This window comes from Piliocolobus tephrosceles, chromosome 6 (assembly GCF_002776525.5).
Source record: "Piliocolobus tephrosceles isolate RC106 chromosome 6, ASM277652v3, whole genome shotgun sequence".
In the NCBI taxonomy this organism is placed as follows: Eukaryota; Metazoa; Chordata; class Mammalia; order Primates; family Cercopithecidae; genus Piliocolobus; species Piliocolobus tephrosceles.
Genome location: NC_045439.1, coordinates 88,620,448 through 88,749,533, shown reverse-complemented (window position 1 = coordinate 88,749,533; position 129,086 = coordinate 88,620,448). Strand labels below are relative to the sequence as shown.

General features: G+C 41.4%; 3 protein-coding genes across 8 annotated transcripts; all 3 read right to left on the bottom strand.

Annotated features, from left to right (window-relative positions):
* Positions 1 to 8,771: 8,771 nt before the first annotated feature.
* PSMA4 (proteasome 20S subunit alpha 4) lies at positions 8,772 to 17,864 on the bottom strand. The gene is made up of 9 exons (XM_023195697.3): positions 17,733 to 17,864; positions 16,349 to 16,374; positions 16,060 to 16,102; positions 15,631 to 15,793; positions 14,016 to 14,093; positions 13,325 to 13,413; positions 11,597 to 11,727; positions 10,690 to 10,813; positions 8,772 to 9,191 (listed from the first exon to the last, which is right to left on the bottom strand). Exons 2-9 carry the CDS (start codon positions 16,349 to 16,351, stop codon positions 9,037 to 9,039), a joined length of 786 nt encoding a protein of 261 aa, XP_023051465.1. The 5' UTR covers positions 16,352 to 16,374; positions 17,733 to 17,864; the 3' UTR covers positions 8,772 to 9,036.
* A 706-nt stretch (positions 17,865 to 18,570) lies between these two features.
* HYKK (hydroxylysine kinase) lies at positions 18,571 to 52,229 on the bottom strand. Of its 6 annotated transcripts, XM_023195695.3 has the most exons (6): positions 51,559 to 52,229; positions 45,243 to 45,584; positions 43,601 to 43,740; positions 31,263 to 31,446; positions 30,671 to 30,765; positions 24,822 to 24,988 (listed from the first exon to the last, which is right to left on the bottom strand). In XM_023195695.3, exons 1-6 carry the CDS (start codon positions 51,776 to 51,778, stop codon positions 24,950 to 24,952), a joined length of 1,020 nt encoding a protein of 339 aa, XP_023051463.1. In that variant the 5' UTR covers positions 51,779 to 52,229; the 3' UTR covers positions 24,822 to 24,949. The 6 variants fall into 6 exon arrangements, with proteins under 6 accessions (XP_023051464.1, XP_023051459.1, XP_023051461.1 ...); XM_023195696.3 differs by lacking the exons at positions 24,822 to 24,988; positions 30,671 to 30,765 and adding an exon at positions 18,571 to 18,737; XM_023195691.3 differs by lacking the exon at positions 30,671 to 30,765 and having other exon boundaries at positions 23,746 to 24,988.
* Positions 52,230 to 57,961: 5,732 nt separating this feature from the next.
* Positions 57,962 to 121,074, bottom strand: IREB2 (iron responsive element binding protein 2). The gene is made up of 22 exons (XM_023195699.3): positions 120,912 to 121,074; positions 119,397 to 119,486; positions 96,980 to 97,145; positions 94,632 to 94,769; positions 93,502 to 93,720; positions 89,348 to 89,417; positions 88,025 to 88,208; positions 86,563 to 86,702; positions 83,540 to 83,711; positions 81,496 to 81,596; positions 76,750 to 76,866; positions 75,306 to 75,465; positions 74,338 to 74,473; positions 71,770 to 71,854; positions 71,254 to 71,410; positions 70,817 to 70,941; positions 69,116 to 69,220; positions 68,881 to 69,023; positions 65,322 to 65,469; positions 65,115 to 65,237; positions 62,058 to 62,243; positions 57,962 to 61,338 (listed from the first exon to the last, which is right to left on the bottom strand). Exons 1-22 carry the CDS (start codon positions 120,928 to 120,930, stop codon positions 61,228 to 61,230), a joined length of 2,895 nt encoding a protein of 964 aa, XP_023051467.1. The 5' UTR covers positions 120,931 to 121,074; the 3' UTR covers positions 57,962 to 61,227.
* Positions 121,075 to 129,086: the final 8,012 nt, after the last annotated feature.

Sequence of the window (129,086 nt, the reverse complement as noted above, 5' to 3'; positions counted from 1 at the left end):
TAACATAACATAACATAACATAACATAACATAACATAACATAACATAGCCAGGTGTGGTGGTGTGCACCTGTGGTCCTAGCTACTTATGAGGCTGAAGTGGGAGGGTCCCTTAAGCACAGGAGTTCACTGAGCTATGATCATGCCTGCTGCTGCACCCTAGCCTGGGCAACAGAGTGAGACCTTGTCTTTAAAAAAACAAACCTTGGTTGGGCGCAGTGGCTCATGCCTGTAATTCCAGCACTTTGGGAGGCTGGGGTGGGTGGATCACCTGAAGTCAGGAGTTCAAGACCAGCCTGGCTAACATGGTGAAACCCCATCTCTACTAAAAATATAAAAATTAACTTGGTGTGACGGCACATACCTGTAATCCCAACTACTTGGGAGGCTGAGGCAGGAGAATCGCTTGAGATTATAGTGAGCAGAGAGTACGCCATTGCACTCCAGCCCTGGTGACAAGAGCAAAACTCCATCTCAAAAATAAAAATAAAAATAAGCTTTGTCTTTAAAAAAAAACAACATAAGACCTTGTTTTAAAAAGAAAATAACAAAAAACAAGCAAGATAATTTCAGAATTTGATAAGAACAATTGAGGAGTGCTTGGCGCGGTAGCTCATGCCTGTAATCCCAGCACTTTAGGAGGCCTAGGCAGGTAAATCACGAAGTCAGGAGATGGAGACCATCCTGGCCAACATGGTGAAACCCCGTCTCTACTAAAAATACAAAAAATAGCTGGGTGTGGTGGCGCATGCCTGTAATCCCAGCTACCTGGGAGGCTGAGATTGCAGTGAACCAAGATTGTGCCACTGCACTCCAGCCTGGCCTGGCAACCGAGTGTAACTGTCTCAAAAAAAAAAAAACTATTGAGGGATAAAATTGATGCAGTAGTGGGTAGGGACTTTTACTTTAGATCAAGTGGTCAGGAAATGCCTTCCTGACAAGGTAACCTGAGTTAGGACAGAAGATGGAGAAAGTGGCAGTCGTGCAGGATGGAGGGAAGAGCATTTCAGATAGAGGGGTGATCTAGCTAAAGACACTTAGGTAGAAAAGAGCTTGCTACAGCTAGGCACAGTAGCTCATGCCTGTAATCTCAGCACTTTGGGAGGCCAAGGCAGGAGGATCGTGTGAACTCAGGAGTTCACCAGCCTGGGCAACATAGTAAGACCTCATCTCTACTAAAAATAAAAATTTTCTGAGCATGGTGGTACACACCTGTGGTCCTAGCTACATGGGAGGCTGAGATGGGAGTATCACTTGAACCCAGGAGGTTCAGGCTGCAGTGAACTATGATGGCACCACAGCTGTGGTGACAAAGAGAGAACCTGTCTTAAAAAAAAAAAAAAAAAAAAAGAACAAAGAAGTTTGTGTGAGGGAGGGGCAGAGAGGAATCAGGTACAGATTCTCAACAAGATAGGGGGACAATGGAAAACAGGGACTAATTCCGGTTTATATTGAAGATTATATTATTTGGGAAGGTGGGAAGGAGTTCTGTTTAAGCAAAGAATATGACAATACAAGCCAGGTGTGTTGGCACGTGCCTATAGTCCCAGCTACTGGGGAGGCTGAGGAGGGAGGATCACTTGAGCCCAGGAGTTCAAGTCAAGCCTCAGCCTGGGCAACATAGCAAAACCCCATCTCTACAAACAGAAAAAGAATAGGATAGTACAAATGTGAAATTTGGTGTGAAATTGGTTATTTACTTAGAGCAAAAAATATTTCAACAAATTACATTATTTGTTGGACCACAACACTCAAAGCCAGAACAAATTTTTTAAAAGATGACAAACATCACAGTAACTAGAAAATGATAGTCTGACTATCAGTCTGACATCCTATAGTACTTTTCCCACTTCCTGTTTTGGTATTGATGAGAACTGAATCCTTAGCTTATAATTTTATACATCTGGAGACCGGAAGTATTTATCATAGGCTAGCTTCTGACTCCATATATTTCAAGCCTTGTTTCTCTCTCCAGTATTCATAAACTTCCAATGATGGGCACCACAGAAGACGTAGTTCATGTGGTGACACAACCTCTACCCCTGTATCTTCTTGTCATGATGCCAGGTGAGTTGGCACAATGGTGGTAGAAAACATCCCGAAGCCATTTCTACACTGGAATGGTCAACAATAAGCTCACTATCCATGAAAGTGACTGTGAATTAACACATTCCATTACACCCATGACCACTCCAATGTCTTCCAAAAGGATGAGAAATTTGTGCAGAAACAAACAGTAGTGCTTCTCAACTGCTGTTAAAAGATATTTTGCAGCCAGGCGCAGTAGCTCACTCTTGTAATCCTAGCACTTTGGGAGGCCAAGACAGGCAGATTGCCTGAGTTCAGGAGTTCGAGACCAGCCTAGGCAACATGGTGAAACCCCGTCTCTACTAAAATACAAAAAAAAATTAGCTTTGCATAGCGGCATGCGCCTATAATTCCAGCTACTCTGGAGGCTGAGGCAGGAGAATTGCTTGAACCCAGGAGGTGGAGATTGCAGTGAGCCAAGATCGTGCCACTGCACTCCAGCCTGGGTGACAGAGTGAGATTCTGTCTCTGAAAAGAAAAAAAAAAAAAAGGTATTTTGCATATGAGCATAAGAATACATTATTAGGGTCCTTCCCAGAGCCTAGGAAGGAGCCATGCAAATGAAGACTTGAACCTTAAGCTGCATTAGCTTCACAGTAAACTGGGGAAGTTCTCTGATGGGAAACGTATGTGAGGTTTAAGACATGTGTTCATGTGCTCCGACTGACATATTAAGAAGATCCCTCTAGCAGTGAAGGAGAGAATAGGTTGGAGGGGAACAAGCATGGGCAGCTATTATAGAAGTCCAGGCAAGGGAATGATAGTGATGGCTTGCATGGAATGATAGCACTGGAGTTGTGTGACTTGGCACAAATTACTCACCTTTTCTGATCTTTGGTTTCCTCAGCTACACGATAGAGAGATTGCCTCTAAACCACTGAGCACAGAGTAGGCCCTCAAGGGTTTACAAGGTTGTTGTGAGAATTAGCACTAACATTTATAATGTAGCTGACACTTACTGTTTATTCAACAAATGATAGCTTCTACTCTGCTGTAAAGAGAAACAGGGCTTTCTAAGGCTGCAAAATACTTGGGCGCGGTGGCTCTCGCCTGTAATCCCAGCACTTTGGGAGGCTGAGATGGGTGGATCACCTGAGGTCAGAAGTTCAAGACCAGCCTGGCCAAAATGGTGAACCCCCATCTCTACTAAAAATACAAAATTAGCCAGGCGTGGTGGTGCGCATCTGTAATCCCAGTTACTCAGGAGGCTGAGGCAGGAGAATGACTTGAATCTGGGAGGCGGAGGTTGCAGTGAGCCACGATGGTGCCACTGCCCTCCAGCCTGGGCAAAAGAGTGAGACTTCATCTCAAAAAAAGGAAAAAGAAAAGAAAAGAAAAGCAATTAGAAGAAAAAAGCATTTTTACATTTCTCCATTAAGAGTATTTTTAGGCTGGGCGTGGTGGTGGCTCATGCCTGTAATCCCAGCACTTTGGGAGGCCGAGGCGGATGGATCACTTGAGGCCAGGAGTTTGAAACCAGCCTGGCCAACATGCTAAAACCCCCTGTCTGCTAAAAATTAAAAAAACAACAGCTGGGCATGGTGGCAGGTGCCTGTAATCCCAGATACTTTGGAGGCTGAAGCAGGAGAATTGCATGAACCAGGGAGGTTGCAGTGAGCCGAGATTGTGCCACTGCACTCCAGCCTGGGTGACAGAGCAAGACTCCATCTCCAAAGAAAACAAAATAAAACAGTCTTTTAAAATAGCTTGCCTATAATTTGCTGAAGGTTACCAGTATACTCATTCAGTATCTAAACTGGGCCAATGAGATAAGTTAATAGTGGCTAACTCTGGGCAAGATATTATGGGTGATTTTTATTGTATTCACTGTGTGTTTTCCACAATGATCATGCATTGCTTTCCTAATCAGAGAAAGTAAGTATTAGATTGTTCAGGACTCAGAAGACAATTTACCCTGGATTCTCCCATTCCATGTGATTCCTAATTTTTCAGAGGTCATTACACAAAGCTCTTAGGTACAGAATCAAAGACTTGGCCTCTCTAGTGTTAAGTATAAAGAAACTTAGAGAAAACGTTCTTCCTGCCAAGATGAAAGGAAGTGAAAATCCTCTCCAACTGTGAGACCTACTTCTATAACTAACAGATTCATATGCATTTACTCAAATAGTCAACCCATTTCCCATTTCTATTGGGTTCTTATAGGAGAAAATAGGGCAAAGTAGATTTTTAAAAAAATCCATATCACTAATGTTCATGTATGGCATAAAGATGGATTTTTAAATAAACCAAAAATTCTACTTCAAGGTGTATACTCAAAATAAATGAAAACGTGTGTCCACACAAAAAACTTGTACATGGGTGTACATAGTAGCATTACTCTTAGGAGTAGAAATAACTCATATTTTTGCCAATGAGTAGATAAACAAAATGTAGTATAACCATACAATGGAAAAAAAATACATCTCTGCTTTTTTTCTCTAATCTAGTAAACAAATTACTAATGCATACTACAACATAGCTAAACCTTGAAAACATTACGCTAAGTGAAAGAAGCCAGACACAAAGGACCACATATTGTATGATTCCATTTACATGAAATGTCCATAATAGGCAAATCCATAGAGATTGTAAGAAGATGAGTGGTTGCCTAGGACTGGGCAGTGATTTGGGGGTGATGGCTAAGAAGTATGTGGAGTTTTATTTTTGGGGTGATGAAAATGTTCTAAATTGATTGTGGTGCTGGTTGCACAATTCTGGGAGTATACAAAAACCGTCCGAAATGTATGCTTTAAATGGGTGAATTGTATGGTATGTGAACTGTGTCTCAGTAAGGCTGTTACCAAAAAATAACAAAAATAAATGGAGAAAGGTAAATAACTATCATTTCATGTAATTCTGAATTCACTCAAGAATGGAAAATTCCCAAGTAGTCTGAACAATTGAATTAAAGTTTCATGATTAATTTAAATACTGCTTTTAAAAATAGATTAACAATTATATTTTGCAAATTGTGTATTATAAAGATGATTACACCACAAATTTACTAGAATAATGTTGATGTACTTTGGCTTGGGGAGATTTTTATGTGCATTGTACTAACAAGAACTTGAAATGATAGCTTTGTTTACATAAACACAAAACAACCCTTCAGTACATCAGCATCAAAAACAAAATAAAAATGCAAATGCTACAATGAAAAAAATGTAACACAGATGACAAACAACTATATTTAAAAGAGCTCACAAATGAATTTTTAGAAAGTTAAATTCTCTGATAGAAATTGGGCAAAAAAGATGATCAGACAGTGCACACAAGAATACAAATGAATAATATCTGGAAGAAGAAGGGGAAAAAAGCATCCGACATGGGTTTACCCTGATGTGTGATATGCAATCTTGTTTACAGAATTCTTCCCTACTAGGAATATTAACTCTAACTGGTTTCATGTGATAACAATAGTAACAAAAAAGGCATTAGGAAATTTTAAGAGTCGTTCATCATGTTCACTGAGTACTTTTTTAGATCAGATTGTGACTACTTGAATTTGACGCCCTTGTCATCCCTTTCTCTTTCTCTCTCCTCCGTCACTCCATGGCAGCTTCCCTTCCTCTCTGTTCCCTTTGCTACAGTCTTACACTGTCATCCTTCCTTGCCTATTTCAGTAGCCTCCTAACTCACTGTCTCTTCCCACCTAGTCCATCTTCTGGGCTCCCAGAATCATTGTTCTAAACAAGTCAGAGTAATTGTTTTTCTTACTCACTAAAAAATCTCAGCTGCCTCTGCATTGCATACAGCACAGACTTCAAGACCTGCAAAGCTGTCTTCTCATCCTAGTGTACATTTCCAACCTCATCTCTTATTTCCCCAGTAAGTTGTGCTCTAGCTCTGCTTAGCTACTGTGAAGTTTTCCCATTACCAAGCCTTTGCACGTGCGGTTCCTTCTGCCTTTACTCCCTACCCTTCAGCACACAGCTACCTGGAGTCTAGCACTTCTCCACAATATTAAGTAGTTGATTATCTGCTTTTCCTGCAAGACTGCAAGTTAAGAGCCGAGAACATGTCTTATCCATGTATCCCCACCACCTAAAATTATCGGGAACATGGTAAGTGTCCAATGAAGCAATGAATCAACTTTCTGGTTTTGTTTTTCAGAGTATGGAATATTTTTGCACTGCTAAAACAAACACTCTCATGAAACTTTCAAAGTGCTAGACTGTACAAATTCCGGAGTCTTCCTTTATTTTCTGACTAAGAAAAAACACCAGAAGTAAAATTATACATAGGAGTACATGATTTTTTTTTACATGATTTATTTTTAAAAGCATGATTTGAAAGCTCACCAAAATGAAATCAACTTGACTTTGATTTTAAAGTTTTGACTCAGGATTTAAAACTTAGCTATCTTTGGTTTCTACTTACTTGTATCAAGGTGCTTCTGAGCTGGTAGGGTCCCTGTGAAAACCCATGAGTTTTGCCCAGATGAATGAAATGCTCGCTATTAGTGATGGGCCCCTGTTCAGATGTGTATCGATTGCTAAGCTGACATTTGGGATGCATCAGGCAACACTCTGGAAACCAACAGCCCTGCAATTCAGGTTAAAAATATGCCACAGAGCAGAGGAAAGTGGGGCTAGTGTGAGAATCTAGACTAGGTAGGGAAAAAAACTCAGTTATAGGGTAGCCTTTGCCTCACCTCCTATCTTTTGCATTTCCCCGTGGTATGAATTTATTTCAACAAAAGGATGAATACATTGAAATTTGCCTGTTGTTAGGGTCAAATTCTGAAGACTTTCCTGATGTGGCGGCAACCTATACCAGACTCTCTTATCCACTATTGCCTTTGAAGAAGTTGTCCTAGCTTTGGGCAAGTGTTGAAGGGGTAGTCAGAATACAGAAAATCCACCAGTGCTATTGATCTGGATGGAAAGTGGGTATTTTTTAGGATTTCACACCAGCATATCCAGGGCATTTATTCATTCATCAGTATTTATTTGTTGCCTAACATGTGCCAGTTTCTGTTCTAGGTACTGAGACACAACTATTGAATGAAAAAAAGTACTGCTCTTCCAGTGGAGAGAGACAATAAACAAATACACCAGTTGGTGATGAGTGCTATGGAGAAAAAATCAACAGGGTATGTATGGGGAATAGAAAATGTTAAGTGTGCAGGGGAAAAAGATTGCTCCTTCACAAGAAGTACCCCAAAAAAGGTGACATTCAAGCAGAGACCTGGAGATGAGGGAGTGGGCGATAGATACCCAGGAAGAGCATTCCCAAGGCAGAAGGATTGGCAAGTGATGCGAGGGGGGCTTGGCACATTCAGGGCTGTGATGTCAGCACTTTGGGAGGTTGAGGCAGGAGGATCACTTGAGTCCGGGAGTTTGAGACTGGCACGGGAAACATGGTGAGACCTTCCCTGCTTGCTGTCTCTATGAAAAAAAAGTTTAGTGTTGTTCCTAAGCATAAGAGGGCTGTGATGTTAACACTCTGGGAGGTCAAGGCAGGAAGATGGTTTGAGCCTGCAGTGAAATATAATCACGCCACTGCACTCCAGCCTGGTTGACAGAGCAAGACCCAGTCTCAAAAAACAAAACAAAACTAAAACATTCAGGTAAAGAGCTGTTGGCTGAGTTCTATGTTAATGAATCCACAATATACATTTTAAAAAGGTGTCTTTAAGTAGAAACACACAAAAAACAGGTTATGTACTGATCAGTTGGTAAAAATGTGACCAGTGGCTTGTAGGACCCTAACCCAGTACTTCCCCTAGGTGCAAGAGTTCAGTTATTTAGTTTTAGCGGTGACTTTAGAATATAACTACCAAAAATAACGAGAACCAGCTGTACAGAGTAACGGAATAATTTAGAAGTTCAAAAAAGTACTGCAAATAGGGCTTGGAAATACCTTAGCCAATACAGAAAACTGCAGGGAGCTGCATTAAGAAAATCTACAATGAGGCATTAGACTGCAATCCCATATTTGATTGACAACAGCTGAGAGAAGGGTAAAGCCTGGCTCAATGCACGGGTCTCATTCTGGCTGATGGAAATCACCTGAAGAGTTTAAGCTATGTTACTATCTGGGTTCCACCACAGAGCTTAAGTTAATTGATATGGCATGCTTACAAGTTGCAAAAGCTTCCCAGGTGATTCTAATATGCAACAAAACCTTCTAAATGTTTATTTAGCATTCCTAAGAATCACATGCAGAACTTGTTAAAACAGATTACTGGGTTCCACCCTCAGACATTTTAATTCAGTAGATCTGGGATGGGACATCAGAATCTGCATAGGTGATGCTAAAGCAGCATGGCTATGCATTAAGTGCCCCATTATCACTTCTGTCATGAAGCCACAGACACCCAAGGGAACTCAGGTTGAACAAAGCCCAGCAACAGAGTTCCCTTCAGCCAACACGTAACTGTTCTCATCTCTTGGTTCCACTTTTCCTCTGTGGCCTTAACTTCTATACCTCATCTTCCATGCAGCTTGGGCTGCTGCCTGTAGGCAGCCTCAGTCCTAGCTGCAAGATCCACACCCATATATCAATTCTGGCTTTGTTCAGCTCAAGTGTTCATTCTCAAACCAATCCCTGCAGACAGCGACAAATAATCTGGCCAGCTTGAGGAATGTGCCCATCTTTGTGAAAGGACTGTAAGCCACAGCGTGCAAAAGATGATCGCCCTGTCAGTTTTTGTATATTTAACAATTACTGCTACAGAGAATTTATTCCTTCATTTCCGTTTTCCAAATTTTATTCCAAAAAAAGAGGATGTGTGTGGAAGATTAAGATGTCCATGAAGAGTAACCATCATCATTACAATAAAGTATTCAATTGGACAGAAATGACAAGGACCCAATTCAGTATGTAATGTCCTATTTTCCCACTGCACCAGTTAAAAAAAGTCAAAGCCTTCCTAGTGTGGAAGAGTAGGACAGCTTTTACACTGAAATGGTGCCCCAAATGAGTAATAAAATCTCCAATTTTGTCTATTTATCCTTTTCTTTCTGTTCTTTTTCCTTCTTCTCACGCTCAGCTTTAGCTTCTTCTTCCTCATGTTTTTTGATCAACTGTTCCACTTCTTTTTGTTTGAGAACTCTGATTACCGTCTTTCCATTCTCTCTTGTTAGTGTTGCAATTTCCACTAAAAACAAACACATACATGTATTTGTATTGCAGGCAGGCATACTTAGCAGAGAAACTTAATAGGCACTCATGGGTTTATGCTGGTCACATCATTTAAACATTAGTTCAGCACTCTCCTATGTTTTATGCTTAATATTATTCCCTTTTATGAGAACAAAATATCTTTGACTTTGTAATGTTTTAATTACAATTTTTACTTAAATACCTTCTCCTCACCCATCCCAACTTTCTTAGTGGCCATTTTGTCACTCCCTTAGAAAAAGTATAATCGACCAATTGCTATTGCTGGCCTGCTATTAGCTGTGCCGATTAGACGAACCACAATTTTCTTGTAGGAACCTCTGAGGGCTCAGCCAGAATCTTCAACTGGTAATAATAGCTCATTTTTTATGGACTTTTCAAGGTTTTTAAAAAAAAAGGCATGAAATGGCCAAGAAAAGCAGACTGATAACCTCAAGGGGAAGGAATTTTTTTGTACCAGGGAAAGTGAGTAGTGCCTCCTTGAAACTGGGTGGAAGTAGACAACAGAGGGCAATCTGCATGTAAATGGCATTTTCTTTTTCTTTTTATTGAGACAGAATTTTGCTCTCATTGCCCAGGCTGGAGTGCAATGGTGCGATCTCAGCTCACTGCAGCCTTTGCCTCCCGGGTTCAGGTGATTCTCCTGTCTCAGCCTCCTAAGTAGCTGGGATTACAGGCATGCACCACCAAACCTGGCCAATTTTTTTGTCTTTTTAGTAGAGGCGGGAGTTTCACCATGTTGGTCAGGCTGGTCTTGAACTCCTGACCTCAGGTGATCCGCCCACCTCGGCCTCCCACAGTGTTGGGGATTACATGCGTGAGCCAATGTGCCTGGCCATAAATGGCATTTTCTAAGGAACACCAGGAGCTAAACTGTCCTAACATAAAGCAACATGTTAATTTACCACAATTTCTGAAAAACATTTAGAAATATTCTTTTTCAGGCCGGGCGTGGTGGCTCAAGCCTGTAATCCCAGCACTTTGGGAGGCCGAGATGGGCGGATCACGAGGTCAGGAGATCGAGACCATCCTGGCTAACATGGTGAAACCCCATCTCTACTAAAAAAAAAAAAATACAAAAAACTAGCCGGGCAAGGTGGCAGGCGCCTGTAGTCCCAGCTACTCGGGAGACTGAGGCAGGAGAATGGCGTGAACCTGGGAGGCGGAGCTTGCAGTAAGCCGAGATTGCGCCACTGAACTCCAGCCTGGGTGACAGAGCGAGACTCAAAAAAAAAAAAAAAAAAAAAAAATTAGCTGGGTGTGGTGGCGTGAGCCTGTAGTCCCAGCTACATGGGAGGCTGAGGCAGAAGAATCACTTGAACCCAGAAGGCAGAGGTTGTAGGGAGCCAAGATTGTGCCACTGCACTCCAGCCTGGTGACAGAGCAATACTCCATATTTAAAAAAAAAAAAAAAATTAACAGCTGCTAATTCCTCTTGCTCAGTTGAAATAATTAAGGTAGAGGATATGAATTACCTTTTTCAGCGGAGAGTTTACTAACATCCATGGTCTTATTTAGTACTTTGATAGCTAAAGCAAGTGCTGACTTCAAGGTCATTTCTCCTTCTTTGTAGTCTTGTTTCAACATTGACACAGCTGCCTATAAAACATGAATCAACACAGAATTTTAAGTTTTTACATTTTTTAGAAACATGAATTAGTCTAGAAGAAAAATGCCTGAATTACTATTGGCATTACAAGTATAAACAATTTTTTTTTTTTGACACGGGCTCACTCTGTTGCCCAGACTGGAGTACAGTGCTCACTGTATCCTGCAGTCTCCCCAGGATTAGGTGCTCCTCCTCCCACCTTGGCCTCCTGCGTAGCTAGGATTATAGGCACATGCCATGGTGCCCAGCTAATTTTTGTACTTTTTGTAGAGATGGGGTTCTGCTATGTTCCCCAGGCTGGTCTCAAACTGCTGGGCTCAAGCCATTTGCCTGCCTCGGCCTGGGATTACAGGCATGAGCCATCATGCCTGGCCCATATAAATAATTTTGATGACAGGGAGGGCACACATGGCACAGGGTGAGAAGAGGTGGTACTGATGCTCTATATAGTGTGTCTTTAACCTGAGGTCCTCAGTCTCCCAAGGGGTCTGTCATAGAATTCAGGGGGTCTGTAAACTAGGATGTGAAACAAAAATCACAACTTCTAATTTCACAACTCCTAACTGAAAATTAGCATTTATTAATGTAGTTAACGAACCCCAGTATATTAGCTATACCAGCAACTCTGTCCCCAACAGAAATCACAGATATTTCCATATCACATTAAGGCTGTTGCAGCTATCTTCAAATACTGTTTACATTCATCACCACGGCAAAATTATGGCATCTATTAGACGTTCTGCCAGATTTCACAGCACAACAAAAATACTCACAGCGCTATTATTTCCAATGCATGTGGCCTTCCAGCCCCCGTAATTTCCACTTGGGTCACTCTGATAGAGCTGAAAGCCATAGTGCTTATCCCAGCCAATGTACAGCAATGAAACACCAAACGGACGTTTTCCTTTAACAAAGACAAAAAGCCAAATATATGAATAATCTAAATTTAGTATCATTATAGTTACTTGAGCTCAGTGAATGTAGCTAAACCTTTCTCTGTGAACTTAAGCATTCATAAACTGTTCTGTATTCTGGCTACCAGAGATAAGCTCCATTACAAATTCCACTTTTGTTTCTACGATTTGGACACAGCCAGGAGAGGGAACAGACAAAGGACCAGTACTGAATTTCATTATTATGTAAACAGCTGTTAGTTTCCAGATTTGAAAATGTTGTTTTGGACTTTCAATATCCTATTAATAAAACTAGGGTAATCTACATGGCGGAGGAACACGTTCATACATGAAGCAAGAATGTATGGGCCGGGCGCAGTGGCTCAAGCCTGGAATCCCAGCACTTTGGGAGGCCCATGCGGGCGGATCACGAGGTCAGGAGATGGAGACCATCCTGGCTAAACCCCGTCTCTACTAAAAAATACAAAAAACTAGCTGGGCGAGGTGGCAGGCGCCTGTAGTCCCAGCTACTCGGGAGGCTGAGGCAGGAGAATGGCATAAACCCGAAAGGCAGAGCTTGCAGTGAGCTGAGATCCGGCCACCGCACTCCAGTTTGGGCGACAGAGCAAGACTCCGTCTCAAAAAAAAAAAAAAAAAAAAAAGAATGTATGAAATTCTAGTGTTTTATGCTACTGTAGGATTAATATGGTTAACTGTAACACGTTAGTTTCAAATAGCTAGAAGGATATGGAAGGCTGCCAACACAAAGAAGTGTTTGAGATGATTAATGTGCCATTTACCCTGATCTGATCATTATGTGTACCAAAACATCATTATGTACCCAACGAATATGTACAATTCTTTTTTTTGGAGAGGGAGTCTCGCTCTGTGGCCCCGGCTGGAGTGCAGTGGCCGGATCTCAGCTCACTGCAAGCTCTGCCTCCCGGGTTTAAGCCATTCTCCTGTCTCAGCCTCCTGAGTAGCTGGGACTACAGGCACCCGCCACCTCTCCCGGCTAGTTTTTTGTATTTTTTAGTAGAGACGGGGTTTCACCGTGTTAGCCAGGATGGTCTTGATCTCCTGACCTCGTGATCCGCCCGTCTCCGCCTCCCAAAGTGCTGGAATTACAGGCTTGAGCCACTGCGCCCGGCCGAATATGTACAATTCTTATTTGTCAATTAAAAAAATTAAATTCAATTTAAAACAAAGGGTCTATTTTCAGTTTTTTACTACCTCAAAAGGGTTATAACTCATAAAATGTCTTAACTCTTTGCAATAACTTTTTTTTTTTTTTTTGAGATGGAGTCTCGCTCTGTCGCCCAGGCTGGAGTGCAGTGGTGCGATCTTGGCTCACTGCAAGCTCCGCCTCCCGGGTTTACGCCATTGTCCTGCCTCAGCCTCCCGAGTAGCTGGGACTACAGGCGCCCACCACCATGCCTGGCTAATTTTTTTGTATTTTTAGTAGAGACGGGGTTTCAGTGTGTTAGCCAGGATGGTCTCGATCTCCTGACCTTGTGATCTGCCCGTCTCAGCCTCCCAAAGTGCTGGGATTACAGGCTTGAGCCACCGCGCCCGGCCCGGAATAACATTTTCAAAAAACTTAAGTACCTCCAAATTGTGTATAAGCTTGCTTGATATCACACAGTGCTGTAACCAACTGCTCACAAGGTATCGGCTCCTGATACTGTAATAAATACCTAGGATAAAGAGATGGGCATATTAGTTTTCTCTAAAACACAGACTCTAAGGAAAATATTCTCTGAAAAGCAATCCATGCCATGGGGACAACCTAACAGTCATTTGTAATTTGAAGGGGAGGGAACAAGTCAACATCCGAATATTCTCATAGTAAATAATATTTTGTAAGTTTGGTTGAAAAAAATCTGTAATTTTCAATTCAAAGATTTTTAATGACTTTTAATCTTTGCAAAAGTGAGCTCTCCTTAGAAACATCAAAACTACGCCAGCCGCAATGGCTCATGCCTGTAATCCCAGTACTTTGGGAGGCCGAGGTGGGTGGATCATGAGGTCAGGAGATCGAGACCATCCTGGCTAACACAGTGAAACCCCATCTCTACTAAAAATACAAAATTAACCAGGTGTGGTGGCACGCGCCTGTAGTCCCAGCTACTTGGGAGGCTGAGGCAGGAGAATGGCATGAACCCGGGAGGTAGAGGTTGCAGTGAGCCAAGGTGGCGCCACTGCACTCCAGCCTGGGCAACAGAGTGAGACTCCATCTCAAAAAAACAAACATCAAAACTAATTTCTGTATCATCAGTTATGCTATTTATGACCATACCTTTGAGCAATGAGCCTTAGTTCATTAGTCAGAACATTAGCATCAGAAGTTATGCCTGCCACACTGCAAGCCATGTCCCTTGAAGAAAAAAAGATATTGATCTGTAAGCAGGGAAGATGCCTGCAAGGAGCGTTTATAAATATTAAAAAGCACAGAATTCTATTAGCAATTCACTACGTTTGCTTCACAGCAGCTACTACCTTCAGAAGAAACCTATAAAAGTCTTATCTTTGTAGGAGACGTTTACTTGATGTCATTCAACATGAAAGATAAATAAATGCACCCTTAAGTTCGTTAATAGATGTATTTATCATTACCACCCTGTGAATAGGGTAACAGGATTAACGCCAAGAAGCTAAAGTAAATCTCAAGATTTAGCAACGGAGAATACAAAGATAGGCTCGCCACAATGGCTCATGCCTGTAATCCCAGCACTTTGGGAGGCCCAAGTAGATGGAGGGCTTGAGCCCAGGAGATTAAGACCAGCCTGGGCAATGTGGCGAAATCCCATCTCAACAAAAACTACAAAAACTAACTGGGTGTGGTGGTGCGCACCTATAGTCCCAGCTACTTGGGAGGCTGAGGTGGAAGGATCACTTGAGCCTGGGAGGCAGAAGTTGCAGCGAGCCGAGATGGCGTCACTGTACTCCAGCCTGGGTGACAAAGCGAGAATCTGTCTCAAAAAAAAAAAAAAAAAGATTTTGCTAGACAGACTGCTCTTGAGTAGTATTCATTTCCTAAGGCCTGGCTTGATGGAGGTGACAGGGGACAGTGGCAGGAGGGTTTACAAGCCTGCTTAGGAAGTACAGGGCTAGACTCCTACTCGAGGTGCATTTCATTTTTTTGGACCATTTCCTGAGGGCTGCCCTGGCTCTCTTATAGCTGAGACTCACCCTGTGACTATGCCTAGCCAAGTGTGCCAGCTGTTGGGTGAGCCCAACAGAGGCTCTGTGGAGGGGTGACACCACTTTGGACAAGTGTATCAAAAGGCCCTGATAATCAGCATTTACCAAGCCCACCATCACTGAAGGGAAAGTCTCTACTTAGCATGGCCAGCTCTCCATGAGCTGCAAAGTTCTGCACACCTAAATATAACAAACATCTCATACCGTGTACAAGGCTTGGCTAAATTCTTCCCAGACCTCCAACAGGCTTGTTCTTTAGTAAGATTCAGTATAATTCAACAAAATCCTGCATAGCTATTCTAAACAATACTTTGAGGGCCTACTATATGCCAGACACTATACTATTTTATTTCATTCATTTTATTTCATTAAACTGCCACAACCACTTTAGGAGACTCTGGGGCCCAAAGAAATTAAATAATTTGTGCAAGATGACATAGCCTGCATGGGGGAAGCCTGGAGTTGAACCCAAATCTGTGTGACTACTAAGTCTGTACTCTTATACAATGCTAGTTTCTCCACTAAGTGTTTGCCCTGCACTTAAAAGGAGTAACACATGCTACCAGGCCTCAAAGAGGTTTTAAGCAAAATAAAGGTACAACTTCAATCCTACCACATCACACGGAAAAGCCCTCCCAAATTACATAGATCCCACTTATGTGAGAAAGTGAGATTTTTTTTTTTAAACTCTTTCTTAAAATCTCACTTACTCATTGAGTTTATAAATTTTTTCAGAAAAAAAGACTTCATCAAGAAGCTTGTGGATGTTGCGTCTCTCTGCTGCAAGCAAAACACCATCATTTGCTAAAATTCCCAAACAGGTGCCTGCATGTCCAATAGCTTCCATGGCATATTCAACTTGGTATAAGCGACCTACAAAACAAAAGCAGTGAGAAGCCAAGACTCTCCTCTATGCTCTTGCACCACTGACCCAAAAGAAATCAGCAATGAAGCAAGCTAGAAACAAATTCCCACTTTCACTCTTCTATGGTATAATCAACCCGGTGACCATAATTGCTTCGAAGTACAAAAAGGATGAACTTTGCAACTACCAAAAAAAGTTTGTAATTTTTTTTTTTCTAAAAGTCTAACACATTTTTTTTTTAAACTTGAGGCAGATTAAACAATTTCTATTTTACCTTCTGGAGAAAATATAGTGGTCCTGGAGTCATATCTTCGAGACTGCAAAGGAAAAACACATGAGTGATTCCTACCCACTGAAAGTAGGCCAACTCCTGCAAGCCTACAAATCACCTTACAAAACCTATCCTGGTATACAAAGTTCAGCAGGTGAGAGGAAACTGACAAGAAAAAAGGCACCATCTCACTGCTTTCCTTCTATTTCAATTTTCCCACACAAGTCTGTAAGCTGAGTACAAGCAATACTATTTATCAGGCAACAGTTTACTGGCATGTGTATTAACTCACCATGTTTTCTGAACTTTATATAGTTCCTGTAAAAAGAAAATCAGATCATCATCAAAATAAGATTCACAAATTAAAAAGCATTTGCTGACTTTACAAATCTGTTTTATTTACTCCCTTTATTCAGCTAAGTGTCAGGCGTTATGCTAGATGCTGGAATACCAAAATGTGTAAAACCAATTCCTGTCCTGAAAAGCTAATACTGGCAGTTAGGTGAGAGAGGCAGTCATAGATTATAATGCGGAAAGAGGAACCGGGGGTAGAATGGGAAAAGGGATGATGAAAAAAATCCAGAAAGTATTTTTTGAGAAACCGATACAGAAAATGAAAGTAAATCAGAGACGGGAGAGGCAGAAATAAGGCTGAGAACTCTTGGGTCTAAGAGAAAGAACAGGGGAAGAAAGAAGGGAAGGGTACTCCAGACAGAGCAGAAGGTATGAACAAAGGGTACTGAGGCAGGATAGCTTAGTGGGCATGAGACAAACTGCTGATGTTTTTAAAAATATATAAATAAGAGCTAAGCGAGTATCCAAATCCTGCGGAGCCTTGAATGCCAAGTTAAGACACTTAGCCCTTCTCCAGGGAGTCCTGAACTTGGGGGTGGAGGCAGTTATCTTGGGCACCATCAGTACCATTCGTGCAAAAGGCAATACTGGGTGCTCAGCGTTATTTGGTAAAGCCTCAGTCCAAAGCCCACATTCCCAAATACTGGAATACAGGGAATCAAGACTGGAAAGGTAAGCTGGAATCAAATCCTGGAGAACCTGCGTGCCCAGGTAAAAACAGAATTTTCTCTCTCAGCCACTGGGGCTCCTCTGAATGATTCCCAAGGCCCACAAGAACTGATTAGCATTTTAAATGATCACTCTGGCTGGTGAGAGACGGAGGGCAGCGAACTGGTGGAGGTAATAGGAAGGTGCAAAGTAAGGATGGCCCAGAGCAGAGAAACAGGTAGGACACAGAGAGACACGCGCCGGGGATTTCTGATTCGAGCGTAAGCACAACTTTCTGTGGTCTCCACGCCTGACGCCGGTCACAGCACGATTCTGAGTTCACCGGCACCTCCGGGAGCGCTAACTTTCACGTACCGAACTCCCGGGGACGGAAGCCGCCCCAACTCCTGGGTCCTGCCCACAGACCCCCCACCCTCAGCTCGCCCCCTCGCCGGGCCCCGCCGTCCAGGCTCGGCACGGGGAAGCCCCCAACGGCGGCCGGCGGGGGCCATTCCCGGCAGCTGGTCCGTCACCGTGGAGGCGGTGCAGAGTCATCGTGCCCACGGCTCCTCAGCGGCAACTGCAGGCCGGGACCGACTGTCTTGACGTTCACGACCCCAGCCCAAGGGAAGAGCGGCCATGCTTCCGCGGGCCCCCAGGGGCCAAAGGCTCACCAGATGGAAGACCCTGAAGACTTCAGATGTCCACTGAGCCCTTATCTCCCCGGGAAAATAAACCACCAGCGCTGCTCGAACAACCGCTGCTAATATGGCCCCCGCGCTTGCGCAGAACCGCTAAGGGAGGGGGTGGTGGGATGGCCGAGGACACGGAAGTCCTCCTTGTGGGGCGGAGCTAGAACCCGTGGCCCTCGTGGGAGTTGGGGCGCGGGGGCGCGGGGGTGCGGAGGCGCTGCGGCGCTGCAGCAGGTGGAGGAGTTGCTGTGCCATGGGGAGGAGGGCAGGAAGACCGTAGCCAACCAGAAGGTGGAATAACTAATTTCCTTCTCTTACCCTTGGCGCTCTACTTTCACTTTCTCTTCACTATTCAGACCTAGGATAGCAAATAGTGTGGACCGGCTTCTTAATTGCTATCATTCTTGTCCTGTTTCCCGAAATGGTTCCAATCACATAAGACTTTACCCCTGTCATCATCTCCCTTTTTCATTCTGGCTTTCACTTTTACTGCTGATGCATACATTTTGGACATTTACCTTATGATGAGGAAGGCTGGGTGGCTCACGCCTGTAATCCCAGCACAAGCACTTTGGGAGGTCGAGGAGGGTGGATCACCTGAGGTCGGGAGTTCGAGACCAGCCTGGCCAACATGGTGAAACCACGTCTCTACTAAAACTACAAAAATTACCCGGGTGTGTGGTGCACGCCTGTAATCCCAGGAAGCTGAGGCATGAGAATCGCTTGAACTCAGGAAGCGGAGGTTGCAGTGAGCCAAGAGTGTACCACTTCACTCCAGCCTGGGCAACAGAGTGAGGCTCCGTCTCAAAAAAAAAAAAAAAAAAAAAAAAATTATGATGATGGTCGGGCATGGTGACTCACGTTTGTAATTCTACTGCTTTGGGAAGCTGCGGCAGGAGGATGGCTCGAGGCTAGGAGTTTGAGGCTGTAGTGAGCTGTGATCGCGCCACTGCACTCCAGCCTGGGTGTCAGACAAAGACTCTGGCTCTAAAAATTAAAAAAAAATTATGGTCAGGTTCACACTTTTGGGAGAATTTTCACCTTGGTCTGTTTCTCTGCTTTTCACCAGTCAGAAAGGATTTCCCTGACCAGCGTAGTTAAAACAATACCCTGCTGTCAGCATATACTCGCACCATTTTATCTTCTTTACTGAAATTGTCATACTTGTTTATGTGTTCATTATCCATCTCTCCACCCTTTTGCTCATTCAGCCTCGGTCCCTATGTAAACTATCTACTATTCATTTCAGGTTTTTTCAGGCTAGAAGGTTGACTAGATCTGGGTTCATATGAAGTCATCTGCTCAGTCTCTCCCAAAAAGCAGCCCATTGGGCAGAAACTCTGTCCTCTTCATGTTGGTTGCAAAATAATTGGGAGATGTGGGCTTTGAAAAGGAGATGGCTTGGAAGGAAGTTGCATTTTGGGGTCTCACCTATCGTCTCTGCTTTCCAAGCACACAGGGAAGTGAGCCAAGGCAAGATGGCAAAGAGTCACACGCAGGTGGTGCTCTGAAAGCATCCTCAGGTGGTGTAACGTATGGCATCTCTGAGGACCCCTGCCTACCACCTTAGTTCATTCTGCAGAATTCAGTGAACAGTAACTTTTAAGTCAGAGGTAGAATTTCTCAGGTCAACAGAAGAAGGATTAGTTGAGAAAAAGGACAAAAGAAGAATGAGTCTGACAAGTGTGGGTGACTGAGTAGTTCCATCTGATCTGAATGGAGGATATAATACAGGAAGTAAAGAAGGAAAGGCGTTTGAGGCCAAAGTGTGGAGTGCTTTCAGTGCCAGAATTTGTTTTGGTCAGTAATGGGAAGACAGGATTAAAGTGATGTTTTAGGATGATGAACCCTCAACATCTCTCATCCCACATGTTCCTCTTACGATGTGCCACAGATGGTTCCCATTGAGAGGTTCTGTGTCCCCTTATTCTGAATCTGGGTGAGCCTGTGACTACAATGGAAGGGATATCATGTGACTTTCAAGAGCAAGTCACAAATAGTGATATGGTTCTGTCTTGTCCTCTTGGGATGGTCGTTCTTGGGACCCAGACACTATGCTGTGAGGAGGCAAAGGCCACATGGAGAGGTGTTTGGCCAACAGCCTAGATGAAGTTCCAGTGTCACCTGCCAGATAGCTGAGTGAAGATCCCTCCAGATGATCCTAGTACCCAGTTGTAACCAGGCAGCTTAGCTTCAAATTGCATTAAATTTTTTTCTCCCTTTTCCTTGGGTTTAAAGTAATAACCTTGAAGCAAACTGCAGAAGCCTTTTCTAGACTCCACATCCTTCCCTTTCTCATCATATATACTCCCTTCACATAACAGTCTATTAGTATCTAATTATGTGTCTTCTTAGAAGTTCCAGGGGTCAATCCTGAGACACAGAGACCAAGTCTGGAGACCTAGCTGCAAGGTTCCACAGATTACTTCAAGGCAGCTAGTTAACAACCTGGCCATTGTTGAAATGCCATCAGCCCAGGGTCCAGGTGGACCAGAACCCAAGATAGCCACCAGAACAAGACACACGGACAACTGTACTCAGCCCAGTTCTTGCATGTCTTCCTTATCAAGTTTTTTCTTTTTAAACCCCTGCCTTCTTCCTAAAAATAGAAGTCATTAATTTGGATAGGAATCTGACTGCTTTCCCTTTACTATTTTTGGTTAATAAATTCTGTCTTTCTATCATACCTCACCCTTGTCAACTGGACTCTTAAGAAACGAGTGTTCGGTTACACAGTGATTGAGTCTCTCCCAGGCATCAACTCTCTCCCAGCCTTAAAGTCTTACTAGCTGAGGTCCCAGCACTGGGGAGCAGAGACAAACTGTCCCAGGGCCTGTCTGAATTCATGACTGCCAGAAACCATAAGCTAATAAAATGATTGAAGTTTTAAGCCACAATTTTTTTGGTCATCACACAGCAATATATGTAACCAGAGTTTTTATCTGCCTACATAATACGAAGTGCAGAGGTTAGGGAGACTAAGAACACCAGAAAGTAAAGGTGTGTTGTAGTCTAGGGGGGTTAAAAGCCTGCACAGAAGGCACTTGCAAGAGCAAAGAGTCTTTGCCAGACATATGGTATTAATTCCTAAATCTGGAACTGGGTTTTCTCCACGTTGTTTGAAAGGACCAGGACCTGGCACTTGTAGTAGTGTGTTCATTCTTACAGTTTATTCAACGTTTCTTTACTGGGTCTTCTAGGGGCCTGGCATGGTGCTAGGTCCTGAAGGTAAAGTAAAATAAATGTTTAATTTATGCATTGTATTAGGGTTCTCCAGAGAAACCGAATCAATGGGATGGATGGATGGACAGGTAGACAGACAGAAGGGGATTTATTATGGAACTAAATTATGGAGGCTAAGAAGTCCCACGATTGCTCTCTGTTAGCTGAAGAACCAGTGAAGCCAATTGTGTGATTCAGTTTGAGTCTAAAGGCTGAAGAACAAAGGAGATGATGGTGTAACTCTCAGTCTGAGGCTGAGGACCTAAGCAGCCCTGAGGGGCTGCTGGTTAAGTCCTGGAGTTTGAAGGCCAAGAACCTAGAGTTTTGCTATCTGAGGTCAAGAAAAGATGGCTATCCCAGGAGAGAGACTGAATCCATCTTTCCTTTGTCTTTTTGTTCTATCCAGACCTTCAACAGATTGGATGATGCCCACCCATATTGATGAGGGGGATCTTCCTTACTCAGCTACTGACTCAAATGCCAGTCTCTTCTGGAAACTTCTGCACAGACATGCTCAGGAAGAATGCTTTGCTACCTATCTCTGTGTCCCTTAATCCAGGCAAGTTGACACCTAAAACTAACCATCACAGCCACCAAAGAGTTTATATAAACCATATGAAATTGATTGATTGGAGACAAGTTAGAACAAACACCAAATAGTAAAATATCAATGTAATGCAGCATATAAACATCTAAACAGTGGTCGGCAATATTTGCATTAGGAATTGCGTGAAAGGAAATCTATGTTAGCAGGGGCAATCAAGAGGGAAATCTGTAGAGTTTCATCAATTCAGAGGATCAACACTGGTCTGAAAGTGAAACCCAAGTTTCAGTCCATTTTTCTGGTTCCCAGTTTTTAGCTTGAGTGGTCCACCTAGATAAAAGCCACAATCCCTTAAATTTGAGAAACGTAAGTGCTTTCATGTGAATGATCTCATTTGTTCCTCCTAGTGTGTGTGAGTGTGTGTATGTGTGTGTGCACAGCAGGGACAGGAGAGGAGGGAGAGGGAAAGAAAGTAGCGTGGAACTTTGTGGTAGTGAAGAGCATGGTCTGCATCAGAAAGACCTGATTTAAGCCCTAGCTCTCTTTGAGCAAATTATTTTTACTTTTTCAGCTGCTATTTTCTTATCTGAAAATGAGGATTAATAATAACAGTACTTCCCTCATGGGTTTGTTGTAAAAATTGAGTAAGCTAATGTGTGTAAAATACTTCAGTGCTGAATAAATGTTGGCTTTTATTATATATTGTTAAAAAACAGCACAGGCTGGGTATGATAGCTCACGCCTGTAGTCCTAGCATTTAGGGAGGCCAAGGCAGGAGGATTGCTTGAGTCCAGGGGTTTGAGACTAGCCTGGGCAACAGTGAGACCTTATCTCTACAAAATAAAATAAATTAGCCAGGCATGGTGGCACATGCCTGTACTCCCAGCTACTCAGGAGGCTGAGGTGGGAGGATTGCTTGAGCTCAGGAGGTAGAGGTTACAGTGAGCTGTGATCACACCACTGCACTCCAGCGTGGGTGAGAGTGAGACCCTGTCTCAAACAAACAAAAAAAAAAACCCAAAAAAAAACAAAAAATTCAAGAAAGACAGAGATTCCTAAAATTCTACGATTCTAAAAACCAGTAGGGCTCACTGAATATAAGAGAGGCAAGCAAAAAATTACTCCAATATTTTGAGTTTGGATAACCTGGAATATGGTTCATTTATTGAGTAAATAGTTACTGAGTCCTATGTGCCACACACTGTGTTAAGCACTTGGCACTGTTCTCTCATGAAATTCTCACAATGAACTCTGTTAACTCTATGAGATAGGTATTACCCCAATCTCTACAAAAATTTAAAGAATTAGCTGGGCATGGTGGCACATGCCTGAAGTCCCAGCTACTAGGGAGGCTGAGGTGGGAGGATCACCTGAGCCCAGGAGGTTGAGGCTGCAGTGAAACCCTGTCCCCCTGCCCTCAAAAAAAAAAAAAAAAAAAAAGAAATGAAATGAAATTGAGGGACAAAGAAGTGAAAAATGAACCATATAAGACAATTTAGAGAAATATCTACTTTGGGAAGACTAGGTAGGTAGACAGAAAGATGGAGATAGGATCAATGCCTGTTCCTATATATAGAAAGATAACTATTGAGTATTTGAATGGCCAGGGTTCTAGGCTTGGGTCATCTGTAGACAATGAGTAGTTGAAACCATAAGAATAGTAAACAGCCATTTACTAAATCATACTAAAGGAGACATGAAGAGAAACCAGTGAAGGAAACACAGTGGGATACCTTCAGCCAAGTATACAGTGAGCTTCCGTCTACCCAATCTACTTCATAGTCATCCAAAAAGAAATTATAGAGAATTAAAATATATATGCTTAAGGAGGTTCCTGGTATCAGTCTGAAAGGAACCATAATATTTAGGTAGGTGAGGGGTTAGTGGCCTTGCCTGGATGTCATTATTTGCTTCCTTGCAGTTCCCAGGGTCTTCCAGCATCTGTCTCTGGAGTTCCAGTTTCAATCACCCTCTCAGACAAGTTAAAATTTTTTCTCCAAGAATGCTGCCTGTGGCCGGGCGTGGTGGCTGACGCCTATAATCCTAGCACTTTGGGAGGCTGAGGTGGGTGGATCACAGGGTCAGGAGTTCAAGACCAGCCTAGCCAACATAGTGAAACCCCGTCTCTACTAAAAAATACAAAAAATAAGCCAGGCGTGGTAGTGGGCGCCTGTAATCCCACCTACTCAGGAGGCCGAGGCAGGAGAATTGCCTGAACCTGGGAGGTGGAGGTTGCAGTGCCGAAATTATGCCATGGCACTCCAGCCCGGGCAATAGTGTGAGACTCTGTCTCAAAAAAAAAAAAAAAAAAGAATGCTGTCTGTGCTTTCTCCTAAAGCATCTTAGTGTGTGCCTTCTCCATCCTTTCTTCTAGCACACGTTTATTTTCAAATATTTTTAAAGACCTCTCTGTAGGAAAGGCACTATAATAGGTGTGATAAGAAGGGATGAGGAGACAAAAATAAGTTTTACATGGTCTCTGCCCTCAATAGCTCTCAGGCAAGATGACTGCACAACCATGATCCATTATGCAAAGTGATGGGCCATGAAAAAGACACAGTGCACTGGGATTTGAAAGAAAGGACAGATCAGAGGAGGTTTCATAGAACTGCTAGTATGTTATCTAGGTCAGTATGTTATGTCCAGATATTTAAAATATGTCAATATATCTGTATGTATATATTATTTTAAAAATTAAAAACAGTCATTAATCTCAGGGCTGGAATAGATCTTGTGAGATTATCTGATTCAAAATGGTATCATGTGTTTATAGACATGGCAAGTGAGACTCACAGAAAAATATGCTTGCTCGTGGTACTTTTGTGAATTTTAAAAAATTGTCATGAGATTGCTTGAAGACCTTAGGGATTTCATGTGCTCTGTCATATTCAGAATTGATCCATTCCATCAATTGATTTTTAACTATACAGGAAAATCCTTCCTAAAATTTGATTGGGCCCTATTTTAATTACCCACGTTAAAGTGAACTTTTAGTCACATGGAGATCTCACTCACATGGAGATCCCAGATTCATAGGATTTGGCAGTTTCAAACCAGATTTCTTCTACAGCTTTCTGACCCATGTCAAACATTTGCTGTAAGTGTTTCCACCCGGTTTTTGCAGTAACCATGAAATAGTCTCTGTTCTCTGGGTATAGCTGGCAAGAGTATGCAGCCATGACAAGTGACTGGCAAAAACGACTGCATACAAGTAAAAACAAAGCACCCTTCTCTACACCTGTCAGTGGGGTGATGCTTTCAAACCCTGCAAGGACATGGCCTCCTACTTGTATAGGATTCTTGCTTTCAATCATCATGTACATGATGGTAATTGCCAGTTCAAACACATAGTAGCCATAGCTCATGTCATCAAAGTCTAAAATCCCAGACACTTGATATTCAGCATTTCCAGAGGCTGACTTGCTGGACTCTATTAAAATATTATGGTCATTAAGATCTCCATGATTGATACCTGAAAATAGAAAAATCACATAAAAATAGTTATTGAATATCCCAATTTATTCCCCTTCCATTTCTCTTTCATAGGCAAAGCCATTCAGATAATTTGATGAGCAGTCAGAGATAAAGGGCCAAGCCCTATTTTTCTTGAAGTAAAATAATTTCATCTGAAAAGAATAAAAGCAGTTAATTTGGGGTGGTTGTTTTGTTTTCATCAATACAAGGCCAGAAGATGGAGACTGCAGTCACTACAAATACCTGATTTTGGCTATTAAAAGAGTAAAGTGAAAAGAACTGCTCAAACCCAGAAATGTTTAAAAAGAATAGAAACATATTCATATTGTTAGAAGAAACAAAGAGTCCTAGAATGAACCAGATTTACCTTTATTTTCATCTAGGATTTTATTTTATTTTTATTCTTTGAGATGGAGTCTCACTCTGTTGCCCAGCTGGAGTACCCTGGCACAATCTTGGCTCACTGCAACCTCCATCTCCTGGGTTCAAGCAATTCTCCTGCCTCAGCCTCCTGAGTAGCTGGATTACAGGCGTGTGCCACCACACCCAGCTAATTTTTATATTTTTAGTACAGGCGGGGTTTCACCATGTTGGCCAGGCTGCTCTCGAACTCCTGACCTCAAATGATCTACCCGCCTCAGCCTCCCAAAGTGCTGGGATTACACAGGCCTGAGCAACCATGACTGGCCTCACCTAGGATTTTAAACAAAATTTTCTGATAATGTGGTAATTCTAAATTTCCCATTTTTTGATTACTGAAATAGGTGGTGAGATATATATGTGTGTGTGTGTGTGTGTGTGTGTGTGTGTGTGTGTGTGTGTGTGTGTGTGTATTTTTTTTTTTTTGAGACGGAGTCTCGCTGTCTCCCAGGCTGGAGTGCAGTGGCTCAATCTCGGCTCACTGCAAGCCCCGGGTTCACGCCACTCTCCTGCCTCAGCCTCCCAAGGAGCTGGGACTACAGGCGCCCGCCACCATGCCCAGCTAATATTTTGTATTTTTAGTAGAGATGGGGTTTCACTGTGTTAGCCAGGATGGTCTCGATCTCCTGACCTCGTGATCTGCCCGCCTCGGCCTCCCAAAGTGCTGGGATTATAGGCGTGAGCCACCGTGCCTGGCCTGGTGGTGATATTTTAAGTCAGTACTACTCAAAGTGGGGTCTGTGGCCAGTACTGGTCTACAAAATGTTACTAGTCTGCATGAGATAAGAACAGAGTTGAGTGTTTAGAAAATTTTACAGTGATATGACATCCAAGAGTGTGATCAATGGCCTTGTCTCATTGAACGGAGCGTACATGAGTTCAAGTTTTGTCAAACTCCCATGGTTAGTTGCATGTGACACGAACTGTAAGCGAATCATGCATAGTAGGACCATATGCCAGACTGTAATGGGTTAGGAGGAAAAACCCACACTTGTCTTTTACCATAGATAGTCTAAGAAGCACGGATTTAAGCCACTGACTAAAGATTAGTAAGAGATGTAAGTGTCCATGAGCAATGAAGCCCTGAGTCACATACATGATATAAAGTATATATTTTTAACTTTTAATTATAATGCTGACTTTTTCTATATGATTTAGGATTGTGTAAATCATGCTTAAGCAATGTAACATAGTGAGTGGGCACATAGAAACAATATTATTGTAAATCATAGATTTTAAAGTATGTATTTCTGAAATTGGGATATATTATATAATTGACTCAAAAATACATAAGGTAAAATTTGACTGGGTGTGGTGGCTCATGCCTGTAATCCCTTTGGCCACTTTGGAAGGCCAACGAGGCCTGCTTGAGTCTAGGAGTTCCAGACCAGCCTGTCCAACATGGTGAAACCCTGTTTCTATTAAAAATACAAAATTTAGCCAGCGTGGTGGTGGGTGTCTGTAGTCCCAGCTACTCAGGAGGCTGAGGCAAGAGAATCACTTGAACCCGGGAGGCAGAGATTGCAGTGAGCCCTGCACTGCAGTCTGGGCAACAGAGCAAGACTCTATCTCAAAAAAAATTTATATACATATATATATGGCAAAATTTGACAGAAATACAAGCAAAGAATAGGCAATCTGCAATCATAGTAGGATTAAAATGTACTTTAACATGTACTTTACTCAATAATTGTTAAAAAAAAAAAAAAGCAGACCAAAATGTAAGTGAAAGTTACAGCAAATTTAAAAATTATTAATAAACTTGACATAATGGGCATATATAACTTCATACTCAACACTGCAGAATATACTTTCTTTTAAAGCACACATGAACCATTCATAAAAATTTACCAAATACTACATGATAAAGTGTATTTGAAATGACTGAAATCATATAGAGCTTGATCTGTCTAATATGGTAGCCACTAGACACATGTGGCTATTTAAATTCATTAAGATTCAAACTGGAGGGCTGGATGTGGTGATTCACACCTGTAATCCCAGCAGTTTGGGAGGCTGAGGTGGGCGGATCACTTGAGGCCAGGAGTTCAAGACCAACCTGGCCAACATGGCAAAACTCCATCTCTACTAAAAATACAAAAATTACCCAGGCATGGTGGTGCATAATTCCAGCTACTAGAAAGGATGAGTCATAAGAATAACCTGAACCCAGGAGGCAGAGGTTACAGTGAGCTGAGATCATGCCACTGAACTCCAGCCTGGGCAACAGAGTGAAACTGTCTTTAAAAAAAAAAAAGGGCCGGGCATGGTGGCTCAAGCCTGTAATCCCAGCACTTTGGGAGGCCGAGACGGGAGGATCACGAGGTCAGGAGATCGAGACCATCCTGGCTAACACGGTGAAACCCCGTCTCTACTAAAAAATACAAAAAGCTAGCCGGGCGAGGTGGCAGGCGCTTGTAGTCCCAGCTACTCAGGAGGCTGAGGCAGGAGAACGGTGTAAACCTGGGAGGCGGAGCTTGCAGTGAGCTGAGATCCGGCCACAGCACTCCAGCCCGGGCGACAGAGCGAGACTCCGTCTCAAAAAAACAAAAAGAAAAAAAAAACAAAACAGGATTCAAGCTGGGTACATTGGCTTATACCTGTAATCCCAGCACTTTCAGAGGCTGATGTGGGAGGATCGCTTGCAGCCAGTAGTTCGAGACCAGCCTGGGCAACATAGTGAGACTCCATCTCTATAAAAAGAAATAAAAAATCTGCTAGGCATGGTGATGCATGCCTGTAGTCCCAGCTATAAAAAAAATTTTTTTAGCTCAGTAAGATTAAAATAAAATTGAAATTCCTATTCCTTAGCAGCACTAGCCACATTTCAAATGCCCATAGCCACATAGGAGCTATTGTATTGAACAACACAGATATAGAACATTTCCTTCATTGAAGAAAGTCCTACTGGACAGCACTAATATAAAGTATGTTCTCTGATCACAATGTAGTTACCGTAGAGATCAACAATAAAATATAACCAAAAAGGTTCATCGTATTTTGGGGAACAGGATTTATACTTCTAAATATCCATGAGTAATAATACAAAAAAAGTAGCCAGGCATGGTGGCACACACCTGTGGTCACAGCTATTTGGGTTACTGCAGCAGGAGAATCTCTTGAACCCAGGAGGTGGAGGTTGCAGTGAGCCGAGATCGCACCACTGCACTCCAGCCTGGGTGACAGAGCAAGACTCCAGCTCAAATAAATAAATAAATAAATGGTGAATTTCATGGTTTGTGAATTACAACTCAATAAAGCTGTAAAAAATAACAGGGCCCTGGTGTGGTTGCTCATGTAATCTTAGTGCTTTGGGAAGCCAAGGTGGGAGGATCGCTTGAGCCCAGGAGTTTGAGACCAGTCTGAACAACATAGAGAAACCCTCTCTCTACAAAAATAAAAATATTCACCAGGCATGATGGTGGATAGCTTAGTCCCAGCTACTTGGGAGTCTGAGGTGGGAGGATCGCTTGGGCCCAGGAGGTCGAAGCTGCAGTGAGCTGTGATCGCGCCACTGCACTCCAGCCTGGGTGACACAGCAAGACTGCCTCAAAAAAAAAAAAAAAATTCAGAATTACACATCCAAACATACCATACCATGAAAACACATACCAGAGAATGGGACAAAATATTTGTAACACATATAACTAGCAAAGGACTCATATCCAGAATATATTTAGCAGTTCTACAAATCAATGAGAAAAAAAAAATTCAATAGAAAAAAGGCCAAAGACTTGACTTGGCATTTCTCAAGAATATATTTCAAATGGCCAATAAATAGGGAGATGGATTTTAAAACCATGATATAATGATAAAGTATTATGTACAAATCAGATTGAGAAAATTTTAAAAGTCTGACCACCCCAAGGGTATAGAACAATGAAAATTTTCACACTCTGCTAGCTGTAGTATAAATTCATAGAACCACTTTTGAAAACATTGGTATTATCCAGTAAAGCTGAATATAGACATTAGACATGCCCTATGACCTAGCAATCCTACCCCAAAGTATACACTCAAAGACTAATGAACATGTATACTGAGACTCAAGCATGTTCACGGCACCACTGTTCTTAGTAGCCCCAAATAAGAAACAACCCAAGTATCTTTTAAGAGTAGAATAATGTGTGGTATATTAGTGAATACAATATTCTAGTTATAAAAGTTAGCCAACTCTAGCACATGCAATGACACGAAGAATCTTATAAAAGTAGTACTGAGAAAAAAAAGGGAAGATAAGTGAATATATATGGTAGAGAGGCAGAGTAGGAGCAGGGAGACCAGTTATAAGGCCACTGCAATCATCCAGATCATAGGCTCTCCTTTGAAGAAAGAATGGATAGAATTTGATTGGATTTGTGATGTGAGAGAAAGAACAAAGTGAAGCCTGATGACTTCTAACTTTTTGTCCAGATTAACTAGGTGAATGGTGGATACCCCTTTAATGAGATGAAGAAGACTGGGGGAAAAACAGGTTTAAAGGGAAAAAAATCAACTCTGTTTTTATGCTACACCTTACATTGTGTTTACACAAAGTAAGTAAACACCGAGAAACACATACTGCCTATCTTAGGCCTTGATAGAAATGCCCTTCAGTTACTTGCCTTTTTTTTTTCTGAGATGGATTTCACTTTGTTGCCCAGGCTGGAGTACACTGGCACAATCTAGGCCCACTGCAACCTCCACCTCTAGGGTTCAAGCGATTCTCTTGCCTCAGCCTCCTGAGTAGCTGAGATTACAGGCACATGTCACCATGCCCAGCTAGTTTTTCGATTTTTATTAGAGACTGGGTTTCACCACGTTGGCCAGGCTAGTCTCAAACTCCTGACCTCAAGTGATCCACCCACCTCGGCCTCCCAAAGTGCTGGGATTACAGGTGTGAGCCACTGTGCCCAGCCAGTTCCTTGCCTTTGACCAGTACTTAATGCTGGATGAAAAAGCTGGTTGTATCTAGATATATACCTAGAGAAACACATGTCTGTGTACACAGGCAGATATATACTACAGCAGCGGTTCCCAACCTTTTTGGCATCAGGGACTGGTTTCATGGAAGACCATTTTTCCATGGACAGAAGACTAGGGGAAGGATGGTTTTGGGATAAAACTGTTCCACCTCAGATCATCAGGCATTAGATTCTCGCTTAGATCCCTCGCATGCGCAGTTCACAGTAGGGTTTGCACTCCTACGAGAATCGAATGCTACTGCTGATCTGAGAGGAGGCAGAGCTCAGGCGGTAATGCTTGCTTTCCCTCTGCTCACCTCCTGCTGTGTGGCCCAGTTCCTGGGGTCTGGGGACTCCTCTACTAGAGGGTTCATTGAAGCATCATTTTTGTAGCAAAGAAATGGGAAGCAACCTAAAATTCCATTAACAAGAGAATGGACCAAAAAATTATAGTAATAGTACATGCAAATAAGTTATGGTATATTCATACTATGGAATACTATTTAGCAGTTAAAACTAATAAACTAAACTAAAACTACAAATATTCACATGAATCAATCTGCAAAACATGTTGAATAGAAAAGGCAGGTTGCAGAATAAATACACAGTGTGATACCATTGATATAAAGTTTGAAAAACACAAACCCTACTATAAATAATTTATAAATCATACATATGTAATGTGCAAATTTAATGGGAAGAAGAGAGGTAGACTCATGTAAAGTTTAGAGGAGGCTTCAAATGTAGCAATTTTGAGGAAAGTAAAAATATTATTTAAAAAGCAATAGAAGCAAATATGGCAAAATTTTAAGATTTGATAAAGCTAAATTGTACCTCCATACTTTTTTGATGATATGAAATTTGACAGTTTAAATATCAAGAAAAATACTTAATTGGGAGAATACTCACATTCTCGAAAATGACTTAATTTGGTCATTACTTCCTCCTTGAACAGATGAATGACATGCTCGACAATCTCTCGGTTTCGATTCTGGCCCAGGACATACAGGTATTTCTCCAGAAGAGGAACATTTTTCAGATTCCAGATGAAGTTCTTCCGATGAAGACTACTTAACTTTGGGTGATGGAATTTCTGAATCAATCAAAAGCGAGATATTCTTAGTCTCTTGACAGAGCAACCACTGTTGAGAGGTGGGAGGTGCTGCACATTTTTCTGTTTTTTTTTTTTTGAGACAGAGGAGTCTTACTCTGTCGCCCAGGCTGGAGTGCACTGGCACGATCTCGACTCACTGCAACCTCCACCTCCTGGGTTCAAGTGATTCTTCTGCCTCAGCCTCCCAAGTACCTGGGATCACAGGCATGTGCCACCATGCCTGGTTAATTTTTTTTTTTTTTGTATTTTTAGTAGAGATGGGGTTTCACCATGTTGACCAAGCTGGTCTCAAACTCCTGACTTCAGGTGATCCACCCGCCTGGGCCTCCCAAAGTGCTGGGATTACAGGTAGGAGCCACCTCGCCTGGCCGGTGCTACATATTTTTAATCAACCAGACCTTGTGAGAACTCACTCACTATCACAAGAGATCTGCTGCTTCAGTAGACTACCTGCTCTAGACTGGCCAGGGAGTCTCTAAGGGAGACAGGTGGCATTCTCTCATGGTCATTGACTTGCCCCATTTACTTTAACTCACAAAATAGTAAGCCCTTCGTATCTGTGCAGGATGTCTCAGTTTGGGGAGCACATTCCCAGCTCACTTGATCCTCATGATTATGTAAAGATAGGCATTATTGCCCACAGCTTACAAAAGAAATTGGAGGCAGCTCTAAAGAACTCTGTTCTCACCCATGCCCCTTGTAACCTCTTTGACTTCATCTTCTACTGGCTTTGCTCACCTACTCCAACCACCCTGGCCTCCCTGCTGTTCAAGGAACATGCTAGGCATGTTCCCACCTCACAGCCTTTTGCTTCTGCTGTTTCCCCTTTTGGGGATGCCCTTCACCAGATGGTTAGTGCCGTCATTTCTACCAGGTCTTTACTCAAAAAACACCTTCTCTGTGAGAATGTCCTGACCACTCCATCTAGAATTTCAACCCTCTCCCTGATATTTTGTACCTGTCATCTCTGCTTATTTTTTCTTCTTACCACTTATTGCTAACATTTGTCATAGTTCACTTACTTATTTTACTGTCTACTCTCACTAGAATATAGGCTCCATGAGGGGTAGGGCTGTTTTTTGTCTGTTTCGTTCACTCCTGTATCCCCACACCTACAACAGTGCCTGGCACATTGAAGGCACTGCTTGAGCAATACTTGCTGAATCAAAGGATGTTCTTAGAATAAAAAAATTCTGGAATTGGAAGGGCCTTTAGACTTTGACCACTCTATCTAAAGATGTAAATAATTTTCACTATCATTGCACGAATGGGGAAACTGGGGTTCACAGAGGGATAACAACTTGTAATTATAAGGCTGAGGGAGGACCTGGATCTTGTGACCCACAGTTCAGACCTCTTTCACAGAGTGAGTGCTGGAAGATGCCTTGATGGTCATCCAGTGAAGTTTATTTCAAACTTTTTTGCACGACTTGCAGTAGGAAATATATTTTACATCATAACCCCAGTATACAGGCACACACATATAAAGAAAAAAGTCCCAGTAAACAATTCTCAGACCATTAAATGTGACCTATTCTGGTGTTTTTAAAAATTATATTCTGGCCGGGCATGGTGGCTCATGTCTGTAATTCCAGCACTTTGGGAGGCCGAGGTGGGTGGATCATTTGAGGTCAGGAGTTCGAGACCAGCCTGGCCAACCCCATCTCTACTAAAAATACACAGAATTAGCCAGGCATGGTGGTAGTAGGTGCCTGTAGTCCCAACTGCTTGGGAGGCTGAGGCAGAAGAATAGCTTGAACCTGGGAGGCGGAGGTTGCAGTGAGCCAAGATTGCGCCACTGCACTCCAGCCTGGGTGACAGAGTGAGACTCCATCTCAAAAAAATATATATATATATAAAATAAAATTTAAAAAAATATATTTCTTTTAAAAGTTCCTCTAGGCCAGGCATGGTGGCTCACGCCTGTAATCCCAACACTTTGGGAGGCTGAGGTGGGCAGATCACGAGGTCAGGAGATCAAGACCATCCTGGCTAACACGGTGAAACCCCATCTCTACTAAAAAATACAAACAATTAGCTGGGCATGGTGGTGGGTGCCTGTAGTCTCAGCTACTTGGGAAGCTGAGGCAGGAGAATGGCATGAATCTGGGAGGCAGAGCTTGCAGTGAGCCGAGATCATGCCACTGCACCCCAGCCTGGGCGACAGAGCGAGACTCCGTCTCAAAAAATAAATAAAAAAAAAAAAAAAAAAAAAAGTTTCTCTGAATGGATTTCAATACTCACTACTATGACAGGGAGTTTGAGAACCTTCCCCTGATGATTCTCTTATCAGTAGCATTTTCTTGCTAAATAGTCATGTAGCCTGTTGGAATACTTCTTGATATGGTTTGGATCTGTGTCCCCACCAAATCTCATGTCAAACTGTAATCCCCAATATCAGAGGTGGGACCTGGTGGGAGGTGATTGGATCATAGGGGTGGTTTCTTTTTTTTTTTTTTGAGGCGGAGTCTCGCTCTGCAGCCCAGGCTGGAGTGCTGTGGCCGGATCTCAGCTCACTGCAAGCTCCGCCTCCCGGGTTTACGCCATTCTCCTGCCTCAGCCTCCCGAGTTGCTGGGACTACAGGTGCCCGCCACCTTGCCTGGCTAATTTTTTGTGTTTTTTTTAGTAGAGACGGGGTTTCACCGTGTTAGCCAGGATGGTCTCGATCTCCTGACCTCGTGATCCACCCGTCTCGGCCTCCCAAAGTGCTGGGATTACAGGCTTGAGCCACCGCGCCCGGCGAGGGGTGGTTTCTTATGAATGGTTTAGTACTATCGTTTGGTGCTGTTCTTGTGATAGTGAGAGTTCTCATGAGATCTGTTTTTTTTTGTTGCTGTTGTTGTTTGTTTGTTTTTGAGACAGTCTCTCTCTGTTGCCCAGGCTGGAGTGCAGTGGCACAATCTTGGCTCACTGCAATCTCTGCCTCCCAGGTTCAAGCAATACTCCTGCCTAAGCCTCCTCAGTAGCTGGGATTACAGGCACCCACCACCATGCACAGCTAATTTTTGTGTTTTTAATAGAGACAGGGTTTTACCATGTTGGCCAGGCTGATCTCGAACTCCTGACCTCAAGAAGGCTGCAGAAATTTGCATACGTAAAAAGGAGCCAAGCACTAATAGCCAAGACAATGGGGAAAAGTTCTTGAAGTCATTTCAGAGACTTGTGGCAGTCCTTACCATCACAGGCCTGGAGGGCTAGGAGGACAGGATAGTTTTGTGGGTCAGGCCCAGGGTCCTGCTGCCCTACACAGCCTTAGGATATTGCTCCCCACATCCCAGTTGTGCCAGCTCAAGCCATGGATCAAAGGGGTATGGTACAGGTACAGCTTGGACCACTGCTTCAGAAAGTGCAAGCTAGAAGCCTTGGTGGCTTCCAAGTGGTATTAAGCATGTGGGTGCACAGAGTGTAAAAGCTGAGGCTTGGGAACCTCTGCCTGGATTTCAGAGGATGTATGGAAAAGCCTGGATGTTCAGGCAGAAACCTGCTGCAGGGGTGGAGCCCTCATGGAGAACCTCTACTAGGGCAGTGTGGAGGAGAAATGTGGGCTTGGAGCCCCCACACAGAGTCCCCACTGGGGCACTGCCCAGTGAAGCTGTGAGAAGAGGGCCACCATCCTCTAGACCCCAGAATGGTAGATCCACTAGCAGTTTGCACCCTGCCCCTGGAAAAGCCACAGGCACTCAACACCAGCCCTTGAGAGCAGCCACAGGGGTGGGGCTGCCCCAGGCCTTGAGAGCCCACCCCTTGCATCAGTGTGCTTTGGATGTGGGACATGGAGTCAAAGGAGAATATTTTGGAGTTTTAAGATTTAATGACTGCCCTGCTGGGTTTTGGACTTGCATGAGGCCTGTAGTCCCTTCCTTTTGGCTGATTTCTCCCTTTTAGAATAGGAGTGTTTACCCAATGCCTATACTCCCATTGTATCTTAGAAGTAAACACCTTGTTTTTGATGTTATAGGCTCATAGGCAGAAAGGTACTTGCTTTGTCTTAGGTGAGACTTTGGACTGTGGACTTTTGAGTTAATGCTGGAATGAGTTAAAATTTGGGGGAACTGTTGAGAAAGGATGATTGAATTTTGCATTGCGAGAAGGACATGACATTTGGGAGGCCAGGGGCAGAATGAAATGGATTGGTTCTGTGTCCTTACTAAATCTCATGCCAAACTGTAATCCCCAATATTGGAGGTGGGGCCTGGTAGGTGATTGGATCATGGGGGTGGTTTCTCATGAATGTTTAGCACCATCCTCTTAAGGCTGCTCTCATGACAGTGAGTGCATTCTCATGAAATCTGTTGTTTAAAGGTATGCACACCCCCGCCTTGCTCTCTCTTGCTCCTGCCCCTGCCATTTAAGACACCTGATCCCACTTTGCCTTCTGCCATGATTAGAAGCTTCTTGAGGCCTCCTCAGAAGCAGAAGCCACTATGCTTCCTGTATAGCCTGAAGAAGCATGAGCCAATTAAACCTATTTTCTTTATAGATTACCCAGTCTCATGTATTTCTTTATAACAATTCGAGAATGGACTAACACACTTCCCATGGTATGTACTTTTTACCCTTATTGAGATGGCTTTGTGTTCTTCCTTTTGTGCAGTTAAAATCTGCCTCTGCCTCTCTAATAGTATCCATGCCACTGGTTCCAACTATGACCTCTGAGACCATCTGGAACAGGATTAGTTCTCCAGGTTTTTGAGGACAGCACTCCTGCTCTCTCTCCTTTCTTTTTTTTTTTTTTTTTGTTTAATCTGAGACAGAGTCTCACTCTGTTGCCCAGGCTGGAGTCCAGTTGTACAATCTCAGCTCATTGCAACCTTTGCCACCAAGGTTCAACTGATTCTCATGCCTCAGCCTCCCAAGTAGCTGAAATTACAAGCATGTGTCACCATGCCCAGTTAATTTTTTAGTATTTTTAGTAGAGACAGGGTTTTATCATGTTGGCCAGGCTGGTCTCGAACTCCTGGGCTCAAGTGATTCACCCACCTTGGCCTCCCGAAGTGCTGAGATTACAGGTGTGAGCCACCCCACCTGGCTTTGGAGCTTCTCTTTTTTTTTTTGAGATGGAGTCTCACTCTATCACCCAGGCTGGAGGGCAATGGCACGATCTCAGTTCACTGCAACCTCCATCTCCCAGGCTCAAACAATTCTCCTGCCTCAGCCTCCACAATAGCTGGGATTACAGGCAGCTAACTTAAAAAAAGTTTTTTTAGTAGAGATGGGGTTTCCCTATGTTGGCCAGGCTGGTCTCGAACCAGAATCTTCTCTTTTGTACATTTAACATCCTGTGTGTTAAATGCCAATTGCGATCACAAAGACATTGCATAGTAAGCACTGAAAAAACACTGTTAGGAGCTGTTACTTTTGGAGACTGGGATTATGGAGGAATGGAGATGATGGTGGAGAGAAAAAAAATTTTCATTTTATACCTTTCAGTACTGTTTGAAATTTTATACTGTGCATATTTATTATTTTTAAAGAAAGTAAAATAGCTGGGCATCATGGCTCATGTCTATAATCCCAACTAGTTGGGAGGCTGCGGTGAGAGGATCACTTGAGCTCAGGAGTTCAAGACTACCCTGGGCAACACAGTGAGATCTCATCTGAAGAAGAAGAAAGAAGAAAGAAGAGGAGGAGGAAGAGGAGGAGAGAGGAGGAGGAGGAGAATGAGAAGGAGGAGAAGGAGAGGAGGAAGAGTAAAAAGAGAAAGAGGAAGAGGAAGAAGAGGAGGAAGAGGAAGAGGAGCAGGAAGAGGAAGAGGAGGAGGAGGAAGGAAGAGGAAGGAAGAGGAAAAAAGAAGAAGAAGAAAAGTGAAATAAAATATTCTAGTTGGGTTTCCAGTGGAGCGACAGTCTACTCAAGGAAGGCTCTGAGTCAGCTTCTGAAATGATGGCACGATTGTCCCACACAGCCGTGGAACTTCTCTAGTATGGGGTACTGGGAAGAATCCTGGGGTTGAGTCAGACAGATCTAGGTTTCAACTGGTTCTGCCACTTAATATCCCAGATATTAGTTTCCTTAGATAGCAAAATCAAGCTATCAATTACCAGCTTTACAATCAACTGTGGATTCACTAAGACATGAAATGAAAACTTCATACATATAGGTGCTCAATACATGTTTGTTAAAATCAGTGTTGTCCTTGATCTGCCTGACTTCTCTGGCTTTTCTATCCACTTGGTTCCTTGCTACACCAACCTGAATTCTTGACAATTTAATCAGCACTCTTTATTAGCCTATCTTAGCCCTCCTCTTGTTATTAGGCTGGTGCAAAAGTAACTGCAGTGTTGCAATCAAAAGTAATGGCAAAACCACAATTACTTTTGCACCAATCGAATAACTCCCTCATTCTCTACCCCACACCTCAGCTCCCATTTCCCATGCATATTGTATTCTCTAGTACAAAGCTTTTACCACAGTCATACTCATAAGCCTGTCCTATATTTTCTTCTTTCTTATAGTTAATGAAATCTCCTGAGATTGACTTCCAGCCCATCTGTGGACCAAATGGCAACCAAATTCCAGTACTATTTGGTCCCTTCACTTGTTAACTCCTCACTTCTGGCCCCTACAATCCCCAGAACTCCTACCTTCTTTGGATCCCACAGGCCTACCTGACCAACTGCGGGAAGCTTCAATGGCCCAACCATGTCCCCAGCAGAGCAGCCACCAGCCTCGGCCATGCCTACATGACTAAAATACCACACTTGTATCTATTATCTTTCATAGACTCTACAGTTCTTTTTTTTTTTTTTTTTTTTTGAGACGGAGTCTCGCTCTGTCGCCCAGGCTGGAGTGCAGTGGCCGGATCTCAGCTCACTGCAAGCTGCGCCTCCTGGGTTTACGCCATTCTCCTGCCTCAGCCTCCCGTAGCTGGGACTACAGACGCCCGCCACCTCGCCCGGCTAGCTTTTTGTATTTTTTTTAGTAGAGACGGGGTTTCACCATGTTAGCCAGGATGGTCTCGATCTCCTGACCTCGTGATCCGCCCGTCTCGGCCTCCGAAAGTGCTGGGGTTACAGGCTTGAGCCACCACGCACGGCCTACAGTTCTTATACTTACAGAAAAACTAAGAACTTAGCTCCTGCAAAGGCATGGGGTAAGACTGGGTGAGGGAATGAGCAACAGGAATAATGCATGATAAGATGCATGTAATGCCAAATGAAGAAGGCTTGGTTCCCTCTAGAGCTCCATTGTCCTCTGTAAGACAACTTAAAGTAAGTTGCACAGCAGAGCAGTAGGTGGCTAAATGCACAGCAGAATTGACTCACTGTCAGCAATGATGTGGTGCTATTTCCCTCTGAAACTGTATTACTTTTTCAGAATATAGAAGGAAAAGTTGAAAGTTCAATGGCCATAGTCAAATGAATGAAGCCCACAGATAGGGCAGAAGGAAAGGTTACTGGTAAAGGAAAGCTATTATGTAACAGACAGTCATTTAAACAGCTCAATAGTAGGTTTAAGTCTGAGGAAGGTAGACAGACTTTACTGAGCACTACAATCAGTTCAAAGGTTTTTGTTTTGGGTTTTTTTTTTTTTTTTTTGAGACGTTGTCTCACTCTTTCAACCAGGCTGGTGTGCAGTGGTGTTATCTTGCCTCACTGCAACCCCCGCCTCCTGGGTTCAAGTGATTCTCTTTACCTTAGCCTCCCAAGTAGCTGGGACTACAGGTACCTGCCACCATGCCCGGATAATTTTTGTATTTTTAGTAGAGACGGGGTTTCATTATGTTGGCCAGGCTGGTCTGAAACTCCTGACCGCAAGTGATCCACCCACCTTGGCCTCCCAAAGTGCTGGGATTATAGGCGTGAGCCACCGCACCTGGCCCAGTTCAAAGGTTTTCTAAATAAAATTAATATGTGAAGAAAATTTCCTAAAAATAAATTAATTAGAACGGGCTATTTAAATCCAAATTATATTATTCTGAACAAATGAACATTTTAACGAAAGTCCACAAATGAATTTGCTCAAACTTAATTGAAAACTATTTCAAGTGAAATGTTTAATATGTTTACCACCCAAACCCTTGTAGAAGCTCAATAAATATGTGTTGAATAGATGAATAGAGTGCAATATAAAATGGTGATTATTGTAAGTACAGAAAAAGGTCTGTGGGTTTATAAACATATGCTGAGCACCAAGTATGCCCCTGGGGCTGTGCAATAGTGTGGCACATGGAATAAATGGTTCAGAGAATGTCATCTCTGGATGATGGAATTACCGGTAACTTAATTTTTCTTTGTATTTTTATCTGGTTTTCTTTAAACAACAGACCACACAAGGATTTTTAATCAGAAAAAAAGGTTACAATATTTCTATTTGACAATCTAAGGATAAATGAATACTACTTACACTGCAGGGGCTTCAGTTTTTATTTTTTTTATAAAGAGTCTTGCTCTGTCTTACCCAGGATGGAGTGCAGTGGTGTGATCTTGGCTCACTGCAGCCTCTGCCTCCTGGGTTCAAGTGATTCTCCTGTCTCAGCCTCCTGAGTAGCTGGGATTACAGGCACCCACCACCACACCCGGCTAATTTTTATATTTTTAGTAGATGGGGTTTCACCATGTTGGCCAGCTGGTCTTGAACTCCTGACCTCAGGTGATCCACTCGCCTTCGCCTCCCAAAGTGCTGGGATTACAGGTGTAAGCTACTGCCCCCGGCCTGGTCTTGAGTTTTTGGCCAAGAGGGGGTTTACCCTCCTGCCAGAAAAATCAAAAACAGTGGACAAAATACATTAAACACTGGTTTTCAAGTTATTAGACATTAGGTAATGAAAAACAGTGATCCCTGAGAGAATGAAAACAAATAAGGGTCCCAGGTGTGGTGGCTCACGCCTATAATCCCAGCACTTTCGGAAGCCGAGGCAGGTGGATCATTTGAGGTCAGGAGTTCAAGACCAGCCTGGCCAACATAGTGAAACCCTGTCTCTACTAACAATACCAAAAAATTAGCTGGGCAGTGGTGGCAGCTACTCAGGAGGCTGAGGCAGGAGAATCCCTTGAGCCTGGGAGGCAGAGGCTGCGATGAGCTGAGATCGTGCCACTGCACTCTAGTCTGGGTGACGGAGTGAGACCCTGTCTCAAAAAAAATAAAAAATAAAACACACAAGGGTAGTTTGCCCCAGCTCACTGCCTTGAGAGAGGATGCGGTGCAGAGAGGGAAGACCCAGATGGAGCCCAGAGGACTCTCTGAGTTGAGGAGGTAGAGCTGAGAGTCCGGGAAGACCAAGGTAGTTTGAGTTTGCAGGACAGATGACCAGGAATGGGAGAGCTGCAGAGAGAGAGCACTCCAGGGATCTGCATTATGTTCCCCTTGAGAATTTAGCAGATTGGTGTATGACCCATGTGTAAATGTGAGGAAACTACTCAAAACTGGGAAAAGAGCTACCTGAAGGGATTAGAGGAAAGAGTACCTGGCACGCACAGGGCCAGGAAGAGTGCCTGTTCCTACCGTCCACACTGGAAAACCTCACAGTTCACAGGACACTGAAGGATTCTGATCAGTAGTAAATTGATCCTTGGTCCCATCTATCAAGTAGTAAAAGCATGACCCAAAAGGATCAAACTGCTTCCAAGTAATTTCACTACATCCACTCAAGGAATCCCAGTGGATGGCAAGCATAAGAAACTCGAGGAAAACTATACAAAGTCACACCTTAATCAAACTGCTCAAAACTGGAGATAAAGAGAATTTTTTTTTTTTTTAAGATGGAGTCTTGCTCTGTCACCCAGATTGGAATGCAGTGGTACAATCTTGGCTCGCTGCAACCTCCACCTCCTGGGTTCAAGTAATTCTCCTGCCTCAGTCTGCAAAGCAGCTGGGATTATAGGCATGCACCACCATGCCCAGCTAATTTTTGTATTTTTAGTAGAGATGGGGTTTTGCCATGTGGGCCAGGCTGGTCTTGAACTTCTGACCTCAAGTTATCCGCCTGCCTCAGCCTCCCAAAGTGCTGGGATTACAGGTGTGAGCCAACCCGACGGGCCTCAAGAGAAAGTCTTAAAAGCAGCCACATACATACAAGAGACACATTACATTCAGAGGAACAATCTGATGGCAGATTTCCTGTCAGAAATAATGTAAGCAATGGGCTGGGAGGCAGAGGTCACAGCACTGCACTCCAGCCTGGGTGACAGACAGAAACTCTGTCTCAAAAAATATAAGAAAAGAAAAAATGCAAGCAAGAAGTGGAGCAATGTCTTTCTTTCTTTCTTTTTTCTTTTTTTTTTTTGAGACAAGGTCTTGCTCTGTCACCCAGGCTGGAGTGCAGTGGTGTGATAACAACTCACTGCAGCCTCAACCTCTTGGGCTCAGGTGATCCTCCCACCTCAGCCTCCCAAGTAGCTGGGACTATAAGCATGCACTACCACGCCAGGATAATTTTTTGTATTTTTAGTAGAGACAAAGTTTCACCATGTTGCCTAGGCTGCTCCCAAACTCCTAGCCTCAAGTGATCCTCCTGCTTTGGCCTCCCAAAGTGAAGGGATTACAGGCATGAGTCACCGCACCTGGCCTAAACCTCTTTTCTGTATAAATTACCCAGTCTCAGGTATTTCTTTATAGCAGTGCAAGAATGGCCTAATACTAAGACCAACCCCCTGGCGAGGCGTGGGGTAGCTCACGCCTGTCGTCCCAGCACTTTGGGAGGCAGAGGCGGGAAGATTGCTTGAGCTCAGGAGTTTGAGACCAGTCTGGACAACATGGCTAAACCCCATCTCTACAAAAAATACAAAAATAAATTAGATGGGTGTGGTGGCACACTCCCGTAGTCCCAGCTACCCGGGAGGCTGAGATGGGAGGGCTGCTTGAGCCTGGGAAGTTGAGGCTGCGTTAAGCTGTGACGGTACCATTGCACTCCAGTCTGGGAGACAGAGTGAGACCCTGTCTCAAAAAAAAAAAAGACCAACCCCATCTCTTCCTCCTTCTCCTCAGCCCACTCAAAGTGAGGAGGACAATGAAGACCTTTATTTTATGATGATCCATTTCTACTTAATAAATAGTAAATATATTTCCTTTGTCTTGTGATTTTTTTAATATAAAAGGTACTCAGTCAATATTGAATAAATGAAGATGTTTTATAGGTGAGTCTAAAAGGCACCTGTCATACATTATATTGTTTTTATAGGGCAAAAACATCCTTAACATACATTATTAATCCATTTGCAACCTAGCTATTGCTTCACACGGAGCTCCAGCTGATTATACTGTGACTGGATGAAATCTTCAGGTTTGCATTTGTGAATATTGATTGTTTTCAGTGAGCGGCATGAAGAATATCATGAATTTCTAAAAATTTAGGTAATCTTTCCAATACACCAGTAAGATTTATTTATTTTTTTAATGTAAAGAAATTGCCCGGGCGCGGTGGCTCAAGCCTGTAATCCCAGCACTTTGGGAGGCCGAGACGGGCGGATCACGAGGTCAGGAGATCCAGACCATCCCGGCTAACGCAGTGAAACCCCCTCTCTACTAAAAAATACAAAAAAAAAATAGCTGGGCGAGGTGGTGGGCGCCTGTAGTCCCAGCTACTCGGGAGGCTGAGGCGGGAGAATGGCGTAAACCCGGGAGGTGGAGCTTGCAGTGAGCTGAGATCCGGCCACTGCACTCCAGCCTGGGTGACAAAGTGAGACTCCATCTCAAAAAAAAAAAAAAAAAAATTAAAAAAAATTTTTGGAGACAGTGTTGCTCTGTCGCCCAGGCTGGAGTAGTGGTGTGATCTCGGCTCACTGCAACCTCCACCTCCTGGCTCAAGCAATTCTCCTGCCTCAGTCTCCCAAGTAGCTGAGACTACAAGCACATGCCACCATGCCCTAAATTTTTGTATTTTTTAGAAGAGGCAGGGTTTTACTATTTTGGCCAGGCTGGTCTCAAACTCCTGGCCTCAAGTTAGATCCCTCTGCCTCAGCCTCCCAAAGTGCTGGGATTACAGGCGTGGACCACCACACCCGGACTACACCAGTAAGAGTTTGGCAGAAGTTAGCCTTACTGTCATAAAATGTATGCACTCTAGCACTCCATTCCCTTCATAACATAGCTTAGGTGCACCATACATAAAAAGAGAATCTGATTCTTAGTTTATTTTTAAAATAAAACAACAAACAAACATCCCTTAGAATAAAATAAAGCCCCATATCTTACCTGCAGTGTCTTATCCAATTTGGCAGCTAGCTTTCCAATTTCATACAATAGCTGGGGGCTGATGGGAATCTCAGCTATGGGTCTTCCTGGGAGGTAAGTCAGCAGCCTCACCAAGTAGCTTTTGATTTCAGAGCCACTATCTAAATGGATGGAATAAAATATCCTTTGACTATTTTAAATATATATATTGAGAGACAGATAGATATAGATAGATATTTAGATATAATAGAATTAGAAGCTATTCTGCCTTTGCAAGTATTATTGAAAAGAACAGAAATTACAGAACAACAACAAAAATGTGCTAATCTAAAACAGCTCAGCAGGATTCTATGAGGCAGAGTTGAGCAGATGAAGCAAGAAGGTAGAATACACAAACCTTAAGAACACTGGAACTGGCCATTTACATAGCAACAAAATTATAGCCCTAACGCTGCTGGCCTTAGCTCTACACAGAAATTACCTACTGTGGTAAATGAAAGCAACAACACATACTCTTTTATAAGTTCACAGTTGAAGGGAGTGAGGTACCAATAAATGACTTCCAGAATCAGGCTTCTTGCAGGACAGCCTGTGTTTGCAACACAGGACAATAACTGTCTCAGGGAACAATGGGTCTCAGGTATTTGTAGCAATGCAAATTAAGAAAGAATGGTGAACAATTAAGAGAGAAAAAGACAATCAAGATTTCAAACCTTTAAAAAAACTTGAAGAAATTGGTTTTAGCCCGCTGCTTAAAGAGCTGAATTAGGTCCATTCTTGGCATTTTAGTATTTTGAGGTGAAAAGGACTGTCTCACAGATGAGGACTGGTGGTCTTAGGGATTTAAGTGGTCTATGTGTCCAAGGTTACATACACAGTAATGACAAAGCTAAAATCTAAAATTCCTGATTTCCAGTATTCTTTCTACCATACTGCAGCACCAGAATTTATAGCTTCTCTAATAAAAATATTTTATTATTTTTCTGGTTTAAAAAAAAAAAACAGGCCAGGTATGGTGACTCATGCCTGTAATCCCAGCACTTTGGGAAGCCAATGCAAGCAGATCACTTGAGGCCAGGAGTTCAAGACCAGCCTGGGCAACATGGCAAAACCCTGCCTTTACAAAAACACTACAAAATTAGCTGGGCGTGGTGACGCGTGCCTGTAGTCCCAGCTACTTAGCAGGCTGAAGCGGGAGGATCACCTGAGCCCAGGAGGTCAAGGCTGCAGTGAGCTGTGACTGCGCCACTGTACTCCAGTCTGGGTGATAGAGTGAGACCGTCTCAAAAAACAACAAACAAATAAAAATAACAACCCCAAACCACCACCAACAAAACAAACAAACAAACAAAAAATGTTCCCCTGATTTTCACAAGTTCCCTTAGTTACTATCTGTCAGGGCCTTTCTAAACAGAAAACTTATACCACATTGGGCTCTAACCACTACTCAATCAGAGGACCAATCACCACTTTGATGATGCTGTGGTTTCTCCCAACACTGAAAAAATAACCACCTCTAAGGGTGTACTATTGAGGTTGCTAAAAAAATAACAGCCACATCTACACTTGGAATTATGAACTTGCCCTTCATAGTTCTACTTGTGGTCAAAAGGCAGTGATGTGTCTGGATAGGTAATGGGTCAGCAAGTTGGTCATCTCTTACCTACAGACACGAGAGAAGCTGTGTTGTCTCCTTTAGCGCGACACACAGAGGATGTTGGAAATCCAGCTGCTTTCAAAAACATGATGATGTCATTCTGCACTTCAATCCGGTCTGGATTTTTGCTAGCCTTGGTGTTGCTTATTTTGAGGACATATTCAGTTGGGCCATCTTTGTTTTTTGAAACGTAGACATGAAAGTTTTGGTCATCATAGCTAGGAAGTGGCTGGACCTTGGAAACTTTCAACCCAAACACTGACTCCACTAATGCAGAGGCCTGTTCTTCACTGAAAGTGGGTTTGCTAAGAGCCTCTGACTGCTGATCATTTCCACTTGACATTATGTCTAGGGGAACAAAAAGTAGCAAACAGAAAGGGGACACAGGATGAATATATTTATTCAAATGATGTTTCTCAAGACAGACCAATAATGTTTTTATTGATTCTGTACTTCTTTTGATTGTTAAGTTTTACTCATAAAGTTAAAAAATATCAAATCAGGCCGGGCGCGGTGGCTCAAGCCTGTAATCCCAGCACTTTGGGAGGCCGAGACGGGCGGATCACGAGGTCAGGAGATCGAGACCATCCTGGCTAACACGGTGAAACCCCATCTCTACTAAAAAAAATACGAAAAACTAGCCGGGCGAGGTGGCGGGCGCCTGTAGTCCCAGCTCCTCGGGAGGCTGAGGCAGGAGAATGGCGGGAACCCGGGAGGCGGAGCTCGCAGTGAGCTGAGATCCGGCCACTGCACACCCGCGGGGGAAAAAGAGAGACCCTCCTTCTCAAAAAAAAAAAAAAAAAAAAAAAAATCAAATCAGTGAATAAGATCAAGAAGTAGATATTTTGACAAGTGCAAACAAATTCTTATAGGACAAATTATTATTTTTTTTACTTTTATTTATTTTTGTTTTTGTTTTTGTTTTTTTGAGGCGGAGTCTCGCTGTCTCCCAGGCTGGAGTCCAGTGGCCGGATCTCAGCTCACTGCAAGCTCCGCCTCCCGGGTTTACGCCATTCTCCTGCCTCAGCCTCCCGAGTAGCTGGGACTACAGGCGCCCGCCACCTCGCCCGGCTAGTTTTTGTATTTTTTAGTAGAGACGGGGTTTCACCAGGTTAGCCAGGATGGTCTCGATCTCCTGACCTCGTGATCCGCCTGTCTCGGCCTCCCAAAGTGCTGGGATTACAGGCTTGAGCCACCGCGCCCGGCCAGGACAAATTATTTTTAAATTTACCTCCCAAACACAGATCAGGAAAGCACCTTGGTATCACCTCGTCCAATCCCTCCTCCTCCCTCATTAATTTTATAGGGGAAATTTTGGTTCTGAAAGGTTAAGTGACTTGCCCAAAGTTACATATTAAGTCATAGTAAGAATTCAGCTCTCGGGCTGGACCTGGTGGCTGAAGCCTGTAATCCCAGCACTTTGGGAGGCAGAGGCAGGCAGATCACCTGAGCTCAGGAGTTCAAGACCAGCCTGGCCAACATGGTGAAACGCCATCTCTACTAATAGCACAAAAATCAGCCAGGCATCGTGGTGGGCACCTGTAATCCCAACTACTCAGGAGGCTGAGGCAGGAGAATCACTTGAATGCGGGAGGTTGAGTCCACAGTGAGCCAAGATCGCACCACTACACTCCAGCCTGGGCAACAGGGCGAGACTCCATCTCAAAAAAAAAAAAAAAAGAATTCAGCTCTCTAGACTTCTAATCCATGATTATGTCCTTTTGACTATATTCCTACCATCTTAGGTTTAACAATAAATTCAAATACAGTGATCTTTTATAGTCACAGTTTTGCTAAATTATAAGGATCATTATTTAATTTATTATGCATATTTCAAATAGAAAAACATAGACTGATGAGCTAAGTATTGTGTGAGTCACTAGAGGAGATAAGGCCAGAGAGCCAAAGAAAACCCTGTATTAACTATAAGTATTAACCTGAAATGACTGAATTAACACTGAAGTGACTGAGATTACCTTAAATTGTAAAGAATATGTTTTCCACTGCTGAGAGGAATAGGGGCGTAAAATTAAAATTAAGGTCAATTGCAAAAAATAAAGTTACATTTGAGTTTGTGATCTATAAAATTAATATCTGCCAAAACTGTGACAGAGGCTGAGAGGGAGAGAAATTACTACAGCCTAAGGGAAGACATTCTTGAGAAGATAGATTTGAAGTTTTACTTTTAAAGATAGAGATGGGGGTCTCACTTTGTTGCTCAGGTTGGTCTCAAACTCCTGGCCCCAAGTGATCCTCCCACTTACACCTCCCAAAGTGCTGGGATTACAGGGTGAGCCACTGGACCCAGCCTGAATTGATTTTTTTTTTTTTTTGAGACAGGGTCTCGCTCTATCACCCAGGCTGGAGTGCAACAGCGTGATTACAACTTACTGCAGGCTCAACCACCAAGCTCAGTGATCCTGAACCTCAGCCTCCTGTGAACCTCTGCCTCCTGGGTGGCTGGGACTACAGAAGCCACCATATCAGGCTAATTTTTTGTATTTTTTGCAGAGACAGGTTTTCACCATGTTGGACAGGCTGGTCTTGAATTTCTGGGCTAAATGATCTGCCTGCCTCAGCTTTGTAATCCCAAAGTGCTGAGATTACAGGCATGAGCACTACGCTGGGCCTTAAATTTTTAAGTATGATTTGGATTCATGGGGGAGGCAGGAGACTGTTTTCTTTCACTTGGTAATTCCACCCTCTGCTACTCATAGCTGGTATATTTCCTGAGCATCTAGCTACATATGAAAGACAATGTAGGACTTCTGAACATCCTTCAGGAACCAAATATTTAAGGTTGTTACAATCTCATGTTGTTTTCCCAAAATAGTTTTATTCTAATCCTTCTTTCATACTAAGTTGTAAATAATTGATAACATCGTGAGGGTGAGCTGCATTTTAGGGTATGTTTTGATTGCTGTTCAGGGGATACAGTATTATACAAAAACAATCATATGGGCTGGGCACAGTGGCTCCTACCTGTAATCCCAGCCAGAACTTTGGGAGGCCAAGGTGGGAGAATCACTCAAGGCCAGGAGTTCGAAACTAGTCAGGGCAACATAATGAGACCCCCTTCTCTATTGAAAAAAAAAAAGAATCTCATGAACAGTTAGCTTTTCTGGAAAGTGGAAGATGTGTTGCTTCTGACAGGGAAGGGGCATGAGAGAACTTTCTGAGAGGCAAGTGTTCTACATCTTGATTAGGCTTTGGTTACATGGCTTACATTTGTCAAAACTTAAAACCTAAGTAAACTAGTAAGATCTGTGAATATCACTGAATGTAAAATTTACCTTTAAAAAAGAAAGAGCCCTTCTGAGAAACTGGCTAGGACAAGGGAGGTGGATCTTAGGACTTTCTTGGAACTCCAAAAATCAGACCATATGCCTGTTAATGCCTAATTTACTTGGCTCTGTCACAGCAAAAACCCACCTAACTCCAGTGAGGGAAAGGGGATAACATTCAGGGAGATACACCAGAAATCTCCTATATGACCCCCTCCTTGCCTCAATCCCAGGACTATAGCCTGATGACTCAAGTTAAAATAAGGGTAGGTAGAGACAGTGGCTGACGCCTGTAATCTCAGCACTTTGGGAGGCTGAGGTGGGTGGATCACCTGAGGTCAGGAGTTCAAGACCAGCCTGGCCAACATGGTGAAACCCTCATCTCTACTAAAAATAAAAAAATATATAAAAATAAAATAAAAATCAGCTGGGCGTGGTGGCTGGCACCTATAATCCCAGCTGCTCAGGAGGCTGAGGCAGGAGAATCACTGGAACCCAGAGGGGTGGAGGTTGCAGTGAGATGAGACCGCATCACTTCACTCCAGCCTGAGTGAAAGAACAAAACTCTGTCAAAAAGAAAGAAAAGAAAAGAGAGAAGAGAAAGAGAAAGAAGAAAGAAAAGAAAGAGAAGAAGGAAGGAAGGAAGGGAGGAAGGGAGGGAGGAAGGGAGGGAGGGAGGGAGGGAGGGAGGGAAAGGTAAACCTCAAACGCTAACCACCCCCTACCCCCTGCCATGGCCTTCCCTGATCCTCCTACCCAAAGTGATTGCTTCAGCCTCTTAACTTGTATAGCTTGTGCCACTGGTCGGTTTCCATCACCTGTTACTGCAAGTTAATGCATTCTTGACAATCATGTTTCCTGTTTACTTTCTAACCAGGCATTTGCTTTCAGAAGCAAGTTAAGCCATTCAGATTTTGTTCACTGAAAATATTGTGACAAAGCCTAAATGGAGTTTCAAAACAATCTTTGCACTTGAAACTTCTGGGAACCAACACATCCTGTCACACTGTATTTAGGCTTAAAACTTTACAAGGAATTTTAACATTCCTTCTGGAGATAAGTAAACTGGTATAAGGTAAGTATTCAAAATGTAATATGAACTGAAGCATTAACTCCAAGATGAACTCCTGGAGTCATTTTCAACTCCCAAAGTGTGAGAGATGTCAGAACAATTCTGAATTTGAAATGAATGATAAGTTCCTAAAGTTGGAAGGAATCTTAGAGGAAACTGGTGAAGGCCAATCTCCTTTCTAGTCCAGATGTTCCCATACAATCTTTGACTTGTTAAGCTCCTTTTAGGAGAGCCCTGTTTTCCATAGCCGTATAAAGCAAGGTTGTTAGCTCTGGCCATCCAAAGCGACTGATGTAATAAAAAGTTGTGCTGGGAGAAATAGGACATATTTTAGTCCCAGCTCTGCTACCTAACCTCTGAAACTCTGGACTAGTCATGTTCTCCTCTAAAACAGAGTTGGACTAGATTATTACTAAAAGTCTCCTCTAGCTCTAGTATTCTTTTTTTTTTTTGAGACGGAGTCCTGCTCTGTCGCCCAGGCTGGAGTGCAGTGGCGCGATCTCGGCTCACTGCAAGCTCTGCCTCCCGTGTTCAGGCCATTCTCCTGCCTCAGCCTCCCGGTAGCTGGGACTACAGGCGCCCGCCACCACACCCGGCTAATTTTTTGTATTTTTAGTAGAGACGGGGTTTCACTGTGTTAGCCAGGATGGTCTCCATCTCCTGACATCGTGATCCACCCGACTCGGCCTCCCAAAGTGCTGGGATTATAGGCGTGAGCCACCGCGCCCAGCCCTAGCTCTAGTATTCTATGCCACTAAAGTTCTTTTAAGTTTGCCTTTTTTCTTTATACAAGGGCTCCAAATCATAGAACTAATGGCACAGATCAAGTCAACTCCTGAAAGTAAATAAAAACAAAGAAAAAAATATGTTTATCAGACATGTCCATCTTAATCAAATGTCTCCTATGTATGGAGAGGAATTCTCTTTTTTTTGAGATAAGGTCTCACTCTGTCACCCAGTCTGGAGTAGTGGCGCAATCACTGCTTACTGCAGTTTCCAGCTTCCGGGCTCAAGGGATCCTCCCACCTGAGCTTCCCAAGTAGCTGGGACTGTAGGCAGGTGCCACCACGCCTGGCTTTTTTTTTTTTTTTTTTTTTTTTTTTTTTTACTTTTTGTAAAGACAGGGCCCCACTATGTTGCCCAGATTGATCTTGAACTTCTGGGCTCAAGCAATCCTCCTACCCTGGTCTCCCAAAGTGCTGGGATTACAGGTGCAAGCCATCATGCCTGTCTTTTTAATTTTATTTTATTATTTTTATTTTTTTAAAGACAGTGTCTCGCTATGTTGCCCACTCATACATTTTTAAAAATTATTAATTTTTTTCCAACTTCATTCAAAGGGAGAGGAGGAATTCAGGTACTATAGGTTGTTGCTCTATATATCCGGCCAACAGTATTTTAGCTCCTGAAAAAGCCCGCAGGAAGCAAGTGTGATTTCCAACTTCAGGATCTGCGCCAGACTCTCACCACCTTTGTCCTACAGCCAGCGGGGGCTGGACCTTAAGCTCTGTACTTTGTGCAAGGTATATCAGACAAGAAACAGGAATCATTATTGATTCTTTCCTGTCCCTCACTCCCAACGTGTAACAAAGTCTAGTAAATTCAACCTTAGCATGTCTTCCAACTCTACCTTTCTTCTCCTACATTCCTTTTTGCTGCGTCCTTCCAAGGGATTATACCCAGTCAATCTCTGTATTCTCAGCCCCTAGGCTAGTCCCTTATTTAATATTAAATGGTGAACTAAGGGTGACCTTCACTCCACAGACCCATGGGGCAGTTCACCCCCAAGGGGATCATGAAACAGAAAGGTGGGGAATCTAGCATCTGTACCTTTTCAAAGACAACAATACACTACTAGGTGCTTTTAAGGGTCTTCCTGGTGGGTGAAGGGGAAAGAGTGGTGGGTGAGCGGGCTGCAGAGGGGCTGCTGAACCAAGAGGCTGGAAAAGAGAGGAGGAGGGCGCACCAGTCAGGTTCGCAGGGTTATCAGTGAGGTCCAGTGGAGCTCCGAGACTGCTCCCAGTAGACACCTGCCAGGCGCCGGCACAGTCCTCGGCCAGCGACCCCACACAGACCTGGGAGGGCTGCCCTCGACAGCTTCTCGGGTGCCACGCTTTCATACTGGGGGCCCAGCTCAGCCCTCCTAGGTTACAGGTGAGGTCCGGGGAGAAGGGTGACTTGCCCATTACGCACGCAGCGAGCTGAGGGTAGCGCGGACTGGAGGAGCCTGAGGCGTAGGACTCACAGCTCCACACTCGCAGAGAGCCTCCCTGCCCTCGGGGACGCCTCCGACTCCCGCAGCGGGGACGCGGGGCTTGTCTCTGCTTTCCCCTCCTTGGCTCACCCGCAGCGACCCGACGTCCTGGGGTGGATTTCACTCTCCAGCAGCCGGGTATTGCGGCCTCGATCCCGCACTATGGCCAGGAGGTAGAGCAGGGTCCGCAGAGGCCGCAGCCCCCGCGCCCCTCCTCCAAGCCCCGCGAGTCCTGACTTCTGATTGGTTCCCCCCGGTCCCTCGCCGCCCACTCAGCGCAGACTATTGGAAGGCGGGGCGAGGCCGGGAGACCCGGATTTTTTTCCTGGCCCCGCCTAGGAGGCTGCTACAGAATGGAACAGAAATTCAGAGATCCGACTTCCGTTGACTTTCTGCAACTCTGCCCCGCCTTCTCACAGTGAGTATCCCAGTCAGAATTCGGCTACATTTTCATGAACCGGACTCCTTATTCTTGATTGGCTCTCCGGGTTGCCGCCCCACCCCCGAGTGGGCAGGCTTTCGGCTCTTGAGTGGCACCTCCGAGTTCCCCAGGGTCCAGGTTGTCGTGGCGGTAACCCTGATAGCTCCTCACCCGCATCCACGTTTTTGTTTCCTAGCCTTCCCTCCTTCTGTTGGAGGCACGTATCCTGGAAGTGATACGTTTAGAAAACGTGGCCCCAGGGAGACTCGACCCCAGGCCAGCCCCAGGAACTGCCAAGAGTCCTGTTTGGAAGGCCTGAGTAAGGCCTGGCTGCGTTCCGCAGGGAGATGCTGGAATGTTAGAACCCGAACAGTTTAGGCAGGGCGCAGGTGGCTCACGCCTGTAATCCCAGCAATTTGGGAGGCCGAGGCGGGAGGATCACCTGAGGTCAGGAGCTCGAGACCAGCCTGGCCAACATGTGAAACCCCCTCTCTACTAAAAATACAAAAATTAGACTCAGGGGGTAGGTATGCCTGCAGCTGCAGAAAGATGTATGGGAACAGACACACAACTCTCCCTCCCAGATAAGCGCAACAAAGAGACACAGAAGCAGTCCAAGCCTCTGATAAACTCTCCCACCCCGAATCCTTAAAAACTTACTTAGTCTGTAAGAGTGTGCTTCTGACCTAACTTGGCCAGATGCCCCTGTCAAGTTTGTTTTCTCTAAAATAAACCTCTCATGATCTTAACTGTCAAGGGCATGAGGCACTGATACATAGTTTGATGCCCTTCTCCAGCCAAGCAGGACTTCTTGGGTAAGTCAGAGCACTCTGTCTACTGTAGGCTACTGGAAGAGAGTCATGGGCACTGGTCCACTCATGCCTACAACTTGGTCTCTATTTTGTTTTTGCCAAGGCACATCCACCCTGTTTTCTGTCAGGATATAACACACTCGGATTATCTATAGTCACCCTGATTAACTTGGATGATTCCCAAACCCCTATCAACCACCTACTGAGGGAGGCTTCTTCCCCTGCTTTAGATATGGTTCTTACCTGCTTCACTTCTAATCTCCAAAAGGCAGAGCTGTTTTTCACAACCCCAGGGGGACATAATTAATATCTCATTCCTTTATATTGTCAAAGAGTAATTTTGACTTGTATTTTTCTGTAACCAGAATTGGAATCCTATTGGCTCCCTTAGGCCCCTCTGCATGCCTTTTCCCTTGAGTGGCTTCTGAGTTATTTCCACCTGACATTATTCCAGCTATATTGGTATTTTTCTACTTCTCTTGGGATGAGGGAATGGGAATTAAGACTGAATCTGTAAATTGTGAGAATTGGAGGCAGGGCTACTGGATCCACAACTGCCCTCTTTGGTATGCGCCTGTTTCTACTCCATTAATTCTTTTGAAATATTGTATTTGGTAGGGTGCGGTGGCTCACGCCTGTAATCCGAGCATTTGGGGAGGCTGATGGAGGTGGATTACTTGAGTTCAGGAGTTTGAGACCCGCCTGGACAACATGGTGAAACCCCATCTCTACTAAAAAGACAAAAATTAGCCGTGCATGGTGGCAGGCGCCTGTAATCCCAGCTCCTCGGAGGCTGAGGTAGGAGAATCGCTTGAACCTGGGAGGTGGAGTTTGCAGTGAGCCGAGATTGCACCACTGCACTCCAGCCTGGACGACAGAGCAAGACTCCGTCTCAAAACAGAAAAAAAAAAAAAAAAAAAAAAATGCACTTTGTAAATTGCCTTTTTCACTTTAAGTGACCATTTCCTTGTTTTAAAGATTATCCTCATACATAAATCTTTCGTGCACTTTATGTGTTTAAACTACTCAGCGTCATATTACTAGGTATAAGATAATAAACACTTTTAAGGCCTTTTTATTTATTTTTTTTGAGACAGGGTCTCAATCTGTTGCTCAGGAGTGCAGTGGCACGATCTCAGCTCACTGCAGCCTCTGCCTCCTGGGCTCAAGGGATCCGCCTACCTCAGCCTCCCGAGTAGCTGGGACTATAGGCGTGCATCACTACGCCCCGCTCATTTTTTGTAGAGACGGGTTTCACCATGTTTCCCAGGCTGGTCTTGAACTCCTGGGTTAAGCAATCCTCCCACCTCAGCCTAGCAAAGTGTTGGAATTATGGGCGTCAGCCACTGTACCTGGTCTAAGCCTCTTAATACATGTTCCCAAATCATGTTTTCCTCTCAATAATGCCAACATTGGATATCATGGTTTTTTTTTTTTTTTTTTTTTTTTTGGAGATGGAGTCTTGCACTGTTGCCCAGGCTGGAGTGCAGTGGCGCAATCTTGGCTCACTGCAAGCTCCGTCTCCCAGGTTCACGCCATTCTCCTGCCTCAGCCTCCGGAGTAGCTGGGACTACAGGTGCCCGCCACCACACCCGGCTAATTTTTTGTATTTTTTTTTTTTTTTAAGTAGAGACGGGGTTTTACCGTGTTCGCCGGGATGGTCTCAATCTCCTGACCTCGTGATCTGCCCGCCTTGGCCTCCCAAAGTGCTGGGATTACAGGCGTGAGCCACTGCGCCTGGCTGGATATCATGATTTTAAAAAGTTCCACCAACGTAAGACAAGATGTGTTGTCATTTTTTTTTTTTGAGACGGAGTTTTGCTCTGTCACCCAGCCTGGAGTACAATGGTGTGGTCCCAGCTCACTGCAACCACCACCTCCTGGGTTCAAGCGATTCTCCTGCCTCAGCCTCCCAAGTAGCTGGGACTACAGGCACATGCCACCATACCCAGCTAACTTTTGTATTTTTAGTAGATACGGGGTTTCACTATGTTGGCCAGGCTGGTCTCGAACTGACCTCGTGATCCGCCTGCCTCAGCATCCCAAAGTGCTGAGATTACAGGCGTGAGCCACAGTGCCTGGCCAGATATCTCATTTTAAGCCGGGCGTGATGTTGCAAGTCTATAGTCCCAGCTACTCCAGGAGGCTTAGGCAAGAAAAGTGCTTGAGCCCAGGAGTTCCAGGTCAGCCTGGGCCACATAGTGAGACCCGTTCCTAGGGGTGAAAAAAATGTCATGTCGTTGTATTAATGTTTCTTCAGTTGGCTACTGGAGCAGTTTTACGTAGTGGCTCTCAAACATAGCTCAGTGGCTGGTCATGGTGGCTCATGCCTGTAATCCCAGCAGTCTGGGAGGCTGAGGTGGGGAACTGATTGAGGCCAGGCTTTTTTTTTTTTTAAAGAGCTCAGTGATAAAAAACTGGAGTGAAACAAAATGAACAATTTGCAGTGAGATTATAGACATGATTTTACATTATAAAACAATGTCCCATAAAATATCCCAGCAGTTTTGATACTTCCTTTATATATTACAAGTTGTTTAAAATGCTCAAAATTGGCTTTAATCTCCACAGTGGGCTACAGCTAAAGCAGCGCTTAGAGGAAAATTTAAATATTTACATTTACATTGGAGGAAAAGTGTTAACAAAGCTGGGGGAAAGGAGGAAATTAAATAAGTAACAGAAAGGAAACACTTAAGAGCAGAAACCAGTAAAAGAAAACAAACCGGGCACAGTGGCTCATGTCTGTAATCCTAGCACTTTGGGAGGCTGTGGCAGGCTGATCACGTGAGGTCAGGAGTTTGCGACCAGCCTGGCCAACAGGGGGAAACCCCGTATCTACCAATAATATAAAACAAATTAGCTGGGCATGGTGGCACATGCCTGTAATCCCAGCTACTCGGGAGGCTGACGCAGGAGAATTGCTTGAACCCGGGAGGTGGAGGTTGCAGTGAGCCGAGATCATGCCACTGCACTTCAGACTGGGCAACAGAGCCAGACTCCGTCTCAAAAACAAAACAACAACAACAACAAAAAAAACCCAAAACCAAACAAAAAACCAGAAAACAATGTAAAAAATTGGCTCTTTAAAAAATTAATTCAATTTCTAACCCCTTAGAAAGATTGATCAAGGAAAAAAAAGAAAACACAAATTACCAATATTGGTAATAAAAAGGGACCCTGCCACAGATCATACAGATAATAATAGATGGAAAATACTGAAAAAAAAATGCTTTAAAATTCAGTACTAACACAATGTAAACACAAAATTCACAGTGACAACACACTTATTCAAGAGACAGGATCTTGCTGTCACCCAGGCTGGAGTGCAGTGGCATAAATCATACCTCGCTGCTGCCTCAACCTAGGCTCAAGCAATCCTCCTGCCTCAGCCTCCCAAGTAGCTGGGACTATAGGTGCACACCACCACACCAAGCTAATTATTATTAAGAGACAGGGCCTTGCTATGTTGCCCAGGGTGGGGTCAAATTCCTGACTTCAAGTGATCCTCCTGCCTCCTGCCTTGGCCTCCCAAAGTGTTGGGATTATAGGTGTGAACCACCTCGCCTGGCCCACACTTGTCGTTATACAAGCATATTTTGTGAGAATTATTTATTTGCTTTTGCAATAAATGCATTTTTCAAGTATACAACACAGGTTTACAACATACATCAAATCAAAACGGTAAAGCTGAAGCTACTTTGTAATTAAAAAGCAAAATTAGCATCAAGTGAAAACTGTAAACCAACTAAATGCTACACTGATGAAGCTGGAAATTTCCTCCCAGATGGATATTCAAACTATCAGCTTGTGCCTATGTTAGTATTAGCCTTTGTAATGCAAACTTCTTAGAATACTAAATTGGAATCCTTAGAAAATTCTAACTAAAGTGCCAATTGTGGTTTATGATTACTGAATTCTAATAAATAAACCTTACTCATTTAGGTTGCTAATAATAGTGGGAAGAAAGTCTTTTTGAATCAATGTTCCCGCCTAAATCTCATGTGGGACTGTAATCCCCAGTGTTGGAGGTGGAGCCTGACGGGAGATGACTGGATTATGGGGGCGGTTTCTTATGCTTTAACACCATCCCCCTTGGTGCTGTCCCAATAGTGAGTTCTGACATCTGGTTGTTTAAAAGTGTGTGGCACCTCCCCTGTCCCTCTCTTCCTCCTGCTCCGGCCATGTGAAGTGCTTGCTCCCACTTAATCTTCCACCGTGATTCTAAGTTTCCTGAGGCCTCCCCAGAAGCCGAGCAGATGCCAGCATCATGCTTCCTGTACATCCTGCAGAACCATGAGCCAATTAAACCTTTTTAAAATAAATTACCCAGTCTCAGGCATTTCTTTATACAATGCAAGAACAAATACACCTGGGATCCTGGCTCCCAGCTTCCGATGACTTGCTTCATGAACATTAATGAACAGGCAGCACAGGAAGCAGGCATCCTCCTGCCCTGCACTGCTCCTGTAGCACAGAGGCACAGGAACACATAGCATCTGGATGGCAGCACATTTCTTTTTTTTTTTTTTTCCTGAGACGGAGTCCCGCTCTGTTGCCCAGGCTGGAGTGCTGTGGCGCAATCTCCGCTCACTGCAAACTCTGCCTCCTGGCTTTACGCCATTCTCCTGCCTCAGCCTCCCAAGTAGCTGGGACTACACGTACCTGCCACCATGTCCGGCTAATTTTTTTATTTTTAGTAGAGACAGGGTTTCACCATGTTGGCCAGGATGGTCTCCATCTCCTGACCTTGTGATCTGCCCACCTTGGCCTCCCAAAGTGCTAGGATTACACGCATGAGCTACTGTGCCCAGCCGGATGGCAGCACATTTCCTACATCATTTTGTTTTATTTTCAACTACTACAAAATAGAACAAGAATCAAATGTGATAATACAATTTTCTTTATTAAAAATAATTTACAGCATCAGTAACATATACACAATTGTCAACTGAACTTTGCCTCCAATATATTTTTATACAATACTTAACATTATTGAACTTAAAACTGTTACACTGTTTTGTTGGCTTTAAATAATAGACAATGATTTTTGTCTATTACTTAGTGATAGACAAAGTGATTACTTTGTCTGTTACTTAAGTGAGATTATGGTTTCACAGCCACATATTATGTGTAAAATTGATAGAAACATCAGCAATATCACCCTTTGGGGGAAAAAACACTGAAAAAGCCAAAGTCCACCCTCCTCTTCTCTCTTATTACTCCAATCAGACTAAGATAGGATAAACATCCAGTATCTTAGTATCTTCTCCTAAACCTAATGACAAAAGAAAGGTCTTCTATTCAACCACAGAAAAATGTCAAATAATTTCTCCTCATCCTCTCATTCATCACTGTGAAAGCAAATGAACACAACCTTGTTACCATATATGCAGGCAACTATGATTCTGACTTAGGTCCTAGCTTTACTTTCCTTTAGTACAACTGTTGTTTGATTACCAACGAAAACCTGAGCACTCTGGCTAGAGGGATACTAGTACCTTCTTTCAAATGTCAGCATGGAGATAAAATAGTGACAACTGTCATCTTAGATACTTTTTAGATATAATAATGGCAATTCAGTGGCTGGATGACATTTTCATTGATTCCATTGTATAGGTAGCAAAACCCCAAAATATGAAAATGGCAATGACATGTAGCATAATGTTTTTAAAGTATAAAAAAAAAACCTGCTGTTGGTAATGACCTTTGAAATTGTACTTTAAGCTTACAACACTGATTTGCTTTTCTTGTGTGTCTGACATTACACTTCCTTATTTTTTTTGGTAACACAAAATTATCCAGCTATAGTCAACAAAGAAGATATAGACAATAAAAACTAACAGATGCCACATTTTGCAAACATAGCATTTGGCTAGAGGCAGAATTATAAGGTATACATATTAAAACATACATCCACGACTCTCCTCCTCAATTTGAAACCATGTTTATCAAGTTTTTACTTCATTGTATATAAGCCAAAAAATTAAGAGAACCTTGATTTGTTCCTGAAATACAAGATTTGCTTGTATTATTACTGGACTAGGTAGACTGGATATGTGAATGTTTAATTCATAGCTAGCTTTACCATCATCTCCTGAATCAGCTGCTGAGGATGCTTGTGCCTCCGCCCATAACTATATATAGAGTATGCTTTCAAAACAATATAGGCCGGGCACGGTGGCTCATGCCTGTAATCCTAGCACTTTGGGAGGTCGAGGTGGGTGACCACGAGGTCCAGAGATTCAGACCATCTGGCCAACATGGTGAAACCCCGTCTCTACTAAAACTACAAAAATTAGCTGGGCGTGGTAGCGCATGCTTGTAGTCCCAGCTACTCAGGAGGCTGAGGCAGAAGAGTCGCTTGAACCCGGGAGGCAGAGGTTGCAGTGAGCCAAGATCATGCCATTGCACTCCAGCCTGGTGATAGAGCAAGACTCTGTCTCAAAAAACAAAACAAAACAGATTTGTTTCCTGCTGCACAATCTGGAATTACCATTTCTTCAGAGCACATACAGGCATTTCATCATTCAACTTGTAATTTCTCCTAACTCATGTTTTCATGTAAATTAAAAACACATGCACTGACAAATAAATATACAGTATATATCAAGAACACAATATAACTTGAAAGTGTCGAAGAAAATACTTATACAAAATTTAAATAAAGAAATCATTTTGTCAAACTCTAGTCCATCTTATTGTCTAAACACATATTTGCAAAATATTTTCAAAAGATTGTATGATTATGTGCAAAGTTCTCAGTGGTCTTCATCCACTGGTTTGGTAGTTTCAGCATTTTGCTTAAAACAAGTAATTCTTTATGCAATGTGAACTAATTCTGAATTGCAGTAACTAAGTCATAGAAAGATCTCTATGTGAAAAAAAAAATCACTACAATTAACCTTTAGCCTGCTAAATGTCTTAATTAAGAAATGGTATAGAACCTTCTATAATTAATTTTCCAACCATTTTTAAAAAATTGCCAAACATCTTGTTGACAGAACATTTGATGTGATGGGCAGACATGCATATTGAGGATACGTAGTACTCAGCAACAACTTAAGTGTTTTATCCTTACAGTCAGCTTTGGTTAAAACATAACAAAATTAATAGAATCATGCATCGCAAGTGATAAATGATTCAAAATGACAGGAAATCAATTTAATGAAGAAATAGCAACATTTAAAAAATGCATAGGGTTGCGTACCCGTATAATTGAGGGTGGATAATTTAAACGTCTAGAAAAAATCAGTTCAGAGTTTAATGATTAAATAACATTCTCTTTAGCAACTATGAGTGTGAAATTTTGGTTAATGACACCGAAAATATTAGGTTATAGGAAGTTACAGTATTACATAAGGTGAGCAAAATAATCTAATCCAATTAATATAATGCCATCGGGGGCTTGTCAGATAGTCACAGTGGCAAACTGCTGAAACATTGAAGGCTGCGTCATATGTGATATGTATTTCCACTGCCAATACATGGTGCCACACAATCAGTTGTATTTTGCCATGGTCCATCTTCATATGTGGAGGGAACCTTGGCTGGACTGGACAGAATGATTGTGACCTGGGGCAGGTTCTATCCCTTGAAGTTAGACTAAGGATAAACCTGATTATATGACAAACTAAGAATGCCAAATGTGTCCAGCTCAATTCTGAAGAGCAATTAATATACTTAAAAGGTCCACTTATAAATGAGATTCCAATGACCACAATTTTAGAGTCTAATCTGGCTTCTTGTATTTCAATCTGCTACTCTTAAACCAACAAACAGTAGTACACAGTTTTATTGGTGCAAAACTAAACAACTCCAGGAAGGTTACTCATATAAGAATCTTCAACACAAATTCTGCCTTTATTTACAAAATGGTCTGATAAAATATCCCCCCCCCCATACTTACAGGTCTCTTCCACAACACACTTCACACGTTGATTTTAGCAATGTTAATAGCACCATTCGTATATTATTTAAAATCAAGAAGATTTCATTTCAGTTACTATGTTGATTCATCATCATTTACATCCATGGATGAAATAACTGAGTATACTGGGACTATCTGCAGCTCCATGGTAAGGATTCCTGGGTCCAGCACAAAAGGCTTTGCAGTTATCAGTTATGAAAGGTATCCATGGTAAGTAGATACTATGAGAATTTTCGTGCCACAAAGTTTAATAATCCTCCATGTTTGTACAATGTTATTTCCACATCATCTTCAAACGAAGCAATCACGCTGAATACTTTTCCAGTGCTTGTCTTTAAAGAAACAAAAACATTTCATGTGAGCAAGTAAATCTTCCAGGTGCTACTTGGTGGTTAAGACCATTTGTCTTCATATTTAATGACTATACTTGCCACATATTCTGTCTGATTTATCCTGGTTCTAATTTCTTATATTCTGATTGCCTGAAACTTTTCTGCTGCTTGAAAAACACCTGAGATACCTGATCATGGGCTTCATAGCTAAGTAGAAAAATAGCTACATTTAAATTTTGACTTATTAATTGGGGAAGTTATACTCACTATTCATATTCATTTTACACCAAATATTCATTGCATGTAATCAATAACTCCTACTCTTTCCCCTTTTTTCTTAGTTGTAAAGTCTGTTTTGCTCTAACTTTGAACGTTCAACTTTGCTCTCTCTTTGGAGTGGTATGTATGCCTCGGTTAAAATTAGATTGGGACAGCAAAAAAATGACCACTATGAAAAGGAAGCTGGCACTTGTTAAGTGGAAGTCAAGATTCCCCTCCATGTGTTCTTTTTTCTGGTATAAGCATCCAGTTCTTTCCACTTTTCCTCAGAGAACTTAAACTATTAACATAGCTAGATTTAAGTATGGCGGAGTGAGTCATCTTAAATGGCAACTTAACATGCATTAGGAGACTTCAGTATATAATTTACAGCAATTGATTCTTATTCAATTCATAAACATTTGAGTGCATAATCATATATATGAAAATTTTAGAGATACCTGTATATTCAATGTAATTCCAGGAGACAGTTCTTCAGGAAATGTTAAAGAAAATGTTTCTCTACCGGAGAGGCCCAAGGAATCTGCATTTTCTCCTGGAAGGAACTGAAGTGGAGCTATGCCAATTCCAATCAAATGATCTTTGTGTATTTTTTCATAACTTTCGGCCAAAACAGCTTTCACACCCTGTAATAAATGTGCATTTTATTTCCTCCAATCACTTCTGAAAGTTATTTACTGAGCATGTAAAGGGGTAAAAATCTACTTTGGCCTTTCTCTAAATACTTTTAGTCTAATACCTCATACTGCATCAATATTCCATCAAAGTATTTACAGAAACTTTTTTATAGATTATTTTTCTGAATTTTTATGGAGCTCCCTAAATTATTCTGGCTCCCCTTCTGCTGCTCTAGGGTTAAGTACTGCTGCTGCCTACTACATCATAAGAGCTCTATAAATGGGCTGGTTCCTTTGACCGCAAAGTAGGGCTCAGAAGGATTTCTATTTAAACATGACAGCTCTAATATATGTATTCAACACTCTTGAAATGCCACTAGAATAAAGGAATAAAGAAGGTATATGGGGCCTTATATGGCACAGTGGCTTATATGCTTATAATCCCAGTATGTTGGAGGCTGAGGCAGAAGGATTATTTGAGGACGAGAGTTTGAGACCAGCCTGGGCAATATAGTGAGACCCTGTCTCTACAAATAAAAAATAAAAAATAACAAGAATAGGCTAGATGCAGTGGTTCACGCCTGTAATCCCAGCACTATGGGAGGCCGAGGTGGGCGGATCACTTGAGGCCAGGAGTTTGAGACCAGCCTGGCCAACATGGCGAAACTCCATCTCTACTAAAAACAGAAAAATTAGCTGGGCATGGTGGTATACCTGTAATCTCAGCTACTAGGGAGGCTGAGGCAGGAGAATCACTTGAGGTCGGTAAGTGGAGGTTGCAGGGAGCTGAGATCATGCCACTGCATTCCAGCATGGGCAACACAGTGAGACCCTGTCTCCAAAAAATATAAGTAATAACAATAATAAAGAGGGTATAAGCCCATAGTAACAAAGGGAATAGGATGAGAGAATTCTATAAATATTTAGAAAACAGAGATAGGTAACTGATTTAGAAGATAATGTTGAAACCACAGAATGATAAAATGAAATTAGAGAGTGATACCAGTCAAGGTCTGAGTTAATGTGCAACATAAGCCCCAGGAAAAGGATTGAGATTCAGAGGATGAGCTTCTCAGAATACTTGTGGATACAGGTTACAAGCCACACAAAGTAGTAAGATCCAGCTCAATCCCCACTCCATAAGAGTAGAGGTTTATTCTCTGGAAAAAAAAAAATGAACCAAAGGCTCTAGACTTGTGTTTTTCAACTTTTTTCTCCACTGTCTACCTAAGGAGTCTTTAAAGACTTTCCCCCCCAATAATTGTGTCTTCCTGTTCACCTCCTTTCTCTCCAAAATTTTAACACCACTAAGATGCCGTGTATATTTTCATGTACTCTATATTTATCTGTACTTCATGTGCAAAAAGTAAATTTTTTTTTTTTTTTTACCATCTGATAATCAATTTCTGTTCCTTGGGAGTACCATCATCCCTCCTGAGAATATATTCTTCTTAAAAAAATTTTTTACTCATTTTCTGTTACAGTGGAAATAAGGAAGAGAATACATTCTCTAGACTGACAAACACTGGGCACAGGGGCTTGAGAATACCCCTGAAACAGGAAACTTAAGTAGATGTCTACATCCTGAATGAGTCTCTTTCCTTGAAGAAACTGAATAGCCTCAAAGAAAATACAGATAATGACATATAGAATCTCTCAATGAAAAGGTAGCTTATCACCCAATCACCTATGGTAAGGCACAGTAACTGACAAAACCCAGCCCCTATCCACGGCTTGTAATCAGTTTTTTAATATCTAACAAATGGAGGGCCAAGCATCACCTGCCATATGAGGAAAGCTTTCAACATCAAATACAAACACTAAAACACTTTCCAGGATAAAAAGAACCTATACCTATCATTAATACTCATAATAGTACTTATAATTAGTATCTTAGAAGGATGAGATTTTGATTTATTCCTATAGCCCCTCAGAGTATTTACATTTTAAAGGAGATATTAAAGATTAAAATAAGAATGAGGCTACATGATATCTGTGTTTCAGCCAGTCTTTTTAAAGCTACAATTGTAAAGAGAAGCACTTGTCAGTATGAAATGGCAAAAAGCACATGTCACATGACTATTCCCCCCCAAAAGGAAACAGTCTCAGGAGAAATGTCCTCCTGGCAGACAGCCAGGCACCACAATCTCCTATTTAGGGGGAAAAAAGGTGAAGCTTGGCCCACTACTTCAGTCTTTTACCCACTAATGGGGCAAATTGGAGAAAATTAAATCAAAAGGAGGCAAGTAAAATTAACAGTGGGGGCCGGGCACAGAGGCTCAAGCCTGTAATCCCAGCACGTTGGGAAGCCACAGCAGGAGGATCACTTGAGCCTAGAAGTTCAAGATCAGCCTGAGCAAAATAGGGAGATCCCATCTCTACAAATAATACAAAAATTGGCCAGGGGTGGTAACTCATGGCTGTAGTCCAGCTACTTGGGAGGCTGACACAGGAGAACTGATTGCACCTGGGAGGTCATGGCTGCAGACAGCAGTGACTGCGCCACTCCACTCCAGTCTGGGTGACAAGGACATGGTCTCAAAACCAAAAAACCAAAAAAAAAAAAAAAAAAAATGATCAATACGTATAAATAATTGTAAAACAATAGTTTAAAACAGAATTTCCTTTCCCTCTATTATGCTGACTTCTTCACGTAAGACGGATGTAGGTTTAACCAAACTCAAGAGTATTAAAATGATACTAACGAGATGAGTACAAAGTATTATCTAAGATCACTGAAACAAACAAACAAAACCCTCTATACCTATGAGGTTCAAATAACTCTAAAAAATCCAAATAAACTTTGACAGTATGTTACTGACAAAAGGGAACATTTAAAACTCTTTGAAGCTTAAGATGATAAATTTTAAGATTCAATACCAGTAAATATGGTCCTTTGGCAGCCCAGTCTCTGGAGTTTCCTGAACCATATTTCTTTCCTGCTAAAATAATCAGTGGGATACCTTCTTTCTGGTACAGCTCTGCAGCCTCAAATACATCTAGCTGTAGATTAAAACAAACACAAAAATCTTTAATACAAATTTTGATCCAGTTAGAATTGTCTAAATACTTTGTGTGCATCCTCACCGTCTGTCCTGACGGAAAATGAATTGTTTTAGGAGCTGGTTTTCCAATAAACTTATTAAAAAGCTTGATATTTGCAAAAGTGCCTCTTGTCATTACAGCATCATTACCTCTTCGAGCTCCGTAAGAGTTGAATTCACGAGGGGTAAGGCTACAAGAAAGTAATGAAAGTCAGTTTTCATTACATATGGAAAACAATCACACACTATTGAGTTGTAAGACTTACTAAAAAAATTTTTTATCACAGAAAATTTCAAACACAAACAAAACAAAACAAAACCATGAATGTCCATGCGCCTATCACCAAGCTATAACTTAACGGATTCTTGGTTTCTTCTACAGTCAACCCCATTAGATCATTTTGAAGCAAAACTGAGATATATTTTAACAGCATACATTTCAGTACATTTCACTAAAAGATATAGACTCTTAAAATCTTTACACCAAAAAAAAATCACAATAATTTCTTAATATCAGATAGTCAGTCAATATTCAAATGTCACTGATTATTTCCAAACTACTTTAAGTTGGCTTGTTCAAATCAGGATCCAAATGCAGTTCATAAATGCATTCAGTTGATCTCAAGTGTTTAATCTACAGTTGACCTTTAAACATAAAAATTTGAGTTGTGTGGGTCCACTTACACATCTATTTTTTTCAACCAAATGCTGACAGAAAATATATTATTCACAGGATGCAGAAAACTGCAAATACGATTTTTCATGCATGTGGCCTCTGCATGAATTCTGTAGGAATTCAGTATGTGTGCATTTGGGTATACATGGGTGGTCCTGGAACCAATCCCACATCTATACCAAGGAGTGACAGTATATATTCCCTCTCCTTCCTCCTGCTTGTGCTCTATCTGATGAAATAAAGTCACTTGTATAGTTTTCTGTACCCACATTGTGTTGACTGCATCTCCATGGATCATTTAACAAGTTCTTCTGCCTTCTGTTCTTGTAAATCACGTTAGATCCAGTGGCTTGGTAAGATTTGGGTTTTTAATTTTTGGCAACAATGCTTCATAGGTCATGTGGACTTCTATCAGGAGGCACAAGATAGCCAACTGTCTTTTCCTGGAATGTCACCAGCTCATTGTGGTCTAGATTGCTTATTTTACTAGAGACTGTAAAATAGTGACACTATAATTCACCCATTCCTTCTTCATTTTTTAGCTATAAAAGTTCTATAAAGAAAAACTTTCCAGCAGGCATGGTGGCTCCTACCTGCAATACCAGCACTTTGGGAGGTCAAAGTGGGAGGAATGCTTGAGCCCATGTGTTGGAGACCAGCCTGTGCAACAAAGGGAGATCTCATCTCTACAAAAACTTTAAAAATTATGCAGGCATGACGGTGTGAGCCTGTAGTCCCAAGCTACTCAGGAGGGTGTGACAGGAGGAGTGCTTGAGCCCAGGAGTTCCAGGCAGCAGAAGGCCAACTGCCACTGCCCTCCAGCCCGGGCAAGAGTGAGACCCTGTCTCTACAAACAAACAAACAAAAGACAAACTTTCCTTCATCAATGATTTGGTTATGCTGAAATACATTCCATACATGAAAGGCTGGTTAAAGAATTGATAATATTTACCAGTTTTCAAGCTAATGAGCTGGTCCTGGCCCTGAGACCTTTAGACAGAAGACTGATGGTCTCTTGACAACTCCCTTGTTTTTGGTAATCTTGGTAATTTTTGGTAAAATCGTGTACATTTTCCAGTCCCAGATCTGGAATCACTAATTTCTCCATGAAGCACTGTGTCACCAAACTGGGAAATAGTATTTAGAAAACATAATCTGGGTGCTAGGGGTATTGCTACTGGATTAGTGACTATATATAATGTTTTAGGGAAAAATAACTGAACATGAGTATCTCAACAATCAACAACTGACTTTCATCGGCCTCTGATCTGGTCTTTTACGCAGAGGCAACAATACTCTAAATTTGTGCATTTAAATTCTTACTTCAGGGTGGGAGTGTTAGGAGGTTTGAGTGTCTTTATTTTTAGAAAATTCTAATTGATGAACACTACTGGATTAAATGTGCTAAGAAATACATACCAGAAGGCATAATAATTACAAAAATTGTACATTTGAGAGAAGTGTTGACTGTTTTTCTTTTTTGGAAGTATGTCACAATTATGATGAAGATGGAAATCACAACCAAAAAAATATTTATAGAAAAGAAAACTTATTTCTCACCACTTTATAATAAAAGCTATGCAATATTATCACATGTCAAGACAAGCTATATTGACATTTTGGCCAGGCATGGTGGCTCATGCCTGTAATCCCAGCAGTTTGGACAGCCGAGGTGGGCAGATCACTTGGTCAGGAGTTTGAGACCAGCCTGGCCAACGTGGTGAAACCCCATCTCTACTAAAAATACAAAAACTCGGCCGGGCGCGGTGGCTCAAGCCTGTAATCCCAGCACTTTGGGAGGCCGAGACGGGCGGATCACGAGGTCAGGAGATCGAGACCATCCTGGCTAACACGGTGAAACCCCGTCTCTACTAAAAATACAAAAAACTAGCCAGGTGAGGTGGCGGGCGCCTGTAGTCCCAGCTACTCGGGAGGCTGAGGCAGGAGAATGTCGTAAACCCAGGAGGCGGAGCTTGCAGTAAGCAGAGATCCAGCCACTGCACTCCAGTCTGGGCAACAAAGCGAGACTCCGTCTCAGAAAAAAAAAAAAAAAATACAAAAACTCTCTGGGCATGGTGGCATGTGCCTGTAATTCCAGCTACTTGGGAGGCTGAGGCAGGAGAATCACTTGAACCTGGGATGCAGAGGTGGCAGTGAGCTGAGATTGCACCACTGCACTCCAGCCTGGGTGACAGAGTGAGGCTGTCTCAAAAATAAATAAATAAATAAATAAATTTCAATGAAAAAGCTTGTCATTTTAATTACACAAGCATCAAACAAGCATCCAATAAGCTAATCAGGTAGCAGTACTACAAATTCTGCTTTTAGCAAAACTTTGTCGCACTGTCAAAACAGTCCTTTGATAACAGGGCAACTCTACATGATTAACCATGTAGAAATGAAATAAAATCTTACTAGTTTAAAATTTTTATCTCCAATATAAATAGCCTTTACATTTACATTTATTGTTCCTATAAAATTTTAGGCTCATGAAGCAGAAATTCATTGTCTTTTGATTTGATACACATCATTCCCAGCCTCACACATGTACATTTTACAGCCCATAAAATACACATTTAAATTCTTTACTCTCATAATGGGAAGCTGGTTTTAACCAAATGAGCAGGCTTCATTTGGTAGGTAAAACCAAGCTGATTTTTCAATCTTATTTCCAATCAGCTTTTTATTGAGACTATAAGGGCTCAATTTAAAATTGTAATTTCATTGTCTAAAGTCACAAGCAAAGACAGGTACAGAAGGTACCCACCCCCCTCCACTCTCCATTCTTGCTTAAGACAAACACATTGGCAGTCAGATACCTATGATAGCATGTTTTTACTGGAAAAAAGGAACATGACCAATAGAAGCCTCTTAATCAGTAAGAAACAAGAAAAAACAAAAACACTCTAAAGCCATGTACACATACCCTCTGTTTGTCAAATACTTAGCGGCAGCACTATTCCTAGCGATACTTCCTGCAGGTGATATATGATCTGTTGTGACAGAGTCTCCCAAATATAATAAGACATGGGCATTTTCAATAGCCTGGAGTGCAACTGGCTCTTTGGTCTAGAAGGTAAAAGTTCAAGGCATTTAACTCTTTACAAGACTTCTTAGTTTATAACAATCTTTAAAAGATCAAATAGTCAAACAGTACTTACGAGTTTATCAAAAAATGAAGGGCATCTGATATAAGTAGACTTTAAGTCCCATGGAAACAAAACTGAATCTGGTGCTTCTAAGGAATTCCACCGTTTATTCCCCATCTGTGAATACAGTTAAAAGGGCTCAGAAGAAGAGGCGCATGAAAATGATCAGCAGAATAAAACGGTACTTAGGTCAGAACAAAAAAAACAAAAATAGGCCTTATCCATTTGGAAAGAAAATTAAGACAGTGTATTCTTTTTTTTTTAATTTAAAATTTTTATATTTGCCCAGGCTGGTCTTAAACTCCTGAGCTCGTCTTAAACTCCTGAGCTCAGGATTATAGGCGTTAGCCACCATGCCCAGCCAAAACAGTGCATTGTAAAAAATCATGAGTTTTTGGACAGAATGATTAAAAATTTGCTCCTCAAATTCTAGCATACCAGATCTCCAAGTACACTGTAAGGGGAAAGTTTCAATATAAACTGAACATAAAGACTACAGAGTCCAAAAAAGTTAAAGAATTTAGAAAGATTTCTACATGTTGCTACGGAGAGATTAAGCATGTATGAGGTATGCTGTTAATGTCTAAGAATGTTATAATGGAGAAAAACCTCTGCTTTTTCAATGTATTTGTTCCACATCAAAGCCTTCAAACTACATCCAAAAATCTCACCATTTCTTAGGCCAGGCACAGTGGCTCACACCTGTAATCCCAACACTTTGGGAGGCTGAGGTGGGTGGATCACTTGAGTCCAGGAGTTTGAAACCAGCCTGAGCATCTTTATTTTTTATTTTACAAAAAATAAAAAACTTAGCTGGGCCTGGTGGTGAGCGCCTGTGGCCCCAGTTACTTGGGAGGCTGAGGAGCAGGATTGCTTGAGTCCAGGAGGTTAAGGCTGCAGTGAGCTGCTTCAGGCCACCGCACTCCAACCTGGGTGACAGAGTGGGGCACCATCTCCCAAGAAACACCAAAAAATAAATAATAATAAAAACATTGCATAATTTATATAATTATTCTCTTTATAGCTTATTTGCCTCTCCCCAGGAGAATTCTGGGTTTTGTTCACTGATGTATTCTGAACACCTAATCAATTCTTTCTTTTCCTCCTCAACTTTTATTTTAGCTTCTGGGGTACATATGCAGGATGTGCAGGTTTGTTACATAGGTAAATGTGTGCCATGATGGTTTGCTGCACGGATCATCCAATCAACACTAATCAGTTCTGATAACTCTAAGACATTTTCTTTCTTTTTTTTTTTTTTGAGATGGAGCTTTGCTCTTGTTGCCCAGGTTGTAGTGCAATGGCACGATTTCGGATCAAAGCAACCTCTGCTTCCCGGGTTCAAACAATTCTCCTGCCTCAGCCTTCTGAATAGCTGGGATTACAGGCATGCGCCACCACACCTGGCTAATTTTTTTGTATTTTTGGTGGAGATGGGGTTTCTCCATGTTGGTCAGGCTGGTCTTAAGCTCCCAACCTCAGGTGATCCAACTGCCTCGGCCTCCCAAAGTGCTGGGATTACAGATATGAGCCACTGTGTCCAGCCGCCATTTGCTTTTTAATTATAGATTCCAGATACAAACTATTACACATCGAAAACCGCACTCAAAATAATGTAATTTTAATTTTTATTCTAGTCAGAAGACAAGATATATGAAATAAAAGAAGACTGCAAATTGATTAAACTATTTAAGAAACATGTAAGACTCTTACTTCTATTTTATCTTTTAATGCTTTAAACATGGATAGTATAACATGTTCTTCCTCTACTCGATGAACTTCTTCTCGACTAGGCCAAATATCATGCAGGTAAATGTTCTTGCCAGTGGGGTCAGTACCTGGTTAAAATTTTTGAACATGACACTCAGTAAAAAAATAACTCTCTGAAAATGTTCATACCTTTTCAAAGACATATTATGGACATCAAGTAAATGATTAAACTGGGTGCTTCAGGCTTAAGCGGCTAGAAGAACTAATTACCTGCACATTTTATTTTCTTCACATAAACACAGAAATTAATAACTATACGTTATCATAAGTTTTCCTGAAATAATTCAAAGAATAGATGGTCTAAGAAACATTTCAAAAATATAATGACTTCTATGGGGAAATATATGTGTAAGTATACATATACATAAAGGAAAAGATACCTAAAGGTTCTGTCTGGAAATCTATATTCACTGTGCCTGCTATGGCATAAGCTACCACTAAGGGTGGAGAGGCAAGATAATTGGCACGAACACAATCACAAAGACGACCTTCAAAATTTTTGTTTCCAGATAAAATTCCACAGGTAACCAAATCACCCTGAAAAAAAACACAAACACACAAACATATTCAATTCTAGAGATGGTACAAATTTGGATAATCATATATAAGCAATCTTAAAGTCTGAGGGCGAGATTAACCAAAAAACATATTACTAATTTTTAAATATAGAACTATCCATCTTGCGAATAAACTAAATCAATTCCTTATATTATGAAGGAATTATTTCAAGGATCTACAAATGAGTCTTTGAATCATTTAAACATTCACAGGTTACAACTGCCAAGAGGTGTAGAGTTTACAGAAATATAAACACATCAATATATATTTTCTACAATTTAATAACAAAACATAGTTAAGAAAATCATTTAGATGTCCTGCCGATCCACACATTTTACCTGTTTTACTGCATTTAAAACTGCTTCTGATAAGGGGGCTGTATTTCCCACACAAGTTGAACATCCATAACCAACGATTTCAAATCTGCATTTCAAAAAAAAAAAAATGTGACTGAATAGCACATCACAATATTTGTAGAGAAAGGACAAGTCTTATCTTGTAATTGTATCACTGTAATAAGATTACTTAAAAGACTATTCATGACACATGGATTAACCTTCATCAATATATTCACTTCACAACATTCTGAGCAATCAAGTCTAACTCTCAGGCATGCTATTTGAACCAACTCACTGCAGCCTTAACCTCCTGGGCTCAAGCAATTCTGCTCCTTAGCCTCCTGAGTAGCTGGGGCCACAGGCGCTCACCACCAGGCCCAGCTACCTTTTTTGTAAAATAAAAAATAAAAATGCTCAGGCGGGTCTCAAAGCTGAATGCAAACCTTTGAAGAGCCTTAACAGCACTTATCACTGCACAAGAGAATTCCCCCAAATACTACTTGCTAGGAATATAACATGACCTTTTAAAATAATTGATTCTGTACTTCCATCCAAGGGTTTAAAATGTAAAGAGGACCTGGCTATAATAACCTGACCAAATGTCCCAAAAGAGGCACTGTAACTGGGCACTCTGATAGGAGTAATCTCTTAATTATCAACCTGTTAAACCCAAGAAGACTCCTTGACAATAAATCCAAGATGATACAACTAAAAGATTACAGGCACAGTCCTCTAAATTACTTTCAGATGCTATTCTAAAAGCAAAAAAATCTAAAATTTATCCATTTTGCAAAGGAACTGATGACTCATATGTTCCAAAACATACACTGAAAATATAGCTAGGCTGGGTGTGGTGGCTCAGGACTGTAATCCGGTCTGAGATGAGCGGATCATTTGAGGCAATGAGGTTGAGACAAGCCTGGCCAACATGGCGAAACTCTGTCTCTGCTAAAAATATAAAAATTAGCTGGGTGTGGTGGTGTACACCTGTGGTCCCAGCTACTCAGGAGGGTGAGGTAGGAAGACTGCTTGAGCCTAGGAGGTCGAGGCTGCAATGAGCTGTGACTGCACCACTGCACTCCAGTGTGGGCAACAGAGCAAGACACTGTCTCAAAAGCAAAAAATTCCTGCACAACTAGCATCAATTGTTTTGGATTACATAAAAACGTATGTAATTTATTTTTTTGAGATGGGGTCTTGCTCTCTTGCCCAGACTGGAGTACAGTGGAATGATCTTGGCTCACTGCAACCTCTGCTTCCGGGTTAAAGCAATTCTTCTGCCTCAGCCTCCTGAGTAGTTGGGACCGCAGGTGTGCATCACCATGCCTGGCTAATTTTGGTATTTTTAGTAGAGACGGAGTTTTACCATATTGGCCAGGCTGGTCTCAAACTCCTGGCTTCGTGATTTACCTGCCTCGGCCTCCCAAAGTGTTGGGATTACAGACGTGAGCGACCGCGCCCAGCCCAAAAAACATAAGTTACTTTCTCCAAGGTTCAGGGACAACTTAAACTTATAGACCCAATAACCTCATAAAACTAAAATTATGACAATTTTCAGTTAATAAATGCAAACTGTAAGATTTCTTTCTTTTTTTGAACTGACCTACACAACTGACCTACACAAGTATATACATTGTGTATACTTGGTATCTTTTCTTATACTGTAACTGTTATTTGGTTGTACTTGTTTGTCTTGTCTTTCCAACTAAGTATCTTGAAGCTAAGACCACATCTCCTACTTCTGTGTATCTGAGCTGGTGCTTTGCTCATTTGATATGCCCAATAAGTGTTTCCTGAGTGATAAGGCATCAAAAATTGTATGGTAATGGCAAGGTAGCAAGTAAAACGAAAGCACATTTTTTCTGTCTTCTTTTTGTTGTTGTTGTTGTTGTTGTTTTCTGAGAGAGTGTCTCGCTCTGTCCCTCAGGCTGGATTGCAGTGGTGCAATCTCGGCTCACTGCAAGCTCTGCCTCCCGGGTTCACACCATTCTCCTGCCTCAACCTCCTGAGTAGCTGGGACTACAGGCACACGCCACCTTGCCCGGCTAATTTTTTGTATTTTTAGTAGAGACGGGGTTTCACCGTGTTAGCCAGGATGGTCTTGATCTCCTGACCTCGTGATCTACCTGCCTCGGCCTCCCAAAGTGCTGGGATTACAGGCGTGAGCCACCACGCCCGGCCTCTATCTTCTCTTTTTTTTTTTTTTTGAGATGGAGTCTTGCTCTGTCGCCCAGTCTGGAGTGCAGTGGCGAGATCCCGGCTTACTACAAGCTCCGCCTCCCGCGTTCACGCCATTCTCCTGCCTCAGCCTCCCAAGTAGCTGGGACAACAGGCGCCAGCCAATGCACCGGCTAATTTTTTTTGTATTTTTAGTAGAGATGGGGTTTCACCGTGGTCTCGATCTCCTGACCTTGTGATCCGCCTGCCTCGGCCTCCCAAAGTGCTGGGATTACAGGCATCAGCCACCGCGCCTGACTATCTTCTCTTTGTGTATGAAAGGCACAAACAAGCAGCTTCAGTACCTACTGAACACCAATATCAATATGAAGAGCGATAGCTGTCACTTACCCAAGCTTACTGAGATATGGTAATACTCCACTTGAACTGAGGTAATGTGTAACCATCCCACTGCCTGGCGATAAACTTGTTCTTATATAAGGTTTAACACGTAGACCAGCTTCAACAGCCTTTTTAGCCAAAAGACCTGCACAGCCAAGAAACAATGATTTATTATGGCAATGTTTCTTTCCCTCTCTCACTCATATTCTAGTAAAAAGTGAGACGTAATTTATTTAACAGATTTATCTCCAATTCAGATTAAAGTATGAATTCATAAACTTATTGTCATTAGTTTTTCCACTTTATTCTACTGATTTTCTTCATTTACAACAAATTTAAAATTACAGTAAATATACTAGCTTTCATGTTGAAAATTATTAAGATACAGGCTGACATCATTCACACAACTGGAAACAAAAGATGCACATATATAAGTACACATTAATAAAACCATCTTTTTTTTCTTTCTTCTTTTCTTTTTTCTGAAGTGAACCATTTTAAAGTCATAATTACAATAAGCTAAGGGGAATGTAACACATTATACATGGTTTTATACATCGAAGGAAATGTTCCAATGGGCATACAAATTGATTTCATTTACAATCCTTGCCAAGACAATGATCTTTTACTACTTTTATAACTTTTAATGAAATCTTCCACAGTGTTATGGTTAACTTCTAGATAATCAAGAAATACCTGCTAAGTAACTATAGTTCTAAATTAACAAGAGAAGCAGATACAACCTAAAATTAATTGATAGGTAAGTTATAGTAAACAGTAAATTTACCTTCAGTGTAATAAAAACAAAATAACATAAATCAAACTCAGGCTCCTTAAGACCTAACTAAAATACTAGAAAGTCTCTCAATATCAAATGTAGACACTCTTGCATCATCTAAGAAACAGAAAGTTACAATAACGGAAAAGCTAACAATAATTAAGGAAAAAAAAAAGTATGGCCATAAACTACAACCCACCTGCGGCAAGCATGACAGATGGATTGCAATTATTGGTACAACTGATAACTGCAGCAATGACCACTGATCCATGAGACAGCTTATATTCACTTCCTTCATAATGAATGGAGACAATATCCTTTTGTTTTTCAGCTGCAATTTGGAAGCCTTTAAATCCAACCTATACAAATTTCCACAAAAATACAAACTAAATATTCTGAGTATGCACAGAATAAAATACGGGCAGAAAACATAGCAGACTGGACATCTGATGATTTAACATTAAAATCATATTTGTGAGTGATGCTCAAGGCCCATAACATTCAGTAGTTGTTTAACTCAGCTGAAGCATAAATCTGCATAGGCACAATAGGAGTCTGTTATGTTCACAAGCAAAATTTTTATCTACTAAGAAAGTCCAGCCTACCACTCAGAATCCAGATCTTATTTGGCTTTGTTGTTCTTAATCATCCCTGTTTACAGTAATTCTCAAGAGATGGCACATATTTTTTTCTGCTAAAATGACCCCGAAGATTTCCTCCAAAGGGATCCTATGTGTGTCAGTGCGGTATAGCTGAAACAAGATTGGCCATGAGTTGCTAATTACTGAAGCTAATTGACAGGTACATGGCAATTCAGTGGACTATTTTGTTTTTGTACAAGTTTAACATTTTCTCAACAAAAAGTCAAGAAATCATAAAAAGAAAGGCTCTGAAAGGAAAGCCAAGTACTAGAGATCTCAGAATAGAGAAAGTGACAAGACTAAACCTGTGATTCTGAGACAGAAAATACAAACCCCAAAAAGCCAGAGACCACCTGCTATTCAGTCACATTTACCAAATTTTATGAGAGCAGGCCAGGTGTGGTGGCTCATGGCTATAATCCCAGCACTTTGGGAGGCTGAGGTGGGCAGATCACTTGAGGTCAGGAGGTGAAGACCAGTCTGGCCAACATGGTGAAACCCTGTCTCTACTAAAAACACAAAAATTAGCCAGCAATGATGGTAGACGCCTGTTAATCCCAACTACTTTGGGGGCTGAGGCAGGAGAATCACTTGATCCCGGGAGGGAGAGGTTGCAGTGAGCCGAGATTGTGCCTCTGCACTCCAGCTTGGGCAACAAAGTGAGACTGTCTCAAAAAAAAAAAAAAAAAAAAGAAAGTTTCTGTGATGATGTATTCAATTATCTATGCTGTTTATCAATACAAGACCCATATGTAGTTATTCAGCATTTGAAAATGAGACTACTGTGACTAACAAACTCAACTTTAAATTGTATATAATTTTAATTTAAATAGACACAATCTCTGATCCTCACAATGGAACTGTACCAAATGACTGACTGTCACATCAGACAGAAGGAAAATAAGGGGGCTGCTGGTGTGTGCCATAATATATAAAACAGCAGTGAATTGAGCTTATGGGTCACCTTGTTGGTTCTTTACTACTAACAATAAAGTAACCTACCTTTTCATTTAAGCAAGCCTGGAAATCGCTTTTCATATCTGTCACAGCAACTCTATCCTGAGGTCTTTTTGGACCACTAACAGATGGAACTATTGAATTCAGATTAATCTGGATCACCTAGGAAATGAGAAAGAACAAGGAATCAGAATTTCTTACAATGGATTCCAATTCAAGCATTACTTTCTAAAGCAGAATAAGTATATTAGTATTTACTTAAATGCAATTTGTTTTAATAGTATAATACACCCTCAATCCCAAGAAATAAAGATTTTAAAACAAACACATTTAAATGTATGAAACATGAAAATTTGCTAAAAGCAAGACTAGCAGATCAGTATGCAATTAAACTACCACAACACCAACTGTACTGCATATACAAAATCTGGTTTCCCAAGTGTTTTTTCTCACAAAGATAAACACTGTCTTAACTGATGTCCAATGATAAACTAGATGCCTGTGTCAGCTGTCAACTTATTGCCTCTGAGCTCCAAATTCACCCTCCTTTGCCAGTTCTGTGATCACAGAGGTAAACCGTTAGTAAACATTTCTCCTTTGTCAGCATACATGATGTGACAACTGGTCACTAGAGGGTGCTGAAGGGACACAGCAGAGAAAGGGTTCTTTTTCCAGTTCCAGAGGGTTTCACTGGCCAGCCTGCTGCAACCCAAGCTTTTATTCCTTGGTTAAGAAATCGTATTTTTTGTTAAAAATCTCACTTCCCAACTAGATTTTTATTTATTTCTTCTGGTATTTCTATTACTTCCTTCATGCATTTATGTGAATATAATCAACTCAAAACTTTTCATCATGGCTTTCAACATTATTTTACATCCCTGTTTATTTTGACTGATCCAACTACTTACACTTTATTTATTTACTACTATTATTATTTTTGTTGAGAAAAGGTCTCACTCTGTTGCCCAGGCTGGAGCACAGTGGCACAGTCAGGACTTAATGAAGCCTCAACCTCCTGGGCTCAAGTGATCCTCCCGCCTTAGCCCCACAAGTAGCTGGGACTACAGGCATGCGCCACCATGCCTGGTTAACTGAATTTTAGTAGACATGAGGTCTCACTGTGTCACCCAGGCTGGTCCTGAGCTCAAGCAATCCTCCCGCCTCAGCCTCCAAAAGTGCTGGGATTACACGCGTGAGTAACCACACCTGGCTTATTTATACTTTCATTTAGTGGATTCAGGCAATCCTAGTCTTTGCCCATAAATATCCATTTAAGAAGTTTCTCTTGAAATCAACAACCTAATGATTTTAATTTCTTTATACAGTCAGGTTTGTTTTTGTTTTTTCTTAAGACACGGTCTTGGGCCGGGCACAGTGACTCACGCCTGTATCCCAGCAATTTGGGAGGCTGAGGCAGGTGGATCACTTGAGGTCAAGAGTTTGAGATTAGCCTAGCCAACATGGTGAAACCCCGTCTCTACTAAAAATACAAAAAATAGCCGGGCATGGTGGCGTGTGCCTGTAATCCCAGCTATTTGGGAGGCTCAGGCAGAATTGCTTGAACCCGGGAAGTGGAGGTTGCAGTGAGCTGTGATCACGCCACTGCACTCCAGCATGGGTGGGTCTTGCTATCACTCAAGGCTGGAGTGCAGTGACTCCATCATAGCTCACTGCAGCTTCAAACTCATGGGCTCAAGCCATCCATCCTTTTTCTGTAGGGACAGGGCCTTGCTTATGATGCTGGTCTTGAACTTCTGGCCTTAAGTAATCCTCTTGCCTTGGCCTCCCAAAAGGTTGTAATTACAGGCATGAGCCACCATACCTGGCCTGGTGAGAATTTTTCTTTTTTTTTTTTGAGACAGAGTCTCACTCTGTTGCCCAGGCTGGAGTGCAGTGGTGCGATCTCAGCTCACTGCAACCTTCGCCTCTTGGGTTCAAGCAATTCTTGTGCCTCAGCCTCCTGAGTAGCTGAGATTACAGGCCCCCGCCACCACAACTGGCTAATTTTCTTTTTTTTTCTTTTTTGTAATTTTAGTAGAGATGGGGTTTCACCATGTTGGCCAGGCTGGTCTTGAACTCCTGACATCAGGTGATCTGCCTGCCTCAGCCTCCCACAGTGCGGGGATTACAGGCGTGAGCCCACCGCACCTAGCCAAGGGTTTGTAACAGGCATATTTATTTCATTTTATTCTACCACCAAAGTTTTCCCTTTTTCTTATTCTTTCCACTTCTGTATTTTAAAAAATGTGAGGAAGGAAAATACATGGACAAAGCACTACATCTAATAAATAGCGGTGAAAATGATGGAAAATGATCAGAAGTAAAAAGATTTGCCCAAAGTAGCACACAAATTCAATTTCTGTGGGTCCTATATGTATTCATTTATTCACCTAACATGTTTACTGAATATCTACTATGTGCCAGCATTGTTCTAGGAGCTGGGGATACAATACCAAACCAAAGTTCCTGTCCTCATGGAGTTTAATGAACAGTTAACCAAAACTGTAAAACCATGTTGTTAGAAACCTTTGACACACTCCTAGAAAATGAATTTTATTAAAATTTAGTCTTTCCTAGAAATGAATTCTGCCTATTTTGATATACATTTCCAACAGATAATCTTTTTTTTTTTTTTTTTTGAGACAGAGTCTGGCTCTGTCGCCCAGGCTGGAGTACAATGGCCGGATCTCGGCTCACTGCAAGCTCCGCCTCCTGGGTTTACGCCATTCTCCTGCCTCAGCCTCCTGAGTAGCTGGGACTACAGGCGCCCGCCACCTCACCTGGCTAGTTTTTTGTGTATTTTTTAGTAGAGACGGGGTTTCACTGTGTTAGCCAGGATGGTCTCAATCTCCTGACCTAGTGATCCGCCCGTCTCGGCCTCCCAAAGTGCTGGGATTACAGGCTTGAGCCACCGTGCCTGGCCTTTTTTTTTTTTTTTTGAGACGGAGTCTTGGTCTGTCATCCTGGCTGGAGTGCAGTGGCCAAATCTCAGCTCACTGCAAGCTCCGCCTCCCAGGTTTACGCCATTCTCCTGCCCCAGCCTCCCGAGTAGCTGGGACTACAGACGCCCGCCACCTCGCCCGGCTAGTTTTTTGTATTTTTTTAGTAGAAACACGGTTTCACCGTGTTAGCCAAGATGGTCTCAATCTCCTGACCTTGTGATCCGCCCGTCTCGGCCTCCCAAAGTGCTGGGATTACAGGCTTAAGCCACCGTGCCCGGCCTTTTTTTTTTTTTTTTTAGACAGGTTCTCGCTCTGTCACCCAGGTTAGAGTGCAGTGGCTCACCATAGCTCACTGCAGCCTTGACCTCCTGGGCTCAAGCCATCATCCCTACTCAGCCTCCTGAGGATCTGGAACCATGGGAATATGCCACTACTCCTGGCTAATTTCAGGTAAGTATTTACTTAGATTGTAAAATATCTTTAAAACTAACATGTGAGACTGCATAGTAGTATGTATCTTTAATAAAGGAATGTTGCAAAATACACAAGTAAACCAGATGCAGATAACATCAAAACTGATTATTCTGAAGGGAGATATTACTCTTATCATAAAGTAGAAATAAATTAGAGCAAAGAATTAAGAGTCACTATTATTAAATAATAAAAAATTAGACTTCATAGGCTGGGCTTGGTGGTGCACACCTGTAACCCCAGCAATTTGAGAGGCAAAGGCAGGAAGGATTGCTTGAGGCCAGTAGTTTAAGACCAGCCTAGGCAACATGGCAAAACCCTCTCTCTACAAAAAAAAAAAAAAAAAAAAAAACCCCAAAAACCACAACTAGACTTCATAAAATATTACAAAATTCACTACAATAAAACTCTACGTAAAATTAATGAATAAAACAAAAGTATTGGGCTACAATAACATTACTTAAATAATAATAATAATAATAATAATAATGATAATGACAGTAATAATAATGATAGCTACCCCCTCAGCCAGGCCCAGCGGCTCCTGCCTGTAATCCCAGCACTCTGGGAGGCCAAGGCTAGAGAATCTCTTGAAGCTAGGAGTTTGAGACCAGCCTGGGCAGTAAAAGGAGACCCTGCCCAGGGTCCAAAAAGCAATAACATTAAAAAAAAAATAGTAATATTAAAACAAAAAGGGGGTTAAGCATGGTGGTGGCTCACGCCTGTAATCCCAGGAAGGTGGGAGCTTGAGCCCAGAGGTTGAGGCTACAGTGAACCATGATTGTGCCACTACACTCTAGTCTGGTGAGAGAGCCAGACCGGGTCTCAAAAAGCAAAACAAAAAGATTAGCTACCCTTTACTGAGCATTTACTGTGTGTCTGAACTATTCCATGAATTTGTTTTTAATACCTAAGAATCCTTAGAGGCAGATACTATTGTAGTATCTAAGAGATGAAAAAACTGAGGCAGAAAGGCTAAATAAATTACCCAACGTTATACAGCTAACACGTCTTTAGAGCTGGGATTCAAACCCAGGTGGTCACGTACTCCAGAATTTACTTTTTTTTTCTTTTTTGACACAAGTCTCACTCTGTCACCTAGGCTGCAGTGCAGTGGCACGATCTCAGCTTACTGCAACTGCTGCCCCACAGGCTCAAGCGATCTGCCCATCTCAGCCTTCCAGGTACCTGGAACTACAGGCACAAGCCATGCCCAGCTAATGTCTGTATTTTTTTGCAGTGAAAGGGTTTTACCATATTGCCCAGGCTGGTCTCAAACTCTTGAATTCAAACAATCAACCCACCCCAGCCTTCCAAAGCACTGGGATTACACCACAATTTACACTCTTTACTACTAGGTGGGTTATTCTGCATATACCTGGGAGTATTCAGGTTTTCCTGAAGAATTCTGGTCATTTCGAAACAATTTCACAGCTTTAAGGTATGTTTCCATTGATTCGAGTTTGGCTTTGCTAAAACCTAAAACCAAGATGAACAAACAACAAAATGCAGTGAGAAATTTCTTTACTTATTGTTTTTTTCAGACAAGATTTCACTTTGTTGCCCAGGCTGGAGCACAGTCCTGCAATCACAACTCACTGCAACCTTGACCTCCCTAGCTCAAGCAATCCTCCCATGTCAGCCTCCCAAGTAGCACACCACCATGCCTGGTTAATTATTTTTTTACAAATGTTTGTACAGATGGGGTGGGGGGGGGATCTTGTTTTTTTTTTTTTTTTTTTGAATAGGGTGGTCTCGAACTCCCGGCCTCAAGAGATCCTCCTGCCTTGGTCTCCCAAAGGGCTGGAATTATGGGTATAAACCATAACATCCCGCCAATAAATTTATTATTTTTAGAAACAGGGTCTCACTGTGTCATCCAGGCTGGAGTACAGTAGTGCCATCATAGCCCATTGCAGCTTTGAACTCCTGGGTTCAAGTGATTCTCCTGCCTTAGTCTCCCAAGTAGCTAGGACTACAAGTCTGTACTGCCACACCTGGCTAATTTTTTATTTTTTATTTTCTCGTAGAGATCAGGGTCTTGCTATGTCGCCCAAGCTAGTCTCAAACTCCTGGACACGTGATCCTCCTGCCTCAGCCTCCCAAAGTGCCAGAATCATAGGTGTAAGCCACTGAGCCTGGCCTTAGTAAGGAATTTTGAAATCTTTGGGGGTAAGAGTACTGAATTCCAGTGATGAGCAAGAAACAAATACTATTTACATATTCATTTACATTTCTCTTTCTCCTTATCCTTGAGAATCTACCACGTGAGAAAGCCCAGACTACACAGAGAAACCACATGAGGGTGTTTTGCCTGACAGCCTTACCTAAGTCCTCAGCTGCTGACAGCTCACAATTTGCTGTCAGACATGCAAGCAGAACAAGCCTTCAGGATTCCAGGCCCTGCCTTTCAAATCTTGCAGTTGAGGCTCAAAACATGAAACAGAGATGAACTGTCCCCACTGTGCCCTGTCTCAATTACTGACCCACTGAAACCATGAGCTAATAATTACTGCTTGTGCAACCCACTAAATTTTAGGATAATTTGTTACACAGGATCACTAAAATCTTAACTCAAGATTAATAAGCAAGGAATGAGGCACTTCTAACCATTTCTACTTTGAATGTTCTACCAACTCAAATGCAGAAGTTTTGCATTTGGGGGGATCATTCCCTCCAGGATTCTATATAACCATTCATTAATTTTGCTGTCTGATTAACTAACATAATAATCTGCCCACACACTGAAGAATACTACAATATATCCTCCAAATATATATCTATGCTTAGAAATGAGTAACTCAGCAATGATTACCTCATTAAAGAGATTAAAAAAAGAGATCTTACTTTTTAAAGAGCAGCCTTATGAAATATCAACATTATCTTGTTTTATAGGTACTTTCTACTTTAATCTAAACAGTCAGTAGAAGAGTGTCCAAAATTCCTAGTTAATCAGATTACAAAACGATTTGGAACCTGTGGTCCTATATTGTTTTTTGCAAAATTTTGCGCTTCTTCTTCTTTAGATAGAAAACTGGTTCCCAAACCCCTTTGTCTGATAGCTCCTCTACTCTTGGTTGTAGAAGGGGATGGCTGTAAATATGTTTAAGGCTGACTTCCATTAAACTGCAACCTCTGACCCCTAAGTAGAGGCGGAGGTATCCATTATTATGGGGAAACAGTCAAGTCAGGACCAATGGTTTGAATAATTCCTTTAAATTGTTTTCAATGGGTCACAGGGAACTAGGGTTTGAGGACACAACACTCTTTAAAGACATCTGATGTTTGCTTGGAAGTTGTTGTTTCAACATAATGTAATTTTGTGAATAGTAAATAACATGTATAAGGTAGCCATTTATAAAACACTATCAAACACATTGGAAATGTAACATGCTTATTCTAATGATCTTTTATCTTCTTACCTGTATGTTCTAAATGTTTTAATGTCACATTGTCAACAGGGAAAAAGCTGAGGATAGCACCATATTCCGGACACATGTTTGCTATTGTAGTTCGATCAACTATAGATAATTGTGAAACTCCACTTCCAAAAAACTCAACAAACTTTCCAGCCACTCCTACTTGCCTGAGGTGCTATAAAAGGGATATGAAGAAACACATACAAAATTGCAAAGACAAGATTAGCAAGGATTGTTTGAAAACTATAAAATATAATTTTTAATCAATACTAGTGATGGTGAAGGAATGAGATTCTTCGTTGTTCTTAAGAATCAACTCATTCTGGTTTTGGGGGTATTTTAAGATAAGGAGTAAAGAGAAGACCGGTCCAATGTCACTGTTAATCAGGGTGGAAAGGGGCCTGAAAGCTCAAGGTGGCCATAATTAGCATTTTCATGTCTTTGAAATCAGGGCACATCAACTCAATAGTGTGTCTGTTTAGCTGGCAGTCCTTTTTCTTTCTTTCTTTTAGAAATAGGGTCTCACTCTGTTGCCCAGGCTGGAGTGCAGTGGTGTGATCACAGCTCACTGCAGCTTCCAACACCCCGGCTCTAGCAACCCTTCCACCTTAGCCTCCCAAGTAGCTGGGAACTACAGGCATGTGCCACCACACTCAGCTAATATTTTTTTTTTTGAGACGGAGTCTCACTCTGTCGCCCAGACTGGAGTGCACGGCCAGATCTCGGTTCACTGCAAGCTCCGCCTCCCGGGTTCACGCCATTCTCCTGCCTCAGCCTCCCGAGTAGCTGGGACCACAGGCACCCGCCACCTCGCCTGGCTAGTTTTTTTGTATTTTTTAGTAGAGACGGGGTTTCACTGTGTTGGCCAAGATGGTCTCGATCTCCTGACCTCGTGATCCGCCCGTCTTGGCCTCCCAAAGTGCTGGGATTACAGGCTTGAGCCACCGCCCCTGGCCACCCAGCTAATTAAAAAAATTTTTTTTTTTTGTAGAGACAGGGTCTTACAGTGTTGACCAGGCCGGTCTTGAACTCCTGGCCGCAAGTGATGCTCTTGCCTTGGCGTCCCAAACTGCTGGGATTACAGGTGTGAACCACTGTGCACGGCCCCTTATTCTTTCTTAGCAGTGCATAAAACAGTGGTGTTTGTTAACCACTGATGGCATCTTAGACTTAATGAAATACTAATAGACTGATGAAACTATATATTTAAATAAATTATATACTGACTATAAAAATTTTTCAAATTGTAATTACTGGCCCAAATGTTTACAGCATCTTTAATCACAGGCAAATCCCACTTTGGTAGAATTTGTTAACATGTGGTTTCAAACTTAATTCCTTCTAAAATTATTTTTCTTGTTTATTATACTATCAAGTAACCCAACCAATTATTCGTCTTTTCTGAATTGTAAAATGGTCTCAGTTTGGTATAGGAGGAGTGACTAAGGAGGTGACTAAGAATGAAACTATCCTCGATCTATGAATAATATTAAGCCCTAACATTTTGTAAGTGCCAGGGATCACTTAATCCAAACGCTTTTTTATAGATACAGAAACTCAAACCCTACATGTAAAGATGTTTCCTCATGTATGGTTGTATTTTTTAGGATGAGAGAAATACAGATTAGATGTTACAAACCAAATGCTGCTCTCATCAAAAAAACAACACAGGATTACTCCTGTAAGGATCATAAATGGAACAGGGTCTCAAAAAAGAAGTAATAATATATTTAATAAATGTAAACATACTTAATAGTTTAATTTTTTAACAATAAATTAAAATGTCAAAAAACACATAGTAATATTGTCAGGAAAAAATAGCCAGAGAAGCTAAAAAGCAGCATTAATTTTCAGGATGTCTAAAGTAAAGAATTGATTTCTGTAAAAACATAATGGGATAGTCCTTTTCCTTTAGAAATAATCCTGCAATTCCCAATTGACTTCTTGATCTTTTGGTACCATACATTGAATCAATAATTTCTCTAAGATGCCAAATTCTTTTCTAATTAGGGAAGAAGGATCAAGACCAAATGCTGGGAGGGAGGCATTATCATTTCCTTAAGCTGGAGCATCCAGAAAGCCTTCATATCAATAATCTAAGCAAAAATGCTGAGACTGATACTCCTGAAAGCCTCTGTACCAGTCATCTAACCAAAAATGCTGAGATTGGGATCCAAATTGGAATTACATGTGGAACATTTTCCAGGTACATTCATTTAACAAAATAGGACTTAATCATTAAAATAAAGTTAGTAAAAGCCAGACATTTAGGAAGAAGAGTTACAAATTATTATTCACTAGGAAATCCATGAGCCTGTGTATTAATACGCTTAAGAAGCTCAGTGTACGTATTGAAGTTCTGCAACCAGTATTTTAAAAATTCAGAGAAAAGGTTTTTACATAATCCAGAGAAATGTTAAAACGGCAACAGAAAAATGATGTATCACATTTCTACAGTCCATGTTTTTGAAAGCATTACTTAGTAGAGCAACAGTTTCTAACAGGCAAATAATTTAAAGAAGATACAATCAAGTTTTGCTAAACATTTTTTTTAAATTCACGTAGGAAAAAGAAAAAAAAATCACGTAATCAGCAAGTGTTCATTAAGGCAACAAGGCACTAATAAGGCATAATGGTTAAGAGAATGGACTCAAGAATCTGACTGTCTGGAATCTTTGTTCTATCCCTTACTACTCACCCCTTCAACCCTTTGGTAAGTCACTAAACCTGACACTGTACCTTAGTTTTCTCAGAGTTACAATGAGAATAGTAATAGCACCCATCTCACAGACTTGTTACAAGGAATAAATGAGCTAACATAAGTGAACACAACAAATTTCTTTGTATTTATTAGTACAAAGTAAATGCTACATTTGTTGTTATTACTATAACTATGATGACATGGCTAATGTCAGAGACCTGAGGAGGATGCAGTAATGAACCCAAATCCCTGCTCTCATAGGGCTCTTCCATTTTTATAAAAATAATGTTCACTAAGTCGTAGAGCTACCACAACTTTAACTTACCTTTGTAATACCAAGAACAACATCTATGGATGTAACAAAAGGGTTTGATGACCCAGTTAACTCACATCCGACCACCTCTGGTAAAGTAAGAGAAACTGGCAGACCAAGCATAACTGCTTCTGTTTCAATGCCTCCAACCCCTAATGTAATAAAGACAGGGATATTAGCACCGTATATTTAAAGATAATTTATCTCTGTAACATCTGAATCTCTAGGTGTTTCACGAGCTTGTCTTACACAGTACTTTACAGAGTTGCTATATTGCTATTAATGTGGACACTGAACCCAAGGCTTCCCAAAAGAAATGACTCCACGCGCATGGTCAAAAAACTATTATTTTACCTTTATATTCAAGACAAAATATTAGTTTTAAGTATATTCAAGTTAAAATATTAGTTTAAGTATTCATTATGCTAGGCACTGTACTGTATTCAAGATACAGATAAAAACAAAATCCAGTCTCTGCCAACCTCAACAAGTTCACTCTAATGAAAAAGGACAAAAAATTCAACAATTATAACACGCTGTGAAAGAGTAAGTTTACAAAGTGAGGGGCACTGAACTCGGCAAGGGAGTTAAGGTTTTCAGAAGATAACTGTGGCCAGTCTTGGATGAGTTAATAGTAGCCACATTTCAACAAAGTCATGGTCGGCAGAATGCATTCTGCCAGAAGAAATAGCCTATGCAAAGTCATGGAGTATAAAAGAGCAGTTAGCTGGGCTCAGTGGCTCATGCCTGTAATTCTAGCACTTTGGGAGGCCGAGGTAGGTGGATCACTTAAGGCTAGGAGTTCGAGACCAGCCAGGCCAACATGGTAAAACTTCATCTCTACTAAAAATACAAAAATTAGCTGGGTGTGGTGGCATGTGCCTGTAGTCCCAGCTACTTGGAAGGTTGAAGCATGAGAATCACTTGACCCCAGAAGGTGCAGGTTGCAGTGAGCCAAGATTGTGCCACTGCACTCCAACCTGGGTGACAGAGCAAGATTCTGTCTCTTAAAAAAAAAAAAAAAAAAAAAAAAAAAAGAAAAGAAAAGAGTGACAGCCCATATAAGTAAAGAAATGACTAGTCTCTAAGATGGGTGTTGGTGAGTGGCTAAAGGGACACCAGAGGTTGTGAAGGGCCTTGTATAAAATGGCAAGAAATCTGGACTAATAAGACCAGGAGAAGCCACAAAGTACCTTAGACAAAGAAGCAACCTTTCTAGACATATCATCATCATTCAATTACTTCACAAATGGTAGTGCTGTGCTAGGCACTGTGTAAATTTCTTTTGATAAATCCTCTTTTACAACACCGATCACAAACTCTCGATTAATATTTTGTTGTTGCTGCTACTATAACAGATGAAAATCACAGAGCCTCAAAGAGGCTATAAAAACTCAATAATTTATGTTCTTTTACAATGTTCTTGACATTCTTAACCCCAAAAGAAATGAAATATATTTAGTCATTTACTTACCCCACCCCAGAATCCCTAAACCATTCACCATCGTTATATGTGAATCTGTGCCGACTACACTGTCTGGGAAGAGGAGGTCCTTTTCTTCAAAAACCACTCTTGACAAATATTCTAAGTTTACTTGATGAGCCATTCCAGTTCCAGGAGGGATTACTGCTACATTCTTAAAAACTCTTGAACTCCACTATATTTTGTTTAAATTTAAGAAATACAAATGTTAGTATTTGAATCTGTGTTCACAATCAAGGTGTAACAACACTAAAAATATTTTAACTAACGTTCAATACGGTAAATAAAAAGTTCATATCACATAGTTAAAAACAAAGATCCAGATACTGAACCTAAATACATTTTTTATTAAGACACCCTTTAGGTCAAATAAAAATGTTAAAAAAGTCCAGACAAATGACAGTATTCAACTGTGTTCCAAAGATTCTCAGGAATGGGAAGAAAGAAAGGCTCAGTGTACAAGGCTCCCTCCAAGTTCTCTCTCCTAAACTAGAGCCACTGTTCTCATCTTTCTTTACACAATAGGGTTTCCAATAAGATTTCATTTGAGGCACAAAAGCATTCTGCTACTATAATGCCTTTAGAAACTACTAAAGTGGCTGGGCAGAGTGGCTCATGTCTGTAACTGCAGCACTTTGGGAGGCTGAGGTGGACAGATTGCTTGAGGCCAAGAGCTCAAGACCAGCTTGGCCAACATGGCAAAACCCCGTCTCTACTAAAAACACAAAAATTAGCCAGGCAGTGGTGCACACCTGTAATCCCAGCTACTCAGGAGGCTGAGGCACGAGAATCGCTTGAACTCAGGAGATGGACGTTGCAGTGAGCCAAGATCACACCACTGCACTCCTGTCTGGGCAACAGCATGACCCTTCCTCAAAAATAAAAATAAACAAATAAAATAATAAAATAATAAATAGGCCAGGCACAGTGGCTCATGCCTGTAGTCCCAGCACTTTGGGAGGCCGAGGCAGGCGGATTACCTGAGGCCAGGGGTTCAAGACCAGCCTGGCCAAGATGGTGAAAACCAATCTCTACTAAAAATACAAAAATTAGCCAGGCATGGTGGTGTGCGCCTCTAATCCCAGCTACTTGGGAGGCTGAGGCAGGAGAATTGCTTGAACCTGGGAGGTGGAGGCTGCAGTAAGCTGAGATCACGCCACTGGACTCCAGCCTGGGTAACAGCGAGATTCTGTCTCCCCACCCACCCCCCACCAAAACAAAAACAAAAACAAAAAAACAACTAAAGATATAAAAATTGTACCTATCATTAGTCTATATATTACATTACAAAAAATTTCCCTGAATCATTTATACCTTAAAAAACTGAAGCCTCTCTCGATTTCTGCCGAATTCTACTTCTTGATTTTTTAACACTGTTTCAGGTCTAAAAGGAAGAAGAGCTGGCATTAAATATATGTATTACAAAAAAATACTTGCCTTGTTTCTCTCTAAGTCATCATTCTCAGGCATATATCTATACAAATATATTATTAAAATCTTTGGAAGAACTATTTATTAGGTTTCTCAGAATTATTTTCTTTTTCAACAAAGTTCTGCTTTAAAATAATACACTAGAAAACTACAAAAATGAGTTGTACTTTACAGAGTGTAAGAAAGCCACATTACACCAACGTCCAAAACTGTACTTAAGTGATAATAAAAATACACTGTTGGGTTATCCACTTCAAGAAAAGAGGAAGGTAGTAGCTTCAACGACAAGCATGTACTTGCCTCCCACCTGGCTCTTGTGCCTGTTAAACTAGGAGATGGGTGCTGATTATTGCTATGCAGCATTGATGAACAACACCTCAACATCATTTTATAGTTTAAGAACAGCTTTTTGCAAAAATATTTCATTCATCTCATACCAAAAGAAGGCTCTACTTTATGTATAAGTAGCAGTTCACTTTACATGGATTATAAATATAGTTTATATGAATTATTTAAACTAAGAGATAAAAATAATTGACCTCTATGCAGTAACATAGTACCATTTTTAGAAAAATATTTTTATCTAATAGATATTTTAAAACATTATTGCAAACAGCTTTAAGCTGGTTCCTTTACCTGCCAGCTGGTGACGGGGTGTTCACTAGAATATCAGTATAACTTAGATTATACATGTCCTCCAGGGACCAGATAATTAGTCCAGATAATTACAGTTGTTTAATTGTCAACTTTTTTTTTTTTGAGACGGAGTTTCACTCTTGTTGCCCAGGCTGGAGTGCAATGGCGTAATCTCGGCTCACTGCAACCTCTGCCTCACTGGATTCAAGCGATTCTCCTACCTCAGCCCCCTGAGTAGCTGGGATTACAGGTATGTGCCACCACACCCAGCTAATTTTGTATTTTTAGTAGAGATGGGGTCTCTCCATGTTGGTCAGGATGGTCTCAAACTCCTGACCTCAGGTGATCGATCTACCCCTCTCAGCCTCCCAAAGTGCTGGGATTACAGGTGTAAGCCACCACACCTGCAAAACTTTTTTTTTTTCTAAACAAAGATTACTTTAATAATTCATAGTTGAGTCATCTTTTGAAGCCAAGCATATCTTAGTGAGATTTTTCCAGGGCCTCAGGGAACACAGCTTTCTGAGCCACTCCAATTATTTTACCTTTCAAGACAGCACTTATGGCTACAAAGTGCCATATAAACATTTATTGGCTCATAACCTGACTTCAAATAGGGGGTAATTTGAAGTGCCAAAGGTTATGCTCTCATCTTTCTACTCAACTTCTTAAGTCTGTAATTAATACTTCATTGACATATTAAAGGATACCAATGAGTCACTATTATCACATAGCCAGGAACTACAATAAAATCTATCTTAATACTTTGTAATTCAGAGTCAAAATTATGGGGAAATGTTACAGAAGATTGGATTTTTAGAAACAAAAATATAGCACTAAGCACTTACGATGTGCCAGTTATAAAAAGAAACAAAAACTAAAGAAATCAATGATTTTGAATCAATAAATCTGCCTTTTCAGGAAATTAATTTCTGTATATGAGGTGTTAATCTCAAAAGTCAACATGTTCCTAACAACCAGGACAACTAGGCAACAGGAACAAGAAAGCGATTACATAAAACTGTCAAAATTTGATGGCAAAAGACTCATAGATTATACTGAATCCTTAGAAAGGAAGAGCATACGAGGTCACTATAACCTGTGGCTTTATAAGAATATGAAGCCTAAAATTTTAGAACTAGGCAGAATTTGGAAGATCCGGTCAGGAACAAAGGAATTAACGTATTATTTAGTACTTAGGATAAATGAATGGACATTACTCTTAGCTACTCTAAATCTTAAATGTGTTAAACTTTTTAAAACCTAACGTGTAAGTATTTTTTACTAAATTAAAAAAACAAGGCCAAGTGGAGTGCTACATGCCTGCAGTCCCAGCACTTTCTGAGGCCAAGGTGGGATGACTGCATGAGCCCAGTTCAAGACCAGTCTGGGCAGCATAGTGAGACCCCATTTCTACCCCCAAAGAAGGTAGATAAAACTAGTCAGGCCTGGTAGTGTGTGCCTGTAGTCCCAGCTACTCTGGAGGCTTAGGCAGGAGGATCACTTAAGCCCAGGAGCTGGAGGCTGCAGTGGACTATAGATGGTGACACTGCACCCCAGCCTGGGTGACAGAGACCCCCCCATCTCAAAAAAAAAAAGACAGTTTACTAACAATGGGATAAACTGTTATATTTTACATGAATTATTTAAGACAAAAACAATTCACATAACTCTCTTAAAAATAAAAATATGGCTGGGCACAGTGGCTCATGCTTATAATCCCAGCACTTTGGACAGCCAAGGTAGAAGGATCACTTGAGACCAGGAGTTCAAGACCAGTCCGGGCAACACAGTAACACCCCTTGTCTACAGAAAAAATTAGCCAGGCATGGTGGTGCATGCCTTAAGTTCCAGCTACTTGAAGATGAGGCGGGAGGATCACCTGAGTCCAGGAGGTCGAGACTGCGGTGAACCATGCTCATGCCACTGCACTTCAGCCCAGGCAATAGAATAAGACTCTGTTTCAAAACAAAACAAAAAAACCCACTTTGGAAGGTCAAGACAGGAAGATCGCTTGAGCCTAAGAGTTTGACACCAGCACAGGCAACATAGTGAGACCCTGTCTCTAAAAATAAATAAATAAATTTTAAAAGTTTGGAAACTTTATAGTATATATTTTAAAAAGTTGTAGGACTCCTTTTTTTTTTTTCCCCCTGAGAGAGAGTCTTGTTCTGTCACCCAGTGGTGTGATCTCTGCCTCCTGGTATAAGCGATTCTCGTGCCTCAGCCACCAGAGTATCTGGGATTACAGGTACCCGTCACCATGCCTGGCTAATTTTGTATTTTTAGTAGAGATGGGGTTTCGCCATGTTTGCCAGGCTGGTCTCGAACTCCTGACCTCAGGTGATCCGCCTGCCTCAGCCTCCCAAAGTGCTGGAATTCCAGGCATTGCCACCTCACTTGGCCATAGAACTCTTTTTCTTATTTAAAAAAATTACCTATTAGGAAATGTAGCCAAATCCTAGGAATAGAATTATTTTCTAGGCATATTTACTACTTTCTTTTTTCTTTTTTTTATTATACTTTAAGTTCTAGGGTACATGTGCATAACTACTACTTTCCATGTTACCATATAGGAAATCACTTATTTAAAAGAACTTACTAGATTTGAAACATAAAAAATAATAATTTTATTGTTAACACAGGGCTTTTTTTTTTTTTGAGACAGAGTCTCAACTCTGTCATGCCCAGGCTAGAGTGCAGCGGCGTGATCCTGGCTCACTGCAATCTCCATCTCCTGGGTTCAAGAGATTCTCCTGCCTCAGCCTCCTGAGTAGCTGGGACCACAGGGGCGTGACACCACACCCAGGTAATTTTTTGTAGACACAGGGTTTCACCATGCAGCCCAGGATGGTCTCAAACTCCTGAGCTCAAGTGATCTGCCTGCTCTGGCTTCCCAAAGTGCCAGGATTACAGTTGTGAGCCACCATGCCCAGCCAACATAGAGCACTTAACACAATAGGAAAAGAGAAGAAACCCCCTAGTAGGAAAAAATGCTAAAAATATATACAGGGAATTAACATAAGAAATATGAATGACATTATAATGAGTATATGAATGGTACAAATGTACTAAAGTAAAAATTTTAGTTTAAAATGAGACCTCATTTTCTGCTTACAATCGTCAAAAAGATAAATTATCTTTACAGATAAATCTTAAGAAAGGTTTGTTTTCTTAGTAATGGTAAAGAGAATGGTACTTAGAGATCACCATTTTCACTAAATTTACTTCTTTTAGTATAACAGGAAATACATATAAAAATTCAATCCAGTACTTAAGTGTGAAGGTAACATATTAGTTACAACACAACATAGTAATTGGGTGGGAATGAGAATAAATTTGATTTTCTTAACTGGAAAAGAACCTGGTATTAATAAACACTAAGAAAAACAATCTCATACTCAGGCACTGGTTGCAAATGAAAAGGACACAGGATGGGTGTATTCTCAATCTGTGAAGAAAATGTTCCTGAGTTTCGGCCTAGTTCTCCAGAATCACAAGATCCTCGGCAGGTAGTCTGGCCTCTGCAGGGAAGCTTCTTAGGCTGCACTTTAAGTGGAGAAAGCTTTCCTGCTTTCTGCAGGTCACCACCTCCAGGGTTTGGTGCATTCTGTATTGCACTGTCATTCCAAAAAGAAAACAAAATAAAGCCATTTAAAAAGGGACAAAAATTAGCTCTTAAAAAAAATGCACACTAGCAACGCTATCTGGAAGTAACTGAATGATGTTTGAAGGCTAATGTATCATTTAACTCAGGTTTCAAAGGCAAATCTCAGATTATATATATATGTGTATATATATGAAACAGGTCATTTAAATTTACAGAAATGAAAACATAATTCTAAGAGTCCAGTAAAATCACTTTCATATACTCTACTAATTCACATAACTTTTAGCAAGTACTGAAACAGATTTTTCTCCCCCTAACAACTTAAAAGAAATTTAGAGCTACAGTTTATCTCGAGGGCAAAATCTCTCTCATAGGCTATAATAAATTACAGTCTTATTCCGCTACTCCAGGGAATGTTATAAAAAAGTTAATTTATGGCAACAGAAATACATCTTCTCTAGTTTGGTCTTAGTCAAAGGGGCCTTATAAATACAAGATACTTATTTCAGTGGAAGGAAAATAGAGCTTTAGTGAGTTCAATGTTTTTAATCACCAAATAATTAAAAACATTTATGGCTCACATCTTTCGATTCTTTCTGAAAGACAAGTAGGTTAAAAAACAAAAAGGAAACAAAGACTGAATTCAGAGGTTCACTCCAAAAAGCAGGTCCTAGGCGTATACATTTCTACCAAAAATGTCAGCAGAAATACACAAATATGAAAATAACTTTACACTCAGACTAATTCCAAAAAACCCCACCATTCCGAACTTTTCACCAGTTTTAGCTTTTATATACTAGCCAATACTAAATTTAGCATACTTTTCTCTGCCATAAATTATCTCTATTTCATTTCCTCTACACGACACATTTCCAGTCAGTTAACTTGCATGGTTGTCTATAAATATCTGTATTGACACACCATTTACTGAAGTCAATTTGTAAAGAATGGTCAACTGTAAGATCTGTTGGACAAGCAGGATGGACTTTCTTAGGATCACCTCCAAGAGTTTTCACTGCCTCCCTCATAGCAGCAAAATCCACCATTGCCGGTATTCCACTAAAAAATAAAGAATGGTCAAATTATAGTCCAAATTGTTTTTTACACATGCTTAATAAATGATAAATATAAACTTTTTCATTTTCACATTTTAAAAGTATCCCTGTCTAGTTTACATCCATTTTTCATAATGTAGTTATTATCTAAATTTAGGATATCCTGGTTTAATGGGAATTAACATTAACATTATCTAAGAACTGAATTACTTGGGCAAATGTGCCAAAAATAATAAGAGATAATTTTTGGAGGCATAAATGAACTTCAAGGAAACTGCCTGTGAAACTCTCTTTCGCCATGTATTTTTTTTGATGCACCCTCCCCTTTTCCTAGTTCCACCCCCTTCTGCCTAGTGCCTTCATGTTACCCCAAAGCTATCCACAGTAGCTTTTGCCATTTTACATTCATCCCCCATCTATCCAGCCAACTATATAACAAGTATTATCAAATGCCTTCAGTGTCCTAGATACCAATGGTACAAGGCCAAGTCAGACATAGTTCTGGCTCTCAAAAAAACTTTAGGGAAGATAATGATTACAGAATAGTATCGTAAGTACTATAATAGCTGCATAAAATAACAGCTTGAGCCCAGGAGGTCGATGCTGCAGTGAACTATGATCACGTCATTGCACTCCAGCCTAGGTAACAGAGTGTTGACTGTATCTCAAAATAAGATCAAGTTTTCAATATGTTAAGTTTGAGAAACCTATTGGCTATGTGGAAATCATAAGCAGGTAGTTAAGCAATAGTAGTTTCTGAATAAATGGTGTAAGAAATACCATTTATTTCTTATGCGGCTATGTATTGCAAGTACTGTAATGGCAGCGTACATAGGTTACAAAGAGCTGTGGCACACAAACCAGATTTGAATGGGTGGGTGAAGAGGATGTTCTAGCTAACCCCTATGCCTCTTTCAAAACTCAGCTCAAGGTTAACTCTTCCAATAAATAATCCCTGGACACCCAGATCGGGCAAAATCTTTCAGAGTATGGTAAAGGCTCTGGATTTTGTTTTAAGTGTGATGGAAGCCAGCTGGTGTATGGAGGGATAATATGACTTGATTAACATTTGTAACCAAGTCACTCCATCTACTGTGTAAAGAACAGACTATTGATTGCAAGTGTGACAGCAAGGATACCAGTTAAGAGACTACTGCAGTTATAGTCCAGGTTAAGAGAGAATGGGACTAGAACCACAACGACAGTGATAGAGGTGGAAAGAAATAATTGGACACAAGATATATTTCAAAAGTAGCACTGACAGAGCTTGCTGATAGACTGGTTAGAGGGTATTAAAGAAAGAGAAAAATCAAGGCTAACTCCTAGATTTGAAGCCTAAACAAATGGGAGTGTATGGTGCCATTTACTATAACAGAAAGTATATTTATACTTACTATAACTTAGAAAGAAATATGTGAGTTGAGATAGACAATCAAAAAATCAAGTTTTGATGGCTGGGTATGGTGGCTCATGCCTGTAATCCCAGAGCTTTGGGAGGCAGAGGCAGGAGGATCGCTTGAGCCCAGGAGGTTGAGGCTGCAGTGAACTATGACTGCATTACTGCACTCTGGCCTAGGTGACAGAGTGAGGCTCTACCTCAAAGTAAAGTCAAGTTTTCAATATGTTAAGTTTGAGAAACCTATTGGTTACATAGAGATCATAAGAAGGTAGTTAAGCAAAAGTAGTTTTTGAATAAATGGTATACAAAACAGGTGCCTAATTTTTAATGAATTGCTTCAGTTTAGAAAGGGCAAAATCTTTATAAACTAACCTTAAAATTAAAAAAACAAAACAAAACAAAACAAAAAAAACAGAGCCATCCATCAGGGAGTCTGAATTTTTATTTTTTTTCTATTTTTAGAGACAGGGTCTTGCACTGTCACCCAGGCTGGAGTGCAGTGGTGGGATCACAGCTCACTGCAGCCTCAACCTCCTGGGTTCAACTAATCCTCTCACCTTAGCTTCCAGAGTAGCTGGGACTACAGGCATGCACCACTGTATTCAGCTAATTTTTAAATTTTTTTTTTTTTGTACAGACAGGGTCTCACTATGTTACCCACACTGATTGCAAACTCCTGGGTTCAAGTGATCTTCCTGCCTTGGCCTCCCAAAGTGCTGGGATTGCAGGTGTGAACAACCACACCCAGCCAAGCGTCTCAATTTTAAAAAGGAAACACATTCTAAGAGTTCATTTATGAAAAACCCACTACTTACGTAAAATCTTGAAGAAGAACACGGGCAGGGAAAAAGGGCACTTCAACATTGCTTTGTTTGGTTTTCCAGTCTAAAATGTTCATAACATCTTCCTTCTTCATTAAAAAGCCATCACAATTTCGTACAGCAGCTTCCAACAAGACCCGTATTGAATAAGGCAGAACATCTGATTCAATAAAATATTACGATTAATAAGCACAGTCATACCTATATATTATTTAAAAAATGCCATAGCAAAAAGTTAGATAAAGACAAAAATGCAGGTTTCTCAATTTAAACAGTTCATTTTTAATCTAACAAACTAGAGTATAACATTGTTCATGTTAACATCAGGTGTTTTGTAAATGACTTTCCTGTACATAACCTCAAAGCCCTGAAAAAAGCAGAGATAAAAACCTTCATACAAGAGTTGCATTAATTTAGGAGTATCATACTGCAACCACGACAAATACTTGACATTCAAGGAATTCACAGAAAAACTAAAAAGCAGAGAATATCAGAATTGAATTCAATAATGTAGACATCCCCTAGTATGGCAAAAAGAAAATGACTAAATTGTATAAAGTCTTTAATAAATTTAAATTATTTCCATCAAAAATGATTAAAGTTTAAAAGTAAACTGGAATGCCTGAGTAAAATTCATTTCACAAAAACTCTGATTCACTCTTAATTACTTTAAGGACACAACTGAGAAAGTGATTTCAATATCTTTAAATTTTCAATCATATTAAATTCTCACACCAGATTGTGCCACACAAAAGTGTTTCCTTAGGATTTAAAGAGAAGACTGAATTAATATGGGGTTAGTTGAATAAATCACTGTAATTCACACAATGGATTACCATGCAGCTGTTTAAAGGAGTGAAGTTACATGCTGATAAAGAGTGAGCTCCAGAATACATCATTAAGAGAAAAAGCAGGGCAGAACAGTGTTTATAGTATGCTAACTTTCCTGTAAGAAAGAGAGTTTAAAAATATACCCATAATATATTATTTTAAAATAATTAAACATAAGATCATCAAATGTGTATTATGAGAAATACAATCTTAAAAATACATCAGCATGTGTATTTTAATAAAAAGAAACAATGAAAGGATAAACGAAAAAACTAAGCATATATCTCACACAGCATTTCCACTTACTTCCTTATTGGGAGTACCTTCTTGGTACTAAGTACAAAAAGAATCACAAGAAAGAAAAGTCTATTCAGTCATTAGTGCTGCTATTCACAGACTGTGATTTGTGTAACAAGCAGCAAGCAAAAAAGTACTTTTTGTTACTATGGTTTCAAGAACGTACAAGTTTAAAATCAGACTAGCTAATGAGAGCTAAAGTAACACGAAGTGTTTTTTTTTGTTATTTCACAGGAGCATTTGCATTTTGGGAATGAAATTGTTAAACCTGAAGTCTTGGAGAATATGCTAACTGTTCACTGGGTGGGGTGGAGGGGGGTGAGGAGGAGGAAGTATACAGAGAGAAGACTTCTGTGCCTGTTGAGTTACATTAGTTCAGATCGTCTAACCATTGTTCTATATACGTAATTTAGTTAATACTGTTGTGTTTGAAGTATACAAAACTCCTAATGCTCAAAGTATGTTAAAAGTAGAGGCAGTAAAATAATCCATTTTTAAACATCCTTTTTTTAGGAAGACTTGTCTTCTGGGAGTGGTATTTGTTAACCTACCTCTTAGAGCTAGATACAGTACTGTACTTAGTCACTGAAATGATAGAAGAGGGAAAAGGGGTGAAGGGTGAGGCTCTTTGCCAGTGTCTCCATATCCAGAGGACAGGTTTTAGATATTAACCATAGGTCTCTATGTGCATTTTTGGTAAAACATCTGTTTATTGTGAACAAAGTTCAATCTTTATTTTGTAACATCTAAGCTTTATAGATGTCCTGAGGTGACAATGTATGATAAAAAGCAGAGCTAGTGAGTTAGCCAATTTGTAAATATCTTGGTATAATTGATAGAAAAGATGCATCTTGAACACAGAACTGTTAAACCACCTAGGTAGTGTATATCAGGACTTATTCAATAGGTTGGCAGCTGAAGGGCAGAAGGTATCTTTGGGGTTCTCAACTAACAGTTCATGATATGTGAAAAAGCATAATACATACTGTATGATCTCAATCACATAAAATTGGATGTCATGTATATACACACACAAGACCTAGAAGGGCATGTCAAACTGCTTATGATTGTGGATGATTTTGTTCCTCATTTCTTGTGTTTTTCAGTTTCCAATAGCGCATGTTAATTTTTTTTTTTTTAATGAAGCTTATTTTTAAAATCTGGGGAAAAAAGTCACAGTAGCCAAGTTAAAGAAAAAAAAAAGTCCTTACATTTCAATTATAAACATGGATATGAACTTATGATTTATTTTTCTCTTCCTAAAAAATAGGTGTTTCCTAGCTCTGTCACTGAAAATGCCCAGAATAACAACAACCCAACAGTAACAAACCCTTAATAACTGTTTGTTTTTTCTAAACACTATTTCCTAAACATACACAACAGAACACTTTTTCAGAGAAATGACTGATTCTAGTCTGGAGAAGGATTTGTACAAATGAGCCTGGGATATCCAGTGTCCGAAACCAAAGAAGTTATCAAAGACTAATAGGGATACTAATGGGTCAATTTGAGCATCAAAATGAGTAATAACTATAATTCACCAAAATACATCAAATATATAAATAGCCCTTAGTTCATAATGACTCTTAACCTTTCACTGATCACCAATGAAAGCTGCCAGGGTATCAACTCATTACTCTGAAAACTGACAAAGGGGGAAAATCAATAGTTAACATTATCTTTCCTTACTTCAGGCAACCAAATAGAGAAAAGTACTTTGTTATGGAAGAATTACAGCTAGTAAATGTGGAAGAAATGATGTAATTTGAAAGATCACCAATGTGCAACACCTAATGAAATAATGGATCTAGATAATGGTCACAAATAGGCGCTAAAATCATTAGGATTTATGTGGATGGGGAACTTGCAAGCTGATAACACTCATACCCACTTAGCATCACCAAAAGTAAGAGATCAGAGATATTATTTGCCTCCTGATGAAACAAAAAACTACATGTACCAACTAAGAAGTGTTCTTGCAAAAACAAGGATGTAAATAAACCTGAATCTAATTAAACCTCTAGCTCTAACTCCCAGTTAACTGGAAACATGGGGGATAGTAGGGAAGTATGAAACCCCAAAGAAGCTATCAGTCAAATCTAGAATGTGGGACATTCTATAGAATAAAGAACCTAGGTTTTTCAACACAAAAATGGCATGAAAAAAGAGGAGAGGAGGACTATTAAAGATTAAAAGAGACAAAAGACATAACAACCAAATACTATGTGTTGGCCCTATTTGGATACTGTTTCAACGAACCAAATGTAAAAATATATTTTTGAGACAACCAGAAAAATCTGAATATGAACTCAGTTTTAGATTTTATTAAGTGGATGGGCTCAGTGGCTCACCGTCTGTAATACCAACATTTCAGGAGGCCAAGGCAGGTGGATCACTTGAGGTCAAGAGTTACAGACCAGCCTGACCAACATGGCGAAACCCCATCTCTACTAAAAATACAAAAATGAGCCAGGCATGGTGGCATGCGCCTATAATCCAAGGTATTCAGGAGACTGAGGCTCAAGAGTTGCTTGAACCCGGGAAGCGGATTCTACATGGAATTCTATAAGCGGAGACCTTGCCACTGCACTCCAGCCTGGGCAACAGAGTGAGACTGTGTCTCCAAAAAAAAAAAAAAAAAACCCGATCATATTAAGGGATTACTTAATTTTGTTAGGAATAACAATGGCACTGCGATTTTTTAAAAGTCCTCTTATATATCAGCTACGTATGTGGAAGAATACAGGTTAAAAAACAGTGAAATATATGAAACAAAAGATTGGCAAAATGCTGATAAATGGCTGACAATTACGTGGTGGGTTATAAGACCATTCTCACCCTACTTTTTTTTCCCGATTAAGAATATACTTATTGGCCAGGTATGGTGGTGCATACCTGTAATCCCTGCACTTTGAAAGGCCAAGGAGGGAGGATTGCTTGAGTTCAGGAGATCAAGACTAGCCTGGTCAACATGGTGGAAACCCCATCTCTGCTAAAAATACAAAAAACTAGCCAGGTGTCCTGGCGCGCGGGTATGGCTCCAGGAACTTGGGAGGCTGAGACAGGAGAATCACCTGAGCATGGGAAGTCAAGGCTGATCCTGCCACTGCACTCCAGCCTGGGCAATGGGAGTGAGACCCTGTCTCAAAAAACAACAACAAAATGAATATATTTGTTCACTTTTCTAGTATGTTCCAGCACTAGGTGAACAAATGAGATGTGGTATCTGCTCTTATGAAGCTGGAGCCTACTGGGAGATTCGGACCATAAACAAGTAAACAGACAAATACTTAGAAACAGTAGAAGGTGCTATGAGGGAAGTGAGTAGGGTTCAGGACAGAAGATAACACCCTTAGATGGGGTGAGTGGTGAAGCCACCTCTGCGAAAGTGTGATGACCAGCTGGGAGGGGTGGCTGATGCTTGTAATCCTAGCATGTAATCCTTTGGGAGGCGAGGCTGGAGGATCATTTGAAGTTAGGAGTTTGAGACTAGCCTGGCCAACATAATGATAGGCTTAATTTTTTTTTAGAGCAGTTGTAGGTTCACAGCAAAACTGAGAGGAAGGTATAGAGACTTCCCATATACCCACTACCCTACACATACACAGCCTCCCACACTATCAACATTCCCCACCAGAGCTGTACATTTTTTACCATCGAACCTATATCAACATATCACAATCACCCCAACTCCAGTTTACATTAGGGTTCACTCTCAGTGTTGTATATCTCCCTACTTTCATGTTTGAAATTTTTCACACACACAGACTCATAAAACTGTATGTAAAGTAGAAAAAGGACTACAGTATCCTTTTTGAATACTAGATTCAAAGCCTGTATTTACTACAGGTATGACCTCTGGAAAGTGACTAAGTTAATACATTTTCTCACTAAAATGGGACTGTCAGCTACGTAACAGAGATGTGAAGAATATCTTTCCTACCTCATCTATCCAGTTGGTGCATGTAAAGCTCTCAAAGTACAATAAATAGTTGGCATTTAACCAGTATTAGTTTCCATCTTTACTTCAATCAGAAACATAAAAAGTCCCCCAAGCCAAGGGGAATTACAGGGTAAAATTTTTAATAGAACATTTGGAGATAGTGAGAAGGAAAATATTATCACAGAAATTATATACAAGATTAACCTTTTATTTAGATAATTATTATGGAAAAACAATCTCAGGAATATTTTTTGTTTATAAAAGTTATAAACCCACTAGAAAAAAAAGTGAGAAGGAGAGGCAAAGTCAACAAAATTTTGAAAAACAGAGTATGACTAGATGGATGACTAGTAATGGATTGAGCAGAATAGAGAGACAGCTGAAATTTATAAATGTCTACATGGGGGAAAAGTAAGCAGAAACAAAGTTTAGGAAATCAGGATTGCCTGGGATTTGATTAGGAAGAGTGTTAAAAGCTAGCAGACAATGGAACAATGCCTTCAAAATTCTAAATGAAAATAATTTCCAACCAAGAAATTTTTACACAGGAAAACTATCAATCAAGCAAGGTCTCAAAAATGTATTTCTCAGGCATCCTTTCTTAGGAAGCTAGTGGAGGACATGCTCTATAAAACCAGAGAGTAAACAAAAAAATAGAAAACCACTAAATCTTAGAAAGTCTCCAAAACAAAGAGAGCGCAGACTCTTCTACGACAACGGCTATGCAAGCTACAATGCAATCAATCAGTCCCAGATGGACCAGAAGATGAAGTCCAGATAGGATGTCACCAACAGAAGAAAAAAAAAAATAACCCATAGATTACATGATTATACCAAGAGGAGGAATTTAGTTCTTTTGAAGAGTTCAGAGATGATTTATTCATAACGACATAGAATAGTAAGCAAACAAAAAAAGGCAATCCATTAATCCCAGGAAAAATACAAAATTATATAAGAAATAAGATACAATCATCATTTACTACATGCACTAAGAACATTTATAGTCACAATAACATAAATGCTGAACATTGACTCCACCAAAAATTATGAGTTGCATAAATATACAGAAGAAGTGTCAAATTACCATTTTCACAGTACAAAACTACTAAAGTCTAAGACTGAAAAATCAAGAAACAGTAGTATAAGAAGGGCAATTTAACAACATGGAGGAAATTACCAGAAGAAACAGTCAAGGGAATTGAAAATAGTACTCTCTGGGGAGTAGAAATTGGGGACAGGGCAAAAGGCTACTGTTTTAGTTATAACTAAACAAGTAGGGTTTTAAAAAATTCTTATTCAAAAATTAAAAAGCAATTATCAAGAGTGCTATGAGAAAACACTAATCACAAATGTATTTTATTTTTTTGAGACAAGGCCTTGCTCTGTTGCCCAAGCTAGAGTGCAGTGGCACGATCATGACTCACTGCGCCCTTGACCTCCTGGACTCAGGCAATCCGCTCACCTCAGCCTTCAGAGTAGCTGAGCTACAGGCGTACACCACTATGCCCAGCTTATTTGTGTAATTTTTTTTTTTGTAGAGATGGGGTTTCGCCATGTTGCCCAGGGAGTTCTCAAACTCCTGGGCTCAAGCAATCCTCCCACCTTGGCCTCCCAAAGTACTTGGGATTACAGGCATAAGCCACCACACCTGGCCCCACAAATGTTAACTCAACATTTTGTCATGAAGAAGCACCAACGATCTCAAATTTGTCTAAATTTGCAAAAGTAAAGACTAGAGACCTACTGCCAGGGAAGATGCAAATGGATAAATATACCTACCACTCTCTCTGAAAACAAAAACAAAATGTCTTATTTCTCCCTGTGGTAGCCAATCTCCAAGATGATACCAATAATACTTGCCTTCTGATAGTCATGTTCTCATATAATCTGTACTGAAATCAGTTCTGCTTGTCTGACTCAATAGAGTATGGCAGAGATGACAGAGTGTGTCTGCCAAAGCTGGGCTATAAAAGTATTTTGGCTTCAGACTTCCTCTCTTAGATTACTCGGTGAAAAGTCAGCAGCCTATTATGAGACTATTGAGCAGCACTGAGGAGAGGCCCATATGGGAAAGAACTGAAGCCTCTCCATCATCAGGAAGCGCCAGGCTGTCAGCCATGTGAGCGAGGCCTTGGGCCACAACTCTTCGACTAAGCCACTGCAAATTCCCGACCTACAGAAATTGTGACTGTCATAAATGTTTATTGTTGCTTTTGGTTTAATTTGTTATGCAATAGATAACAAATATGCTTTTCTTCCTCAACTTTTCCAACAATAACATCTGCAGTTGTTTATTTAAGACTAAGGGGCAGATACAGAGGTACTTTATATAAATTATTCCATTTAACCCTTAAATTAAACCTACAGGTAGATATTCCAGTAGAAGAGTTATAACAAGAGAGTAAACTAGCAGACGTGAAAAATGAACACATGCTCCGGTTTTTTTCTTTTTAATAAAAATGAAACTCCCTATGTTGCCCAGGTTGGCCTCCCAACTTCTGGCCTCAAGCAATCCTCCAGCCTTGGCCTTTCAAAGTGCTGGGATTAAAGGCAGGAGACATCATGTCCAGCCTTGCTTTGCTTTTTCAACAATATTAATTCTACATTCCCGCTTTCAAACAGGTATAAAGTTCAGGAGCCCATTTATTCCCTTTCTTCCTTCCTTCTCTCGCCATCTCACCTCTACATACGCTCTTATGCTCCAACTATACCATCTTGCAGGTTCCCTAAACTTCAGAACCTCTCTGATCCCCACTCTTACCACATCTGTTCTTCAATACTGTGGGGACTTTCTCCTTACTCGTAGGCACCAGCCTATCCACGCTTTCCTTACTTATGCAGTTAGGGTCAATGTGGTTCAATCTCTCATCCCCAAACCCTACACTAATCCTCTTTGTTCTTTTACTCCATTTGCTCAAGAAAACACCAATCCTGTTCTTTTTTCACCCCACTCCCGCAGTTGGTCCACTCCACATCACCTCCCTGCTTAAGCACTATTCTCTTTTTTAAATCTATAATTCATCCTTTCCAAGTGTATGATTTAGGGATTTTTGTAACGTTAAGTTTACCAAGTTGTACAATCAACATCATAGATCAGTTTTAAAACATTTCCATCATCTCAACAGATCTCTCATGCCTATTTACTGTTAATTCCTCTCCCCCTCCTCTCTAACCCAAGAAACCACCAATCTACTCTTTGCCTTTCCTGTGCATTTCATATGAATGGAATCATAAAATAAAGTCTCTTGTGTCTGTATTTTTTTCACTGAGCCTGCTTTCTACAGTTCATCCACATTGTAGCAGATATCTATAGTCAATTTCTTTTTACTGCTGAATAGTATTCCATTGTATACCAAAGTTTTGCCTACTCATTCACCCACTGCAGGACATTTAGGTTGGTTTCAACTTTCGGCTATGAATAATGCTGCTAAGATCATTTGAAAATCTTTGTGTAATAAGCGTTTTCATTTTTCTTGGATAGATACTTAGGAATGAAATTGCTGGGCCACATGGTATAGTTATGTTTAACTTTTTAACAAACTGCCAAATTGTTTCCCAAAGTGGTTGCACTATTTTACATTCCCACTAGCAGTGTATGAGGCTTCCCATCTCTCCATATCCTCCTCAACATTTGTCATTGTCTGTCTTTTATACAGTACCCATTCTAACAGGTATGAATGGTAATTTGTTGTGGTTTTAAGTTTTATGTTGAGGAAGAACAATGAGGAAAAAATTCCTAAAACATCAACGCAGAGAAACTGGTACCCATGTAAATACATGATTATAACTTCAATCAGGTCTTCACTATTCACCCGGAAGGAAATCCTAATGTTTCTCTGATCTGCTTATTTTCCCACACTCCACATCAATTAATTCTTATCTTCATCCACTCTCCTTAAAATTTAATCTCTATCTTCCACAGGACCTACCCCCACTTCCTACCCCACTGATAAACAGAAACTAACAGTTCCTACCTCTCAACTTCCTCCTACTATACCCACAAGCCTCGCTGCCTCTGAATTCACCCTTTCACCAGTTAAGGGAGCTGCGGACTTCTTCTTCCTACTAAATGATAACTTCTCTGTAGGAGTTTTGCATCCTATTTCCATTAACCATTTTAGGACCCAAGAGTCATCATTTCCTCTCTCCTTTTTTTGCAAACTGGTTTGCAATTCAATTGGTTTCTTCCCATCAATATTTAAACAGCTCTTAGCCCCAACTGACAACAAAAGTACTGCTTTCTTTAAATTCTCTATATTTTCAGTGCCCACTTTTCTACCTTCCATTCACCTTAGCCCTAATCTGTATGATTTCTATCCTTAAACACAAATGAAGCAGGTCTAGCTGAAGTCCCAACAGCCTTGTAGCAATATTCAACAGAGCTATTAATTACCTCCTTTTTGAAACACTCTTTCTACTGGATTCCACAGCACCATCTTCCAGTTTTCTTTCTAACATATTGTTGGAAGACAATTTTCCATGTCTCCCATCTCACATTTCTTCAAGACGTGTGAACAGAGGCAATGACTGCCTTTGTTCCAGACTACTTTTTCAGAGATGTCTATATAGTGAATAGTCTTCAAATACACAACAGCGTCTCGCTCTGGAGCAAAGAGCAGGCATGTTTACTACCCATTATAAAAGACTTGGGTTTCCTAAGCCACAGTTCCTTTTCTGTAACACAACCCCTGTGTTTGCAGGTGTTACCTGGCCTTCTTCAACATTACCCTGTAGAAACTGGAGCTTGGGAAACCAACATAAATACTGGTAATAAGGATAATGCTTTGCTGTGAGTAATAAACTATCCATTGTCTCGGATCCAGGAGTCAGGTGCTTCCTGCCAACACACAGTAAACTATGTCAGGTTAATTTGTTAACTTTCAAGGAAGGTAAAATTTTAGATCCTCTATAGTTCTTTTTCATTTTTTAAAAATAGAGATAGAGGTCTATGTTGCCCAGGCTGGTCTCTAACTCCTGGGCTCAAGAGATCCTCCCGCCTCAGCCTCCCAAAGTGCTGAGATGACAGGCGTGAGTCACCATGTCAAGCCTTTATAGTTCTTAACACTTCTAGGTAGCCCTATTTTCCTTTTTAACCTCTACTCCTTTATCTGATCTTTAAATGTAGGAGTTCCTCAGAGTTCATATTGAGACTCACTTTTTTTCTTACTCTACACTGTTTCCTCCAGGGAGTACAACTGCTCTTATGGCTTCAATTATCACTACATCTACACTAATAATTCCAAAATATTTTCTGTAGTCCAAGTCTGTCTTCTAAGCACCAAAACCACATGCCTGGTTCCTCCCGAACATGTTTACTTTAATACTGGTATGTTCCCAAATTCACTAGTACCTAAACTTGAACTCAGTGACTTCCCTTCTGCTCCTTCCCCTTATCATCACCTCATCTTCCATTTCCTAGAGCAGTAAATAGCACCACACCACCATCCTTCCAGATGTTCATGCCAAAACAATGAGGCATCTTCCTCAATGCCTCTCTCCCACATCTTTTTGTCTTCTATCAATATCACCATTAAATCTAGTCCAAATCACCACTACATCATCTCTCGCTTAGGTTCCTCAGGGGGTGCCTCCAACACCATACTGTGATTTTCAAAATGTGGTCCTAAACTGCTGATGCCTTAGCAGGACTCAAAGCAGGGGCACCAAATTGTACTACAGGTCAAGTATCCCTAATCCAAAAATCCAAAATCCACCAGGTGTGGTGGCTTACTCCTGTAATACCAGCACTTTGGGAGATCGAGGTGAGTGGATCACCTAAGGTCAGGAGCTTGAGACCAGCCTGACCAACATGGTGAAACCCTGTCAGGCGCAGTGGCTCACGCCTGTAGTTCCAGCTACTAGGGAGGCTGAGGCAGGAGAATCGCTTGAACCCCGGCGGCAGAGGCTGCAGGGAGCCAAGATTGTGCCATTGCACTCCAGCCTGGGAGACTAGAGTGAAACCCCATCTTAAAAGAAGAAAAAAGAAAAAAATCCAGAGTGCTCCAATGAGCATTTCCTCTGAGCATCGGTGCTCAAAAAGTTTCAGATTTCAGATTTTCAGATTAGGGATACTCAACCTGTAGTACTTGTATTGTTTATTATCACACAAAATACCAGTTTCACTTAAAAATGTCCCTAAGAAGCAGAAAAACTTAATTTTATTAAATCTCAACTGCTGAGGTCAAGTCTTAATATTCTGTGAGACAAAAATGAAATATATTTATACAACATTTCTACTCAATACCAAAGTATATCAGTTGCCTGCAGAAAAACTCTTGTATGATTGAGTTGCAAGCTAAAATTAAGCCTTTTTTTTTCAAAGAACAGTTTTTCACTTGAAGGAACTGACAAATTATGGTTACTCAAATGTGTATATTTGGCAAAAAGTTTCTCAAAAGTGAATGAAGGCTCAGCACGGTGGCTCACACCTGTAATCCCAGCACTTTGGGAGGCCGAGGTGGGTGGATCATCTCAGGTCAGAAGTTTGAGACCAGCCCAGCCAACACGGTAAAACTCTGTCACTACTAAAAATACAAAAAATTAGCCAGGTGTGGTGGGTGGGCACCTGTAACTGCAGCTATTCGGGAGGCTGAGGCAGGAGAATCGCTTAAACCTAGGAAGTAGAGGTTGCAGTGAGCCAAGATTGTGCCACTGCACTCCAGCCTGGGCAACAGAGCAATATTTGAATCAAATAAACTTCTACCAGTCTGCTCATTACATTATTGGTCTTTGAGAAATAAGAGTTCATCAAGTTATGCAGAACTTCCAAATGTGGACACCATTACACTGTATATTAAAACACACACACACACACACACACACACTACACAAATACATACAAATGTGTTAATATCACCACAGCCCTCTCAACATGGGAGCCGGAGTCCCTATATAGCTGTACGCTCTGAAGGCCTCCTGCCTGTGCCAGTACCTGGACTGAGGCACTCTTGTAAAGAAGGCCTGCTGCTCTGACAGCACGTGGAATCCATCTGTAAGCTGCCTCAAAGGTCACATATTGAGCCGTCACTCCTTCTGCAAGCCCCGACACGGCCTATGAGCTCTGAAGGGCTCTTGCCCCCACCAGCATCTGTTTTCCCAACGCATGCCCACACCACTAGTTTCTGATCATCAGATCCCCTGCCTGCACTCCAGAGGGTGGCCTACTGCCTACCTAGCAACTCCAGATCAGCTCCAACCTGGCCAAAACCAATATACTTCTCTGTTATCTGTGAGCCAACCCACACCTATTCCAGTGAGTTCTGAACCTCTTCCAAGTTTGTCCTTCCTTGGGTATTCTCCCTTAACCCTACAGTACTATATACAATTTTCCTGTATTACAATTATTCTTATCATAGTTAATAATTATGTATATTAAGCTTCCTCTGTTTAACCTATTATGTGGTTTCTATCTCCTGACTAGACCCAAATTGCTACAACATAGTACCGCACTTTACGCATATTTTCCTTCTATGTCCCCATTACTAAATCGTGTGTTTTCTTTAGCACAGATACTATCTTAGCCATCTTTCATTTGCTAGAAATATACAAGTACTCAATAAATATTAGCTGAATGAATTAAATGGTATTGTTGAGAGACTCATGCAACAAGTAAAAAAAAATGGACTAGATTACGCCTGCCTCTTCTAATCAGGAATTTCTAGAATTCTATGAATCCATAAAGCTAACCCTTTAAGGACACCATGGAGGAACCAGGATGCTGGTAATTTAAACTGGTTAAGTATAGTAATTCTTGTTATCCCACTTCTGAAATAATCTGGTAACAATAAATATCCTTTTGATCAGTTACTTAGTAGAAGATCCAATAGGTGGTTCAGGCGCTGAAAAACAAAATGCTGAGGTCTGCTATTGTATATGGGAAGCATCTGATGAAAGGCAAACCAAGGCTCCCAAGACTGCAGATTCTACTATTCAAGGCTAAATAGCTGCTGCAAAGATTAGAAAATAAAGTGTATCTCTCAGTAGAGAGGTCACAAACTGTCTCATGTCTGCTGGCCTGCAGACATGTTTTGCTTGTTCTGCAGAGTTTTAACATTTTAAATTTAACTGCCACCATTTAAAAAACCACAGGTCTTTCAATCAGAACAGTTTACAATACCAACCTTATACTTCCGCTGGAACTTAGTAAGCACCTACTCTATATAGGACATGCGCCTTCCTGTTTGCCACACAATTCCCAGCAGAGTATTTCACTTGTTTATGTTGCCTCTCTGGTCCCTATAAGCATGAACTTGCAACCCCTGCTGTAATAGGTTTTTACAAGGTTTTGGAATCAAGATTTTTGTTCATGCTTCTGTTCTACCACATAGTAGGTAATGGTAATTAGTTGTGGGACCTTGGCCAAGTGTATAATAGAGCTTATAGAAGTGGATAAATACATACTCAACAAATACTTAAAAAAATGTTTTTTTATTACTGACATTACTAAACTGGGAAATAGCACGGCAATGGAGAGAAAAGGTGTTGGTCTTGAAATCAGAAGATCTGAGTTGAAGGATAAGTTTCCTCACCTAGAAGATATGTTGTGACCTTAGACACATTACTTAGATTTTTAACCTTATCTGTATTATCTGCACACGGCAGATTTAAAACTATCTTCCCTGCTTATCATGAAGCAGCAGAGTGAAATAAAAGGGTTTTGTTATTGGTAAAAATGGAAAATTCCAAGTTCAAGCAGTAGTGAAGAAATTACCCATGAGGAATATCAGTACTCTAGTAAGCAGGCTTTAGATAACTAAATGTAACAGAGAAACCCATCAGCCTGAAGGAAGAGGGAAAGACTCTGAAGCCACAGGTTCTCTAGGCCTGCCAAAAGCCCCCAAAGAGACTGCATTTTTGGAGTCCAGACTGGGAAAGGGGGGCTAGAAGACCAGAGCAGGAACCAGCCAGCAGAGCTACAGGGTAAAGCTAGCCCTGCTGAAGGCTAGGGGCCTGGAGAAAAGATTACGAAGCCCTTCTAGAAGGCCCTGTAAATCACATCAGGCCTGGCAACAAGACTAACCCATGCCCATGTCTGACTAGAAGCAAAGAAGTGTTTCTGTCTCTAACCAGAATCAGGCAGGATAGGGATGATTTCCAATAAAGAAAGTCTGACCTCCACAGAACAAGACCTTGTCTCTTCAAATAAATAAACAAACTCTGACCTTTTTTTTTTCTCTTTTTAAACAAATTGCCATTGGGCCCAGCACGGTGGCTCATGGCTGTAATCCCAGCACTTTGGGAAGACAAGGCGGGCAGATCACTTGAGCCAGGAGCTCGAGACCAGCCTGGCCAACATGGTGAAACCACATCTTTACTAAAAACATAGAAATCAGTCGAGTGTGGTGGTGCGCACCTGTAATCCCAGCTACTCGGGTGGCGGAGACACAAGAGTTACTTCAACTCGGAAGGCACAGGTCACAGGGAGCCGAGATCATGCCACTGCACTCCAGCTGGGATGACAGAGCAAGACTGTCTCAAATAAACACATACTTACATACATACATATATTGCCATTGACAGAGTCCGAGGAAGCAAAAAACAAAACAGATTCCTGCATAAGATTTTGTTTTTTCACCTGTACTGGCAGGTCCTCAGAATGCCTATAGCATAGCCCTCTTTCTAAAAAGTTTCTTCTACACCAATTGCTAGTGGGCTCCGGGTAGCCTTGCCACCCTGTCATGAATGGCTGGGGCCTGGAGCCAGCTTTCCAACAGACAACCAGTCTAGAGTCTGGCCAGTGGCATGGGGAATAGCCAAGCACAAATGCCACATCTAATAGCCTGCCTCAGTCTCGTTCTGTGATACCTTGAACTTGACTTAGGGAGAAGGCAGAAAACAGATGGAAACAAAGAGGAACCAAGAGAAAAAGAAAAGCAGAATAATGGGCAGAATTACAGGTGGCTCACACCTGTAATCCTAGCACTCTGGGAGGCCAAGGCAGGAAGACTGCTTGAGGTCAGGAGTTCAGGAGACTCCCATCTCTATAAAAGATTAAAAAAAATTAGGCCGGGAGTGGTGGCTCACACCTGTAATCCCAGCACTTTGGGAGGCTGAGGCAGGAGGATCACCTGAGGTCAGGAGTTTGAGACTAGCCTAGCCAAAATGGTGAAACCTCGTCTCTACTAAATATACAAAATCAGCCAGGTGTGGTGGCACATACCTGTAATCCCAGCTACTCAGGAGGCTGAGGCAGGAGAATCGCTTGAACCTGGGAGGCAGAGATCTCCCCACTGCACTCCAGCCTGGGTCACTGAGCGAGACTCCATCTCAAAAAAAAAAAAAAAAGGAAAAGAAAAAGAAAGGAAAGCAGAAATAGGGAAAATCAGCTCAGTCAGAATCATGGGCTCTACACATGCCTACTGAAGGGAACAAAAAGTCTGATCTGACCACACAATCAGATCCCCTCAATCTCCGTATTTCCTTCAAATCTTCACAATAAACCCCCCAATTTAATGTAGAAGAAAAACATTTTTTTCTTCGCTTCATTCACTGACAGAAATTGAGCCAACAAGAAAAATAATATCTACTATTGATCAAGGTTCAGAAACACATATTCTTTTCATTCACTACTGGTAAGCATGTAAACTGGCATTATTTGCTAACATAATACAACAGATGTCCTTCGTGGTGCCTATCCAAACTGCTACCATTCTCAGTAGCCTGTGGCCTCCTTGGCTACGGCAGCGAAGCAAAAGCCAATCCCCTGGCAGGCTGATGACCAAAAGTCTTGTGAGAAAGGAGACACTGGGGCAATTAGATTCACCTATCAGAAATGTGTAATCAGGACACAGAGAGACTGAACCGGAAAGGTGTTAAGAGGTAAGCTAGGGTCTGAGGTTGCCATTTGAGGCCATGTACAAAGTGAGTGGGCAGAGGGGGACTGTCTATAGTGAAGTAGAGGAAGTAGAAGAGTGGAACGGGGTAGAAATCTGAAGCTCCTCAGAGAAAATGATAAAGAACTTTCTTAATTCTGGGCCACCACCATTTTCTTGAGAGACAGCCACATTTCATTGGCCTGGGAAGTGCTGTATCATTACAATAAATCCTTCTTCACTCGAGCTAGTGTCTGTTCCTTGGAACCAAAAGGGCCTAATCTAGAATAGGAATTGACAATAAAAGCAAAGTTGAAATGTGGAGGGTTGATAAATATATGGCTGTACATGGACTAGTAGGATAATGTCAGGTAAAGGTAATCCTTGGAAAGTTATGTACTATGTGTACAAATTACAAGCAAACTATTTCATTGCCTACCCAACCCAGTCTTTTCAAAAGTCCACATAAAAGATGAACAGATTTGTGTCTCTACCAGCAAGATAACCGGACCAGCAATACACTCCTGACAAGTGCAGTCAAAATAGGTTAAAACAACAGGTAAGCCAGATACAACGGATCACACCTGTAACCCCAGCACTTTCAGAAGCTAAGGCGGGAGGATTGCTTGAGGCCAGGATTCAAGACCAGCCTAAGCAACGTAGGGAGACCCTGTCTCTACAAAACATTTAAAATTTAGCCAGGCATGGTGGCATGTGCCTATAGTCCCAACCACTTGGGAGACTAAGGCAGGAAGATCACATGAGCCCAGGAGGTCCAGGCTGCAGTGGGCCATGATTGAACCACTACACTCCAGTCTGGACAACAGAGCAAGACCCTGAGGAAAAAAACAAAACAAGTACAAGAGTCACCTAGAGGTACAGTCTTAACCGGTTGGTAATCCAGCTGTAACATACAAGAATGGTCAGCAGTGGCCATAATGGGCATTATACAAAAATGAGTAAGTAAACTAAGCTGTAGAGATGGAAGACTGGATATTCAAAAAGAAACAAAAAATAAGGAAACCAGGCAGCCTTCAAGTAACAAACAGAACACTGCCTCTGGCTTCGAAATTCTGGTTCCCTGAAACTTGACTACGCTTTCTTCCTTTGTCTTTGGATGTCTGGAAACTGCAACCTATTTTTTACTTGAGTGAGTTTTTGTTCCTTACAGTCCAAGGTAAAAACTGGAACCAGACCGGGCGCAGTGGCTCATGCCCATAATCTTAACACTTTAGGAGGCCAAGGTAGGTGGATCACCTGAGGACAGGAGTTCCGAGACCAGCCTGGCCAGCATGTCGAAACCCTGTCTCTACCAAAAATACAGAAAAAGAAGGGTGTGATGGCATTGATCTGTAATCCCAGCTACTCCACAGGCTGAAGAAGAAGAAGCACTTGAACCCAGGAGGTGGAGGATGCAATGAAATGAGATTGTGCCACTGTACTCCAGCCTGGGCAACAGAGCAAGACTCTGTCTCAAAAAATAAAAAATAAAAGACTGGAACCAACAGAAAATAGTAAAAGTATAAAAATAAAAGTGTGTGATGGGGTGGAGGGAATAACATACTTTCAACCCAGCAATTCTATATAATGACAAGTTTGCACAAAAATGTAAGTATTACACATGCAAAGCTTTATAAATAGAGAAAAGTTACTATCAGCTTCAATATTCAAAGGTCTGTTAACTAAACCATAATGCACTCATACAGGCAATATTGTGCAGCTATTAGAAGCTGTAGAGAAGTACAGGTATCCCTTTCTACCTGAACTCATGCTCCGTGACTGAGAAACCAAATAGATTCACATGGCAACGGATACCTGTATTCAATGACATGGAAAGATGTTCATGATATATTAAGTGAAAAAAAGGGTTACAACATATACTCTATTTTTATTAAAAGCAGCATATTTACGTATACTTTTGTATACACATAAAAATGAGACTTTCTGTACCATCTGCAATGTTCTTGTCTTTCTGTGATTCTTCTAAATGATAAAAACTCTCCTAAAAAATTAAATACAGGATTTTCTTTCAAAGGCTACAAGGTAGGATTTGGACACTAAGTCCCAGCTCTACTGGAGGACTAAGCAGTACTGTGGTTAAAAAAGCAAGCAGACATAAAGGACAAAAGAAAGAGTGAATGAGATGACCTGAGATAAAGAAGGGTGCCTGGGGGCTTTACACCACCAGAGGCCCTGTTGCCCAGTAACAGGTACTATCTTAAAACTACCTTTCACTCCAGTTAGGCCAGTCTCTCTACTATCTTCCCCTTCATTCAAGATAGTCATTCATGTTTCCACTATGCTGTTCATTCTAATTCTCTGGTGTTGACTGTCCTCCATCATACATGGAGACAACACTGATTTTTCCTCTCCCTAAAAATAGCAATAGTTTCAAATTCAGAGATCTACTTAAGAGAGTCACCCAAATCAGCTACTCGAGAGGCTGAGGCGGGAGGATCTCTTGACCTCAGGAGTTCGCGGCTCCAGTGAGCTATCATCATGTCACAGCACTCCAGCCAGGGTGACAGTGAGACCCTATCTTTATAATTTTTTTTAAGAGTTACTCAAAATCTACATTTTGAGACTACCTAGATTTTGACATGTTTCTAGTCAGCGCATTGTAGTGCCAAACAACCAGCTCCAGAATATTAAAGAGATTCCCCACAACTGGCTGAGTGCAGTGGTTCACGCCTGCAATCCCAGCACTTTGGGAGGCCAAGACAGGAGGGCTGCTTGAGGTCAGGAGTTTGAGACCAGCCTTGTCAATATGGCAAAACTCCATCTCTACTAAAAATACAAAATTAGTCGGATGTGGTGGCACACACCTGCAGTCTCAGCTACTTGGGAGGCTGAGGCATGAGAATCGCTTGAACCCTGGAGATGGCGGTGGCAGTGAACCAAGATCGCACCACTGCACTCCAGCCTAGGTAACAGAGCGAGCCTCCCTCTGTCTCAAAAAAAAAAAAAAAGATTCTGCACAAGCAAAATGATATAAGATCAAAATGTAATCAATGTCTCAGATGTGCCCACTTCCATAGAGGTACCTTGAGTATAAATTTGGTAAGCGAAAGGATAAAATAGCAGTAAAAAAGCAGAAATCAAATAATCTGTGTTGAACTCTATCTAAAGTCAGAATAAGAGAAGGCATCAGGTTGGTAACGCAGATAGACTAGTCTGGTTCACTTACCACCCACTCCCAACCACTTCTCCCTTTCCTTTCTCTATTGTAAAAGCTGTAAAGGTAAAATACAGTATCCCATCTTATCTATGGCTTTCTGTGGTTTCAGTTACCTGCAGAACAGCACGATAAGATATTTTGAAAGAGAAAGACTATATTCACATAACTTTTATTACAGTACGTTGTCATAACTGTTCTATTACCAGCTATTGTTAATCTCTACTGTGCCTAATTTATAAATTAAGTTATATCACAGATATGTATGTCTAGGAAAAAAATATATACCATATAGTTTCAGGTGTCTACTGAGGGTCTTGGAACATATCCCCCATGGATAATAGAAGACCATGATTATTCCATCTTTCGGCCTTCTTGAAGCTAAGAGTGGCCACTGACACTTTGGCCAAAGAGGCAAAAGCCCCTGGAGAGGGTTTTTCTTTTTGTTTTGCTCCTCCAGCTGTTTGGAACATGGACATAATGCCTGGAGGTGCAACCAAAAGAATAAAAACAAAATGGGAAGAAAGGACGAGCCTAGATCCTTGCTGAGATTGGTGCTGCACAGCCCCATTCTGCCCATCTCCACACTTTGTTACGTCAGAAAAATAAACTCCTATTTCTTAAAGTCATTGGACAGCAAGTTTTCAGTTCCTTGCAGCTGTAGGCATCCCTAATACAGTTAGCATGGAGCTTAGAACTATGTTTCTCAACTATCTTTACTCTGCAACATTTATGAGGGATAGAATCCATTCCCTTCATTAATTGTTACTCATTACAACAGTCATTCTCAACCTGGCAGGCATCAAAATGTGGAATGGAGGCAGAGAAGACTGGCTGTGAACCTTGGTGACTACCAAAGCAATGTCTTTTTGTAGGGATATGTCTAGGAGGCAATTCAATCTGTTCCTTTCAAAAATGCAGTAAGAATTTTTTGTTCTAAGGCTAAACAACCAAATACTTCCTACCTAAGTTCCTTTCTTTCAAAGTCAATTCTTCAAATTTTACTCCTTATTAGGAAAGTACTTATTACTTAATAACCTCTCATAATAATCACTCTATTGAAAAACCAGGAGGGGTTCGGCACAGTGGCTCACTCCTATAATCCCAGCACTTTAGGAGGCTGAGGTGGGTGGATCACTTGAGGTCAGGAGTTCGAGACCAGCCTGACCTACATGGTAAAACCCCCGTCTCTACAACTATCTGGGTGTGGTGATGTACGCCTATAGTCCCAGCTACTTGGGAGGCTGAGGCAGGAGAATCGCTTGCACTCAGGAGGCAGAGGCTGCAGTGAGCTGAGATCACACCATTGCACTCCAGCCTGGGTGACAGACCAAGATCCTGTCTCAAAAAAATAAGTAAAATAAAATAAAATAAAAACCAGGGTATTGACCCCACATACATAAAAACCAACTTTCTGTTTTGAAAGTATTTATATTCACAGGTATTCTATTATTGCATTTATCATGGTTATAAAAACTGGTAATCCTGGAATTATGTTAAGTATACATGTACTCTGTACAGTTACGTACAAATTCCCATGACAGCTTATTTCCCAGAGAAAATTTAACTTTCAGATTATCAATCATTCCCTTTCAATGCATTTTACAGTTGTTTTTGATAGTTTCCTAATGATTCCTTAAATTTGAGAAATATAGGTCATCTTCAAGTAAGCACATTTCTACAGATTATACACAGAAAGTATTTATACTCAATTTTCAAAACATCATATGTGCTCCTTTAATTTATTAAACTATGAAATCTGGGTTAAAAGACTTCCAAGCCAGGATCACTAGATTATTTTGGAGAAGTAAAAGGGAACTAAAACGACTATTCTTGTAAACAATCAATCTAGCTGTTTTCTTTTCAAAATTAATGCAAACTCATCATCAGTGAAGGGATAAAATTAATGTGAAAGACATACATCATTAAGAAAATGACCAACCTCCTTTAACAAACATATCAACACAAATCACTGCAGCTACACATGCAAGGTAAAGGATATTGCTCTCATTTTGGCAAACTGTTTATTTTTAAATGACCATCTAATTCTAAAATGGGGATTCTCTAAGATACCCCAAAATAGCTGTCTTTCACAATACACAAAAACTATTGCACACAGCAGTGAAGAATATTTAAATCCCTCAAAATCTACAGAAAAATCAAAAGAACAATCTTCTTAAATAATGCAAGAAAAAAAGGTAAAAGGTCCTTCCAAAACTGACTGCAACAGATGTGGCATTCAGTTTATCTTTCATGTCACTGTCATGGAAAAGTTCACAAAGAATAATCAGTCTTCTAAACAGGTCTCTTTATTGGCCTAATTGAGAAAGTTACTCAACTGTCAGTAAAGCCAAAATTTCCATTCAATGCTCTACTGGTCACCCACATTCACTCTTCCGAGACCACAGAGAAAAGTTTGACCTTGATAAGGTGAATGAGAATGTCTGCCAAAACTATAGGTGTGGAGGTTGGGGCAAACCACGCCCAATACTTCAGAACAACTCAAATCAATGGGTCCTGTTGGTGATTCCTATTCAACAGACAGCAGCAAGAACAGATGTGGGCATTGTTCATTTGACAAAGTAAAACAGGCCAGGCACAGTGGCTCATGCCTGTAATCCCAATACTTTGGGAGACTGAGGCAGATCGATCACTTGAGATCTGAGACTAGCCTGGGCAACACAGCAAGACTCTATCACTACAAAAAATATAAAAATTAGCCAAGTGTGTTGGCACACACCTGTAGGCCTTGTTACTTGGGAGACTGAGGCAGGACTGCTTTAGCCTAGGAGTTCAAGGCTGTATGAGCTATGAGCTATGTTCATGACATTGTGCTCCAGCCTGGGCAACAGAGCAAGACTCTGCCTCAAAAAAAAAAAAAAAAAGAAAAGAGAAAGTAAAATATACATTTAATTGGTGTACAATATAATCAGTCAGTCAGGTTCTTCTAAAAATCACATTAGGCCAGGCACAGTAGCTTACATGTATAATCCCAAAACTTAGAGAGGCAGAGGCAGGAGGCTTATTTGAGCCCAGGGGTTCAGGACTAGCCTGGGCAACATAGCAAGACCCCCGTCTTCAAAACAACTTGAAAACTGCATTATTGGTTTCTTTGAGGGAAAAAAAAGAGTCCTTAATTAACTTAGATTTTTAAATGAGAAGTTAAGGTATGGGCCTACATCTTCCCTGAACAAAAGTTGTCTCAAGAGGAGTATTTAAAATGGTATAGGTATGTGTGGGTGTACCTGTTACAATACGGTGGAAATACATTTTAAATTTCTTCAGCTCAGCTTGACAAATGCATTTTCATCATTAGAAACTAAACAAACCCAAGAAAATGTAAAGCAACATTACCATACTTGGTGCCTCCAAGTTTAGATATATCGAAGAACTTCTTATGTGAACTGTCATTTAATGTTTCAATAAGGTACTCAAAGGCGTATCCTGAAAAAATATATATATTTTCATTAAACGCAGCAACAAAATATCTTATTCAAGTGAAAATACCTGGAAACTAGCTTTATCCAATAGAATTTTCTGCAATGGTAGAAATATTCTACGTTTGAGCTGTCCAGTAAAGTAGACATGAGCAACGTGTGGCTATTCAGCACCTGAAATGTGGCTACCGTGCCTAAGGAACTGAATTTTTAATTTATTTAATTTTGATTAAAGTCACACAGGGCTAGTATCCACCACACTGGACAGCACAGCTCTAAACCATAATTTGTCAAGTAAAAACTAGTAAGATAATTCACTCCTGAAATGTAACGAAGAAAACCTGGAAAGGGACAATAAGAATGATTTAAATAATCCACGGGGACGTTTTGGAAAGACATGTCTTGAAAACTGCAGAGACAAGAATTTGTGAATTCCACAATTAACATTAGAGGGACTGATTAAAAATAAAAACCAAAAGACGGATTTTTACAGAGCATTCAATAAACCAAAGCAAAAAAACTTCTCAAGTCCTTACCAGAGCGTAGTACTGAAAAGTAACAGAATATCTAGGAAATTAGCATATTCTCCCCGAAAGAGACAAGTCCTTCTGGTTTTGCACGAATTGAAGCTGAACTACAAAGTCAAAGATCCAGAAGTATCATTTGAATGTGCCTCAGCTCCCAACATTCTAGGGGGCAGTGGCGGGGAGGCAGCCTTGAGGTTGAAAAGAACCTTCAGATCTTTTGTGCAGACTCATAGCGGTGGGTGGGCAGGACCCTCAACATTAAGGCTTTCATCCAAAAGGAGAAAACATAAGCACAGCCCACTTTCAGAACAAATAGTCTTTTTCTCTTTTCTTTTCTTTTTTGTAGAGGGAGGTGGACGGGGGAGGAGACAGCGTTGCAATAAATGGTCGGAGAACTGACTGACCAATGTTCAACCTTGACTGCCCCTCATTCGGTTTCCAGAGGCACATAGAGACTGAGGGGCCTGAGGCTGGACCGTGGAATCAACATCTAGCTGCGTGAGACCCGAACACGGAGACGCAGGCCCCCGCCCTCATCGCTCGCCAACGGGGGGGCGGGCAGGGGAAGATGGTGGGCCTCTCCCTGCCCCTGGCGTTGCTGACGGGGGCCAGGAAGTCGCTGGCAGCAGGCAGCGGCCACCGAAGAGAGAGGGGTGCTGGTCAAGGCCAGCGGTGGGGCGGCCCGCCCTGCGGGGGTCGCGCAAGAGGGTGAGGACCCGGAGCCCCAGCTTCCGCGGCCTAGGCTCACAGGGCGGCCCAGCAGGCAGGCCTTGAGGGGAGCACAACCCGAGCCCCGAGGGCCTGGGCGCCTGCCGAGCGACTCCAGGCGAGAAAAGCAAGGAATTCGGCGCCTAGACAGCGCGCGTTTCCAACTGCCAGACCCAGCTCGGAGGCCCGAAACTGACCTGCTTTTGGGGCGTCCATCGCCGGAGACCATATTATCCCTGCGGGGAGGGGGCCAGCGGGAGAACAAGGGGGAGGCCGGGCAGGGAAGAGGGGGAGGAAGACAGGCGGACTGGCAAGGGAGGAAAGAAGGAAGCAGGCTCGCGCAAATATCGCGAGAGCCGCAGAGCCAGCCCCGGGTCTGCGCTCGCGGGATTTGTCGCCTAACTCCCGCGAGATCGTCGGACAGGAAAACAAAGAAAGAGAAGGGGCGGAGCTCACCAGAAAGCGATTTCTCGCGCCGTTGCCCCTGTTCTCGCGAGCGGGGGCGGAGCGCTGGGGAGGCTCCGTTGGTGGCATTGGCGTGGCTAGTTTGGCCTTGGCAGCGATCCGTTACTTACTTGTGGCCTTAAGTTTTCTGTTGGGGTCATGAGTTCGAGCGGTGTGTGCATTCCCACAAGGTGTCTGTTGGAGTCAGGGTCGGAATCGGAACTGTTAGGAGAAAGAGCTCAAGGAGAGCAGCTTTCACCTAACTATAAAGCCTTGCATTAACTTGTCAGACATGGGCGACCCACACGCGTGTTTTCAAGTGGGGCGGCCATACTGATCGGGCGCGTGGGAGGTACTCAACTGTTGAATGAATGAATTTTTTCTTACACTCCCATAGCTTCCGTCTGTACCGACTTCTTACCAGTGGCAGTTAACATGCTTAAGCCTCTCCATCCCTCTGCCTCAGCTCCTTCAGTCCCTATGTTCTCCACCTACCAAGCATTATCTTCTGTGGACAGCAACATTTTTTTTTTACCAGGAAGAGTCGCTCATACTCGCTCTCCCCCACCCACTTCTTATCCTCTTCCAGTCTGGCTTCCATTGCCAGAAATGCCTTTAGCCAAGGTCAGCCATAACTCCACTTTCTAATCTCACATATCTCAATCTTGACTGGTTCTCTCCCATTGTTGAAAAATACTCTTCCATCAGCTTCTGTGACCTCAGACTCTACTTTCTTTTCTTCTCCTAAGGGTGCTTGATTTCAGGCTCCTCTGCAGGCCTCTTCCTCTGCCCAGGTTTTAAATGTACTGGGCACTTGATTGGCACAGTAGCTCATGCCTGTAAATCCAGCACTTTAGGAAGCCAAAGTGGGAGGATGGCTTGAGCTGAAAAGTTCAAGACCAAACAGAGCAACATAGTGAGACCCCATCTCTACAAAAAAAAGTTTAAAAATTAGCTGGATGTGGTGGCATGCACCTGTAGTCTCAGCTACTCAGGAGACTGAGGTGGGAGGATCCCTTGGGCCCAGGAAGTTGAGGCTATGGTGAGCCATGATTGCACCACTACACTCCAGCCTGGGCAACACAGCAAGACCCTGTCTCAAAAAAAAAAAAAAGTATTGGACATTAAATGTGCCCCCAGGGCTCTGGTCTTGTACCTTCTCCCTCTGTCCATTTTCCCTGGCCCATCTCATACATCCTTTGATTTAAGTTATTAGTTAATATATTGATGCTTCCCAGTCTGCCTGTGACCTAAACCTATCTCCTAAACCCAGAGGTATATATCCTAGTACCCATGGGATGCCTCCACATCCCAAGGCACCTCAAACTAAAAATCTCAAAAACCGAACTCATCACTTCCCTCCTTAAACCCCACTATTTCTTTTGTATTGTCTGTATCAGTGAATGGCGCCACCATCCACCTGGTTGCCCAAGCCAGAAATCAACACATTATACCTGACTCCTTCACCCACTCCCTTTAATCATTGATCCAAGCCCTGTCAACCCAAACTCCAATTTATTTCCTTTATTCACCTTGCTGTATTTTGTAACATCTCTTTAAAATCCCAGCATGAAATTCATAGGTAATATAATCTACATACACAACAATACTCTACTTAATCACCTAACTGTAATATAAAGGAGAAAAATAGGAAAGTAATTTATTAGAAAATAATATGTATTACAATATGTGGGTGCACAGGCATGTCTCTATTAGATGACAAAATTGAGTAGTCAGATGCTTGTATCTACTTATAACGAATGAGTTTGGTTTTAGAGGACATATAATATTCGACTGGGCCAGGCCCAGTTGGTGGCTCAAGCTTGTAATCCCAGCACTTTGGGAAGCCAAAGCAGCAGGATCACTTGAGGCTAGGAGTTTGAGACCAGCCTGGGCAACATGGTGAGACCTTGTCTCTACAAAAACTTAAAGAGTTAGCCAGGCATAGTGGTGCATGCCTGTAGTACCAGCTACTGTGCGACAGAGGCAGGAGGATCACTTGAGTCCAGAAATTCAAGATTACAGTGAGCTATGATTGTGTCACTGCACTCCAACCTGGGTAACACAATGAAACCCTGTCTCAAAAAAAGGTAAGGCCGGGTGCAGTGGCTTATGTCTGTAATCCCAGCACTTTGGGAGGCCAAGGCAGGCGGATCACGAGGTCAGGAGATCAAGACCATCTGGCTAACACAGTGAAATTCCATCTCTACTAAAAGTGCAGAAAATTAGCCGGGCGTGGTGGCAGGTGCCTGTAGTCCCAGCTACTCGGGAGGCTGAGGCAGGAGAATGGTGTGAACCCAGGAGGCGGAGCTTGCAGTGAGCCAAGATCACGCCACTGCACTTGAGCCTGGGCAACAGTGCAAGACTCTGTAGGTAATATTCAGCTGAATATGGTCAACACTTTTTATTTATGTCTGACATTGCAAAATAAGGATTCAATATATACATACATATGCATAAATATATATTATGAATGAATATATGGTAAATTCACATATGTATAAAATGTACATATATATCATGAATGCCCTCTAAAGACTAATGAAAATATATTTGTGACTCAAATTTTGGAAGTGTTGTCACTAGTGTGATTTTCTGAAATGGTGAGTAACTCTTGGTAAAGTTCAAAACAAAAAAAAATAAAACCTTTGCTTTTTTTACACAATAGTTGTATTCCTAGAAAATTCCATATATATTAAAACCATACACAAATTACTTTTGTTTTTACTTGTATATGGGGTTAAACTCTAGGCTCAGATAATTATAAACAAATTTATTGCTATTGATTTTATGTTTGTGTGTATGTTTAATGTACTTGAATATCTGACAGTATGGGTCTTGTTTGATTCTTTCATTTTTTTTCTTGAGACGGAGTCTTGCTCTGTAGCCCAAGCTGCAATGCAGTGACGTGATCTTGGCTCACTGCAACCTCCGCCTCTCGGGTCCCGGTTCAAGCAATTCTCCTTCCTCAGCCTCCTGAGTAGCTGGGAATACAGGCACCTGCCACCATGCCCAGCTAAGTTTTATATTTTTAGTAGAGATGGGGTTTTACCGTGTTGGCCAGGCTGGTCTTGAACTCCTGATCTCGTGATCCGCCCGTCTCAGCCTCCCAAAGTGCTGGGATTACAGGTGTGCACCACCAGGCCTGGCCCTTGTTTGATTCTTTGTTGTGTAATTCTATAGTGTGGAATGCAGGTAATCTAACATTCATTAAATCCCAAGAGTGCCCCATGATGGTGACAAACAAAAACACCCATTTTCTCAGTGTCCTGCTTCCACTGAGAAGCACTAACTTAGAACAATCAAGATATGTTCCCGTGTGGCTGGACTCATTACCTTTTTTTTTTTTTTTTTTTTTAACAGTTTTATTTACTTTTTGAAATTTTTATTTTAAGACAGAGGTCTGTTTATTTTCCTAGGCTGAGCTCAAGGGATTCTCCTACCTCAGCCTCCCAAGTAGCTGGGACTACAGGCATATGCCATCTCAGTCAGCTTTAACAGTTTTATTGAGATTTAATTTAAATATCATAAAATTTACCTATTGTTAAACCTTCTTATTTTGTGATAATTGTAGATTTACATGTAGTTGTATTAAGTAATAAAGATCCCATATACACTCCACCTAGTCTTCACCCATGTAGCATAGTACAATATAAAAATGAAGAAATTGACATTCATGCAATCATTCCACCTTATTCAGATTTAGGTAGTTCTACATGTACTCCTTTGTAGGTGTGTGTGTGTGTGCATGCACACATGCACGCATGCACGTGTGTATTTAGTTCACATGTGTGGCTTTGTGTGACCATCACTACAGTCAATATATGGAACATTTCCAAGGATCCTTCCTGTTACTGTTTTATAACCGCAGCTGTTTTCCTCCTAGGCTGCCATTTCCTCATCCCCTACACCCTATTTTGAATGTTATACAAATGGAAGCTTATGGTATGTTTTCACAGTACATTTTTTTTCAAGTTAAATTTCCAGGGAGATTTTAGCACCCCTTTAGATCAGTGTCTTGGGCAATGTCCAGGCTGATTCATCTCTCCTTTTTTTTTTTTTTCTGAGAAAGTCTCACTGTGTTGCCCAGGTTGGAGTGCAGTGGGGTGATCTCGACTCACTGCAACCTCCATATCCCGGTCTCAAGTGATTCTCCCACCTCAGCCCCTGAGTAGCTGGGACCACAGGTGCATGCCACCACACCCAGTTAATTTTGGTATTTTTTGTAGAGACAGGGTTTTCCTATGTTCCCTAGGCTAGTCTCAACTTCTGTGCTCAAGCTGTCTGCCCACCTTGGCCTCCCAAAGTGCTAGGATTACAGGTCTAAGCCACTGCACCTGGCCCATCTCTACTTTTTAAATTAAACATTTTATTTTGAAAAACAAAATTCAAGAATACAGAAGAATTGCAAGATAATTACAATAAAATTCATATACACTTTAACTAGATTTATTTATTCACTGTTAACATTTTGCCACATTTGCTTTGTCTCTCTCTCCCTCTCTGCTATTGCAGAGGTAAGATCCTCATTATTTCTTATTCTTTTTCTTTTTTTGAGACACAGTCTCACTATGTTGCCTGGTCTGGGGTGCAGTAGGTATTCACAGCAAGATCATAGTGCATAGGATTCAATCAATCCTCCTACCTCAGTCTCCCAAGTAGCTGGGACTACAGGTGTGTGCCACTGCACCTGGCTAGTTCTTATTCTAATTTTTTTGGTACCATTTCAGAGTAAATTTTAGAGATTATGACCCTTCAGTCCTAAGTACTTTATCATGTATCTACTAAAAATTATCAAATTCAGGAAATGTAATTGATACAATACAATCAATTGTATCAATACAATTCCTATCCAAATTTTATGAACTTGAATTATCAAATTGTATTAAAAATCCATAGTCAAACATTGACACAATTTACAATCCATATTTAAATTTTGTCAATTTTCCCAATATTGTTCTTTCTAGAAACTCTTCTCCAACCCAAAATGCTATCCAGGATAAAGCATTGCATTTAGATGTCACATCTGTTTAGTCTTCTCTAATTTGGAACACTTCCTTAGCATTTCATTTTCTCTTATGGTATTGACATTTTTAAAGAGTATTGGCTCATTGTATTGTGGAATGTCCTTTAATTTAGGCTGGCCTGACTGTTTCTTCATGATTAAATTTAATTATGCATTTTTGGTAGATATGCTACATAAACCATATTGTGTTCTTTTTGGTGCATAATATCAGGAGGCACCCGCCTTTACTTAGTTCCTCTTTTTTTTTTTTTTTTTTTTTTTTTTTTGGTAATGGAGACATCACTTAACTTAAAATCAGAGTTTTAATTTTTAATCCCAGGTCCATGAGACTCTTTTTTTCTTCTTCTTCTTTTGAGACAGGGTCTTGCTGTTACTGAGGCTAGAGTGCAGTGACACAATCAGCTGACTGCAGCCTTGACTACCTGGGCTCAAGTGATCCCCCCATCTCAGCCCTGCAAGTAGCTCAGCCTCCCAAAGTGCTGGGATTACAGGCATGAGCCACTGTGGCTGGCCTCCATGACACTGTAGAGCCCATGTTTTCACCCACCCCCACCTCTGTGGTTAGATATGGTCTCAGTTATTACAGGGGGTGAGTTGGAGGCTCCCATAGCCTTTCTAAATCTTCTCAGTATGATCTCTCAGTAGCTAAGTCCCCAGTGAGGCCATGTTCTTTCAATCTATGTTTTAGTTCTACACAAAGTCTGTTTGGTTATTGATAGTTCCAAAATAAATGTCATATCTTCAAGAATCAAAAGCATGATAAACAAGATCTCCTGCCATTCTGTGGCTGACCTTTGTAGCCACTGCTGAGCCTCATCGTGAGTAAGATGAGAGCAGTTGGCTGCCAGCCCTTGGCATATGAAATTAAAGGGAACCATTGCTCATCCAAAGAAGGTAACTACATGTTCTGCCTATCCAGCCAAGAGGAATGCAGATAAGAGTTTTTTCTCTTCACTAATGAGAGTAGACCACACATTAAAAGGGTTTTTTGTTGTTGTTATTGTTGGTCTGTTTGTTTTTGTTTTTGTTTTTTAGAGATGGAGTCTTGCTCTGTTGCCAAGGCTGGAGTGCAGTGGTGTGATCTCAGCTCACTTCCACCATCTACCTCCCAGGTTCAAGCAATTCTCCTGCCTCAGCCTCCCAAGTAGCTGGGATTATAGGTGCATGCTACCATGCCTGGCTAATTTTTGTATTGTTGTAAAGATGGGGTTTCCCCATATTTGCTGGGCTGGTCTTTAACTCCTGATCACAAGTGATCCTCCTGCCTCGGACTTCCAAAGTGCTGGGATTACAGGCATGAGCCACTGCACCCAGCCCACACATTAAAAGTTTTTAGAAGCTCACTGAAATCCCTGTCTATTGCCAGCAGGTGATTAAGAATGTTGTTGCAGGCTTATAGAGCAGAACACTGTCCTTGGAACTGTGTTAAGATATGGAAATGGAAAAGACCCTTATTCCTTGGACCCTAATTCCATTTTCTAAGGGAAAAGGCAGAATTGCCATCAGTAAAATGACATGGAAACATAAATTTCAAATGTACTGTTGTTATGGGTCGAATTGTGTCCCCCACAAAATTCATATGTTGAAGTCCTAATTCCTAATACCTGTGTATGTGACCTTATTTGGAAATTGAGTCATTGCTGATGAGATCATACTGGAGTAAGGTTGGTCCTAATCCAATGACTAGTGTTCTCATAAGAAGAGAAAACAGGCACATAGACACACAGGGGAAAGGCCAGTGAAGAAACGTCAGCACACAGAGAGAAACGCTATGGGATCATGAAGATGGAGATAGGGCTGACAGGTTTACAAGCCAGGAAGAGAGGCCTGGAGCAAATTTTTCCCACCGTTCTCAGAAGGATCCAACCCTGCCAACACTTTCATTTCTGACTTCCAGCCTCCAGAACTGTGAGGCAATAAATTTCTGTTGTTTAAGTCTCCCAGTTTGAGAAATCTGTGATGGCAGCCCTAAGAAGCAAATGCAAATACCTTTTTGGAAGACCTAAGGTACAGTGAAGACAGTGCAGCAGAGCAGTCAGGAGTCCTGGGTTTCAATCCCAGCCTTACCCCAATTCTGCTGTGTGGCTACGCCAAAACGAATAAATCTATCAGGCTTCAGCTGCAGAATTCACTGGTTGAAGTAAACTTTCTAGGTTCAAGAATGATTTTTATAGACTGTGATTTATGTCCTTTCCTTTGCCTCGCTCATCAAAGAACACCATGATGTCCTATGAAATTAGAGCTCCTGATGTCTCTCAGTTTATCTCTTCTACTGCTGCTTTGGTTTGGGTTCCAATCACTCTTATCTGGACTATTGCTTTGGGAAGGAGACTGAGGGCATTTGATCATTTTTAACCAATAAATAAGATGAGTTTATATGGCTCAGCCTAAGAGTCATTTCCTAAGTGGTGTCCCTGTTTCAGGCTTGCCTCCCCAACCCTCTCATCATTGCTCTAATCATGCTTTACAACCCCACCAGGATATTCTTTCTTTTTTTGTTTTATTTTTGTTTTTTTGAGATGGAGTCTTGCTCTGTTGCCCAGGCTGGAGTGCGGTGGTGCAATCTCACCTCACTGCAAACTCTGCTTTCTGGGTTCAAGCGATTCTCCTGCCTCAGCCTCCCAAGTAGCTGGGACTACACACACGTGCCACCACACCTGGCTAATGTTTTCATATTTTTAGTAGAGATGGAGTTTTGCCATGTTGGCTAGGCTGGTCTCCAACTCCTGGCCTCAAGGGATCCACCCACCTTGGCCTCCCAAAGTGCTGGGATTACAGGCATGAGCCACCTCACCCAGTCTCATCAGGATATTCTTTCTGAAAGGCAAATTTGATCATGTTTGCTTAAAATCTTCAAAATTTCCCTGACCACCTTCAAGATGAAATCGTAACTTTCCAGCCT

Excerpts from the sequence above, each read along its gene's own strand:
- IREB2 (XM_023195699.3), bottom strand. Across the intron at positions 97,146-119,396 it reads ACTTGGAGGCACCAAGTATG|ATGTTCTGCCTTATTCAATA; the intron begins GTAATGTTGCTT and ends TTATTGAATCAG. Across the intron at positions 86,703-88,024 it reads TTTAGGGATTCTGGGGTGGG|GGGTTGGAGGCATTGAAACA; the intron begins GTAAGTAAATGA and ends TTATTACATTAG.
- PSMA4 (XM_023195697.3), bottom strand. Across the intron at positions 15,794-16,059 it reads CACTATATTTTCTCCAGAAG|GTCGCTTATACCAAGTTGAA; the intron begins GTAAAATAGAAA and ends TTTGTTTTGTAG. Across the intron at positions 10,814-11,596 it reads GCATTGGAAATAATAGCGCT|GCAGCTGTGTCAATGTTGAA; the intron begins GTGAGTATTTTT and ends CATGTTTTATAG.
- HYKK (XM_023195691.3), bottom strand. The coding sequence starts at position 51,778 with ATGGGCAAGTCACCCTTCTCCCCGGACCTCACCTGTAACCTAGGAGGG. Across the intron at positions 43,741-45,242 it reads AGCTTCTCTCGTGTCTGTAG|ATAGTGGCTCTGAAATCAAA; the intron begins GTAAGAGATGAC and ends CCATCCATTTAG. Across the intron at positions 24,989-31,262 it reads ATTAAGTCATTTTCGAGAAT|GTATCAATCATGGAGATCTT; the intron begins GTGAGTATTCTC and ends TTCTATTTTCAG.